The sequence below is a fragment of the Triticum aestivum genome, chromosome 6A (assembly GCF_018294505.1).
Source record: "Triticum aestivum cultivar Chinese Spring chromosome 6A, IWGSC CS RefSeq v2.1, whole genome shotgun sequence".
Lineage (NCBI taxonomy): Eukaryota > Viridiplantae > Streptophyta > Magnoliopsida > Poales > Poaceae > Triticum > Triticum aestivum.
Window position 1 is genome coordinate 10,624,392 of NC_057809.1, and position 144,179 is coordinate 10,768,570.

At 44.9% G+C, this 144,179-nt stretch overlaps 7 protein-coding genes and 3 pseudogenes across 11 annotated transcripts; 8 read left to right on the forward strand and 2 right to left on the reverse strand.

Moving 5' to 3' along the window:
* The first annotated feature begins 7,016 nt into the window (after positions 1 to 7,016).
* On the forward strand, positions 7,017 to 10,124 carry LOC123131644 (RNA-binding protein 48). Of its 2 annotated transcripts, none has more exons than XM_044551314.1 (8): positions 7,017 to 7,290; positions 7,394 to 7,477; positions 7,590 to 7,670; positions 8,292 to 8,431; positions 8,566 to 8,662; positions 9,270 to 9,339; positions 9,698 to 9,760; positions 9,838 to 10,124. In XM_044551314.1, exons 1-8 carry the CDS (start codon positions 7,229 to 7,231, stop codon positions 9,919 to 9,921), a joined length of 681 nt encoding a protein of 226 aa, XP_044407249.1. In that variant the 5' UTR covers positions 7,017 to 7,228; the 3' UTR covers positions 9,922 to 10,124. The 2 variants fall into 2 exon arrangements, with proteins under 2 accessions (XP_044407249.1, XP_044407250.1); XM_044551315.1 differs by having other exon boundaries at positions 9,841 to 10,124.
* A 1,103-nt stretch (positions 10,125 to 11,227) lies between these two features.
* LOC123131645 (protein transport protein SEC16A homolog) lies at positions 11,228 to 18,742 on the forward strand. The gene is made up of 13 exons (XM_044551316.1): positions 11,228 to 13,295; positions 13,393 to 13,716; positions 14,354 to 14,482; positions 14,556 to 14,678; positions 14,798 to 14,965; positions 15,458 to 15,583; positions 15,663 to 15,797; positions 16,016 to 16,143; positions 16,244 to 16,355; positions 16,481 to 16,807; positions 16,925 to 17,029; positions 17,119 to 17,417; positions 17,508 to 18,742. Exons 1-13 carry the CDS (start codon positions 11,430 to 11,432, stop codon positions 18,061 to 18,063), a joined length of 4,398 nt encoding a protein of 1,465 aa, XP_044407251.1. The 5' UTR covers positions 11,228 to 11,429; the 3' UTR covers positions 18,064 to 18,742.
* Positions 18,743 to 21,677: 2,935 nt separating this feature from the next.
* LOC123129287 (uncharacterized) lies at positions 21,678 to 25,096 on the reverse strand (annotated as a pseudogene).
* Positions 25,097 to 26,132: 1,036 nt separating this feature from the next.
* Positions 26,133 to 27,375, forward strand: LOC123129956 (uncharacterized). 2 transcript variants are annotated; one of them, XM_044549913.1, is made up of 2 exons: positions 26,133 to 27,203; positions 27,272 to 27,375. In XM_044549913.1, exons 1-2 carry the CDS (start codon positions 26,245 to 26,247, stop codon positions 27,372 to 27,374), a joined length of 1,062 nt encoding a protein of 353 aa, XP_044405848.1. In that variant the 5' UTR covers positions 26,133 to 26,244; the 3' UTR covers position 27,375. The 2 variants fall into 2 exon arrangements, with proteins under 2 accessions (XP_044405848.1, XP_044405849.1); XM_044549914.1 differs by having other exon boundaries at positions 26,133 to 27,126.
* A 1,661-nt stretch (positions 27,376 to 29,036) lies between these two features.
* LOC123131647 (uncharacterized) lies at positions 29,037 to 31,845 on the forward strand. Of its 3 annotated transcripts, none has more exons than XM_044551318.1 (4): positions 29,037 to 30,035; positions 31,172 to 31,229; positions 31,310 to 31,450; positions 31,772 to 31,845. In XM_044551318.1, exons 1-4 carry the CDS (start codon positions 29,052 to 29,054, stop codon positions 31,831 to 31,833), a joined length of 1,245 nt encoding a protein of 414 aa, XP_044407253.1. In that variant the 5' UTR covers positions 29,037 to 29,051; the 3' UTR covers positions 31,834 to 31,845. The 3 variants fall into 3 exon arrangements, with proteins under 3 accessions (XP_044407253.1, XP_044407254.1, XP_044407252.1); XM_044551319.1 differs by having other exon boundaries at positions 31,322 to 31,450; XM_044551317.1 differs by lacking the exons at positions 31,172 to 31,229; positions 31,310 to 31,450; positions 31,772 to 31,845 and having other exon boundaries at positions 29,037 to 30,487.
* A 3,489-nt stretch (positions 31,846 to 35,334) lies between these two features.
* Positions 35,335 to 38,544, forward strand: LOC123129957 (3-oxoacyl-[acyl-carrier-protein] reductase 4-like; annotated as a pseudogene).
* Positions 38,545 to 40,416: 1,872 nt separating this feature from the next.
* Positions 40,417 to 41,794, forward strand: LOC123129958 (uncharacterized). The gene has a single exon (XM_044549915.1). The coding sequence runs from the start codon at positions 40,417 to 40,419 to the stop codon at positions 41,548 to 41,550; it is 1,134 nt and encodes a 377-aa protein (XP_044405850.1). The 3' UTR covers positions 41,551 to 41,794.
* Positions 41,795 to 44,654: 2,860 nt separating this feature from the next.
* LOC123129288 (uncharacterized) lies at positions 44,655 to 49,859 on the forward strand. The gene is made up of 4 exons (XM_044549514.1): positions 44,655 to 46,729; positions 48,165 to 48,221; positions 49,459 to 49,577; positions 49,742 to 49,859. The coding sequence occupies exon 1, from the start codon at positions 44,655 to 44,657 to the stop codon at positions 46,512 to 46,514; it is 1,860 nt and encodes a 619-aa protein (XP_044405449.1). The 3' UTR covers positions 46,515 to 46,729; positions 48,165 to 48,221; positions 49,459 to 49,577; positions 49,742 to 49,859.
* A 4,462-nt stretch (positions 49,860 to 54,321) lies between these two features.
* LOC123131648 (uncharacterized) lies at positions 54,322 to 56,295 on the forward strand (annotated as a pseudogene).
* Positions 56,296 to 62,076: 5,781 nt separating this feature from the next.
* Positions 62,077 to 68,650, reverse strand: LOC123131649 (serine/threonine-protein kinase PBL36). The gene is made up of 9 exons (XM_044551320.1): positions 68,410 to 68,650; positions 68,052 to 68,306; positions 66,286 to 67,311; positions 65,021 to 65,286; positions 64,794 to 64,920; positions 64,201 to 64,495; positions 63,976 to 64,108; positions 62,963 to 63,049; positions 62,077 to 62,331 (listed from the first exon to the last, which is right to left on the reverse strand). Exons 3-9 carry the CDS (start codon positions 67,262 to 67,264, stop codon positions 62,230 to 62,232), a joined length of 1,989 nt encoding a protein of 662 aa, XP_044407255.1. The 5' UTR covers positions 67,265 to 67,311; positions 68,052 to 68,306; positions 68,410 to 68,650; the 3' UTR covers positions 62,077 to 62,229.
* Positions 68,651 to 144,179: the final 75,529 nt, after the last annotated feature.

Genomic DNA, 144,179 nt, shown 5'->3' on the forward strand with positions numbered 1-144,179 from the left:
ATATTTTTCAAAAGCCCAAGGGTGGTGTTACATTATATAGATTACAGCGAGAGAAAAGGTATAGGCGCACGGCCGCCTCCCTAATGACGGGTCCTTAAACCTAGGGACCCAAAGAATAAAGTCAGGAACGATGCTTCAAAGAGTATCACGGGGGGAGTTCAGCTCATTACGAAAGACATGAGCATTCGTAGGTACTGGCAACTTTCAGAGGATGGAGAGGGCGACGGTTAGGCCAAATGTTGATGTCGAGGCTGACAAGCGTGGGAGTGTCCCAGATGTGGTTGATGGAGCGAGGAGTCGGTATTCCCAAAAGGGACCAAACCTGTGTCGCCCAAGGGCAAAGGATGGCGAGGTGTGTAGCGTCCTCTCTGGTTTGCGCACACCGGCGGAAGATGAGTCTAAGGAGATGGTTTTGTGTAGCAAGTTGGCCCTCATGTCCAGCCTGTCGCGCCAAAGAAGCCAGCTGAAGATGTTGACCTTGATGGGGGGCCTTGGAGCTCTAGATGTGCTCGGCATTGAGATCCATCCCGTGGTTAGAGGAGAGCAGCAATAATATTCAATTACTAGTCATGAACCCGTGCTCTTGCACGGGCTAGTAATTTTTGACAAATTAATATTGTATAGAGAAAATTTATATAAATATTGTTTTGTTTGAATCTTGTAGAAAGAAAAGTATTTTCATTGTGTATAACGTTTTATGTTTCTCTACTTCCTATTATGACCAGCACATCGTGGATCATCTTCTATTTTTGAAATTTTGTTTTAAGCACTGTGCCACAACAAAAAGCAGTGACGTCATTATATATATTTAACGGCTCCTGACTTTTGTAATTACTAAATACATTCAAAATGTGTTTTCTATTTAACTGGTTACTACTTGCACAATTACTGGTTGCGTCTAGATCGTACCTATGATTGAGATATTCCTCGAAACATAGGTGAGCTTCCGCCATTCTCAGAGGAGTTAATTTATGTCGATCATTCTAAGAATGCTCTGAGCTGCATGCCTCGTTATGAGACATGGCTCAATTCAGGTTTACCATTTACTTTTAAAATGTTCGGGAAATCACTGAACTTTTTACTTTTGGATGCCTTCTTTGTCTTTCCAATAATTCCCTTTTTTTGGTATTTTTGGTCAAATCTTTTTTTCACTTGGACAGCAATGCTCTAGATGACATCCTTGTATATTAAAACTTCAGCATTAACATTAGAAGTTCTTTTTATTTTTATCTGGCCTGTAAATTTCTAGAAGTTCCCATTCTCTATTGTAAAATTTCCCATAAACTATTGGATGCCCACTTATATGATTTTGAAAGTTTGTTTGTACATATTGGGAATTGATCCTTGATCCGGACTCATTCGTCACGAAAAGTAATAACAATGCTTTTCTTTGCTACTAACAAATTATATATTTTTTTACTTAATTAAGCGCTCACCATTGTTGTGCGATTAAACTTAATCTACATGACCTCACTTTTTGATTTTTTTAATGTATTTTAGGATATTTTTATGCACTTGCACAGTTTAGTAATTTTTATTTTCTTAAATATATTTCAGGATTTTTATTACATGTATTTGCCATATAAATTTATAACTTTCCTGATACTGGGTATTTTAATATTTTATGAGCACACTGTGCATGTCATTACATATTCATGAGTATATATGTAGCATGACAACACAATGAGTCGACGTTGTCCTTGCCAGGGGCATCGCTCCATTCTTGTTCAATCGACCTAGCGCCGCTTCACGGGGCCTCGAGGAATTGGTCTAGCTCACCACCGTAGTTGACCTCTTGGCCTCCCCTGACACTCGGCGCACCCTGGGGCTGCTCGAGTGCATATGTCGGAGGTGGAACTCCATGACTAAGGTCCGTTGTGTTCTGGAGCTTGGCCGGGAGTGTTGGCTACTGCTGAACGAACTTCAGTTTTAACAATGTGTGCGAGTACTAGATATACAGAGGGATCGCTACGCTGGTAGTTCCACTCCGGATTCTTGCCTGAACGATGTGAAGCCAGCGTGGGGAATGTAACTGCTATAACGTAGCAGTAGTGAGCTTGAAGCCTGCCTAGCATGCCACGAAAAAACCTATCGATACAGCGATGAACTTTGATTGTACTCCTGCCAATATTTAATAAACTCTTTTTCCCCAGAAAGAAAATTCAGTTATATGGTATCACAAACTTCTGCGATCGATTGTAAAGAAATGCACCATGTGTCTTTTACTGATTCATGGATGAATTTGCATGTTTTTTTCAAACAACCGGTGTTATGCCGGGAATCGCCAAAGGTCACTTTGACATAGGAACATGTACTACTTTACCAAATAAATGACATCAAATCGCAAAAAATAGTACAGACTCATGAACCAACCTGGCACCGCGTGGATGGGCATATGCATACATACCACACCATATAAAAAGTGAGGTAGTAGCCTAGAGAGATGAAACGGGGAAGAGGTGAGGGATGTGAAGCTAAAAGCAATAGGGAATAGGAGACGTTGGGAAAGAGGGTACATGCGCTCGAGGAAGAATTAGATGATGTTGCAGGACAACTAGTACTTCATTGGAACTTGGAACAACTTATCAGTGCTTGAATTGTAGATTGATGATACAGGTTAGTTGCAAGTAGAGGGAGAGCAAACAACACATAGTAGCATGTGAACACAATGATTCCATACATACACATCTGAGTCATCCATTTAGTAGCCAAGGTTGTCCTTGCCAAAGGCATCGCTCCATTCTTGCACAATCGGTCTAGCGCCACTTCACAGGAAATTAATGAGATGGCCAAGCTCACCGCCATAGTTGAGCTCTCGTCCTCCCCTGACGCTCACCCTTGGGTTGCTCCAGCACATTCTTCAGAGGTGGAACTCCATGATTAAGTTTGACCACTTCATTAGGCTACACTACGAGCTAGCAACCGGGAGCTCACTTCCCGCATCGTGCTCCTCTCAGCCATGCCTTATAACTGGCAGTGCACTATCTTGTGTTTCTCCTCTCTAATTCATTCAGTTGAATCCCTCTAGCACAAGATCTGTCGTGTTTTATCGAGTATCATTTACTTCGATGCAATTACTTACAACACACATTTTTTAACATGAGAATCTTCTTTGGAATATTACAAGAGATCACACTGGAATGTTATTACTACATATGAATTAGGATTTTTGGGGGTGTAAATTTCGGACTCATGTACTATTTTCATGTATGTGGTTTTTCCTCATGGCCATCGCTTATATGGCAATTTTGTGCTACCTCACTCATGAGAGCCTCAAAATCTTGATTACATATTAATAGCATTGCTTTGCTGGGAAACAAAACATCACTACCTATCATATGGAATTTGGTATGCTTATCAAATGTAGCAATCTAGAGAGTTATAGTTAAGTTCTTTGTGTGCAATTTTGAGGTAGTATCAGTTGAATAGTACAATCAATAGATTTGCATATATGGAGGGATGGTTCTTTTCTTTTTGTTCTTTTTCTTATGATCGGCAAGATCTATTGTTGTTTTAAACAAGTTATATTAGATTTGCACTTTTTGTTGAATTGCCTACCCATTCAAAAGTTTCAAATGTACTAGAGTCATTTAATTTGGCAGGTCGGTACATTTGTATAAACTAAACTTGCACAGCGTTAAATCAACACTCTTTAATTGGCATTTGTATTCACTCTTGTCCTAATCCAATGGTTTATCACTGTAAGATATTGCAAAATTTGGCAAGTTGGGCTTCTTGGGAGGTCTCAAAATAGTTTGACAACCTAATTTTGATGTTGGGGTAACTTTCAACAATGTATTTTCTCTTTTACTCATGTGCATTCGTGTTTAATGTATAGCTTGATGTTCATCTCTGTATTATCTCAGCATACCAATATGCTCATATTGTTGTTGGCTTTTGGATGAAAAGTTTTAAGCCTCTAACTTAATGTGACAAGTTGTGGGGAAATTCTCTATCGTGTATTTCTCTAAGAGAATATTTTCCACCTATGCTCTCACACTTCCAACACAAATGTCAACCTGAACAACATAGAATTTTGAATTTTTCATTGGCTACATGCAAATATATCTTACAAAAATTGTTAGAATAAGACCGAGGCGCACCGTTGATCTACTAAGGACCAAGCAATCACACAAGCATGACATCGAGATTTGTTAACGAGGTTCATCATCATGGCTACATCCCCAGGGCATGACTATGGACGCTCCTTCCCATGACACCGCTACAATACCGCACCCCGGCCACCTGGGCGCCGGCCCATATGCCGCCGGCACCCCCGCGTGTCTGTGCTATTATGTTGGCATAGCTTACATCGTGTATCTACCCCCTCTATATATGAGAGGCCTAGGGTACAAGTGTCCTATTAGGACACAACTCCTATCATGTCTACACACAGTCCAAAACCAAGTCCAACTGTAACCTACCTTGTACAATAATATCCGACACAACTCTAATATAACAAACTCCACCTTGGGAAATATTCTCCACCACCTTGGATTCATCCATGCGTTGAACCTCCATGTACATTGGACTTGAGATACGCCATGAGCACCGCTGCTACTCCCAGACTCCATGTGACTCCACCTGCAACTGTAGTTCCTTCTTGTCTTCTTCACAGTCAACACTTGAGCAAGTTTAAGTTCCTCATTACTCTATTTTGTGCTTCCAACTTCCAAAGTATCCGTTCAACGTCATCACACACCAACCACTGTCTGCGTGAAAAATGAACAACCCAAAGGCGTACTACTCACACAACAAGAAACACCATGACCGCACATGTGGCCCTCCCAATGCACCACAACCGCAACCCTCGACACTTACACACCACAACGGAGCTTCACACAAGAATACTGACAACGATAACAATGAAGCACTCTCCATCATGAAATCATGGGCGCCTTCCAGATAACGCCGCCCTTCTTGCTTTTGTTTCTCTTTGCTTTCTCCCTATTGGGTTTCTTCTTGAGGAGGCATCCACTTGTGTTGCCAGATCCAGACTGATCAGCCGCCCATTTATCAAGAAAGTTGTAGAACTCATTGTACTTCTTGATGGAGCAAGCTAGTTGATCGTGGACACGGGCGAGAGGAAGAAGAAGACATGGGAAAAAATACTCCTTAAAACGACCCTTAAAACGGGCGAGGGGAAGTATAAGCAAATATTCGGTTTTACATTTTAAGTTTGAGGGGTCTATTTGCCCGCAGCTCAAAACGACCCTTAAAACGCGTTTTTGGCGATCTGAAAACCACGTTTACAGTTCCGCGGTTTAAGGGGTCTGCTAGAGATGCTCTCACATATCGTAGCCCCTAGGGCAAGAAAGTAACTTATTTTTCTTTCTTTTAATAGCCACAATAATATTCAATCAAATTATATGATGGTACACAAAACACCTATTAGAGAATTATGCACATGGTTTTACTTCTATGTCAGTTGGTTGATTGTAGCTCAAGACAAGAATCATGATAAGAAATCCAAATGATTATGGAGGAGCATTCATAGTGTTCACATAGTTACTGGAGAAGGTGATATTGGAAATTTAAATCGGCTGGAGAAACAATGAATTGTGCTTGGGGATACTTCCGGAGAATAAGTGATAATATTTCTCTAGAAGTTTCTAATCTACATAATACTACCACGGGTGTACAATGCATTTTTGAAACATTTTCAAATGAGAAAAAAGGCATTTAGTTGTCGGCGTGTTTGAGTACTTTATATGCTAGTAATGCCAATGTTGTATGTATTTGGGATCTTTCATGCTTTTTTGGAAAATGTCAAAAAGGAGAGAGAGAGAGAGAGAGAGAGAGAGAGGAGGGGTGGAGTTCTAACTACTGACTTACTAGTCTTGCTTGTTTTTTTGGTAGCTAAAAACACATGTTATTAACATCTCTAACATATTGTTTTGATGGAAAACAACACGAACACGTATAAACAAATTAATATGAATGTGTATTATGTGAGTTCACGCCCCTGCAGCTTGATAGCCCGGGTTGGCCGCCCCACTGCCTGACCCTATGGTCGAGCAAGCATGTCATTGTCATCCTCACCATCGCATGCTCAATGCATGTGCCCATCCCAAGTTAGCATGCCATGATGACTAGTTGCAATATGGTGAAACTTGGACCAAAGTGATCAAAATTACCTTGCATTAAGGGCTCCAATTTAAGCATTGATGAATTAAAAGAGTAAGTAATTGTATCTACCAAACAAAGGACCTCAGTTTATTTTACCCGGTAAAGTTTAAGACAAATTGATTATACTCTTTTTGATAGTCGGATAGATCATTTGTCATGTTGTCTGTGCAATCACATTGTTAGTTTATTTTTAGAGGCATGACGGTGTGCTTCACATTTTTATGATAAAATTTATAGTTCTGCAATATACTCTTGTTTTGTTTGTCAGCTAACTAGATAATACTCATGTCATCTATTTGCCGCAAAAGTAGCCTAATGTTCAACCCCAAAAATGTAACCATTTATGATAACAAAGGCAAACAAATGCGAAATTGAATATTGTTTGCCATTTCTTCACCTTTTTCTTTACTTTTCACATATTTTCATTTCATCTTTAGGGGATGAGTTTCGCAGAAGTTTGCTGATACTATTGCACTCTAATTTGAGCTTTTAACGTATATACTTCATCCGACCATTTCAAGGCTGCAGTTTTGGGCACCAAGCACGGTTTATAAAAATGCATATTTAGTTGTTCATTTTATGATATGATACAAAAATTAGAAGAAAAAATGTATATCATGAAAAATTAACACGTACTTCATCTATTTTAAAATGTTTTCCTAAACTTGAGCAAGTTTGACTTAGGACAGACCTAGGATTTTAAATATTTTGAAACAAAGGAAGTATATAATACCCCAATTATATACTTCAAAGTTTGGACACTTTATGGAAAACATTTAGGCCTGCTCGTGATGTATTAACTAATCAGAAAAGAAAATTCATATAGAAAAAAATTCATATAGAAAATTCATAACTAATCAGAAAAGGCCGAAGACCTTTCTACCCCTCTTTGTGAACCCCTGCTCAGCCCGTGCCCCCCGCCCGGCCCAGACCCGAGCCCAGGCGGGAACCGGCGGCGGCGACGGCGACGGCGACGGTGACGGCCGTGGTCGCGCATCGGCAGTCCGGCGTCGCATCGAGCCTCAACTCACCCCCTCTCCCAGATCCGGTCGCCGCGCGCCCGAAGAATCCACCCCCTCCTCGACGGACGCCCGGCGAGATGCCGCGCGACCGCGACGAGCCGGCGGCCGTGCGCGTCTACACGGTCTGCGACGAGTCCAAGTAACCGCCGTCTTCCCACCCCCTCAACCCTATCCAACTCCTCCTCCGCGTCACCGCCGCTAACCCCTCCCCCCGTCGTCTCCCGAACCCGATTCGGCCGCAGGTACCTCGTCGTCCGGAACGTGCCGGCCCTCGGATGCGGCGACGAGCTCGGCTCCCTGTTCTCGGCGTACGGCCCCCTGGAAGAGTGAGCCGGCAGCAGCGACCTGAATCCACTTCTTCTTCTTCTCCCTGCTAATGTTCAGTGCTCACCATTTTTCTTTCCGTGCCTGTGTGTGTGCGTGTTTGTTTGGGTTCAGGTGCAAGCCCATGGACGCCGAGGACTGCGAGGAGTACACCGACGTCTACTTCATCAAGTTCGCGCAGGTCGGCAACGCGAGGTGACCAATGCACGCATATATCTACCTCGTTCGAGTCTAGGATTTTTCGCTCCCTCTGTGGTAAAGAGAGTTGGTGATCGATTTGTGGACATGGTTTGCCGCGGTAGCCTCGCGTTTGTCGGGCATGGTTTAGATGCTCTTTTTAAGAACCATAAGGTTCGTTTGGTCCGGTCGATAAGATTCTCTTCTGTTTTCTGTCATTATGTATCTGATTCGGCGGTCACATCTCTGAATATGTAACTGAAGGATGTGTGTAGCTTGCTGATCTACTGGACAATCGGTGTTCGGTGCTTCTGTATTTGAGGGGGAAATATTTGATGCTTTTTATTCAGCACAATTAATGGAAGTGAGTGAGGAAGGATGGCTTGGGTAGGCTTTCCAGATGTGAAATTCAGTAATGTCATATACTGTAATGTCAGTATGTGCGCTTTACTTGGGACTAGCAAGTTGCGAGTGAAAGAAAGGATTGGATTATTTCCTGGACCTTCTTTGAGGGCATGGTTTAGTTCAGGTCCTGTGGTCCAGTCTTTGGCACCTGGGAAACAGATCTGGAGCCAGTAGTTGCCCCAACTACCCTTCTTTCAAGTTTTAAAGTGTGGTAATGGATCTGTTATGTTGCAGGTTTGCAAAGAGGAAGTTGGACGAGTCTGTATTTCTTGGCAACCGGCTGCAGGTTTCATATGCACCTCAGTTTGAAAGTCTTCTGGATACCAAGGAGAAACTAGAAGTCAGGAGAAATGAGGTCCTCAGACGAATAAGATGTATGGTTTCATTTTTTTTAATTGTATCTGCATTGTAGAATGTATTATTGGGATGGCAGAATGCAACCATAATTGCTAGTGCATGTTCCTAGGTACTTGACTAGTTGGATTTAGATATTTCTTGCATTTTTCAGCACCTGCTGGAAGCAGACCTGAAGGAATATCTCAGTATTCACCGGGTCAGGGATCATCTAGTGGGAACCCACACCATCATATGAACTCCAGCAAGAGGTTAATATTTACATTCTTCATTTTGTTTTGTGCTGTAAAACTGATAATCAAAAGTTGGTCATAATTTACTCATCCGATGAAATCATGTTGCCACTTCAGAATTGATATTGGTAGCATGATTGACTCCGATCACTGATCTTATGGATACTTGTGTTATGGTTCACGCAGCTAAATATGGATGACCAGAGAAAATTAAGAACTAAAAGGGGCAAACTAGTTAAGAGGTTTTATCAGATCCTACAGGCATTTAGTTCTTATGTCAAGTTTTTGTGTTTGGACTTTGTAAGTCATCTGGTTGCCGGCAATTTTGCCAGGTCGATGATCTAATGGAATAGCTCGCTGTTTGAGGCCAGGCATGCCCTGAGCTTCTGTGCATCAATGTGGATATTCCGACTTGGCAGAACATTCCAAGATTCTGTGTCTTTCTGTTAGGAAATATATTCGACCATGATACAATCATATGCGATCTTATTATTTCAAAGGTTTTTCGTATGCAGAGCTGCAGTACCTACCTAAAAGCCTAGAACAATACAACCAGACTGTTTTCCAAGAAAAAGACGAGCACCATGGTGACTTCTCCTCTAAAGTTTCATCTTATCATCTTCAGGGAATACACAAAGGCAATGCCCGCTACTCATATCGAAGATGATCGTTTCAGCCATGTGCCCTCTAATAAGGTATGCAGTATTAGTAAAACAATGTTTTTGTTAAAAACTAAGGGAAATTAAGTAGTTGTTCACTGAGAAAAATTGGGACATTTAGTAAGAACAGATCACATGCTAAAGGCAACTTTATTTGCAGAAAATCTGGGAAGAAACTTCAATCAGTTAAGCTGCACTTTTACCAAAAAGACAACATTAGTGCACTAGCTCATATGCAAAGTACCCGAGCAGGGCAAAATCTCTACTGCCTCATTCACGTTAGTGCAGGAGACATAAATCTTTAGGAGTTTCCAACGAAACCCTTTTTTCCTTATCATGGCTTATGTTTTTTCGTTCCGTTAATAAAATGCCTTGTGATGCTATTTAATTGTAGGACTATTTCCCGTCCGAGTCGATGAATGCGACCGTGAACCTAGTCAGACAGAAGCTTGATAAGGTAAGAGTATCTGCGTCATCTATCACTTTGGGTGCAACAGCCACATGGATGACCTAAAAGTTGCCCTTTCAAAATAGCAGATACAGTCCGGCGGTGAAACTTCTGATGCTGCCGCCGCCGCATCCAAGAAACCAAGGGTCGACAACCGAAGGCGTATTTGAATCAACGGGTGATGCAGAACGTGCGTTAGGCGTTTCGTATTGCTTTGTTTGCCCTATGTTTCGTGTGCTTGCCCGCTCATCATTTTCAGCAGGCTGTCGCTTGGTGATGTTATGTAGTAGCATGTTCCAGAGGAATGAATGGTGTGTGATACTGTCAGGCTCAGCAGCTGTTTATATGCTCACTCCTTTGTGTCTATGTATAATCTCTGCCTTGCTCGTGACACGGTTATGTTTCCAATTTTCGCGAATTTCTACGGGGGCGTCCCGGCGGATCCTTGCGATCTCCGGCTGTTTGGAGTAACATTTGTCTGAACTCTGGAGTAACATTTGTCTGAACTCTGGTTATGTGTGTTACACACACCACCTTTTTCATTACGGTCAACTCAACACCGTGTGTTCCGAATCCGAAGGCTTTCGGCGCCGTATGAAGAAAATATGTTTGCTCATCTCCAAAAACAGATTGCTACCTACATGTAATTTTATTTTATTTTTGCTGGTGTAGAAATGTGTCTGTAAGTAAGCCATGCTCTCTTCTAGAAGCGATGTGGTGGTAGTAGCAGCTTAATTATGCTGATGTGGATGCTGGCGGTAGCCAGACAGCTCTAGCTATAGGCATGTGTGCTGCTAACACACCGTACTCCAGCATGTGTCTTTTGGTTGGGCGGTTGGTGGTGCCTGTGGTTGCAATTTAAAACGGAGTCCTCTCTTAGGAACTTCAGAAGGGAAAAAAAATAACAATAATACCACCGGGCTGTTTTCAATCTCACTTTCTGGTAAAGATATGACCAGGCTGCTTTCAATTTCTTTTTGGCAAAAAAGAAAAAAAAAATCCTAGTTATGCCGCACAATTTTTTCGATTTTTTTTGGTCCGCAAAAAATGTTGTTGTTTTTTTTTAACACCAACCCCCTCCCCTACTATGCCATTTCATATACTGGGGGAAAATGCGTAATCTTTTCATACAATGGGGGTATGTCAATGTAGGACTCACTAATATCCAAACATGTTGTGCCTAATTGTTTTCCTTTAACTTGCAGGCTCATGGTGTGCATATTTTTGAGACTCATGTTGTACATACATTAGAACATGTGCAATATAAGTACTATTAGAAGTGTGTGCAATGATGTTCTCAATGTTTGTAAGACGTCTTCTTTCCTACAAAATTCCTATTCCTACAATAATCCTATCCTATGAACCAAAAGAAGCATAATAATAATAAAAGGAGGAGAGTATATGAGATGTATAAAAGCCAAAACAGAGGGAAAATCCCTATCCATGGGAGGGAGCAGCAAGAGTGAATGAGGTGGAAAACAAAACAAAAGCAAGCTCGGGGCAGGGAGAGAAAAAAGGAGGAGGAAATGGAAACTGGTGGCGCGGTGGGATGACGCGACGTCGGCTGTCGTCCTCCTGAGCCAGCCAGCCCATCCCGCGCCGGGGCGGACCCTAGATCCGCGCCCCCAGCCGCGAGATCTCGCGCCGATCGCCGCTGGGCGCGGAGGGGCCGGAGGAGATGGCCGACGACCTCACCGACGCCGACTTCTTCGACAGGCTCGTGGACGCCCCCGCCCCCGCCGTGGTGGGGGCCTCCGGCCTCGGCGAGCCCGGGCCGTCGGCGGGGGCGTTGGGGCAGGTCGCGGCGCCGCGCCCTGTGGCCGGGGCGGCTGCGGAGGGCGGGTCGCCGGGCTCGGGGAGGGGCGCCGCCGTCCACACCACGGTCAAGCAGCTGCAGTGGGCCGCCTTCGGGGCCGACCCCTTCGGCGATCTGGCGGCGGGTGCGGCCCAGGAGGAGGCCTTCCTCGGCACCGCGTCCCCGGACCAGGCCTCAGCGCTCTCCTCCGCTGTCGGTGGGGCGGCGGATCACGGCTTCTTCGGCGGGAGCCAGGACTTGGCCCAGGAGCAGGGCTGTGTCGGGCCAAGCTCGGACCAGAGCACGGCCGCGCAGCAGCTCGGCGGCAGCACCGGTGCTGCTGTGGACCCCACGGATCCCAGGTACCTGGAGAGCATTTACCCCGGGTGGAAGTTCGACGAGGCGACGCAGCAGTGGTACCAGGTTGATACTGCCCAGACGGCCGGCGAGAATGCGCAGCAGCTGCAGCAGCACTTTGGTGCTTCTTACTTGCTGAATTCAGCGCAGGCCGGGCTGGAGACCATCGCGGAGGAGAGCGCCGCCGCGGGGGGTGCATTGGGCTGGGGACAGGGGCCTGTTTCGGAGTACCCGGCCAACATGCTGTTCTATGCCGAGTACCCAGGGTGGTACTTTGACACCGACAAGCAGGAGTGGCTATCGCTCGAGGCGTACCAGCAGGCCATCATGCAGGTCGGCGCAGCCAGTCCTGTTCAGGTTGGTGCAAACCATGGTGTTGTTGCGCCTTCTGGTGTGATAAATTACAATGTCAACCAAGCAGAGGTTCCTGCTGTCAACAGTCAGGTGGCCCAACATAACTACGGCCAGCAGAGCCAGTGGCAGCCGGATGCATTTGCTAACAGTATTCAACCTGAAAGTGCCATGAATAGCTTGGCAGGTAGTTTCTATGGTGCTGATCAGCATGCGCATGCCGAATCCATCAGTCCCTCCACAAATCATCAGGTTCCCTTTAACACAGCTGAAACTTCCACAAGTCATTATGGTAACCTTCAGAATGACTACAACACGATTGGTAGCCAACAAGCCGGTTACAATGGGTTCGAACCTTCAACGGTTTACCAGACCAGTCCAAAGGTGCTCCAGTCATCCACCGGTAACCAGGGCAGTTATAAGGCATTTGAACCTACCGCTGCTCACCACATTGGTGAGAACAAGGGTTCTACGCCTTCTACTGGTTTCCAGCCTGGTTACAAGGGATTCACTCCTTCCACAGTCCACCAGGCTGGTTACAGGGGATCTGGTACTTCTACGGGCTACCATACGAAGACATTTGAGCCTTCCTCGGGTCACCAGGCTGGCTACATGGGATCCCAACCTTCTACAGGTCAACATGCTGGTTACATGGGATCCCAACCTTCTACAGATCACCAGTCTAGTTACATGGGATTTGGAACTTCTACAAACCAGAGTTATGGTGATGCCAATGGTTTTGTCAGTACACAAGGCTTTGTTCCAACGGGGAGTATGTACAACAGCCAGAAACAAGCTCATGCAAACACCCAAGCACACTTGTCTAACAGCTATCTCGGTACTGAGAACTCCATGAACTTCTCCCAGCAACAATTTAGTGGTACAAATGCTTCACACATGCAATTTGGTTACTCTCCACACGAAGAAATGTCATCAGCTGGACGCCCACCTCATGCTCTGGTTGCTTTTGGGTTTGGAGGAAAGCTTATAGTTATGAAAGAAACAAGCTCAATGGCCACAAACTTTAACAGTGGAAATCAGGTATGCTTATATCTTCCATGCAATATATTTTGACAACCAAGAGAAATCATAAATTTTATTGTGAAGTAACTAAAAGTATTATATTTGGCAAATTAAGGGGATTTCTAGTGGAACGGTGTCTGTTCTTAATTTATCAGAGGTTGTTGCCGATAAAGTTGATGCTTCGAGGATCACTGATGGCAGTGCACTTAGTTACTTCCATGTTCTATGCCGTCAACCTGTTCCTGGTCCTCTTGTTGGTGGAAGTGCTGCATCAAAGGATGTAAATAAATGGCTCGATGAGATGATTACATGGTATGCATCTTCCACCAATGAATACCAGAAAGGTGATCCTCGCAAGTTGCTTATTTCATTGCTGAAGATACTATGTCAGCACTATGGGAAACTACGTGCACCTTTTGGGTCTGATCCATCACAAGAGGTACTTTCTTTCTTTCTTCCTTTCATGCTTTACTCTGTTGCAGTTATAGTTCTACTGTTACTTCTGTTACCATTCTATTGTGCGCCTGTTCCCCTTTACTATATTTTTATTCATTTGGAATTTTCATCGGAAGGAGGATCCCCATAATGCATGTTCTACTTAATCAACCCTTGTGTTGTGATAATGCCACATAGTGCAAGAAAACTAATATGATTGGTAGGATTAACATTTCTGAATGTTTATGCTAGATGCAGCAGACTTGCTTTTTTTATAATTCTGTTTGGTATTATTGCCTGGCCATATCCTAGGTTGTGATTTTACATTTTCCACTCCGTTGGACTCTACCTACTGGCTACTGCTATGGCTACTGGTTCCAACCTGTTTCATGGTCCTTATTTAGGTTACAACTAAAATGGTTCCTTTCAAGATTAAGGCCATTATTGAGTTAATTTTCATCAAGTAGCATCTCAAATTATAGATTGGTATTATTGGTCTAGAATTAGGTGAATGTCTAACTCGTCTTAGCAATATATCAGCTGGAACCTAGCAAAACTTTATTGTTGAGTAACATGAAGGATAATTTGACTATTTCTGTAACCTTTACACATCTGATTCTTGTTTAAATTCCTGGTAATAGGATACAGACGGTCCAGAGATGGCAGTAACCAAGCTCTTTTCATCTTGCAAGAGAAGTAGCAATCATATGGGAGATTTTGGGTCGAATGTTCCTTTCATGCAAAACATCCCCTCTGAAAGTCAGATGCAGGTACTTGTTGTATCCTGTGTCATGCCATATTTAACCAAATATCCCCCAGTTGAGGCAACTACTCTGCTTGTAGGCTGTTGCGCAAGAGGTACAAGCTCTTCTAGTATCTGGCAGAAGAAAAGAGGCTCTTTTGTATGCTCAGGAAGGTCAACTGTGGGGGCCTGCAGTCATACTTGCTTTACAACTTGGCGATAATGTTAGTTTAACTTGGTTTAGCTTCTTTCTTTCGTTTCTAACAGTTTGCTTGATTTAGCTGTCTGGTTTCCAGCTCCCTAAATTAGTTTTTTTTTCTCCTTCATTTGATTGGTGGTGCAGTTCTACGTTGATACTGTGAAGAAAATGGCTCAGTGCCACTTTATTTCTGGGTCACCTTTGCGAACATTGTGCCTTCTCATTGCTGGTCAGCCTGCAGATGTTTTTAATGTAGAGAACAACAGCAACATCAACTATGATACACTAGGTGCATCCCAACAACCTATGCAGGTAATTACTTTGTTATGATTTCTTCACTTGCGAGATGCATTGTTATTTTCAACAGTTAATGATTATTATATAGGCACTGTCTTTCTCATGTTGTTATGTAAGATAATATATTCCCCCTGTTCAGATATTTTCTCATCATAAGATCTGTTTCAGAATTTTTATCCATTGAGGAAATCAAGAGTATAATTATTGCAATAGCTTGACTCTGATCCCACATTAATGCTGTGAAAGAGACTAAGTAGTTGTAGTAAGCCATTCTGTTGGTGTATGTATGGCTATTTGTCATATTGTTTTCTTAGAGCTGGTGCTTCTTATTTATTGGTTACTGCACTGAGATGGAAGCGTGATATTATTGATTACTAGTGTCACGGGTTCTAAATATTGCTTAGAAAAATGATTGCCCTTTTACTATCATCGCATGTATCAGTTAAAACTTCTGAATTTCTGCTTAACTTGAGACTGACTTCATAACTTCGTGTTTCCGTGGGACAGCCTAATCCTAATGGTATGTTGGATGACTGGGAAGAGAATTTGGCTATTATAACTGCAAACAGGACAAAAGGTGATGACCTAGTTATTACCCATCTTGGAGATTGCCTTTGGAAAGAGAAAAATGAGGTTTGTATGATACATATTTGGAGATATATGTGTTCCTTCCTTTTTGTGATCAAGTACCTTATGGAGCCACTTGATACAGGTTGCAGCTGCTCATTCATGCTACTTAGTCGCTGAACTAAACATTGACCCATACTCTGAAAGTGCTCGGTTATGTCTCATTGGCGCAGACCATTTGAAATGTCCTCGAACATTTGCCAGCCCTGAAGCCATTCAGGTCTGTTACAACTTCCTTATTACCTGCAAAAAAATTCAAGCTCAGTGCAAGTTTACTTCAAAACTTTCTTGTATTGTATATTGAAGAAGAGGCCTTAATCCACAGTGTGTTCTAAACAATCATTATGTGGATACACATGCATGATCTTGCGTAGCCTATTACTTGCTTTTTTTGGCCATTCACTACTCTGGACTAATATATTTGAAATGCAACTACAGAGGACAGAGGTTTATGAATATACAAAGGTGCTTGGTAATTCCCAGTATATCCTGCTACCCTTCCAGCCATATAAGCTAATATATGCGTACATGCTTGCGGAAGTGGGAAGGCTCGCTGATTCCTTGAGGTAGGTTATTGCCTTGTTTTGCATGATTAGACAATGACTTGGGTGTTTTCCCTAGAATCTGTTCTTGCACAGTATGACCGAATTAAATCACCTCTTCAAGGTACTGCCAAGCTTCTATGAAGGTGCTGAAAGCTTCCGGCCGTGCTCCAGAACTGGAAGCATGGAAACAATTATTTTCCTCCCTGGAGGACAGGATACGCACTCACCAGCAGGTACAACCTTACATAATTATAATATTTGCGTATGCTGTTCCTAGATTCCAAATCATGTTCTGCAATGTAGCTGAGGTATGCCCCTCCTTCGTTAATCACTAACCCACTTCCTTTACCTTTTTTAGGGTGGGTATGGAACGAATTTAGCCCCTGCGAAACTAGTTGGAAAGTTATTTACCTCGCTTGATAAATCTATATCCCGCATGATGGGCACACCATCCGCAACACTGCCACCAGTGCCACAGGGCTCTGTTGGTGATAAGGAAACCTATTCAGCACCTGCAGCTGCAAAATTTGTAAATAGCCAATCATTAATGACGATGTCATCATTAACCGCATCCCCTTCAGTGCATTCTATTACTGAAATGGCAGAGAATAGTGGTGGCGCTGGCAGGAAGATTGCACACAACAGAAGTGTTTCTGAACCAGACTTCGGCAAAACACCAAACCAGGTATATATATTTTTTTTATAGAGGAAGAGAGATGTAGCAGCTTTTTTATCAATGGATGTTCTGCAAGGAAGATCTTTTGATTCTCCCTTCTCACTTCGTATTGAATAAATCTATCAGGGTGCACGATCGGATAATACACAGAGCAGTGCATCAGGTTCAAGATTTGGTTGGATCAGCTCCACACTGCAAAAGACAATGGGATTTGTTTCAAAATCCCGCCAGGTGAGTTATGAAATTGCAGTATCTCCACCATTGTTCAGTTTGTCTTATCTGCATAGTAATGCTGATGCTAAAATCCTGTTGTTCCGAAGGCAAAATTAGGGCAACAGAACAAGTTTTACTATGATGAAAAGCTGAAGCGATGGGTAGAGGAAGGTGCTGAGATTCCTGCCGAGGAGCCTCCTCTCGCTCCACCTCCAACAAAATCCTCCTCATACCAGAATGGCATGCCAGACTATAACTTAAATGGCCCTAGTAGTGGAATGCATACTCCTAATGGAGTGACAGAACGAAGATCTCCAAAACATTCAGATCATGGTTTGGGGATGCCGCCAATTCCACCCAGCCAGAACCAGTTTTCTGCTCGTGGACGAATGGGTGTCCGGTCCAGGTATTTCAGTAGTGATGACATTTGCTTTCAGTTCATTTTCTCTAATTTTTCTGTCAACAAGATAAAACTTTAGTATTTTGTTCATTTTAGATATGTGGACACATTCAATAAGGCTGGTGCAACTGGAGCAGCCCAGTCTTATAACAGGCCAGCTGCTCCGTCTGTGACACCACCTACCATAGGTGCTAGGTTCTTTGTGCCCACGGCGACTGCTGTCGCTGCAGAGCAGATGCCTAGCCAATCAGTGGAGACACGTGGTGAAACCTTCCAACGGGATGAGCGCTCATCCTCACCGCCAGCGGAAACATCATTTTCATCACCCCCACCAGCAGCACAATTTTCATCACCAATGTCATCTACCATTCAGCGGTACCCGAGCATGGACAACATTGCTACACCGAACCAGGCACCCTGGATGTCCCCGGGAAGTAACAGCAGCTCATTCGCATCAAGATCACGAGCAGCATCATGGAGTGGAACATATTCTGACCAATTCAGTTCCACGGCAGGGGCTAGGTCACCTGACGGACCGACTGTGCCCTCGCCACAAATGCCTGGCAGACCCCCCTCACACAGTCGTTCCAACAGCAACTCGTCCGTGCAGTTTACCGGCTTGACGGAGGATCTTCACGAGGTTGAGCTATGACAGGTGAGGTGACGGCTCAGCATGACTGCCGTGTCAGCCATGATTCAGCCCACACAACCTTGGTTAACCACGGCTCTTCCAGCAAACCCCAACTAAGTTAAAAAGGTGAAAGGAGCTGTTCACAGTGAATCAAGTGATGATTGCCAGGACAGAGAAGGACAGACATCCCCTCCAATTTTGAATGAAACCTTGGGGGAAACCGCACCGAAACCAAGGTGCGCCAGGCGTGTACTACATAAGTACAGTCTTGGTTTTTTGAGTATTTCGTAGCCATATGTTGGTTGTTATTATGTTTACTAGAGCGCAGGAGAACAGAACCAGGCATCCTTTTTTCGTTGCGTGCGAGGAAAAGCAACATCTGGATGCCATTGTACAGTTAATCCGCCTCTGCCCCGATTCATTGTTCGAAGGCACAAACCAGTTCACCCCCTCATTCTTTTTTTGGTTTTGATGATGAGAATAGAAGATAGAGATAATCTGTCTGTTATTCTAGTGTAAGAAAGGAAAGCCCGACCACGTCGTAGAAAGTGTTGTTGTTGTTGTTGTTGTTGCTATACTTGTCTGTACTTGTTACCACATACCATGGTATATTGTACTAGTGTATTATTCTTTAGAGATGATTCGATTCTTTTGCCTCGGTTAAACGCATAAAAGAGCTCATTGCCCCCTTGTGAGTTGATAGCTGTATGTATTCAGCATGTTGTTTTTGTTGATCTTGGTTGGTGTGGTTTGATATAATTTAGTGTATGCGCTCTTTGTTGCTTGTGACCCAAATTTGAAAACTATGGTGTGGGGTTTGTGATACCCTGAATTATACCAACGGAAGACCTTATGATTCACCGACTTATGTGTCGGGGACTCCTTATGATTCACCGACTTATGTTCGATGCTCGGACTCGTTGCTAATGAATTATGCAAGTGGGATGAGACGTGTTCAAGGAGGAGGATGGGGAACCAGATCCTCTAACATTAAGAAGGAAAGTTAGAGAAGCTACAATCCTCTAACTTTCCTTCTTGCAATCCATATGATTAAGGGTAAAATAATTTAAATTAATATGTAAATTATAAATTTAATGTTTACATTCATAATCATTACATACAAACAATTTGATGGTGAAATAAAATCAATTATAGATTATTTATATCTACAGTAAATATCAATAGTAAATAATCCGCTAAACATCTCTAACATTCCTTCTTCATTTTACATTATGATTACACTGTAGCACCGTGACTTTGCTTCTCTAAGTTAGAGGATCCGCCTCCGGAGGATGGGTGGTGGATTGTTGGGAGTTATCCCACTCACTGTGTGCTCGTATTTACACACGGGTATGTCCTACGGATACCAATGCGACATCTTTCGACTTGTGAAGTTATGCTTGAAGCTTCAGGTGATCAAGGGCAACAGCGCACACACACACACAAAAGTCCAAATGATACTTTTTGGTTTGCTCCATATATGCCAATGTCTACTTCGTGTATTTGAAAAATACCACTATAACTTAGAAAAGTAATTTGATTCAAAAAATGCCACCATGGCTGTGGCATACGTCGAAGTATCCAACTGTTGACGACTGCATTTTTCTTAAATTATCTCAATAGTGGCTTTTTTTTAGTATACACGCATTTTTCACTAGCATATAATATGTTTATTTTTTGTATATAATTGTAAACTAGATGAGTGTTTTTTATCTATATAAATGAATGTTTTACTCGGATCTGTTTGTAGTTCGTCTACATCCGTGTGTCTTTAGGTTGGATCCTTGCGATCTACGCTACTCTTCAACGGCGGCAGCTGTTGTTTTGGTGCGTTGGTCCTGTGGTGTCTTAGCACGACGATTTACCGACTGTCTACCAGTCTTGCCTGGCTCCGTCGAGGGAGGGTGGTGATGGCGGTGTGCCTTAGACTCGCTTCAATGCTTGTAGTCGTCATTACGTGGTCTGCAGATATGTATGTACTTTTTATTATTTCTAGTGTTCGTTATATTGCCATGATTGAAGATAAATAGGCCAAAAGTTTTCAAAAATAATAATAATATTTTACTATATACTATATTGTGACGACCGATCGACGAAGATCGTCGCCACAAAGAAGGGGATCGGAGTGGGGATGAGGAAGAACCGAGAGGAGGTGAGGTAGGAGAAGGAGATGAGAATAATTCAGACGTTTTCCTTTTCTGCCGTGCCCAACAGAGGACAGGTCTATTAGTACAGACACACACACCATCAGACTTGGCCACAGACGGCCCAAGTCGGAACCCGTGGGCTCAGCCCAACACACTCATAGCTTCTCCTTCTCCTTGCTAGTCCACCGCTACACAGTAGCAGGTGTGACAATTTTCCTCCCTTGAGCGGGAGCGTCCTGTTCCCAGCATGGAGCTGTGAGATAGCGATGATGGAGTACGGTGTAATCTTCCCATGTCGCCGAGTCTGGGGAGAGCGAGGACCACTGCACACGAATCTGCACGACGAAGGTGTTATCTTTCTTGACCATGCGGCGATCCAAGATCAGCTCCGGTTGTAGTGGTGCAGCCGTCAGGTCAGACGGACGAGGCAATTCCGAAAAGACTAGAGAGTAGTCTGGTGTGAATGGCTTCAATTGCAATACATGGAAGACCGGATGAATGCGGCTGTCAGATGGAAGCTGCAGTTTATAAGCCATGGAACCAATCCATTGCTCGACGGTGAATGGACCAAAGAATTTGAATGCTAGCTTGGGGCAGGGACGATTTGCAACAGTAGATTGAGCATAAGGTTGTAATTTTAGCAGAACTTGTTCCCCCACCTCAAAGGAGCGATCTGTCCTGTGACGATCAGCCTTTTGCTTGTATCTGTTCTGTGCCCGAGCCAGCTGGTCATGCAGACCATCATTATGTTTTGCCCAGTCCAAATCAACATTGGTATCATCTGGCAGCTTGATGGCAAGAGTGGGCAAGCCTCCCAAATTGGGCTCCTGACCATAGAGCGCCTTGAAAGGTGAAGTGTTCAGAGAGGAGTGGTGGGTGGTGTTGTACCAGAACTCGGCAGTAGGTAACCATTGCCGCCACTTCTTGGGCTGGTCATGCACCGCGCATCGAAGATACATCTCGAGGCATTGATTGACTCATTCGCTTTGGCCATCCGTCTGAGGGTGATATGCTGTGGAATAACTGAGTTTGGTACCTGCCGCTTCGAGGAGAGAACGCCACATCGCGCTGGTGAACACCCGGTCACGATCCGATACGATCGAGTGAGGTACTCCATGCAATTTGATGATGTTGTCCCAAAAAGCTCGAGCTACTGTTGCTGCTATGAAGGGATGACAAAGGGGAACGAAGTGGGCATATTTGGTGAAGCGATCGACCACCACCATGATCACCTCGTAGCCTTCGAACACCGGTAGGCCTTCGACAAAATCCATAGTGAGGTCCCGCCACGGTTCTGTTGGAATTGGCAGTGGCTGGAGTAATCCCGGTGTCTTCAAGTGTTCATGCTTGGCTTGTTGGCAGATAGGGCACTGACGAACAAAATCTTCCACTGCTGGTTTCAGACCACGCCAAGCAAACAGCTTCTTGACGCGCTGGTATGTTGCTGTCACACCGGAGTGGCCCCCAATTGCACTTGCATGGAATGCGCTAATTAATTTGGTCTGGAGGGCTGTATTGGGGAATGATGTCTTGACGAAGTTCATAACCTTGTGCATCTGGGCTACACAGAGCGAGTCGTTGCAGCAAATCCTGGCTGTCCGTGTCAGTTTCATAAGAATTGCTGACCTCCTGAAGCCATTGGGGTTGGCAGACTGAGAGAGCATCTAGGGAGAGCATGTGTCCAACGCGGGACGGTGCATCAGCCGCGCCATTGTCCGCGCCACGACGGTACTTGAATGAGAATTGGAGACCCACCATCTTGGACATAGCCTTGCGCTGTAACTCTGTGTCGAGTTGTTGATCACCGAGGTGACAGAGACTCTTGTGGTCCGTGACAATGATGAACGGGTTGCGCTGGAGATAGGCTCGCCACTTGTCCATGGTCATGATCACTTCAAGGAACTCCTTCTCGTAGATTGACAGACGCTGGTTGCGCACGCCCAACGCCTTGCTGAGGTAGGCGATCGGGTGACCGTCCTGTACAAGGACCGCGCCCACCCCTGTGTCGCATGCGTCCGTCTCAATAGAGAAAGGGCGGGTGAAATCAGGCAATGCCAGCACGGGTGTGCTCGCCATGGCTTCCTTGAGAAGATCAAATGTTGTTTGGGCTTACACTGACCATGCGAATCCTTTCTTGGTGAGGAGCTGAGTCAGGGGCTTGGCAATAATCCCATAGCGCGGCACGAACTTGCGATAATAGCCTGTAAGGCCCAAAAAACCACGCAATTCTGTGGCATTTGTTGGTGTCGGCCACGCGCGCATGGCACTGGTCTTGCTCGCATCCGTGGCCACACCCTCCCTAGAGATCACATGGCCCAGGTACTCAACTCGGGGTTGTGCAAATGAGCATTTGGACAGCTTGGCGTATAACTGATGCTCACGGAGGATGGAGAAGACCGTGCGTAGATGAGCTTCATGCTCCTGCAAGGTAGCACTGAAGACAAGAATGTCATCAAGAAAAGTGATTACAAACTTACGATTTGGCCCGGCGAACACCGAGTTTATCACACATTAAAATGTAGGCGGGCCATTGGTGACGCCGAAGGGCATGACGCGGAACTCGAAATGGCCGTGATGTATCTTGAAGGCTGTCTTTTCCTCATCGCCCGCATGCATGCGAATCTGATGGTACCCCGCTCGCAAGTCAATTTTGGAGAAGAAAGCAGCGCCTGAGAGTTCATCCAACAGTTCATCAATGATGGGGAGAGGAAACTTGTTCTCAATCGTGATGGTATTGAGGCGTCTGTACTCAACACAAAAACGCCAGGTTCCATCCTTCTTCTTGACCAGCAAGACAGGGGCAGCAAAAGGGCTCATACTGTGGGTAATGATGCCCGTGTGAAGCATTTCTTCCACCTGACGCTCTATCTCGTCTTTCTGTAACGGAGAGTACCGATAGGGTCGACAATTGACCGGTGTTGCACCAGGTTCGAGATTGATCGCGTGATCATACTGCCGGTGTGGAGGGAGTTGTGTTGGTTCTTCAAAGATGTCACTGAACTCTGTCAGAATACGCTGAATGGTAGGTGGAATTGGCTGGTTAGAGTCTGAATTTGGCGGTGTCAACTGAATCTCCAGCAAGGCCGCCCCCCAAATCTCATTTGGCGTCATGCATTTGCCACAAAGTAGCTGCATCTAGAGCAGTCAGTGCTGGCTGCCCATCTGATCGCACTCCTTTCAGGTGCACTGTTTTGCCTTCGCGCTCAAATTGCATAGTTTTTAATTGCCAATCACACTGCATTGGACTGTGGCGTGCTAACCAATCCACACCCAGTACTGCATCATAGACCCCTAAGTCAAGCACACGCATATCTGTAGTGAACCGATGCTCTTGTATACACCACTGCAGTTGGGGCACCATGGTCGTGCAATGTAATCTCTGGCCATTGGCTACACGCACTGATATCGGGGATATTGTGCTGGTTGCTGCACCGATTCGTGCTGCAAAGGAAGAGTTGACGAAGCTGTGGGTGCTTCCAGAATCCACCAGCAGCAACATTGTTTGAGTGCCCACAGTGGCCTGCAACCGGATAGTTTCAGCGGTTTCAGTCCCTTCAACAACATGTGCAGAGAGTAGACAGCACACCGGGTCGGCTGTTGCATCTGGTTCGTCTAACAATTGCAATGCTTGGACTGCTTCATCAGATAATACTTCACCATGATCTCCCACCTCGATTGTAAGTAGCTGAGCTGATCGTTTGCACTGATGATCTCTTGAGTACTTATCCCCACATCTGAAACAGAGTCCATGATGTCGTCGGTAGTCGCGTAGCTGCCGTTCACGTCCAAAATCGTCAGCAGCAGGTTTGAGAGTTGGCACAACACGTTGTGAGGGAGCTGCTGTATTGGGCAAGACTGGAGCTGGGGGAGGGCGGCCCAACGCCGGTAGCAAGCTAGGCACAGGTGATGGTCTACCTGCAGACACCGGCTGAAGACGGGGACGCTGATGTCCAGTTCCTCCTGGATGCGAGCGAACACTGTGGTGCGCGTGATGCTGTTGGGCGCCTGAAGACGCACGACGGCTCGTAACTCATCCTTCATTCCCAACAGAAACTGAGTGACAAAAAACTTAGGACTGAGAGAAGCATCCAGTGCGAGCAAATTGTACATATGAACTTCAAACTGCTGTCTATATTCTGCCACTGTCCCTGTTTGCCGAAGCTGCAGCAGATTGTGCATTGTGGACTCAAATTCCTCTGGACCAAATTCCTCCACTACAGCATGTTGGAACCTGTCCCAAGTGATATCTGAATTTGTCTGACGAAATGCTCTCAGCCACAGTGCTGCGTGCCCTTCAACATAGAGAGCCGCCGTCGCTACCCAGTTGTGCGGTGGCACCCTGTACAGCTCAAAATAAGCTAAACAGCGATCCAGCCAAACACGGGGTGCATCGCCGTCAAAACGGGAAACTGGTGTTTAGGTGGCCGGACGGAGTATTCTTCCCGCGGTGTGGTGCTGTGCTCGTCGCGCAGAGGTGGTTGATGGAGTCGATCCACTACTCCAGGCTGATCTGGGCGGGCGAGCAGGGGAGGCCCCTCGTTGGTGAGCCGTGGGAGGAAGGCGTGGCCCGTGATGGCCCGTGGAATCGGGAGCGCGCTTGGAGGCGGTGCAGGTTGCTGGAGGCCGAGGTGGGCCGCCGATGTATGCACACCCTCCGTGGAGGGGTCTTCCACTTGTGACCCCAGTGCCGTGACGGAATAGGCCGTTGGGGAAGCAACCTTGCGAACGTCGTCTACATCGGCTTGAGTAAGCCCGATCTGCTTGGACAGACTCTTCAACTCGTGGGAGACTTGAGTGTTGAACGCTGTCTGCGCATCGGCTCTCTTCTCCGCCAATTCCTTCTCCTCGTCAAATCTGGACAGGAGCTTCTCCATAAGAGCAGTGAGGTTGGCTGTCTGTCCTTCCATGGCGGCAATCACTTGTCGCGCCTGCGCGGAGGGCTTGGAGGGCGCCGTGGTACCCGCCCCGAGCAGATCGAACCCCGCCGAGGATTTCGAGCGACCTCACCGGAGTGAAATCGCACCTACGGCGGTGGGTGTTACTGATCGGACCAAGGGAGTGAGGAAAACCGCGGTGGAAAATTTTTCGGGAGAAATTTGCTGGCTCTGAGATACCAAATGTGACGACCGATCGACGAAGATCGTCGCCACAAAGAAGGGGATTGGAGTGGGGATGAGGAAGAACCGAGAGGAGGTGAGGTAGGAGAAGGAGATGAGAATAAAGGGCCTGTTCGGCAGCTCTCCAACTTCAATAAATCCACAAATCCAGCTTCGTTTTTGGATCGCCAGCTTCCGGCGCGAGCGCTAGCGCTCAGAAATTCGTTCGGCCCCTCGCTCCAGCTTCTCGGACGTGTTAGCAGGCCAACTTGGCTAGGTGGGCTGGAGCCCAGCCGGCTCAATAGGCAAGGTGGCCTTAGGCCCAGGCGAACACACGAGAACAGGGGAGATAGAAGTAGCGAACCGGTACGTGACCCCCTCGATTCACTTTGCGGTGGCAGCTGCTCGTAAATAAAGCCAACTCCAGATTCCCGATTTCTGAGATCGCCGAAACCGTCGCTCCGATTTTTTGTACGTGCGTGCCGCTCCGCTCCAGGAAGCCAGCTTCTTGGAGCTGGGCCGTTCGGGCTAGCTCCGCTCGCATATTTGCGGAAGCTGGGAGCCAGCGAGCTACCGAACATGCCCTAATTCAGACGTTTTCCTTTTCTGCCGTGCCGTGCCCAACAGAGGACAGGTCTATTAGTACAGACACACACACCATCAGACTTGGCCACAGACGGCCCAAGTCGGAACCCGTGGGCTCAGCCCAACACACTCATAGCTTCTCCTTCTCCTTGCTAGTCCACCGCTACAAAGTAGCAGGTGTGACATATATATTTTTCTAATAAGGTAATTTTTTATATAGGCAGTCAACATGAGATTGACGCGGGGGACCCACTTGGTCAAATACCAGAGCACGCAGGTCATTTTCCTAGTCATTCTCGCTCGCGCCACCGTTCCCCATATCCCCTCGCCGCCGCCGCCGCCGCCGGCGGCGTCCGCCGCGCCACCACGGCGCCATGCTCCGGCAACGTGGCCGCGTCCTCACCCAGCTCCTCTCGTCTTCCTCCGCCTCTCCCGTGTCCCATCTCCGCCGCCTCCTCTCCGCCGCAGCGCCCGCCATCTCCCCAAGCATCGGGTTCGCCGTGGAGGACTACCTCGTCCGTACCTGCGGCCTCACCCGACCACAGGCCGCCAAGGCCTCCCCCAAGCTCTCCCACCTCAAGTCTCCCGCCAAGCCCGACGCCGTGCTCGCCTTCCTCGCCGGCCTCGGCCTCTCCGCCGCCGACGTCGCCGCCGTCGTCGCCAAGGACCCGCTGCTACTCTGCGCCAAAGTGGAGAAGACCCTGGCCCCCGTCGTCGACGGGCTCACCGGCCTCGGCCTCTCGCGTCCTCAGATCGCGCACCTCGTCTCGGTCGCCGGCGAGAAGTTCCGCTGCAGAGCCATCATCGACAGGCTGCACTACTACCTGGCCCTCTTCGGCTCCTCCGGGAAGCTCCTCCGGGTTCTCGACCGCAGCCCCTACATCCTCTCCTCCAACCTCGAGAGGGTGGTCAAGCCCAACGCCGTGTTCCTGAGGGAGTGCAGGATAGGTGCTTGTGATATTGCCAAGCTGTGTGTCGCTCAGCCGAGGATGCTCACCTCCAATGTGGAGCGCGTCCGGGCGATGGCGGCAAGCGCCGAAGGCCTAGGTGTGCCCCGTGGCTCCAGGATGTTCTGGCGCATGCTGAATGCCCTTGCGTTTCTCCGCGAGAAGGATATCGCCGCCAAAGTGGAGTACTTGAAGGACACTTTCAGATGGTCCGATGCTGAGGTGGGCATTGCTCTTTGTAAGGCCCCGATGGTGCTGGCGTTGTCCAAGGACCTGCTGCAGAGGAAGTCGGAGTTCCTGATCTCTGAGGTGGGGTTGGAACCGGCATACATTGCTCATCGGCCGACATTGCCCACTTACAGCCTGGAGGGCCGACTAAGGCCCCGGTACTACACTTTGAAGTTTCTTAAGGAAAATGGATTGCTAGATCATGACCGAGACTACTATTGTGCAGTCATGCTGCGAGAGGAGGTATTCATGGAGAAGTTCATATGCCCCTACAAGGAAGCTGCACCACAACTCGCTGGGAAGTGCCGGCTAGATTCAGATTTACATGAACCAAGGCCTGTACGAAAATTTCATAACCGGGTATGACACAACAGAAGTTTCACTCTCCGCATCAAGCCGCTCATTCCTGATTCAATGTTGTTGGCCTAAACTTAATGGTGGTTGGCTGCTATCTACAATCTATAGCATGTATGTTACGTTCTCATTTGGTGGTGCTAATCCAGGATGAAACTGATATTTTGATTTGTGAGCCTTGGTATGCTCGTTATGTCATTCAGTAGGAAGAAAGCATTGCGCTGCTATTAACTTGCCCCTCCTCCTACCAATGCTTTGAAGTGAGTAGTATTTCTGTGCACACTGTGTCTTTATGTTCTGAAATAGCCATGGCAGTTTTCAATGCAATCCTTAATCTATCTTTGCATGAAAGAGTGTTCTCATTCTGGCCATGATGATGATACGATGCCTCAAACTTTCCTTTGGATGAAAATTTTGAACTTCTATTTCCACAAGAAACATTTTTGGATTTGTTGATGGCCTATTTGCCACAATGTGCGGATCACTGTTGAGGATGCAGTTTTGATCTTAGTTTGGGCTTGCTCTAGTTCTTCTAAGATGAGAATCTTCATTCTTCCTTAGATATTAACTTTAGTGAAAGCAGGCCATTGCTCATTAGTTTGTATCAGTTGATTTGTTTATTTGTCTCATGTATTTTTGGATGGCCTACAAGCTGATACTTTTCCAGGGGCATTTGATCTCAGAACTGAATAGTTGAGTAGTAGGCTAGTGGTTTTTTTATTGACAACAGATATTTCAAATGCCCTGGTATTCTTACCGTAGAAGCAAATCGATAGTTGTATGGTATGGTGTTGAAAAGCAGATGTCATCTCATACAATAAGGGAATTTATGTTATGGTAACCTTAAAAAGCACAAATACAAGGCAAGAGGATGTGTCTCAGCCAAGTGGATCTCCATAGTTTGGAGCTCCCGTCTTCAGACCTGACTGCTGGATGAATATGCCTATCTGCCTCACATTTTGGTTCCGTTTTTCAGTTTGAGTGAAGCGCCTTGGCTGAGCCGGCTACTGTTCTTGCGCGGAGCAACGGCGAGCGCCATGCCGTCGTGCCACTGCCCGGTGCCATGGGATTGAAACTTGGTGCTATCAGCTGGCACAATTGGGGATAAACGTACTGGGCATTGCTTCAGCTAAGTTCACGGCTGTGTCCACTTTGCCCGGGAAAACATATTTCAAAATCTTGATTCGGCCTATAAAGGTGCCATTTCGATATCTTATCGACCGATAAAACACATTTCACTGCCACTGAGGAGTCCTCCATGGATTTAGCTTCCTTGCCTTGAATAACAAGGCTTCTCGAATGTTCCTCCTACGGAGCGCATGGGCCGGCATGGTGGTCCAGGGTGGAAATCCGGCCTAGGGGTCCCCGGCCGGGCCATAACACCCTAAGAAGCGGAAGGAGGAGACGTCGCGAATGGGGAGGATTGTTACTGAGAACTTGTTGTGGCCCCTTAGAAGTAAAAGAGTTGGGATTTTTGAAAGTTATTTTTTACTCCCCCCGTTTCTTTCTAGTCTGTATATAAAATTTGGCCAAAGTCAAACTTTGTCAACTTTGACTAAGTTTGTAGAAAAAATATCAACATCTTTTTTTGAGGGTATCTTTTTTGTAGACAAAATTCTGAACATCTTTTAGGGCATTTTGAGCTGATCTAAATGGGTCTCTATAGTCTAACTCAGCCCGGCCCATCAAGGTTGGACCGGACGCCACGCGACGCAAACCCTCACCACTATCCCCTCCGTCTCGCCGCCGGCGCCGCCATGCTCCGGCTCCGGCGCAGCGTGCTCTCGAAGCTCCTCTCGTATCCCTCCGTCTCTCCTCTCCACCGCCTCATCTCCACCACGGCGCCGGCCCCCGCCGTCGCCCCCAGCACCGGGTTCGCCGTGGAGGAGTACCTCGTCTCCACCTGCGGCCTCACCCGACCGCAGGCCCTCAAGGCCTCCGCCAAGCTCTCCCACCTCAAGTTCCCCTCCAACCCCGACGCCGTCCTGGCCTTCCTCGCCGGCCTCGGCCTCTCCGGCGCCGACGCCGCCGCCCTCGTCGCCAAGGACCCCAAGTTCCTCTGCGCCGACGTGGGGAGAACCCTGTCCCCCGTCGCCGCGGGGCTCGCCGGCCTCGGCCTGTCGCCTTCCGAGATCACCCGCCTCGCCTCGCTCGCCCCCGACAAATTCCGCTCTAGATCCATCGTCTCCAAGCTGCACTACTACCTGCCTCTCGTCGGGTCCTACGAGAACCTCCTCGGGGTGCTGAGGTATGGCTCCTGCCTCGTCTCGTCCGACCTGGAGACGGTGGTCAAGCCCAACGTCGCCTTCCTGCGGGAGTCCGGGCTAGCTGACTGCGACATTGCCAAGCTGTGCGTCACTCTCCCATGCCTGCTCACCTCCGGCTGGGAGCGCATCCAGGCGTTGGTGCTGTGCGCCGAAGGCCTCGGCATACCCCGTCGGTCCGGGATGTTCAGGCACGCGCTGCATGCTGTCGCGTTTGTCGGCGAACAGAAGGTCGCCGCCAAATTGGATTGCTTGAAGAGGACGTTTGGGTGGTCAGATGCTGAGGTCGGCATTGCTGTGTCCAAGTATCCGATGCTGCTGACTAAGTCTCACCACATGCTGCAGAGCAAGTCAGAGTTCCTGATCTCCGAGGTGGGGTTGGAACCGGCATTCATTGCTAATCGGCCCGTAATTGTCTGTCTTAGCCTGGAGGGCCGGCTCAGGCCCCGGTACTACGTTTTAAAGTTTCTCAAGGAAAATGGATTGCTCAAGGGTGATCCGAGCTATTATACAGTTGTCATGGTGAATGAGAATGTTTTCGCGCAGAGGTACATGTGCCCTTACAAGGAAGCTGCACCATACCTCGCTGAAGACTATGCAACTGCTTGCGGAGGGGAAGTGCCGGCTAGATTCGTATTTGCATGAGCTGAAAACACAAATATTGAAATTTTGATGCTTACTGTACCACATATTCCACTTTATGCAGTAGGCTTGTAAGCTTTGTTTCAGTGTTATTGCCTAACTAAATGTTGGCTGTCTGATATAGTATGTCTGTCACTGCTTGTTTGTTAGTTGTTAATGCTTGATGAAGTTAATTATTGTTAGTTGTTAATGTTTGTATCAGTTTTTTCATTTATTTTTCTCCTATATTTCTGATTAGCCTAATGGCTGATGCTTTCAGTTTGAGGCACAACTTGACTCAAAACTGAATAATGCAGTAGTATATTATCTTTGTACGTCCTATTATCTCCTCCAAATACTATGGCTGGTAAACTAAAGCCTCTTCTGATTTGCACCAATCAGGGGTTACGTGTGTTCTTTAACAGGTATGAATGAAGCTATGCTGTTAATTTGTTATGTCATCATTTAAGCCCAGCAGATTGTTAGAATGTTTAACCTAAGTCGAGCGTGTTATCCAATCTGCCTAGAATGTTTACAGGCTATGCTTTATGCAAACAGAGTTATGCATTAACAGATGCAAGCTGGATCCGCTAGATGGCATCTGATATATTTGTTAGTGCTATAAAAATATATCTTCACAACTATATTGAGCTTTTACTGCTGCCCTTTGTATTAAAACATGTTAATGCTGGATGTGATACTGACAACATGAATTATCAGCTACCTAGAATGTTACTGTCTGGAAAACATAATGCTAACTCTATCTGCGTATTTGACAATTTTCCTACTTACATATGATGCCAAGTGTGCATTAAAGTTTATGCCCTTTTTGTGTGATTGTAAGGCTGTGGCTGTATACCTTTTGATGTCGTTAGCTCTTGTTGCAGTACCAGATGAACTCAATAATCCACGCTTTCTGTGGATTCTGTCTCCTCGTTATGTCAGGTGCCTATCCGATTTTTTCCTTCAATCTTTGGAGTACTGCTATAGAAAATTGACCTCCATCGGGTTTGAACGGATTGCAGATAAATTTTCAGGGCTTCAAGGAGACTGGGATAGGGTGGAGAGTGGAGAGGTGCGACGGAGATCAGAATCTGACTGCTGGCGGCCGCCTTCAGTGGCCGTCGTTTGGTGGTCAGATAGCTTGACCAGGACAAGAAAGCCAGGCAAGACTAAGAGGCAAACTCTTCATTTTTTCCTGTGATGAACTACCCTTATATTTTTTTTTCTGTGATGAACTACCCTTATCATTTGCCACTAGAGCAGTTTGCTCTATTCATGCCCTGTTTAGTTTGCTCTACGAAAATATGCAAAGATGGCTACTAACAGCTGCAAACATGTCATTTCATCAATTATACCGTGTTACCAGTTTAGAGAAAGTGGCAAAGCACATGCTTTCATATTATTTTCTTTCCAAACTTCCTTTTTGTGGTGTTTTCTAATTTGTCTCTCTGTTTCCTGATGCTAACTCAAGTGCTGTTATTTAGCTTACAAGGCTGGTGATCCTCACCATGGAGAAACGGGGAACCAGACGTTGGAGATTTATTAATTTCTTCATATGTAAAAATGGATCTTGTAAGCATGAAGATGTGCCATGTAGCTAATACCATCAAACTCTTGTTACCTCAGCCAAGTTATTTTAGATATATTTAATAATTGCAATATTCTTTAACTACTTGATCAGAACAGCTCCTCATACTGACATGTTACTGAGATATTTCCTTTGTGTTTCCTCTAATAATTTATGGAACCATTTATTAAAAATTGTATCTATGTGGTGTAACCCTACGTGCATGGACTGTTACAAGGTCATGGTAAATTAAGCAGCCCAATGTGTTAATGCAATTGCTATTCCTTGTAGGCATCACGAAATGTTCAGACTAAATTTGATATATCTTATAATTCTACTTGAAAAGATGAATAAGACGAGCCATTCAAGGAATTGCCAGTCTGAAACCATGTAGTGAGTTGAGAAACACAATTGCGTTAGTTGCAGCCAATTCAGAGGCATGCCCGATGAATGTGGTTCAGAACAGTGGACATTTGTGTATTTGTTCGAAAAGGCTAAATAGTGTTAGTTTCTTTCTGCCACAAGTACTTATACAGTTATACTAAATCTGATACATGCATGATAACTTACTTTCACACTGAGCATTTTATTTTATTTTATTTTGCATTGTCTGGGATAGGAACCTGTGCGCTGACATTTTTTTGTGTGCATTGGCAACCTTCTGTTGTTGTAAAGCTGTCTTCATTTTTACTCGGGGCCTCTAATAGCATTGTTGCAGAATGGTTTACTGAAAGTTTTGGACAACACAGCTGATACTGTTCTATCGACAGTTGAATCTGGCAGCTGCTTGTGCATTCAGTTCTTAATTCTACAAATGAAGATGACAAGACCATAGTTCACGGGCTGTAGATTGGCTTTATAACTCAAGCGATTTGAATTCCATGCCCCTGTTTGTTTGGGCTAAAGCTTCAGGTTTTGCTACTTCTAGCTTCCTAGAAGCACAAGCTGGAACAAACATCAAATTTTGTAAAGGGCGGGGCGCTTGGGTTTGGGTCACCCTGCCGCCACCATTTCCGGCCACCCCACCGGCTGGACCAGCATACCTCGCATTCTGTGATCAGTTCTTCGTAACTGAATAACATCTCTGTCGGTTTGTTCATCATGTTATCCTTCGTATTCTGTCTCGCCATTCTTAAGTCGATATGTTTGTCCGTTCACATGTTTTTCATCTACAGCTACTTGGTGATTCTCCTCACGTCAGTTCTGCTAGATATATCTCAGTAGTTTGTACTCCCTCTGTTTCTATATACATCCGTATGTAGTTCATATTGAAATCTCTAAAATGTCTTATATTTAGGAACGGATGGAGTAGTAGTTTTCCCTCCAAGTCAGTTTCATCCTTAGTTTTATCTCTACTTGGAATTGCCTTAGTTTTTTTATTCCTCTGTGTTGTGTTGAGAGATATTGTTTTTCTTCAACGCCCGCACTGTTCAGGTCTGTTCAATCGACGCCATATGAGATGTGGAATAGGACAAAAATCCAACTTGTCTTTTCTTAAAATGTCTTATAATAAATGTATTATTATATTTTCATTTTGCATGATTAAGTTCATATTTTTGTGCTATAATTGCATTGATTCTTGAATGTGATATTCGGAGGAAAACTCAATTGGCAGCTCCATAATTGTTGTGGCAAAGTGAATATATTTCTTGGTTTTTTTTCCATGGCCTATGCCATGGTCCCTATATAAAATGCCATGTTGAGTTTTCCTTGTGTTTTAATTTCAATAAACATGTATATATCATGGCAAAGTTAACATGTGTCCCCATAACAAAAAAACAATTATAGACAAACCATGCCATTTTTGTGTAGAACCCATTGCATTTTTTTATTAAGTGCATGGCATTTTTATTATAAATAGCATGGGATTTTATTTTTCAAAGCGCATGCCATTTTTTAGCAGAGCATGTCATTTTTATTGTAAAATCATGACACTTTTATTTTTCTGAGCATGACACTTTTATGTTACCAAGCATGGCATTTTTATAGTGTGTCATTTTGATTTTGTAGATCATGGCAATTTTGTAGTAAGAGCATGGCATTTTTTTATTGTTATTGTTTTGTAGAACATGTTAAGTTTTATGAGAAAGAGAATGGTATTTTTTTTATTGCGAAGAACATGCATTTTCATTCTTTCTTTTTTTAGATAGGATGGCATTTTTTAGCATATCATGGTAATTTCATCTTTGCATGGCATTTCAGGTACAAACATCACGGGCACCTTTTTGTGTGCATACATTTTTTTTGTTTCTATATATTTATGGCTAATTTATGTTCTTTTTATATTATTTTTTGTGACTAATCTATGTTTTTTTTTTGCAAAATGATTTTTTGTGCACACGAATGAAACCGTGTGCACATCAATTTTATTTCAAATTAATATGCATTTTTTGGCTTATGGGATGACACTGGGAGGAGGAGGCCCAGTTAACAGCTTGACAGGCTATCTAATCGCCTTGGGGGTTCTCCTCACAGCGATAGCTGCTTCCCTGACAGCTGAACTGTTAGGATTTAATTAATTATAATAATCCCTAACCAAGACGGTTGCATCACGTCCCTACGGGCGCACCCCTTCGGGGGCTATATATATATATGTATTCCCGTATCAGTAGGGCTTGCTTTGCTACTTCTCGCAAAAAAGAAGTAAAGGCTTTGCTACACCTACGTATATTCTAGGTAAAGCTACGTAAAAACTGATTTGGGATGATTTGATTGGAAGGAAAAAATAGCCCGGGCATCACCCTGTGAAAATCATATATTATTTTTGTGTGATAGACAATTGTATGCGTGAGGTTCGCTCCAAATTTCAACTTATTTGGACATCTGAGCAGCTCTTAACAAAAAAGAAAAACAAATCAGATCAGAACAATGTGTGAACAGCAAACTCTTTTACAAATCTGAATTTGTCTTTTTTGCTGAGAGTTGCTCATATGTCCAAATAAGTTGAAACTTGAAGCGCACCTCACGCATAAACTTATCTACCATGAAAAAATAGATTTATTTTACTTTTTTAGTATTTGTTTTGATTTTTTTCATCCGGGGTGCAGATGAGCTCGGGAGCAGAAACGCCGCACTCGTTTAAGTTTACCTAGATCGGTACGTAGGTGTAGGATTATTGTATCAGTAAAGACAACTGTTCGCTTATACTCCCTCCGTTCCGAAATATAAGTCTTTCTAGATATTCCAACAAGTGACTACATATGGAACAAAATAAGTGAATCTATATTCTAAAATATGTCTACATACATTCGTATGTTGTAGTTCATTTGAAATGTCTAAAAAAAACTTATATGTATTTAGGAACGGAGGGAGTACATTGTGTGGACTCTCTCTCGATTGTCTCTCGTTTTTCTGTTAACAGACAGAAGGTCAGTTTTGTTACGAGACGCCCTAGCTTTTGCTTGAGATTCCAAAGCCCCAAACCCTCCTCCTCGCACGCCACCTTGGCCCCGCTGGCTTCCCGCCTCCCTCCGGCCCCTCATGCTCATGGCCGCCGCCACCTCGGCCGCATTCTTCTCGTCCCGGGCGGCCACCGCCCAATTGCCTCACGCCGCCTCGGCCGCGGCCCGCAGGGGGTTTGTCTCCTTGGGCAGGGCCGCCGCCGGCGGTTTCTCCTCCGGTAATGCATGGCCCTTCTCTTTGGCTTTCGTCGCGCTGCTGGTTTGCTTTGCCACTCGATCGATCGGGACAATTTAAGCAGATGGTTGAACAATTTAAGCACCGTTATAACTTTGTTAGATTGGAGGTGAAAACTTCTGTACAAGCGCTTAACAAAGATGAAAGATCTCTCTCTCTCTCTCTAATTAAGCACTCATGTAGGTATAAATTCAGGGCTAAATTATCTGTTGGAAGGTCTTTTCTCTGTACCTTTTGCAGTAGTAAACTGATGGTGGTGTGCCCACCCATGTTGCTGCTGTTGAACAAGCAGTTGTGCAGGATGCTACAAAGCCGGAAGCTCCAGTTGCTGTCGTTACAGGTGCTTCCAGAGGGATTGGAAAAGCTGGATGCAAGGTGAGCTACTTTTGCTGCCTTAATTAGGTTGTCATTCTGTATGTGCAGAAAGAGTCGATTTCTTCCCCCCTCTTAAAATCGGTGCCATTTATTTCCGAAAGATGCAACTTCACATTCCTCTAACTCAAAGCAATAGATATTCTTAGATGGCCAGATATGTGGTTTTATAGTTATAACTCTCTCTGCTTGCATATGCAAATGGCTATTTCCTCCCCATTTGCACAATGCTAAATTTAACCCCAGGGACCTCACGCCGACTTTGCCTGCAGGTCCTAGTGAATTATGCACGATCCTCCAAAGAGGCTGAAGCAGTCTCCAAAGAGGTGAGCTGGTTGATTAAAACATAATATTTGCACATATATTTTGTTTAATATCTGCTTACCCGTCTGTTAATTTGCATCATACAGTTATAAGATATACGAAGACAGACTGTAACTGGTGATTGCAATAAGTATTATTAAATTAGTTAGTCTACGTTGTTCTTTCATTTGCCTCGTACAGGAATGCGTACGATTGTTATCATTTCTGACCTCTTATCTGAGTAAGAAAAAACACAGTTGTGCTGAATTTTCATTCTCATTCATGAGCAAGTGAACATGACCCTTGTGTTATGTTTCAGAGATCATACAATGCAATGTGAAATATAGTCATATGGTATTAGTTTCGGAAAATCTCATTGGCCCATTGTAATTTCTTGTTCAGACTAGTATAGATGGTAGCAATAATAGTTCACAAAGGCTAAAAGAAATCAATTGTATTTTTCTAATGTTGACTCAATAGTTATTCTGGCTAAAATATGCTGATACCGCCATTGAAACATTATTGGTTTTGGGACAGGCATCTTTTTTTTATTTGTTAAATTGATCTTTTTCTCTTCATTTTTTCTCTACTAAGCCTAAATGCACTGATCTATTTGCAATGTAATCCTCTTTTGCAGATTGAAGCAGCTGGTGGTCAGGCTATTACCTTTGGAGGAGATGTTTCTAAAGAAGCTGATGTGGAATCTATGATGAAAGCAGTAAGTTCTTTTTATGGATGGAAAATGTTTTTCCTTTTGCATATATATTGATCAGATTATACAAACTTGGTTATCATTAGTCTATGGATTTCACCAGGCTCTTGATAAATAGGGAACAATTGACATCCTGGTAAATAATGCAGGTAGGTACCAACAGTTAATTAGTTTGCACCAGTTTAGCTTTCTACTGTTAATTTTTTTCTGTATGTGAAATAACATTCCGTAACCAGGGATTACGCGAGATGCCTTGTTGATGAGGATGACGGAATCCCAGTGGCAAGAAGTAATTGGTCTAAATCTTACTGGTGTTTTCCTCTGTACAAAGGTACGTGTTCGTCCCTTTATTTCTTGAAAATTTTGTACTTGAATAATGTTTATGCTTCTCAATTACACCTGCACATTCTTTACAGGCTGCCACAAAAATAATGGCGAAGAAAAAGAAGGTTCTTGTTTTGTTTCATTCTTCGAATTGGTTTGAACATTTTTGCTACCATGCGCTACTTGTTGGAGTTTAATATTTTTGGTATGTGTTAGCCACTGGTCCTATTAATCATACACTCCCTCTGTCCCAAAATAAGTGACTCAACTTTGTACTAACTTGATGACGGAGGGAGTACTTCAATTACACCTTTGCAAGCTTCATAGCTGTATCCTTACTTCATAGCTACTAGGTGATTCAATTACACTTAACTTCATAGCTGAAGGACAAAAAGGTGGCCTCCTTACTTTGCTTTATTGTGTTTCTGAAATACTTAGAGCTGAAAGAAAATTTGTATAAGGCCATACCATGTTGCTAGTGCACCAAAGCAAGAGAAGTAGTTTATCCCTTTTAGACTTAGTAGGATACTGTGTTTGTTCTTCATAAAAGAAGCCCTGCTCAGAATCAGAAGTCAGCTAATCAATTTTTTTGTCATCCGTTATAAGATACTTATTTATATTTAATGCAGGGAAGAGTCATCAACATAGCATCAGTTGTTGGTCTTACTGGCAATGCTGGGCAAGCAAATTACAGTGCTGCCAAGGCTGGGGTCATTGGTTTCACAAAAGCAGTTGCTATGGAATTGGCAAGCAGGAATATCAATGTGATCTCTCCGTCTTTTCATTGTTAGCTCGTAACTCATAAAACCGTAGTCCAACTTCTGAACAGTTTTCAATACTCAGGTGAATGCAACCGCACCTGGATTCATCGCATCTGACATGACCGCTGAACTTGGAGAGGAGCTTGAGAAGAGAATCTTGTCAACTATTCCCTTGGGTATGCATCTTAAGCTGCAACCTCTGCTTAAAACTAGCATTGTTCATATTCTGACTGTTGTACATAAATCCTAAGTGGAGCAAAAGAAAAAAATTCTTGAGAAAAACTTACTGTATAGTATTATGTTATGTACATGTGCGCCCTTGTGCACTATATCTACTAAGTGATTTTTTCCAGTCGGCACTAATGCTTCATTCAACAACTTCACAGGGAGGTATGTCCAGCCACTGGAAGTTGCTGGGTTGGTTGAGTTCTTGGCCTTGAATCCTGGGGCGAGCTACATCACCGGACAGGTTGGTGTAATATTGACAATGTTCGTGACAATTGGTTATGTGAAACTTAACAGGTTTTTTATTGAACTATCTCTTGGCAGGTGTTTGTCATCGATGGTGGGATGGTAATGTGAAACCTTTACAAGCTTCATATATAGGTTGACATGTGCTCCACCTAGCGGGATGTTTTATGTGTGGTGCGTCCACTACCGGAACAGGGTGCTACCCCGACGGCCAAAACAATGCCGACGGCCACCGTTGGGTTCCTCGGAGATATGCCGACAGCCTGGTCCTGGCCGTCGGCGTATCCAGGCCGTCGGGTTAGACGGAGCTAAGCCGACGGCACCCGTCGGCATAGAACGGCCGTCGGCCTATCTGCAAGTACGCCGACAGCTGCCGTCGGCTTACAAGGGCCGTCGGCATAGTCGTGGGCCTGGCGACCCCGCTGTTGACGGGCGGCTAACGTCGTTAGAGCTATGCCGACGGCCGAGGCAGGGGGCCGTCGGCATAGGTCCACACGCCACGTCACCGATCCAGGCCGCACCGTCCAAAACATATGCCGACGGCTGCCGTCGGCATACCTAGCCGTCGGCATAGGTAGACTTTTTTTTCATATATATTTTTTAAGCTTTTTATGTATTATTATATCAACTAACATGTAGCATGTTAAATATAAACATACATATGAATATATATGTAGTTTTTTTTCATATATTATGAATATATATATATAGTTTGTATTTTTTCGAGCACGTTAATAATGTGCGGTCATGTTCTTTTGAATATAGATCATTATATTTTATTAAAATCAAAAACAGCTATGCCGACAAAAGTTTTGTGGCAGTTGCAAACGCCCGACACCCGTCTTCAGAGTGTGACCCCCCTCACGTCCGCGGTGTGCCCCCCTCATGGACGGCGCCGGCACCTGGAGGGGGGAAACGGACGCGTCGGGTCTACACGGTGGATGTAGCTGTGGGTTTGGCCCGGATGTTGCTCCCGGGTGTCCCTACGGGCCGACCTGACACAACCGGGGCCTCTAATAGCATTGTTGCAGAATGGTTTACTGAAAGTTTTGGACAACACAGCTGATACTGTTCTATCGACAGTTGAATCTGGCAGCTGCTTGCGCATTCAGTTCTTAATTCTACAAATGAAGATGACAAGACCATAGTTCACGGGCTGTAGATTGGCTTTATAACTCAAGCGATTTGAATACCATGCCCCTGTTTGTTTGGGCTAAAGCTTCAGGTTTTGCTACTTCTAGCTTCCTAGAAGCACAAGCTGGAACAAACATCATTCCGGACCCGGTTCTTCCTTGTGTGACCACACATCCATCTCAGCATGATCATCTTTGCTACACCTAAAAAGAGCCTCCTCAAAGCTTAACTCCCTAATTTTTTTAAACACAAATTCATTTACTTGTAAGCCATTGAGTTAAGGTTGACTACTCAAGTACTTCACTAAATGATATTTTGGGCACATAGTTCACCAGTTCCTCACTAAGAGAAAGAGAACTGGTCCAAACAGGACGACAAGAAAAAACACACACTTCAATAGATATACAATTTTGACTGCTTCTACAAGTCCAATCAATAATTTCTCCATCTTCTTATGTTCATTGCCATCACTTTTTCCCTTCTCTATTGACTTCTCTTGTCTAGACGCTTTTTTCTTCTCTGCTTCCTCATGAAGAAATTTAGACGTTGCATCCACTGTAATCTCATTTCTAGCAATCAGTGTGCCAACAACCAATAGACCTCTCTTGATCATCGATAGACAAATGTATTCTTCTTCGCAAAACCAAAACTTGCATATATTTTTTGAGCAAATCAAAACGAAAACTTGCAACCTTTCTGCATATAGTACAATATTATATGAGCAAAACAAGCGTGTGGGCCACGTGCCAGGTACGGCCCGATTAGATATGTGCCGGGCCAGGCCCACCACGGGCCGGGCACACATGCTAACGGGCCGCCGCTGCCGCCCGGCGCGCCAGCATCGCCGCCATGCTCCGCCTCCGGGGCTGCATCCTCCCCCGCCTCCTCTCACCTCCCGCCACCCCCCTCCACCGCCTCCTCTCCGCGGCCGTTTCTCCGAGCCCTCCTAGCTTTGCCGTGGAGGAGTACCTCGTCGCCACCTGTGGCCTCACCCCAGCGCAGGCCCGCAAGGCCTCCCCCAAGCTCTCCCACCTCAAGTCCCCAGCCAACCCCGACGCCGTCCTCGCCTTCCTCGCCGGCCTTGGCCTCTCCGGCGCCGACCTCGCCACCGCCATCCGCAAGGATCCCAGGTTGCTCTGCGCGGGCGTGGAGACAACCCTGGCCCCCAATGTCGCGGAGCTCACCGGCCTGGGTCTCTCGCGTTCTGAGATCGCGCGCCTCGTCTCGATCACCGGCACCAGTTTCCGCTGCAAATCCATCGTCTCTGGACTGCACTACTGCTTGCCCCTCTTCGGCTCCTCAGAGAACCTCCTTCGGGCCCTAAAGAGTGGCTCCATTCTCTCGTCCGACCTCGAGCGAGTGGTCAAGCCCAATGTCGCCTTCCTGCGGGAGTGTGGCCTGGCTACTTGTGATATTGCCAGGCTCTGCATACCTATGCCATCGCTGCTCAGCATCAGCACGGAACGCATCCAGACAGCAGTGGCGTGCGTCGAAGGTCTTGGTGTACCCCGTGGATCTCCAATGTTCAGACATGCACTACAAGCTGTTGCATTCCTCAGCCAGGAGAAAATCACCGCCAAAGTGGAGCACTTGAAGAAAGCGTTCAGGTGGTCGGATGCCGAGGTGGGTATTGCCGTTTCTAAGGCTCCAACGTTGCTGACGAGGACCAAGGAGTCGCTGCAGCGCAGGTCTGAGTTCCTCATCTATGAGGTGTGGTTGGAACCGGCATATATTGCTTATCGTCCGGCAATGCTCACTTACAGCTTGGAGGGCCGGCTCAGGCCCCGGTACTACGTCGTCAGATTTCTCAAGGAAAATGGATTGCTAGATCACGACCGGGACTACTATGCTGCAGTCATGATCAGCGAGAAGGTATTCGTCCAGAAGTTTATATGCCCTCATAAGGATGCTGCACCGCATCTCGCTCAAGATTATGCAACAGCTTGCAGAGGGGAGGTTCCAGCTAGATTCAGTTTTACATGAACCAAGACTAATAAGAAAATTGGTATGTTCATTATGTCATTCAGTAGAGAAGAAACCATCACACTGCTGTGAAATGGCCATTTCAGTTTTGAATGCAATCCTCAATCAATATTTCCATGAAAGAATGGTCTCATTTTGGCCATAAAGATGATATGAAGTCTCTACTTTTCTTTGGATGGAAATTTTGAACCTCTTTTTCCTTGGGAAACAATTTTGGATTTGTTGATGTGCTGATCACTGTTGAGGATCCAGTGGGAATACGAAGTACATAAGAAGTACATACGGATGTATATACGAAGTACATACGGATGTATATAGACATATCAATAATTCCTAAATATAAGTCTTTTTTAAAGATTTTAATACGAAGTACATACGGATGTATATAGACATATTTTAGAGTGTAGATTCACTCATTTTGTTCCGTATGTAGTCCATAATTGAAATCTCTAAAAAGACTTATATTTAGGAACGGAGGGAGTATCTTATAATTCCCATGTGGGTATTTACTTCCGTAACTAAAATACTAGGATACACAAGTTAGACATTTTGCAATTGGCCAAGCAATTGGTCTACCTCTTTTTCAGATGTTGTCAATTTCTTATGAACTCTTTCATTTTGTTTTCTATCTGGATGGCCATAACAGTTGACAAAAATTAATGGGTTTCTCGAAAAGGTAAAGCACCATCTCAGTATTTTTGTCCATGAGATAAGTTGCTGATAATCGATTCACAGTACTGTTAGCATTTGTGTATCCAGTGAGCCAGTGTTGTGATCTATTTCAGAGTGTAGTATTAGATGGGTGATGTCTACACCAGAATTACTTAGCTTTCTTTATCAGGATTGTGTGGCCCTGTTGCTTCTTGGCATCATTAATAGCAAGTGGCGTGCTCTTTACAAACGGAACTACCCTCAGATATACCACGAGGCAATAGAATGGATCTTAAGCAAGCAATCTCAATCTCTACTCCATAGAGATAACTGTTATAATTTCTGGGGTTAATTCAGAGTGGTGCTCTATCTACTGTTGGCACCTTGCCTTCATTGTAGTAAGTACATACTAGATAAATAGATGTATCGTGATTTCCGTGAACTGTTCTTCCTTTGCACATTATGAAAAAAATTGTAACTAGAGAACATTCTGTTGGTCTTGGTCGCATATGCACGGGTTATTTTTGCAGCCAAGTGGACCTCCATGGTTCAATTGCTTCTAGAAGATATGACAGCTGTGATTTTACAATCTTTCATCTGAAGATGGCCTAGCTAGCTTCAAGAGGGTAGAACAGATCAACGGAGCGCTGTTAGAGCAAGCCAGTTTTGGGCTATCTCTTGTGAGAATTTATGAGATTAACATTGGCTGCACACACACTCATGAGCCCTAAAGTTGTGGACCGTAGGAATATGGAAAACCTGAATCTGAATGTGGCTTGTACGTAGCATCATGAAAGCAGCTAGCTAGCTGATTCCTAATGTCCAATTGACCAGGTTCATGTCGAAGATTCTTTGAAGCTGCTGCTCGAGATAAGATCTGATTGACCGCCAGGAAGGTGATGTGTTTGTTTGTCAAAGTTGTGGCGATCCGTGTGTGCAGCAACCTTGGGCCTCTGCACCTGCAAGGAACCGTAGGGTCTACCCCCTCCACTCTCAATTGGGAGGCGTTAGGGCTACCGCGTTTGGACTTGCAGGAGGTCGAGCTTCCCTTCTCCACGAACGAGATCAAGGACGCCATCAAGGATCTCCCCACGGATCGGGCACCCGGACCGGATGGTTTCTCCGGTGCTTTTTACAAAGCCACCTCGGAGATCATCTTGCCTGACCTCTTTATGGCCTTCCAGCAACTGCACGAGCTCAACGGGACAGGCCTGCACCTGATCAATGGTGCACACATCGTGCTCCTCCCGAAAACAGATGCACCTACCGCCATGTCCGACTTCCGGCCCATCAGTCTGTTCCACAGTATCATGAAGCTATTCACTAAGGTGCTTGCCACTAGGGTTGCCAAGCATATCGACAACCTGATTTCTCCAGTACAGAGCGTCTTCATCAAGGGCAGGTGCATACAAGACAACTTTCTTTTTGTGCAAGGGATGGCACGCCACTTCCACCGCACAAAGAAGCCGATGCTACTGATCAAGCTTGACATTGCCAAAGCATTTGATACGGTATCCTGGTCATACCTCCTCGACATGCTAAGGGCCAGGGGTTTCGGACAGCGATGGTGTGATTGGATTGCCTTGTGTCTGGCCTCGGCCTCCTCCCGGGTGCTCGTCAATGGTGTAGCGGGGCGGCCGATACGGCACCGGCGTGGCCTCCGTCAAGGTGACCCGCTATCACCTTCCCTGTTCATCCTAGCGATGGAGCCGCTGCAGCAACTGTTGGTGCAGGCGGTCCAAGTTGGGTCGCTGAGCCGGTTGCATGGGCAGGTTCCTTCCTTCCACACCTCTATGTATGTGGATGACGTGGCAATCTTCGTCAACCCCATCCGAATGGAAGTGGAAACGCTGCACCAGATCATGCATGCATTCGGGGAGGCCACCGGCCTCAAGGTGAACTTCCAGAAGAGCACAATTCTACCTATCCAGGGTGCACTTTTTGATGTGCAGAATGTCACCGAACCATTGGGGGCCCCCTGTGCGGCCTTCCCATGCAAATTCCTCGGACTACCGCTGTCACTCCGAAAATGGCGCAAGGTCGACCTCCAACCCCTGCTCGACAAGCTGCTGGCACGACTGGCTTGCTGGAAGCTTAAACTTTTCGCGGCGGCGGGCAGGCTGGTGCTCCTCAACTCGGTCCTCACTGCCTTCACCACCTACTAGTTGTCTGTCCAAGACATGCCAGCGTGGGTGCGCCGCCAAATTGACAAGGCCAGAAGAGCTTGGCTGTGGCGTGGGCAAGAGGCATGCCATGGGGGTCACTACAAGGTTGCTTGGGGGAGGATCTGTAGACCAAAGGAGCTGGGCGGCCTCGGGATCCTGGACCTAGTGCGGTTCGGATATGCCTTGAGGCTACGTTGGCTATGGCTCGAACGGACGGCACCGGAAAGGCCATGGATAGGTTTGCCTGTCCCATGCACCCTACAAGAGAGAGTTCTGTTCGCGGCCGCAATGGCAGCGCAAGTCAGAGACGGGAAGACGGCGTCCTTTTGGTACGACAGCTGGATGCAAGGGGAAGCACCCTTCCTTGTAGCACCTGACATCTTCCAGTTGGCACGTCGAAAAAACAAGATGGTACATGCAGCGCTCCGAGACAATAGCTGGGAGCGGGATGTGCAGGGGCGGGTGACCACGGGGCTGCTGCCCCAATTTGTCAACCTCTGGACGAGGGTGGCGGCAACGGGCCAACTATCGGCAGGACAGGATGTCTTCTCCTGGAAACTAACGGAGTCAGGCATTTTCTCCACAAGCTCGGCGTACCACATGCAGTTCTTGGGATCCACGAGATCACCCCTCATGGCGGCAGTGTGGAAGGCGTGGGCGCCGGCAAAGATCAAGCTTTTCGCCTGGCTTCTTGCCATTAACCGGCTCCTTACAGCGGACAGGCTAATGGCGAGGAAATGGCCAAATTGCTACTTTTGCCCTCTCTGCATGCGCAACCTGGAGACCAACATGCATCTGTTCCAAGAGTGCACATGGGCTCGACGCCTTTGGGCGATGGGAGCTGATCGTTTTCAATTACCCTCATGCCATCCAGATAACTGGAGCACGACGACTGACACAACAGAGTGGCTCCTGGGATTGACGACCAACGCAGCGCACGCCAAGAAGGCCAGGTCCATCTCTCTGCTCATAGCTTGGACGATCTGGGGCGAAAGAAACAACCGGATCTTCAGAGGCCAAGAACGATCCGTCGAGAGAGCAATGGACTCCATTGGTGACGAGATCACAACCTGGACGTGGGCAGGTGGGAAGCACTTGATGCCGCGAGATCACAACCTGGCCGTGGAGGAGTACCTCGTCTCCACCTGCGGCCTCACCCGACCCCAGGCCGTCAAAGCCTCTGCCAAGCTCTCCCACCTCAGGTCCCCCGCCAACGCCGACGCCGTCCTCGCCTTCCTCGCCGGCCTCGGCCTCTCCGGCGCCGACGCCGCCGCCCTCGTCGCCAGGGACCCCAAGTTCCTCTGCGCCAAAGTGGACAAGACCCTGGCGCCCGTCGTCGCCGGGCTCTCTGGCCTCGGCTTATCGCGGTCTGACATCGCGCGCCTCTTCCCGCTCGCCGTCCACAAATTCCGCGAAAAAACTGTGGTCTCCAAGATGCACTACTACCTGCGCCTCTTTGGCTCATCCGGCAACCTCCTCCGGGTGATGAAGTTCTGCAATGTCCTCTCATGCAACCTCGAGAGGGTGGTCAAGCCCAATTTGGCGTTACTGCAAGGGTGCGGACTAGGTGATTGTGATATTGCCAAGTTGTGCATCTCTACACCGAGGTTGCTCGCCAACAACCCCAAGCGTCTCCAGGCCATTGTGACATGCGCTCAAAATATAGGTGTGCCCCGTGGTTCTAGGATGTTCAGGCACGCCCTGCATGCTGTTGCACCTTTCAGAGAGGAGGAGATAGCAGCCAGAGTGGAGTACTTGAGGAACACGTTCAGGTGGACGGATGCCGAGGTGGGCATGGCTGTTTCTAAGTTTCCACGGGTGCTGACTAAGTCCAAGGAATCGCTGCAGCGCAGGTCTGAGTTCCTCATCTCCGAGGCGGGCTTGGAACCGGTGCACATTGCTCAACGGTCGGTAATACTCGGGCACAGCCTAGAGGGCCGGCTCAGGCCCCGGTACTATGCTGTCAAGTTTCTCAAGGAAAATGGATTGCTCAAGCGCGACTCAAGCTACTATACTGTTTTCAAGGAGTCCGAGAAGGCATTCAAGAAGATGTTCATACACCCTCATAAGGAAGCTGCACCGCACCTTGAAAAAGACTACGATGCTGCTTGCAAAGGGGAGGTGCCCACTAATTTCAGATTCACATAAGCCAAGAACGGGCTCTGATGTAACTGTGTGCTGGTTGTCCGCTGCTGTATGTCTGTTAGATGCTGGGTTGGTGGTTGTTAACGAGTGATGAAGCTGATAATTTGATCCCTGGATACTGATATGTAATGTCATCACTCAGCAGAGAAGAAACCATGGATTTGATATCAACTTTTTTTCGTCCTCATTCATGTTTTAGACACATGTACTGGAACTAAGTAAGTGTGAGATCAGGCCATTCTGCAATGCACTAAAATTTCAGTTTTCAACTTAGTTGCCTGTGCATTGAGATAATGAGCCAACGTAAAGGTCTCCTTCATTTGTGGGCAATGCATTCCTAATGTTCTACTACTGATTTTGCTACTCATAGTGGATAATTTGAGTATAAATCTGATGCCCTTCCCAAATCTAGGTAAATAGTGGCTTTAGCTTAATCTATTTTTCAGTTATGGTTTGACATAAAAATCGTTTTGGTTTGCCCATATGCAGACTCATAGAGATCTGTTTTTGCTTTAACTAACAAACTAAAGATAGACTTAGTCATTCAACTATAGAAGGTGTCTGCAAGTGAGTTCTCCTTTAGTTGGATCAGAGGTAACGATTTGGAGCCATCAGTCATATTGGAAATACCTGCAGGACGAAATGTACAGGGCTCACATCTGGTTATCTGCTAAAGAGGGATGCACACTTAACTAAACATCAAACTCTCATATGGAGGAGGTTTGACATCATTTAAGTTTAAGTAAATAAACTTAAGTTTGTCTGTCCATTCTTATGCTAGTAATGTTATTGAGACAATGGAGAAGCACTTGCCGCTCTTCTACCTTGCCGCTAGTAAACTTAGGTGTATTATCCTGCTCTGCACGATGGCCATAAATTATGTGTTTATTGTGGATGGCCGCTTAAGATTTTTAGTTCATTATTGTGCTTTGGTCCTGTGGGTAATTCTTTGTGCCAAGCACCACCAGAAGGTTCACTAGCAGCTACGTCGTGTTTCTTCCTTCTGTGTCTGAGCTAGCTCTTCTTTAGTTTGGCTAAAACTGAGTGATTAATTTATTGCTTTGGTTGGTGTGATCGTGAATATAGGCACCAAACAGTTGGTATCATGTACATCCATACTCTGAATACATGTTCTGAATTTCTGCAGAGACTGCAGTTCTTGATTACTCGCCCCTAGTATTCTTGTTTGTATGAAAAGCTGCACATAATCTGCTAGCTTTTGGGAGCACATTACTTCCAACTGGCGACGTAAGGTGTACCTGAATTAGTTTCTGCTATCTTGGGTGTTCATCTGGATAAAGATATCATTGAAGTTCAGTGACGGATAGTAAAATTTGATACCTGTGTCTCTATGATTTTCGCAAGGCAAAATTAAGCTTTTGAACTATTTGATCTGAAAAGACAAATAATTTCAGTAATTTCGTTAACTTCAAAAGTAACTGCCAAAGCATGCTAGAATTAGTTTAACTTCAAGTTGTCAAGCAGATAAGTTGTAGTTATCATGATCTGTTTTTTTTTTCTGTAACACAGTTAAGCATTACATGCTGTCTGTACTTAAACCTTTCATATGTCCACTTATCTCCAGATTAGGTGTTTGCTACATGTCATTTTGCCCTGTTGTTATTGCTCTGCTTATTTTACTTGTCGATGCAGGGTTATGGAAAGGCTCCTGGGTGTAAGAATTGCTTTTGTTGGAGATGGACGTTAAAGGTGCATTATTGTTCAACTGTTGAACTATTTGTTATTTTCAGCAAGACACAAACCTGTTGAGGTTTGATCAAGATTTTGTTGCCTTGTTGGGAATGATAAACGGATATTTTGTGGTGGTCCATGCAGTAATGCATCATACACTTGAGTGTTTATATGTTTCATGATTCATCAAGTTTCTCTGACCTATGATGATATCGGCGGCCAACTATACATTGATTTGTTCTGCCCAGCAAAATGATAAACCCGTTCCCCTTATAAGTTGTAATTGTTGTGGTTGCTAGCAGATGCTTCTTTTGCTATTTTTATATATCTCATAATTCCCGTGTTGGTATTATGTTCTGTAACTAAAATGCTACAGTGCACAAGTTGACATTTGGTAATTGGCCAAGCAAACTGTTAAGTTTATTAGTCTACCTCTTTTTCTGATGTTGTCGACTTCTCATGAACTCTTACGTTTTGTTTTGTATCACGATGGCCAGAACAGTTGACTGAAGATTATGGGTTTCTCGAAAAGGTAAAGCACTATCTCAGTATTTCTGTTCACGAGACAAGTTACTGATAATGGATTAACAGTAGCGTTAGCATTTTTATCCAACGAATGAGTCTGTTTCGCTCTATTTCAGAGTGTAGCATTATATGGATGATGTCCATACTTGAATTACTTTGCTTTCTTTATAAGGATTGTATTAGAGTGTGGCCCTGTTGCTTCTTGGTATCATTACTAACAAGCAGGGACGGAGCCAGAAATAATATATAAAGGGGGCCAATGCAAGAGATAAAAGGTTGGAGGGGGCCAAACATATAAATTTAGACCACTTTGTGCTAATTATCTAGTGGTGTTTTCAGAAAAGAAAAATATTAGCATACAGGGGGCCATGGCCCCAGCCTGCCCACCCCTGGCTCCGTCACTACTAGCAAGTGGCATATGTCACTTTTACCCGTGCTCTTTACACACGAAAGTACCCTCAGATTTTAGTTTATAGATACATGTCTGTAGAATCAGTTGTTGTTGTCAAAGCTGCTAGTAAACTGACTTGAATATGCATTTTCCTTGTTGATCGCCTGATTCGTTTTAAGTGGTTGTAGTTTATAGAAATGGTACTCCATTAGTTCCACTGGATGGTGGGAAATTATGTGTTACCCGTTCCTTTGCTCCGTGCTGGTTGCTAGTGCTTCCAGATAAGCTTTCCTCTAAGCGTTGCAGACCATTCATAAAACTCTCTCTGTGATGCAACAGGCTTAGCGTGGTGGTGCGGAAGTGTCGCAGCTCGGCTGAGGGAGCTACGGACCTTATCAAGAGCAACGTCATCTCACATACGCTGGCGACGAAGATGCATATCTTTCCTGTTAGGACTTGTGAGTCTGGGAGAAGATGCTATTTTATTTATTTATTTTTTTGAGATGTGGAGAATGTGGTATTCACATTTCCTGGTCCTGTGTGATCCCAAGAGCTCTCGGTGCACTATCATGCGAATCTGTGGGTCTGCCCATGTAATAACAGGATGTTTTATTGCTTGCAGTCCAAAGGTGGGTGTTGGTTGCAGAGCCCGGCTTTGACAGGGATTAAACGGATGGATGAAGTCTTGAAGATGGCAGAGATTGAACCGGGCGAGGCCTGAAGGTATTTCCCCTGGATGGTACATGTGTCCTGGATGGAGCTGCTGCATACGCCTTTTGTTTGTACATTAAAAAAAAGTATCAATCCAGCTTTTAGATAGCTGCTCGAAGATCAAACTTGACTCAGGCCAAGAACCTGTTGTTTGTAGATACTGATACCCATCACTTCAGATTTAATTGTCGAAATCATTTGGTATGAGGAAACATTGCATTACTACAAATTGATCCCCTTCGATGCACCAATGTAGAGCAAGAAACCATTAAGCTCTAATTTCTCAGCGAGTCAGTTTATTGGATATTTCGTTCTTCAAAATGTTATTGTTTTAATTATTAGAGCAAGGTCTAAGAACCAAAATGCATGAGTTCAATCCGGAATCAGTAACCATGCTTAACGGTTTTCCATGCTCTTGCGTGTTTTGCATTTGAACCTTGCAGAAAACAGACACGGCGAGGATGCGCTGAAACTGGATGTTGGTGCATTCTGCTTGCTTCCTTCCTGGTGATCGGTTGCTTGCTATAGGTACTGCCTCTGTAAACTAATATAAGACTTTTTAGATCACTGTAGCACGCACGTGTTGATGTGGCCTGCCAGATTCTTTGTTGGCCCCTCTTGCTTTGATTAGTTTGCACATTAAGCTTCATGCTTCCCTTTGCTGAAGACATGTTTGATCTATGTTCACGTCGAAAGTTTTGTATTCTGAATCTTCCTTCCTGACCTACAACCCAATTGAACAAGCTATCTATAGTTTTTTTTTTTAGAATCACCGTGGGGGGGGGGGGGAGTTTCCCCACCTGAATATATTACTTAAAGTGGCCAAAAAGCCAGAGTGGTGATCCAGTTTATAAGGAAAACCGGATCGAAAACCTTAACAAATTGACCTCGTTTATAAGGGAAACCAGGCCGAAAACCCTAAAGGCACGGCCTAGCTGGCAGACATAAGACCATCACCATAAGAGACACAAGTAGATGTGAGGTGTCGTCGAGAGATCACAATACCATGACTTTGCAAACAACCGAACGCATCGGCGGGCATACCGGCCCCATGGCACAACTCAGGAGCATCCACAATCAACGAGTGTCATCCCAGACACGAACCTTGACTGGAGCTCCGCCATAGAAAACACGAACCTTGACTGGAGCTCCGCCATAGAAAGAACGGAACGAATAGCAGTTTGAGAGGCATCTTGCGCCATCCTTGTGCAAAGATGAGTCGAGACAACACCAAGAGCACCAAGCTCGCCGCAACACAAGGTAACCATGAGAGGGTCTTGAGCAACCATTACCAACCTGAGCCACACGAGAACACCACCATCGTAGACGAAGAGCTCCAATCAACCGAGATCATCCATGATGCCTCAAGGCTATTGGTGCAGCCGAAAGGCAACGAGCAACCGAGTCCACACTCGGACGAAGAGTCACACACTGCCGAGTCTACATCACAACAGCGGCACCGCCGGCGAAGCCGAAGGGCATCAAGGAGCCGAGTCTACACCCGGATCGCTTCTCCAAGCACACCAGCAGAAGCCGGCCGCGCCACCACCACCGTCCAACCCGCAGTGAGCAGCCACCACACAATCCACCAAGTTGATGCCTTCAGGAAGGAATGCGACGTGAATAGCGCCGCCATCGGCCGTTCCGGACGGACCAAGAACATGGGTTTCCCCAGGAGCCTCGAAGGGGAAGTCACCATGACAGCGATGCCTCCAAGGAGATAAGCGGCACCCGCGGGCGTCACCATCGCTGGCTCCGGTAGGAGCAGTGGCTTTCGCCCAAGTGAGCAGACCACCTCCGAGGAGCACCGGTAGACTACGAATCGCTGGTCCCTGCACCACCATAGAGCAAGGATCACTGCAGCCCGCCGCCGCACGTGACCAAATCCGGACCACCGCAGGCCAGATCCTGCTCAGCCGCCATTGAGCAGCACCACCGCCTCAGGAGCACCGCACCTTGCCGCCGACGAAGTCGAGGAGCACCACCGCACCGCAGCCGTAGGCCTGCGAGCAGAGGACGGGGGGGGGGGGGCTGCCACCCCGCCCCATCGAGGTCGGCCAGATCTGAGAGCCGAGGGAGGGGCCCCGTGCGCCGCCACACGAGCCGGTCCTTGACCGCCGGATCCGCTCCATGCCAGGCCTGAAGACGCTGCCGGAGGAGCCACCCACCGGACCTGCGCCCCAGGCCACCGGGACACCGCCGCCGGCCGCCGAGCAAACCAAAGAAGAGCCAACCCCATCCTCCACCGTGAACACTCGGCGCGGCAGCAGCACCGCGCCCAGGCCCGACCACCACGCCGCCCGAGCGGCCGCAGCGGCCGCCGTCGTCACGCAGACCGAGGCCGCCACCTCGGGGCTCAAGGTCCACCTTGCTCAACGCTACGGCCGGAGATCCCCCTCCCCTTAGAGGAACGGGGCCTGCCGCCACCGCGGCAGGGGTCGGCGGCAGGGGAGCAGCGGAGGGCCGGCCTGGCGGCGCTGGGATCTGGGGGCCCTCGGGTCGCCTCACGAGGGAGACGACGCGAGGGAGAGGTCTATTCTCCGCCCAAGCTATCTATAGTAGGTGAAAGTTGTTTCTGGATCACTTGGACTTAGCACATCATTACTGATGAAAATTGTTTCGGCTGCCATTAGAGAGAAAAAGCAGACTTCGCCAATTTCACTTGGGTTAGAGCAACTCTAGCAGACCCCGCAAAACGTCCAGCCAGCAAAAATTTCGGCGAGTATGCGGGCTCGGGCCAATTTTGCGGCCAGAACAGAGCCTGCATACTCGCCCGGCCCGCAATTTTTTTTGCCACAGCCCGCAAACCGCACGCCTCGAGCACTATAAGTGCGGTACCGCGGCCCTTTTGCGGGTCCAAACCCTATCCCCCCGCCGCCGCGAGCCACCCGATTCCCCTTTCTCCTCTCCCAATTTCTCGCCGCCGGCGACCCTCCGCCCCGCCTCCAGCCGTCATGTGGGGGCGAATGTGGAGCTCCGGACGCGGTTCCGGCAGCAGATCCGACCGTGAGAGGGACCAGGAGCGCGAGCGGCGCGTCCGGTCCGACGGCGCGAGGAAGCGCGGCGCGCGGAAGTGGACCAACCGCGGGCTTTTGCCGCCGGCGAGCTTCGACCGCTGCGAGACGGTGGAGTACGACCGCCGGCGCGCGGAAGTGGACCAACCGCGGGCTTTCGCCGCCGGCGAGCTTCGACCGCTGCGAGACGGTGGAGTACGACCGCCGGCGCGCGTCGTTCTCCTCCGCGCGTTCTTCGTACGCCGGATCCTCCTCCTCCTCCGCCGCGGGCTTCCTCCCCGTGAAGAGGGAGTGGTCGGATGAGGAGGAGGAGCCGGAGCCGCCGGCGCCGTTCGCTCGGCCGATTAAGGAGGAGCCTGAAGAGCCCGCTGCCGCGGAGTCGTCAGGCCCGAGGACTACGTCGCGGAGTTCGACGCCGTCGCCGCCGCCATCGCCGAGCGGAGCGTGCGCGAGGAGGAGGACCGCCGGCGCCACGCCGAGGAGCTCGAAGCCCTCGAGTGGCGGCAGGCGGTCGCCGACAACGTCGCCGCCAACGAGAAGGCTGACGAGTGGCGCCGCATACGTGCGGAGCAGGCGGAGAAGTATGTCGATCTTTGCAGCTCTAGCGAGGAGCATTGAGCGTCTGGCTCCTCCACGGCGTCGTCCAGTTGCCGCGACCTCGCCGCTGTCAGATCCGACCCCCTAGTACTAGTTTAACGTAGTATGTAGTATAACTATGCTTGTAGTTTGTGATGAACAATGTAGTATGCGATGAACAATGTAGTATGTGATGAACTATGTTTGTGCAATTTCTCTCGCAAAAGTATTTTTTTCAAATTATGCAAGTTTAGATACGAATTCTGCTCGGCCGCGTATGTTTTTGACCCGCAAAAGCGATTTTCGTGAACCCGCAAACGCGTTTTGCGGGTCGTATTTTTGCAGGGTCTGCTAGAGTTGCTCTTAAAAAGTTACAATTTCATAGGTAGCAAGTAGTGTTCTTTGCCTAGAGGTTACGGAGATTCAAATAGCAAGTTCCCGAAGCAACAAGATCGCACCTATGAAATTCACAATCGCGCCCAGAATCTGAATCGGGCCGATGGAAGAGCGACCCTTCGAAAATCGTTGCGCACCATTCTACGGGTACGCCTCGCTCATCTCATTGCTCCACTCGACATGAATTTTTGACTCGCTTGCAATTCGTGGCCGGATCGATGCTCATTCTCCCTTGAATACAACACATGTGATCAGTGGTGCTTTTTTTATTAAAAAGTCGTGATAAGAAAAGAGAGGAAAAAATGAATTATTTTTTAGTTTTTTTACTCCAAGAATTATTTTTAGTAGGAAAAAAGCTGGGTTTATATATAGGAATACAACACATCTAATATATTTTTATTTATTAGATGTGGAAACACTGCCTGGCCTGACGGGTGGGGTCATTTGGTCATCATCAAGGTCCAACCAGACCACACCACGCAAACCATCACCACTCTCTCTCTCTCTCTCTCTCTCTCTCCGCTCGCATCAACGCGGCCGTTCCCTCGCCGCCGGCGCCACCGCGCCGCCGCCAGCAGAAGTACGCCATGCTCCGCCTCCACAAGTATGTCCTCACCCAACTGCTCCCTTCTTCCTCCGCCTCCGCCATCTCCCCTCTCAGCCGCCTCATCTCCGCCGCCGCGCCCGCCGTTTCCCCCAACCCTAGCTTCGCCGTGGAGGAGTACCTCGTCTCCACCTGCGGCCTCACCCGACCACAGGCCGCCAAGGCCTCCGCCAAGCTCTCCCACCTCAAGTCCCCCGCCAATCCCGACGCCGTGCTCGCCTTCTCGCCGGCCTCGGCCTCTCCGACGCCGATGTCGCAGCTCTCGTTGCCAAGGACCCCAAGTTCCTCTGCGCCGGCGTCGAGAGAACCCTGGCCCCCGTCGTCGTCGGGCTCACCGGCCTCGGCCTCTCGCGTCCTGAGATCGCACGCCTCGTCTCGCTCGCCGGCGAAAAATTCCGCGGCAGATCTGTCGCCTCGAAGCTATCCTACTTCCTGTCCCTCTTCGGATCCTACGACAACCTCCTCCGGGTACTCAAGCACAGCCCTAATCTCCTCGGATGCGACCTCGACAAGATTGTCAAGCCCAACGTCGCCTTCCTCCTGGAGTGCGGGCTAGGTGCTTGCGATATTGCCAAGCTGTGCATCTCTTCGCGATGGCTGCTCTCCACCAACCTCGAACGCCTCCGGGCAATGGTGGCATGCGCCGAAGGTATCGGTGTGCCACGTGGCTCTGGGATGTTCAGACCGATGTTGCGTGCTGTCGCATTCCTCAGCCAGGAGAAGATCACCGCCAAAGTGAACTACATGAAGAACACGTTCAGATGGTCGGATGCTGAGGTGGGCATTGCTATTTCTAAGGCTCCAACGTTGCTGACGAGGGATAAGGAATCGCTGCAGCACAGGTCCGAGTTCCTCATCTCCGTGGTGGGGTTGGCACCAGCATACATTGCTTATCGTCCAGCAATGCTCATGTACAGCTTGGAGGGCAGGATCAGACCCCGATACTACGTTGTAAAGTTTCTCAAGCAAAATGGATTGCTAGATCACGACCGGGATTTCTATAATACAGTCATGGTCAGTGAGAAGGTATTTATGGAAAGGTTCATATGCCCTCACAAGAAAGCTGCAGCACATCTCGCTGAAGACTATGCCACCGCTTGTAGAGGGGAAGTGCCCGCCAGATTCACTTTTACATGAACCAAGACCAGTATGAAAACTGGTATGTCATTCTGTAGAGAAGAAAACATCGCACTGCTATGAACTTGTTCTTCCTTGTGTCATATTGACACACAGATTGGAACTAAGAGAGTGAGATCAGGGCATCCTGCCAATTTATTTGAAGTATCAATGAGTGAGATCAGGGAGCCTTGGCGCAGTGGTAAAGCTGCTGCCTTGTGACCATGAGGTCACGGGTTCAAGTCCTGGAAACAGCCTCTTGCAGAAATGTAGGGAAAGGCTGCGTACAATAGACCCAAAGTGGTCGGACCCTTCCCCAGACCCTGCGCAAGCGGGAGCTACATGCACTGGGGCTGCCCTTTTTTATCAATGAGTAGTATTTCTGCACACTCTGTATCTTTGTGTTCTGAAATGGCCATTGCAGTGTTCTCAATGCAATCCTCCATCTGCCTTTCATGAAAGAATGTTCTCATTTTGGCCATGAAGATGATATGAAGTCTCAAACTTCCCTGGGAGTAGTATTTCTGTTTCTCACTAGTAATTTGTTTCAGTTTTCGTTTATTTGTCTCTTGTAGTTTTGGATGGCCTTCTGGGTGATACTTTTCTAGGGAATCTGATCTCGAAACCGAATAGTTGAGTAGTAGGCTAGTATCATTTTTGTTGAAAGCCTATTTGTATATCACTATGTAAACAGAAAATTCTAATGCCCTGGTCATTGTACTGGAGAAGCAAATGGTAACCTTAAAAAGGGTTATGGCATTACCATGTAAATTTCTGCTATATCTTTTAGCTAATTTTGTCATTCCATAATCGCACTATCTATATTGATCGCGAGGGCATATTTATCCCTTAGCATATTTGTTTAGGGTAGTATAGTGGGTCTTATGTACGTCATTTTTGCAAATTTCTATCTGGAAAGTCAGAATAGGAAAAGGAAAAAAGCCGGATGGGATTCCATGTAGTCTGGAATCTTGCAGAATTTCAAATATAGGAATTACTATGTGCCTCAGTCTACGAACCAACCTGTGAGGATGGTGCACATTTGTTTGTTCCTGATGTGAGTCTGTGGAAGTTGGAAGAAATGTGATCTCTGGTGTGTGCGTGCGGTAAGGCAAAGGAGTGGTCCATGCTATACTGGCCAAGAGATGTGGTTTGAAGATCAGCTAGCTGTGTGTCCCTTCTGTGGTGCTTGTTGAAATTATAGAAACAAGATGAATGAAATGCAGGCGAGGGGAACAGGTTGATCAATGAAACAACTTACCACCAGGTGAGGAGACGTGGAGGTTTCCTCAAGCAAAGAGTGGCTGCGCAACAGGAGGATACTGATTTAATGAATGTGGATGGTGCTTTCTTTCTTCCAGGTGAAATGTGCTGAAAGTGGATATTGATGGTGCTTTTTTCTTCTTCCAGGAAAAGCGACAAAACATGATGGCTATGGCTTTGCTGTACTATACATGATTCCGAAGGCCCTGTTAGTTGATGATGCCCTGAAGATTCAGTGACAAGTATGACCTGACAATGGCGTAAGTTTTATTCAGGGAAGCTCCTACATTTCTCTTTTTTGAATTTTGCAAGTTAAGTAATCCGTCTAGTATTGTACTAGTATTGATGTGAATAAACTAGCATCTGGTACTTTAATCATTTTTTGCAATTTGCTGGATCTTCACTTGGATGTAAACAGTTTGTGCGAGTTAGACATGCATGTAAACAGTATGCATTATGCAAAATTTGTACTCTGAACTCTGAATTTGAGTCAGAGCTGAACATTAACTTGAATCTTTCAGACTCCATGTGTGAACTCTAAAACTTATTACCCAATTCAAGTGTCAAGCTATGGTAAGCATTCAGAAATCTTTGAGGAGCCAGAGGTAACATCAATCTTGTTCTATACTTGAGCGTGTATGTGGACTTTTACTGTAGGGGAAGTATAGTGTTTACCAGCTCAATATATATTGTTGTGCACTTGGCTTCTGTTGCCAACTTTGACCTCATCTGATTGTTGTCGTTGCAGTGAGTGGCTGGCTTAAATCTCTTCCTGGTTCCTACCGGGGAAAGGAAGATTGCGACTGTCAGAGTTGCTGGGACACTTTGCAGGATCTGGAAGGCCAAAAGAATATGGCCTGTTTCGAGTTGCGACCCCAGTTGAGTGATTTTTCACATTTGCTACTGGATTAACAAGCGTTGGATGTTGGTACAGGCGACGGAGGGGAAAAAGGGAGGCACCGCAACAGCGCGCAGAGCTCATGGGATCTGAAGTGTTTTCCAATCCATGGAGGCAGGAGCTTTTCTGGGTGGCTGTATTTGGTATTGCTCCTCTTTTGTATCTCTTTCTCTTGGGCGCTGAGTCTGTCTCTACTATGAACCGGCTGGTTCATCGCCGGTTTAATTTTCTGTTACTGATGTACAGTATTCTGTTACAATGAATATCTGAAAAAGAACATAACAACCAACTTTGCTTCCAGAATTGCAGAATAGGCTTAATAATTGCAAAATTCTGGAACCATGGCAATTCAGGTTACTCTGGAACTCTGAATCTTCCTCCCTGACAATGACATACACCCAAGCACTGGCGGAGCTATGTGTATGGCTGGGGGGCTGTGGCCCCCCCAAGCCTGGTAGCTTTTGTGAAGAATTTTTTTTGGGATGGCATAGATTGAGAAAAATAGGGACTTTTACCCCTTCATAAAGCCATATTTTGCCATTGGCCCCCCCAATGGTCCTGTGCTAGCTCCGCCATAGTCTGATTTGTATATTGCCCTCTAACGGCCAAATTTCATCAGTAATGATGATGTACTCCTACTAGGACTCTTCTTTCTCTATAGCAGTACGGGCCATGTTATTTACCAAATGAACTTCACAAAAAGGAAATTTGACAAGCAAATTTCACCAGCAATGATGTACTAGTATTGTTCTTTATAGAAATACGGGCAATGTTATTTACCAACTGTTAGCTTGCAAAAACAACTTATATTGTGGGACGTAGGAAGTAGGTGCCACCATGTTTCCTACTCATTCTGCGTAACTAGGATGCACGATGCGGTTGTGGCCAGAACAATTTCAGCGTGATTACATTGCTTGTAGTCGGGTCATTTAGGGGCCTTAGCTGGTGATCCGGGCTGTTTCTCTCTCAACGATGAAGCTTATCCCCCATCGTCTCACTGGCCGACCCCGACCCCTGTTATTTTTGGGTCATACCTAGTATTCAGAGTTTGCCTCGATTTGGTACCGGATCAATGCTCATTCTCTGTAAACAAATGTAAGACATTTTATAAGTCACTGGCAAGTGACCACAACATATTACCAAGGTACCTTCCTACTGTATTTAGATCAAAAGAGAAAAGGAAAAAACCTCAATTATTTTTGTACAACAACAACAACAACTCGTCTTTACCGAGTGTAGGATTGGGACGCGGATTTGGTGAACATGGGTGCACGCGCACCCTTTATAATATTAAATTCAAAAAAATACTAGAAAAAATCAAGAAAATCTGAATTTATTTTTGTAATATACATACACAGCCGGTACACTCGCATATGAAGTTTCACGAAGAAATTACATCCGTGATGATCTGGGAAAAAATGACAAAATCGAAGGTAATCGAAGTTATATTAAAAAACACTGTTTAATGAATAGTATGGTCGCATTGGTATTTTCTTCACTAAGAATACCATGGGTGTCAATATATCATGAAACTTCACACATGAGTAGAATGAACGACTAAGTTTCATACTGCGAAATTTCAAAAAAATAATATTTTTTTCTAGTATTTTTTTATGAATTTACTATTCACATGGGTGCGCGCGCACCCATGTTCACCTTTGTATTTTCGGTAGGATTGTCTCTTTTCTTTTTACAATACAATACGAGGGAAATTCGTGTATGTGCTGCTCCAGCCCAGCCCATTATCAGATCAGATGTGAGAGACACTGTTTGACGAGTGGGGCCACTTGCTCAGCTTCAGCAAGGTCCGACCAGATCACACCACGCAAATCCTCACCCCTCTCTCTCTCTCTCGCACCACCGCCGTTCCCTCGCCGCCGGCGCCCCCGCGCCGCCTGGATTTTCACTGTCGTGCATGAATCGTGCGAGTTTTCTCGTCTGTATAGCACTGTTCTTTGAATAAACATCTAGCAGCATCTGATGCTTGGATGTAAACATTTGAAAGAGTCACGCATGCATGTAAACAGTAAGCGTTATGTAAATTTTGTACTCTGAACTTGAATCAGAGCTGAATGTTAGCCCTGAATCTTTCAGACTTCATGTGTGAACTCTGAAACTTATTATACCCAAGACAAGTGTGAAGCTATATAGTACTTTAAAAATCTTTCAGGGGCCAAGTTAACTCGAATCAGAGCTGAAAAATAGAGATCTTACAACAAAGTTTTTTAACTATGCATTTTCCCCCAACAGCGACGTTTTATATTTGGCTGCCGGAAGCTCTAATATGGCCAGCTTTTATGTGTGGTTCACTTCAGACGCTTCAGGGCCACACCTTGTTTATCAGTATTTTCCATTATCACAGCGGCATCTGTATGACAAGAGTTGTTATGTTTTTAGAACATTGGGACTGGGCTCTTGTATCTTTTTTCATAAATGTCCAATTTAGTTATTAAAATGCGCATATTTTTGTACAGGTTCACTGAAAACCTGAAAAATAACATAATGAACAACTTTGCTTCCAGGACTGCAGAATAGGCTTAGTAATTGCAAAGTCCTGGAACCATGGCAATTCAGGTTACTCTGAAACTCTGAATCTTCCTCCCTGACTTGCGCCCAAGTGAACAAGCTATCGATAGTAAGTGAAAGTTATTTCTGAATCTATCTATAGTAAGTCTGTAGAAATTTGAACCCTGAAGAAAACATGGATGTACTGAACATTTAAGAGAAGAGTAGAGAGGGAACTATGTATTTGATAGAGAGTAAACAACCCAACCGTTATAATTTAACTTTTGAGCTATCAGCTTATGAGATGGCAGTAGGATTATCTTATATTTTATTGATTGTTCTCTGCAAAATCCAGTGTCCTCAAATATGGACTCAGTATAATGTTTGAGAGTTTTATGCAGTGCTACTTTGATTCAACAGGCAGCCATTAAGTTGAGGTAAGAGCTCATATGGGAGCCATACTTCAGGAATGCATAGTTGAATTATCATTCAAATTTCCTGTCATAGATCACTGTGATTGTCTTGAAAGATCACTCTCATGTTACAGGTCGGTCATGCTATATCGTTGACATATTTCTTGAAGACTGCCTCCAGAGAGGCAGTGGAGGATCTAGTGCAGAATTTGATCATCCAGAAAGGTCGTGCTTCCATTGTGCAGAGAACCTCATGCATGACAAGACGTTTTTTGTTTGCCTTTTGCCGTCACGTTGCCAGCATAACTGTGCTTGCAATGCATTTGGCTGACTATCTTCCTCCACTGGACAACTTGTAATTTGCACAAACTTGCCTCCGGATAGTTTATCCTTGGCCTAAAAGAACCAATCGTGATCTTATATTTCAAATCAGCCAGAGGAAAGTCAGAACAGTCCCCTTGCAGTTATCCGTTTTCCATCATGTGAGTTTTCCCTACATTTGGTTTCTGATCCTTTTTGAGAACCCCTAAACCATGCATTGCAGAGGAAAGCTATATGATGGCATCTTGCCTATCACGAAGGCTGATTACTGCATTTTCTTGTTTCCACCGGTTGACGACTTCATGTTATTCAAGGTGAGCATGGCGTACGAGGATGCATTGTCAGAAATTCGGGAGTCGGTAAATTCAGTTTTGAATTGATTTGGATGTGGACCTTTATTTCTATCAAGAATAAGGGATTCACAAAAGTAAAGAAATGCTCCTAACTAGTGCACAGGAAGCAGCAAGAAAATCTAACTGATGAAATGGTTGACTCCAGCTTCGTGATGAACCAACCCAGCTGCAGGATTGTCGGCCTAATTGGCCCCCAGGCCATACAGAGAAGCGAAAAAGAAGGGGCGACTAGAAAAAAACATAGGAATTTATTTTTTTAAATCAGATTTTTTAAAAAATATTTCTGATTTTTTCATGAATTTGGAAAAGGTTCCCCGATTAACAAAATGCCCACAAATTCGAAAAAAAAGTTTTTCCATTTAAAAAATTGTTCAATAACTTTAAAAATGGTTTCCAAACTAAAAATGTTCATGAATTTCAAAATGTTTCTGTATTTTCAACAAATATTCATGAATTTGAAAAATATAGATTTCAAAAAAACTTCCCATATTTTTAAAATATCCCTTATTTTAAAAAGGTCTACAAATTAGAACAATTGTTCATGAATTCAAAAATTGAAAAAACAAAAACAAAATGGTAAAAGATAGAAAAGTAGGAAAAAGGAGAATGAAAAAACCTAAAGAAACCGGGAGAAAGAAACACATAATAAAAGGAAAACCTGATGCATCCACAGCACATGCATGACTTGAAGCGATGTCCGGTAGAAAGCGTTAGGAAAGGTGGCAGCTGGGAAATTTCATGATCTCGTGCGGTATGATATACACAAAAAAAATTCTTTGCTGGGAAATATACACAATATATGCATATGCCGCTGACATTTAAAATCATACATCTCTGAATTCATGATTTCGAATTCTACAAGGAAATCACACCACATGCTATTTCACTGCTAGAGAAGACGATGCCTCACACTCGAGATGCTTCAGCAGGGCGGGGAAGATTACTTGCTGACCAGCAACGGCCTCAGAGCCTTGACCATGATACTTATTTTTGGCCGGTGTTCCTTCTCATGCTGTGTACAGAGCGCTGCCACTGCAGCCATCTGCTTGCCAGAGTGTGTACATAATCAGAAATGAAATTGTTAACTTTTACACTATAGTACCTTGAGGTTAGAAACATAGCATGTTTGAGAATTGCAACAAAAAGTTCAGACATGGAGCATACGTCTCCCTCCCTCCCTCCCTCTCCCTCCCTCTCTCTCTCTCTCCCTCCCTCCCTCTCTCCCTCTCCCTCCCTCCCTCCCTCCCTCCCTCTCTCTCTCTCTCTCGTCGGCACAGTCTGATAGGAGTGGGTCCCATTGTTGGCCATTTCATGTGGTATGCTTGCAAGATGTTTTGGCTTTGTTGCTTTTGCATCTTATTAAAAGAAAGAAGATGAATGTGAGGTATTGTCTTCTTGAAAAAGGAAACGAATGGTAAACAAATACTCCCTCCATTTCTTTTTGATAATTGTATTTTTTTCATGTTGGCCACTGATTTGAAGATAATTTGGGACTGAAATGCCCCTGGTTAATTACAATGTTGATTAGAAGAGTAATTATTACCAGCTAATTAATGATCCTTCCAGCAGGGCGGAGAATGGGGGGGGGGGGGTACATCTAATTAAATAGTGATTGCATATATTACTGCTAGCTTCTCGGTAGAGCATGGTAGAATATGAGCTCAAGAATATACCTTGGCGGCAGCCTTGGGAGGGAAATCTCCACCAAGTCTCGGATCCACGCATTGGTGCACCTTGGATTCATCAAGTCTTGGTCGAGCCTGCATGTCGATGTCATTAGAGTTTTTCTACTGCATCTTCTGAAGAAACACTTCTGCTTCAGTACACCCCCGCTAAACGCATCAACGGTCGAGATCAGTCCGTACACATTCATAATTAAGGGCATTAAAAATAATTAAGTCAAGTCTAAACCTATCGAAACCCGTATGACCCATCTGAATCCGTACGTGTCGTGCATTTAATATGGCCGTATTTGTACAAATATGTACGGGCGTCATCGCCTACTCCACTTGCTCACCCGTCCTTGTCGGCGGCTAACGGCACCAGCATACCGGCCTCCACCCCATCCCAGGCCACGCCGCCTCTCCATCCTGTACCGGTTGTGCCTCTGCTGACGGACATGGGCTGCATCATCTTTACCTTGAAACATGTCCTTGCGGCGCAGCAGATTCATTCAACCTCCAGCTCGAAGTCCAGGCCCCGTGTGGGTGCGTCAGTGCACAACGACGACAGTTTGATCTGAGACTCAGAGCAGCCTAATCCATGCAAGATTTCGTTTTTAAATAGAGTCGTTGCATGTTTGGGAAGCTAAGGACAGAAGAATACTATCTCGTGTTTAAACGTTTTCCTTTGGAATCCAATCAGATTTCTCTCTGTCTAGTCTCCAATCTATGTGACGGATGCTTCCCAGCCAGCGGCGAGAGCAGTTAGGACTTAGGAGGTTCTGCCATGGATAGACCGCACTAGTACTAATGAGTTCCGCTTCAAGAAACGAGTCCCGGGATGCCGATGGAATTGGTTTTGAATATGGATTGGGTCAAATAGATCTAACCACCTAATCAGCCAGCTAATTAATACCAGAAATCTTAATTAAATGATGATGGATGAAAATACCCTTTTTCTAGTTTTTTAGAGGGTACCGGAGCACTACTTCTGAGAAATTATATCCATGAATGTGCATACGTACCCATGTCACGAGGCATTGTTGGCCACGGGATAGTGAGGGATCAAATGCCTTCCGACCGGTCAAGAGTTCCAGCACAACAACCCCGAAACTGTAGACATCACTCATTGTAGAAAACTCTCCGTACATTGCATACCTGACAGAACCAAAGATTAGATAAGTAGGAGAGTAATGATTTTGCTAACCTGGTAGAAGAATCTGACAGCAGTGGAACATTTTGTTGCATACTCAGGCGCATCATAAGCGGAACTGGGAGGATAATATTTTCCTCCAGGACAATCTGGACGGTCCAAAAGAATATTGTCTATGTAGTGAGGGTGTCTGGAAAAACCAGGGTAACCAATCTTCGCAACGTCACTGTCAAAGAGAAATATGTTGCTGGCCTTGATGCAACTGTGGATAATGCAAGGTTCTGTTTTCTCGTGGAGGCACTCGAGCCCACTTGCAGCACCCAGGGCAATCTTCACGCGTTGCGTCCATGATAGAACGAGTCCTGGTTCAGCCCCCGTAACATTCTTTTTACCTGTGGTCATAAACCATGAGAATATCAGGCTTTTTGCGGGAGGAACTATTCTCCAATATTCAGAGCAGTTTGTCAATTTGATGATACTTGTTACATTTTGACCAAAAAAAAAAATTGGCTCACAGAGTTCCCAGATTGATATGGCACAAGCGTGAACATTAACACAACAAACTGCCCCTCTCCCCTAGGGCCTTCCTTGGATTGAGTGTGATATTTATATTTATTTGCTCCCCAGTATTTTTGTTCAAGTTGAGCTAAATATCAGTCAACACACAAAAATCTGGAAGTAACAACTCACCATGAAGAATATCATGCAAGGATCCCCTGGATGCATACTCATAAGCAAGAAGAAAGTTGTCTCCTTCAACACAGTATCCGAGAAGCTGGAGAATATTCTCATGTCTGAATCTTGAGACCACTGGAATCTGCAGCAGAAGGGTGGTAGTTACAAGGTAAGCCTTGTTGTACTGATAAATGAAGAGCATTAACTGGATTGGGAAAAAGGCGAGGCAATGCGGTGAGGACCTCCAAAGTAACTTCTTCAGTACTGAGTATCTTGATCGCGGATTTATTTCCATTGTTCAGCACCCCGAAGAAACAACCACTGGATAAGCCCCCTATTACAGCATCATTGCTAAAGTTCCTGGTTATTTTCTTCAGTTCATCCATGGAAATGGTCGGTACCACATATGATGGAATTTTGTCAGTGTTCTTGGCAGTAGCAGCGGTAACAGGGGTAGGGGAAAGCATATCCTGTGCCTTTCCACTTTTAATAAGTCCAGAGTTGCTACCTACATTAGGGAGAAATTGAAAAATAAATGAGAAGCTGTTCAAGAAACATTCAATTATTTAGTTATATTATTTAGCACAATGAATATTTAATGAGAAGCTGTTCAAGAAACATTCAATTATTTAGTTCTATTATTTAGCACAATGAATATTTATCGACAAGCTACTTATGTGACAAATCTTGATTTTATTTTTCAACCGGGCTATCCCCCTTTCCATTACATTGACATAATGGAAAAAACAAGGTCTGAATTACAGCAACCAGGATATGGGAAGTGACAAATCTGAATGTGGACTGAACCACCAATAAGACTTTAGGTGGTTTACCTTGTGGATTGAACCACCAATAAGACACCTTTTAGCACAAGAGGAACGAGAATCACAGAACATATTTATGGGATACAAGAAATTTTTATATATCAATATTATTAAATAATTTCTACAATACACAGTTACTTTATTGAGTTAATATTTATAAATGAATTCAAATGTGTATATATACGATAATCATCTTCTGAGCCCAGGCTCATTTGCACCTGCCCTGACGAAAAAAATCAAAACAAATACTAGAAAAATTCAAAAAATTCCAAATTTTTTTGCATGGTAGATAATTTGATGCGAGAGGTCCTCCCCAGTTTACAAATCATTTTGATACCTGAGCAGCTCTCAGCAAAAAAAAACAAATTCGGGGTCTGTAAAAAAGTTTATTGTTTCTGACCCGATTTGTCTTTTTTGCCGAGAGCTTCTTAGATGTCCAAATGATTTGAAAATTGGAGCAAACCTCACGCATCAAATTTTCTACCATGCAAAAAAAGTTCGGAATTTTTGATTTTTTTTTATGATTTTGTTTCTGACCGGGTGCAGATGAGCGTGGGCACTGAATCACTGCACTCGTATATATACAACTAGTGAGATGAACTTAACATTAATTGAAGGAGAGAGGAACTGGTATTGTAAAATTATCATGCTAATCATACAAGACTTTACAAACTCCTTATGACCTGTAGAATTTCTGCCCTTCCGCTGGCGGTAAGCTTTTCTAATCGTCCTAAGCCTGTCCGCCACCTCAACCATTTCTGGACGCATTTTGGCCTCCATTTTCAAGCATTCAGCTACTAGCTTTGCGACATCTTCAAGAAATTTGATGTTCTTTTTATCGTTGGCAATTTCTTCATCAAACATTAGTCTCACCTTTTTCCCTTTTCTCAGGGATTCAACAAAACTCTGAGCAAGAATGACATTCCCGTCAACGGCTTTCTTTCGGGTGATGATTTCCAGCAAAACGACTCCAAAACTATATACATCACTCTTCGAAGTTAGAATCCCACTCTGACAGAACAAAGGGTCCATATAACCTATGCATCCAATGACATGTCTGGTATGCTGAGTCTCATCAGCAGAAAGGAACCTTGATATCCCAAAATCTGATATCTTTGGCCGAAAATTTTCATCTAGCAGTATATTAGCGGGTTTGATGTCACCATGAAGAACGGGACTATACATTGAATGCATGCATGATAATACTTCAGCTGACTCAATGGCGATGTCCAAACGTTTGTCCAAAGGGAAGGGGACAAAACCATTAGCATCGCTTCTGCTGCAGTGAAGGATATTGTAGAGATTGCCATTGCATGCAAACTCCATAACAATAGTAAGAGCATTTTCCTCCGTGCAGCAACCAAACAGTCTGACAACATTCTTGTGATTTATCTGGGAATGCACTATCACCTCTTTGGCGAACTCTTCTTTCTTGGTTCCATTTTTGTATCTCTTTACTGCAACTGGACGAAGACCATCTAATTTTCCTTTGTAAACCTTACCAAATCCCCCTTCTCCCAGCACAGTGCTATACCCACCAGTAATGTCTTCTATCTCTTTTTGAGTGAAAGATCTTAGATTATAGTTGGTATTCACTCTTTCTAGCACCACTTGTCCATTAACATGAAGGAAATCCCTAACATTGCTCCCTTGGTAATCCATTTGCAAACCAAGATCAAATTGGTAATGCGAGGAGAGGTGCGGCTTGCCTGTGTATGTCAGAATGTGAACTAATATCAGTGGGCTTACTTGAAATTAATTGTTGAATACTACTACCTCCGTCCCAAAATATAAGAACGTTTTCAATACTATCATAGTATCAAAAACGTTCTTATATTCTGGGACAGAGGGAGTATGTTATACGAGGGGGAATTTTACCTCTGCAACAAAAGACATCGTAATGTTGGCTTAACTTAGATTGATTGCAAGTAGTTTCATTTTACCAAAAAAAAAAAGAGATTGTAGAACGCAAAATGTTACCACTATCAGTTTGGAATAGCATTCTTATGGCAGGGAAGAAATCCCCTTCTTGCTGAGATGGGGCAAGGGGAAACTGAAAAGACCAAGGCGGCGCGAATTGGGAGGCAGGGAATTGGGGTTTCTGATTGTTATACCTCAAACATGTGCAATTGTGCATTCATATCTAGATTTGAACCGGCAAGATCTGAGTGGCTAGCTGCCCCTGCCCTGGCGTGCCTCCTCGGAGAAGCCGGCCATTTGGGTGTTTAGACTGTTGATGAGAAATTGCCACCACCAAACAAACAGAACCTGGAAAGGATCCTGAGCCAAACCCCTCGAAGCATACTAAATGTGGATTTTACTAATCTATGAGGCAAGATGTATTTTTTCCTACATATCCCCGAAATATTTTGTGCAGAAGCATGGTGGATCATAATAATCCCATGGAGCCAAAAATCAATATGTATTACACTTAGTCAAGCAATGGTACCTGTTAATTCCTCCTCGGTAGGCGCCGCATGTGGATCTGAGATGTGCTCCCTCTATTTGCTTGCAGTGCGGGGTGACCGAGGGCTTGAGGGGACGACGCCAGGAAGTCAACTGGGAAGGAGCAGCGCAATAGATAGGCTGTGACAAAGTCGCAGTGGGGGGCAAACAGAATTTTCCAATTCACCATCCACATCCACATCCACATGCCCCGGCCCCTTCCCCTCGCTCGCCGGTCATACAACGGCACGCCGGCGAGCTTGGACAGAATATACAAGAGCAGCTTTCAAATTGGCAATCCCTTGGAAACAAGCATCAAGGAAAAATCTCTGAACCGATCCAAAAATCAATATCCGACTCACCGGAAGGCGGCAAAGAGGGGAACCGGTGCCCGGCGGCGCCGCGCAGCCTGGAAGAGCATATGGCTTGCAGGCCGCGGCATCGGGTTTGATTCGCCGGCGACGAGTGCACGCCGACCAGGCAGGCAGGTGGCGGCGCGCTTCGGGCGTGGGCGCGATGTGGGTCATGCGGCCGGATAAGCGCACGCGGTTGGGCGTTGACTCGCCCGAGACGACGACTATCGACGGCGTGTTTGGCTACAACGGGGAAAAGGAATGGTAATTTAGAACATCTATGGCCGGCCGCCACCTGACTATGCTACAAGGGACTAGAATACTCCCTTCTTCTTTTTAAGGACGCACCACACAGACATTTAGGGGGTGTGCCGCACGCCTCGTGTGGCATCGACACAACCCCGTCCGCACGACGACGTCCGGGCGCACCCAACCACAGCCCTCACGTTCGGTGTGTGGCGCAATTGCCCACACGTCCGGGCAAGCGACCTCGTGACCCGCACAACCTTTCTCGCCCGTCGTCCCTCTCCGCCTGCGAACCACAGTGCCACCGTCCGTCGTCTCCAACCTCTGAATCGATCAATCTTCCCCTACCTCCAACGTCTTCCTTCTTTAGTTGACATGGCAATCAGATCAGATCTCTAGCGCCCCCTATCCCCATCGACGGAAAACACGACAACGAGCTCATAGGTCGTTCTCCTATCTCCTCCTCCTTCCCCTGGCCCCCAATAATTTTACTTCTAGATTGCCCACGTAGATGGCGACTGGATCCACAGTGTTATGGCCACACCACTGTTTTGTGTCGCAAGGATCTACAACTAACATCAATTCCGGTCGTTTATGTTTATTCCCCTTTGCCCTCCAACGAACACAAAATTTGCCATGTTCTATCCTAGATCTGATATAAGCTTTTAGGTTGGGGTTGCTACTAGTAGGTGCTCGAGAAGGATGTTTAGGATTCACTAAGATCAGGGCAGAACAGAGCAATTTGGGCGGCACATATGGAGGGAAAAAATTAGTTGCCACCTATCTTTGTTGTTAGTTGCCATCATATTATGTTGGTTGTTGCCAGCAGTTCAACATGATAGTTGCCATCTAGATTGTAGAAAAGAGAATGAATATGCATGCCCTATCAACAGAAATGCACGACTACGATGTTTTCCTACTTGTCATGCTGTATTGGTTGTTTATGCAAGAAATGTGATAAGATTGCCGTGTTTCCTTTTGTGTGGAAACAACAAAATGCGATTCGAATAGTAATGCGTTCTTATTCATGCAATGACTGAAAACACAGTAGGAGAAGCAGGAAAAATGAATCATGAAGATGGGACTGATCCTTGGTTTTCTGGAAGGCCGCAAGCGCCCCCTTGGGATGCAATAGAGTACAATCAACTCATTTCCGCCGGACCATTGCTGCCACTACTAGAGCAGTACGCAAACATAGGTACGATGCATGATCAAAAAAAGGACAGTTGACATGTTTGTGGGCTTGAAAATGGCATTCTACTTATGTACTACAATGCCATTGTTCGCAGGTTATGACACAATCACATAGGCAGGGATGTTGTGGCAAGTTGCAACACAGGAGGCTATCGGTGATAGATATACGGGAGACCAACTTCAAGTAGCAAATGTGGAAAATAAAGGTAACGCAAAAAAATAGCATACTGATGTGGTGAAAAAAACTTGCAAGGATGGCAAGACTTACGAGTTTTTTTAAGAACACGCAGGACCATCATGCATGTTGGGGAACGTAGTAATTTCAAAAAAATTCCTACGAACACGCAAGATCATGGTGATGCATAGCAACGAGAGGGGGGAGTGTTGTCCACGTACCCTCGTAGACCGAAAGCGGAAGCGTTATATCAACACGGTTGATGTAGTCGTACGTCTTCATGATCTGACCGATCCAAGCACCGAAACTACGGCACCTCCGAGTTCTTGGCACACGTTCAGCTCGATGACGACCCCCGGCTCCGATCCAGCAAAGCGTCGGGGAAGAGTTCCGTCAGCATGACGGCGTGGTGACGATCTTGATGTTCTACCGTCGCAGGGCTTCGCCTAAGCACCGCTACAATATTATCGATGATTATGGTGGAGGGGAGCACCGCACACGGCTAAGAGAACGATCACAAAGATCAACTTGTGTGTATAGAGGTGCCCCCCCTGCCCCCGTATATAAAGGAGCAAGGGGGAGGGGCGGCCGGCCAGGAGGGGCGCGCCAGGGAGGAGTCCTACTCCTGCCGGGAGTAGGACTCCCTCCTTTTCCTTGTCCATGTAGGAGAGGGGGAAGGAAGGGAGAGAGGAGAGGAAGGAAAGGGGGGCGCCGCCCCCCCCCCCTCCTTGTCCAATTCAGACTAGAGGGGGAGGGGGCGCGCGGCCTACCCTGGCTGCCCCTCCTCTTCTCCACTTTAGGCCCATAAGGCCCATTAACCCCCCCGGGGGGGGGGGGGTCCGGTAACCCCTGGTACTCCGGTTTTATCCGAAACTTCTCCGGAACACTTCCGGTGTCCGAATATAGTCGTCCAATATATCAATCTTTATGTCTCGACCATTTTGAGACTCCTCGTCATGTCTGTGGTCACATCCGGGACTCCGAAAAAACTTCGGTACATCAAAATATATAAACTCATAATGAAACTGTCATCATAACATTAAGCGTGCGGACCCTACGGTTCGAGAACAATGTAGACATGACCGAGACATGTCTCCGGTCAATAACCAATAGCGGAACCTGGATGCTCATATTGGCTCCTACATATTCTATGAAGATCTTTATCGGTCAGACCGCATAACAACATACGTTGTTCCCTTTGTCATCGGTATGTTACTTGCCCGAGATTCGATCGTCGGTATCTCAATACCTAGTTCAATCTCGTTACCGGCAAGTCTCTTTACTCGTTCCGTAATACATCATCTCGCAACTAACTCATTAGTTACAATGCTTGCAAGGCTTATGTGATGTGCATTACCGAGAGGGTCCAGAGATACCTCTCCGACAATCGGAGTGACAAATCCTAATCTCGAAATACGCCAACCCAACATGTACCTTTGGAGACACCTGTAGAGCACCTTTATAATCACCCAGTTACGTTGTGACGTTTGGTAGCACACAAAGTGTTCCTCCGGTAAATGGGAGTTGCATAATCTCATAGTCATAGGAACATGTATAAGTCATGAAGAAAGCAATAGCAACATACTAAACGATCAGGTGCTAAGCTAATGAAATGGGTCATGTCAATCACATCATTCTCCTAATGATGTGATCCCGTTAATCAAATGACAACACATGTCTATGGTTAGGAAACATAACCATCTTCGATTAACGAGCTAGTCAAGTAGAGGCATACTAGTGACATTTAGTTTGTCTATGTATTCACACAAGTATTATGTTTCCGGTTAATACAATTCTAGCATGAATAATAAACATTTATCATGATATAAGGAAATAAAATAATAACTTTATTATTGCCTCTAGGCCATATTTCCTTCAGTCTCCCACTTGCACTAGAGTCAATAATCTAGATTACACAGTAATGATTCTGACACCCATGGAGCTTTGGTGCTGATCATGTTTTGCTCGTGGAAGAGGCTTAGTCAATGGGTCTGCAACATTCAGATCTGTATGTATCTTGCAAATCTCTATGTCTCCCACCTGGACTAGATCCCGGATGGAATTGAAGCGTCTCTTGATGTGCTTGGTTCTCTTGTGAGATATGGATTCCTTTGCCAAGGCAATTGCACCAGTATTGTCACAAAAGATTTTCATTGGACCCGATGCACTAGGTATGACACCTAGATCGGATATGAACTCCTTCATCCAGACTCCTTCATTTGCTGCTTCTGAAGCAGCTATGTACTCCGCTTCACATGTAGATCCCGCCACAACGCTTTGTTTAGAACTGCACCAACTGACAGCTCCACCGCTTAATGTAAACACGTATCCGGTTTGCGATTTAGAATCGTCCAGATCAGTGTCAAAGCTTGCATCAACGTAACCATTTACGATGAGCTCTTTGTCACCTCCATATACGAGAAACATATCCTTAGTCCTTTTCAGGTATTTCAGGATGTTCTTGACCGTTGTCCAGTGATCCACTCCTGGATTACTTTGGTACCTCCCTGCTAGACTTATAGCAAGACACACATCAGGTCTGGTACACAACATTGCATACATGATAGAGCCTATGGCTGAAGCATAGGGAACATCTTTCATTTTCTCTCTATCTTCTGCAGTGGTCGGGCATTGAGTCTTACTCAACTTCACACCTTGTAACACATGCAAGAATCCTTTCTTAGCCTGATCCATTTTGAATTTCTTTAAAACTTTGTCAAGGTATGTGCTTTGTGAAAGTCCAATTAAGCGTTTTGATCTATCTCTATAGATCTTAATGCCCAATATGTAAGCAGCTTCACCGAGGTCTTTCATTGAAAAACTCTTATTCAAGTAACCCTTTATGCTATCCAGAAATTCTATATCATTTCCGATTAGTAATATGTCATCCACACATAATATCAGAAATGCTACAGAGCTCCCACTCACTTTCTTGTAAATACAGGCTTCTCCAAAAGTCTGTACAAACCCAAATGCTTTGATCACACTATCAAAGTGTTTATTCCAACTCCGAGAGGCTTGCACCAGTCCATAAATGGATCGCTGGAGCTTGCACACTTTGTTAGCTCCCTTTGGATCGACAAAACCTTCTGGCTGCATCATATACAACTCTTCTTCCAGAAATCCATTCAGGAATGCAGTTTTGACATCCATCTGCCAAATTTCATAATCGTAAAATGCGGCAATCACTAACATGATTCGGACAGACTTAAGCATCGCTACGGGTGAGAAAGTCTCATCGTAGTCAATCCCTTGAACTTGTCGAAAACCTTTTGCAACAAGTCGAGCTTTGTAGACAATAACATTACGGTCAGCGTCAGTCTTCTTCTTAAAGATCCATTTATTCTCAATTGCTTGCCGATCATTGGGCAAGTCAACCAAAGTCCATACTTTGTTCTCATACATGGATCCCATCTCAGATTTCATGGCTTCAAGCCATTTTGCGGAATCTGGGCTCACCATCGCTTCTTCATAGTTCGTAGGTTCATCATGATCTAGTAGCATGACTTCCAGAATAGGATTACCGTACCACTCTGGTGCGGATCTTACTCTGGTTGATCTACGAGGTTCAGTAGTAACTTGTTTTGAAGCTTCATGATCATTATCATTAGCTTCCTCACTAATTGGTGTAGGTGTCACAAAAACCGGTTTCTGTGATGTACTACTTTCCAATAAGGGAGCAGGTACAGTTACCTCATCAAGTTCTACTTTCCTCCCACTCACTTCTTTCGAGAGAAACTCCTTCTCTAGAAAGGATCCATTCTTGGCGACAAATGTCTTGCCTTCGGATCTGTGATAGAAGGTGTACCCAACAGTCTCCTTTGGGTATCCTATGAAGACACATTTCTCCGATTTGGGTTCGAGCTTATCGGGTTAAAGTTTTTTCACATAAGCATCGCAGCCCCAAACTTTCAGAAACGACAACTTTGGTTTCTTGCCAAACCACAGTTCATAAGGCGTCGTCTCAATGGATTTTGATGGTGCCCTATTTAACGTGAATGCGGCCGTCTCTAAAGCATAACCCCAAAACGATAGCGGTAAATCTATAAGAGACATCATAGATCGCACCATATCAAGTAAAGTACGATTACGACGTTCGGACACACCATTACACTATGGTGTTCCGGGTGGCATGAGTTGCGAAACTATTCCCCATTGTTTCAAATGTAGGCCAAACTCATAACTCAAATATTCTCCTCCACGATCAGATCGTAGAAACTTTATTTTCTTGTTACGATGATTTTCAACTTCACTCTGAAATTCTTTGAACTTTTCAAATGTTTCAGATTTATGTTTCATTAAGTAGATATACCCATATCTGCTTAAATCATCTGTGAAGGTGAGAAAATAACGATATTCGCCACGAGCCTCAACATTCATCGGACCACATACATCTGTATGTATGATTTCCAACAAATCTGTTGCTCTCTCCATAGTACCGGAGAACGGCGTTTTAGTCATCTTGCCCATGAGGCACGGTTCGCAAGTACCAAGTGATTCATAATCAAGTGGTTCCAAAAGTCCATCAGTATGGAGTTTCTTCATGCGTTTTACACCGATATGACCTAAACGGCAGTGCCACAAATAAGTTGCACTATCATTATCAACTCTGCATCTTTTGGTTTCAACATTATGAATATGTGTATCACTACTATCGAGATTCATAAAAATAGACCACTCTTCAAGGGTGCATGACCATAAAAGATATTACTCATATAAATAGAACAACCATTATTCTCTGATTTAAATGAATAACCGTCTCGCATCAAACAAGATCCAGATATAATGTTCATGCTCAACGCTGGCACCAAATAACAATTATTTAGGTCTAATACTAATCCCGATGGTAGATGTAGAGGTAGCGTGCCGACCGCGATCACATCGACTTTGGAACCGTTTCCCATGCGCATCGTCACCTCGTCCTTCGCCAGTGTTCGCTTAATCCGTAGTCCCTGTTTCGAGTTGCAAATATTAGCAACATAACCAGTATCAAATACCCAGGTGCTACTGCGAGCTCTAGTAAGGTACACATCAATAACATGTATATCACATATACCTTTGTTCACCTTGCCATCCTTCTTATCCGCCAAATACTTCGAGCAGTTCCGCTTCCAGTGACCAGTCTGCTTGCAGTAGAAGCACTCAGTTTCAGGCTTAGGTCCAGATTTGGGTTTCTTCTCCTGAGCAGCAACTTGCTTGCTGTTCTTCTTGAAGTTCCCTTTCTTCTTCCCTTTGCCCCTTTTCTTGAAACCAGTGGTCTTGTTGACCATCAACACTAGATGCTCCTTCTTGATTTCTACCTCCGTAGCTTTTAGCATTGCGAAGAGCTCGGGAATTGTCTTATCCATCCCTTGCATATTATAGTTCATCACGAAGCTCTTGTAGCTAGGTGGAAGTGATTGGAGAATTCTGTCAATGACGCAATCATCCGGAAGATTAACTCCCAGTTGAATCAAGTGATTATTATACCCAGACATTTTGAGTATATGCTCACTGACAGAACTGTTCTCCTCCATCTTGCAGCTATAGAATTTATTGGAGACTTCATATCTCTCAATCCGGGCATTTGCTTGAAATATTAACTTCAACTCCTGGAACATCTCATATGCTCCATGACGTTCAAAACGTCGTTGAAGTCCCGATTCTAAGCCGTAAAGCATGGCACATTGAACTATTGAGTAGTCATCGGCTTTGCTATGCCAGACGTTCTTAACGTCGTCAGTTGCATCAGCAGCAGGCCTGGCACCTAGCGGTGCTTCCAGGACGTAACTCTTCTGTGCAGCAATAAGGATAATCCTCAAGTTACGGACCCAGTTCGTGTAATTGCTACCATCATCTTTCAACTTTGCTTTCTCAAGGAACGCATTAAAATTCAACGGAACAACAGCACGGGCCATCTATCTACAATCAAACATAAACAAGCAAGATACTATCAGGTACTAAGTTCATGATAAATTTAAGTTCAATTAATCATATTACTTAAGAACTCCCACTTAGAAAGACATCCCTCTAAACCAAATCAACTAAACCATAATCGATCATCACGTGAAATGGAGTAGTTTTGAATGGTGAACATCGCTATGTTGATCATATCTACTATATGATTCACGCTCGACCTTTCGGTCTCAGTGTTCCGAGGCCATATCCGCATATGCTAGGCTCGTCAAGTTTAACCTGAGTATTCTGCGTGTGCAAAACTGGCTTGCACCCGTTGTAGATGGACGTAGAGCTTATCACACCCGATCATCACGTGGTGTCTGGGCACGACGAACTTTGGCAACGGTGCATACTAAGGGAGAACACCTTTATCTTGAAATTTAGTGAGAGATCATCTTATAGTGCTACCATCAATCAAAGCAAGATAAGATGCATAAAAGATAAACATCACATGCAATCAATATAAGTGATATGATATGGCCATCATCATCTTGTGCTTGTGATCTCCATCTCCGAAGCATCGTCATGATCACCATCGTCACCTGCGCGACACCTTGATCTCCATCGTAGCATCATTGTCGTCTCGCCAATCTTATGCTTCTACGACTATCGCTACCGCTTAGTGATAAAGTAAAGCATTACAGGGCGATTGCATTGCATACAATAAAGCGACAACCATATGGCTCCTGCCAGTTGCCGATAACTCAGTTACAAAACATGATCATCTCATACAATAAAATTTAGCATCATGTCTTGACCATATCACATCACAACATGCCCTGCAAAAACAAGTTAGACGTCCTCTACTTTGTTTGTTGCAAGTTTTACGTGGCTGCTACGGGCTTAAGCAAGAACCAATCTTACCTACGCATCAAAACCACAATGATAGTTTGTCAAGTTGGTGCTGTTTTAACCTTCGCAAGGACCGGGCGTAGCCACACTCGGTTCAACTAAAGTTGGAGAAACTGACACCCGCCAGCCACCCGTGTGCAAAGCACGTCGGTAGAACCAGTCTCGCGTAAGCGTACGCGTAATGTCGGTCCGGCCCGCTTCATCCAACAATACCGCCGAACCAAAGTATGACATGCTGGTAAGCATTATGACTTATATCGCCCACAACTCACTTGTGTTCTACTCGTGCATATAACATCAACACATAAAACCTAGGCTCGGATGCCACTGTTGGGGAACGTAGTAATTTCAAAAAAATTCCTACGCACACGCAAGATCATGGTGATGCATAGCAACGAGAGGGGAGAGTGTTGTCCACGTACCCTCGTAGACCGAAAGCGGAAGCGTTATATCAACGCGGTTGATGTAGTCGTACGTCTTCACGATCCGATCGATCCAAGCACCGAAACTACGGCACCTCCGAGTTCTTGGCACACGTTCAGCTCGATGACGATCCCCGGGCTCCGATCCAGCAAAGCGTCGGGGAAGAGTTCCGTCAGCACGACGGCGTGGTGACGATCTTGATGTTCTACCATCGCAGGGCTTCGCCTAAGCACCGCTACAATATTATCGAGGATTATGGTGGAGGGGAGCACCGCACACGGCTAAGAGAACGATCACGAAGATCAACTTGTGTTTATAGAGGTGCCCCCTACCCACGTATATAAAGGAGAAAGGGGGAGGGGCGGCCGGCCGGGAGGGGCGCGCCAGGGAGGAGTCCTACTCCTACCGGGAGTAGGACTCCCTCCTTTTCCTTGTCCATGTAGGAGAGGGGGAAGGAAGGGAGAGAGGAGAGGAAGGAAAGGGGGGGGGCGCCGCCCCCCTCCTTGTCCAATTCAGACTAGAGGGGAAGGGGGCGCGCGGCCTACCCTGGCCGCCCCTCCTCTTCTCCACTTTAGGCCCATAAGGCCCATTGACCCCCGGGGGGTTCCGGTAACCCCCCGGTACTCCGGTTTTATCCGAAACTTCTCCGAAACACTTCCGGTGTCCGAATATAGTCGTCCAATATATCAATCCTTATGTCTCGACCATTTCGAGACTCCTCGTCATGTCCGTGATCACATCCGGGACTCCGAACAAACTTCGGTACATCAAAATATATAAACTCATAATGAAACTATCATCGTAACGTTAAGCGTGCGGACCCTACGGTTCGAGAACAATGTAGACATGACCGAGACATGTCTCCGGTCAATAACCAATAGCGGAACCTGGATGCTCATATTGGCTCCTACATATTCTACGAAGATCTTTATCGGTCAGACCGCATAACAACATATGTTGTTCCCTTTGTCATCGATATTTTACTTGCCCGAGATTCGATCGTCGGTATCTCAATACCTAGTTCAATCTCGTTACCGGCAAGCCTCTTTACTTGTTCCGTAATACATCGTCTCGCAACTAACTCATTAGTTACAATGCTTGCAAGGCTTATGTGATGTGCATTACTGAGAGGGCCCAGAGATACCTCTCCGATAATCGGAGTGACAAATCCTAATCTCGAAATACGCCAACCCAACATGTACCTTTGCAGACACCTGTAGAGCACCTTTATAATCACCCAGTTACGTTGTGACATTTGGTAGCACACAAAGTGTTCCTCCGGTAAACGGGAGTTGCATAATCTCATAGCCATAGGAACATGTATAAGTCATGAAGAAAGCAATAGCAACATACTAAACGATCAGGTGCTAAGCTAATGAAATGGGTCATGTCAATCACATCATTCTCCTAATGATGTGATCCCGTTAATCAAATGACAACACATGTCTATGGTTAGGAAACATAACCATCTTCGATTAACGAGCTAGTCAAGTAGAGGTATACTAGTGACATTTAGTTTGTCTATGTATTCACACAAGTATTATGTTTCCGATTAATACAATTCTAGCATGAATAATAAACATTTATCATGATATAAGGAAATAAAATAATAACTTTATTATTGCCTCTAGGGCATATTTCCTTCAATGCAGCACGTGGCAATAGGCGGCAACCGGATACCTACCATCAACGTCGTACGCGGGTGAGACGTATGATGTGATCTTGCGGATAGTGTATCAGAAAAAGGAAACCAGGTGACATTGGTGTTTACGTGGTGTGACAAAATTTATAAAAAAGATGACATTGGCGTTTGTTGCTGATAGAAATAGAAAAAATGATGGAAAGTGCATTTGCCAAGCCTGATAACCTGTATTTGCCACATGTGGACAACTGCGGGTGTCAAATTGAATCTATGACTAACAGTTGCCACATGTGATTGCACGCAGTTGCCATGTCTTAACAACTGCAGTTGCCATGTCTTAACAGCTGCAGTTGCGATGACTAAACAACTGTGATTGCCATGTGTGAACAACTGTGGTTGCCATGTGTGAACAACTGTGGTTGCCAAGTGTGAACAACTACAATTACCATGTTATAAAAACTATGGTTGCCATGCATTGACCAACTATAGTTGGTCAATGCTTCTCAACTGTAGTTGCCTTGCATGGTGGACTATATTTGCCATGATTTCAAAGCTAAACTTCCACATGATCGCAGGTTGTTATGGCGGAACCACACTAGCAAAGGTCTCATGGCAAGCTTCACCATTGCAGGCCATGGTATTATAGATACAGCACACCAAATTGAAGTGACACACCAACTTCGATTAGCACATGCAGCACAACAAGGTAAATTTGTGAACCAATAAAAATCATGCATTTGCTTTTGTGGAAAAGCATTAGGGAAAGTGGATTTGTCACGATGGTGGTGGCAAACTGCGATTGCCACCAAGTGGATACGTCCATTTGTCATCAATGATCATCTGGATTATCTGCATTTGCCTTGTGGGCTCATATGTAGAATGCAAGTTTTGATGTTAAGATGCTAGTTGCCATGACTTGGCAACTGCAGCTGTCATATTAGGTCAACTGTAGCTGCCATGGCTGAAAAACTGCAATTGCCATGCATGGCCAAACGCAGATGCTCAAGGCTTGCATGTATGAATGATATCATGCCAATCAGATGCAGCTGTTGTATTTCATTATGATGAATATGCCATTCAAGCAATACTGCCTACACATGTACCTGCTTTTTGCAGGAGCTTCAACTACAATCAACAGCGGTGCAGGAACATCTACTGCGGGTACCTCAAAGCACGTGGACGGGGCGTTCCACAATGAAGTCAACGATGCTGCCACAAATAATGTAGAATCAGTGTTAGAACTAGCAATCATTAAAGCAATGACGACAAGCATGCCTGTGCACACCAGCACAAGCAACACTCAAGCAGATGAAACAGCCGCCAATACTGAAGTGATTATGTTATTTTTATGACCAACATTGTTAACAACATGATCATGTTTTATCATTGAAATTAAAGGTGCATTTATTTCTCATATTTTTCCCAATGGTAATATAGATTTAATTGCATAGACAATTGTATGTTTAATTTGACCAACGTTAGATTAATGCATATGATTGTTATACTGATCTCACTTAAATTGTGATTTTAGGAGGCTTTCACTTGATGAGTTGCCTAAAAGATGTCCCGACACTCAGAGGTGACAATTACACTGAGTGGAGGAAGAAAGCAGAACTGGCATTTGTCTGTGCTGAGCTGGACTGGGTTGTGGACATTCCACAGCCGGTCAGACCTACAAAGCCAATAAGAGAGGCCACTGATGATGATGCTGCGCGGGATAAAAAGAGGGCGGATTATGCTCCTTTGGAGATGTCATACTCCATAGAAAACCAAAATTGGGTCAATGCAAACAAAAAGTGCATGACATTTATAAAGAATACAATTGAGAGCACCGTTATAGGCTCCACTGCAGAGTGCACTTCCGCAGGGGAGTTGCTTACAAAGATAAAGATCCAGTTCACTGGCTCTTCAAAGATATATGCCACCCAGGTGTTGAAGCAACTGGTGACAGAACACTACATATGTGGTAGTCATGGAATAAGAGAGCACATCCTCAGGATGAGCAATATGGAAGCAAAGCTAAAGCCCATGGATGAGGACCTGGAGATCAAACCAAAGCTCCTGGTCCACCTGGTCATGGCTTCACTGCCAAAGGAGTTTGAAACTTTTGTTGTAAACTAATATATGTCACTGGGACATGGGACATTGAAAAGATAATAGCAATATGTGTCCAAGAAGAGGACAGACTCAAAGCTTCACGGTGGTTCACTCAACTATGTGAAGGATCACAAGAAAAAGAATTACAATCAAAACAACAAAAGCTCCCCTTCAAAGCCACAAGGAAAAGCTCCCTATCAGCATCAGCGTCAGCAACAGCCTTTCCTAGTGGACAAAGACACTTATCTCCACTGTAAGAAGAACGGGCATTACAAGAAAGACTGCCCTGATTGGCTAAAGTCAATCATGGAAAAAAGAGGTAACAATATAGTTTCATTTGTAAATGAATTCCTATATACACAGTTTTGAAAATCCACTTGGTGGATTGACTCAGGAGCAACTGTTCATGTTGCAAATTCTTTATAGGGATTCCACTCGACGCGGACTACGCAAAGAAGCGAAAGATGCATTGAAGTGGCAAACGGAGTTGAAACAGAAGTTGAAGGTGCCAGTGACATCTCCTTGGAGTTAGCTGATGGATTCAATCTTCTACTTAGAGATGTTTTATTTGTTCCATCATGTCATAGAAACTTAATTAGTGTTTCTTTTTTGGACAAAGATAATTATGAATGTCATTATGGACATGGCAAGTGTGCCATATGGTTAAATAATGCTTATGTGGGTGATGCTTTACTACACGATGAGCTTTATTTATTATCACTACATGAAAAAGTGCATTCTATGTGTAATGTGAAAGAACATGTTTCCGCGTCGAATAAATAACAAAAGAAAAGAAAGAGAATATTCGACTCATCGAAATTATGGCACTATCGCTTGGGCCATATTTCCAAGGGGAGAATAGAAAGATTAGTTTTAAAAGTGAAATTCTTCCTCCACTAGAATTCTCAGACTTAGAACAATGCATAGATTGCATTAAAGGAAAGTATGTAAAACAAATCAAAAAAGGTGCAATCCATAGCATAGGCACACTAGAAATCATCCACACTAACATTTGTGGACCATTTCCGGTGAAAAGTGTGGATGGATATGACTCGTTCATAACATTCACGGACGATTACTCTCGCTATGGTTATATTTATCCAATCAAAGAAAGATCGGAAGCGTTGGATAAATTTAAAATATTCAAAGCTGATGTTGAAAATCAGCATGATAAAAGAATAAAGATAGTAAGGTCCGACCGTGGGGGAGAGTACTACGGTCGGCACACTCCATATGGCCAAGTCCCTGGACCTTTTGCGAAGTTCTTGCAGGAGATTGGCATAGTAGCCCAGTATTCAATGTCGGGCGAGCCTCGGCAAAATGAAGTAGCTGAAAAGTGCAACCGTACACTTATGGATATGGTGCGCAGCATGATGAGTTATTCCAACTTGCCATTGTGATTATGGATGGAGGCGCTTAAAACCGCCACTCACATTCTCAATAGAGTACCAAGCAAGTCGGTGCCCATAACACTGTATGAGCTATTTACAGGAACGGTGCCCTCCCTACAACACTTCAGGGCGTGTGGGTGCCCTGCTGAGGCCAAAATGTTTAATCCAAACATTGCAAAGTTAGATCCCAAAATAGTGAGTTGCCACTTCATTGGCTATCCAGACAGATCAAAGGGTTTTCATTTCTAATGCCCAGACAGATATACAAATTTTGTAGAAACAATACATGCAATCTTCTTAGAGGAAGAAATGATGAGGGGGAGCTTGGTAGCTCAGAAAATTGATCTTGAGGAGAAGAGGGTGCATGCACCTAATCCGATGATTCAGAAGCCATTTTTCTGAAGGAAATATGCCCTAGAGGCAATAATAAAGTTATTATTTATTTAGAATTGTATTAACCAGAAACATAATACATGTGTGAATATATAGACAAACAGAGTGTCACTAGTATGCCTCTACTTGACTAGCTCGTTAATCAAAGATGGTTAAGTTTCCTAACCATAGACATGAGTTGTCATTTGATTAACGGGATTTGACCCATTCCGTTAGCTTAGCACTTGATCGTTTAGTATGTTGCTATTGCTTTCTTCATGACTTATACATGTTCCTATGACTATGAGATTATGCAACTCCCGTTTACCAGAGGAACACTTTGTGTGCTACCAAACGTCACAACGTAACTGGGTGATTATAAAGGTGCTCTACAGGTGTCCCCGAAGGTACTTGTTGGGTTGGCGTATTTCGAGATTAGGATTTGTCACTCCGATTGTCGGAGAGGTATCTCTGGGCCCACTCGGTAATGCACATCACTATAAGCCTTGCAAGCATTGCAACTAATGAGTTAGTTGCGAGATGATGTATTACAGAACAAGTAAAGAGACTTGCCGGTAACGAGATTGAACTAGGTATTGAGATACCGACGATCGAATCTTGGGCAAGTAACATACCTATGACAAAGGGAACAACGAATGTTGTTATACGGTTTGACCGATAAAGATCTTCGTAGAATATGTGGGAGCCAATATGAGCATCCAGGTTCCGCTATTGGTTATTGACCGGAGACGTGTCTCGGTCATGTCTACATAGTTCTCGAACCCATAGGGTCCGCACGCTTAAAGTTCGATGACGGTTATATTATGTGTTTATGTGTTTTGATGTACCGAAGGTAGTTCGAAGTCCCGGATGAGATCGGGGACATGACGAGGAGTCTCGAAATGGTCTAGACGTAAAGATCGATATATTGGACGACTATATTCGTGTTGGGGAACGTTGCAGAAAACAAAAAATTTCCTACGGTTTCACCAAGATCCATCTATGATTTCATCTAGCAACGAGTATTCAGATTGCATCTACATACCTTTGTAGATCGCGAGCGGAAGCGTTCACTAGAACGTGGATGATGGAGTCGTACTCGCCGTGATCCAAATCACCGATGACCAAGCGCCGAACGGACGGCACTTCCGCGTTCAACACACGTACGGAGCGGATGACGTCTCCTCCTTCTTGATCCAGCAAGGGGAAAGGAGAGGTTGAGGAAGATGGCTCCAGCAGCAGCACGACGGCGTGGTGTTGGTGGAGAGGCAGTACTCCGGCAGGGCTTCGCCAAGCGCATGACGGAGGAGGAGAGGTGTTGCAGGGGAGAGGGAGGCGCCAAGATGCAAGGGTGCGGCTGCCCCTCCCTCCCCCCTTTATATAGGCCCCTGGAGGGGCGCCGTCCCTTGGAGATTAGATCTCCCAAGGGGGGCGGCGGCCAGCGGGGTGGAGTACCCCCCAAGGCAAGTGGGGCGCCCCCCACCCTAGGGTTTCCAACCCTAGGCGCAGGGGTGGGCCAAGGGGGGCGCACCAGCTCACTAGGGGCTGGTTCCCCCTCCCACTTCAGCCCATGGGGCCCTCCGGGATGGGTGGCCCCACCCGGTGGACCCCCGGGACCCATCCTGTGGTCCCGGTACAATACCGGTGACCCCCGAATCTTTCCCGATGGCTGAAACTGCACTTCCTATATATATTCTTTACCTCCGGACCATTCCGGAACTCCTCGTGACGTACGGGATCTCATCCGGGACTCCGAACAACTTTCGGATTACTGCATATACATATATTTACAACCCTAGCGTCACCGAACCTTAAGTGTGTAGACCCTACGGGTTCGGGAGACATGTAGACATGACAGAGACACCTCTCCGGCCAATAACCAATAGCGGGATCTGGATACCCATGTTGGCTCCCACATACTCCTCGATGATCTCATCGGATGAACCACGATGTCGAGGATTCACTCAATCCCATATACAATTCCCTTTGTCAATCGGTATTTTACTTGCCCGAGATTCGATCGTCGGTATCCCAATACCTCGTTCAATCTCGTTACCGGCAAGTCACTTTACTCGTACCATAATGCATGATCCCGTGATCAAACACTTTGATCACATTGAGCTCATTATGATGATGCATTACCGAGTGGGCCCGGTGATACCTCTCCGTAATACAGAGTGACAAATCCCAGTCTCGATCCATGTCAACCCAACAGACACTTTCGGAGATACCCGTAGTATACCTTTATAGTCACCCAGTTACGTTGTGACGTTTGGCACACCCAAAGCACTCCTACGGTATCCGGGAGTTACACGATCTCATGGTCTAAGGAAAAGATACTTGACATTGGAAAAGCTCTAGCAAACGAATTATACGATCTTGTGCTTATGCTTAGGATTGGGTCTTGTCCATCACATCATTCTCCTAATGATGTGATCTCGTTATCAATGACATCCAATGTCCATAGTCAGGAAACCATGACTATCAGTTGATCAACGAGCTAGTCTACTAGAGGTTTACTAGGGACATGTTGGTATCTATGTATTCACACATGTATTACGATTTCCGGATAACACAATTATAGCATGAATAAAAGACAATTATCATGAACAAGGAAATATAATAATAATGCTTTTATTATTGCCTCTAGGGCATATTTCCAACAGTCTCCCACTTGCACTAGAGTCAATAATCTAGTTACATTGTGATGAATCAAACACCCATAGAGTTCTGGTGTTGATCATGTTTTGCTCTAGGGAGAGGTTCAGTCAACGGATCTGCGACATTCAGATCCGTATGCACTTTGCAAATTTCTATGTCTCCATCTTGAACATTTTCACGGATGGAGTTGAAGCGACACTTGATGTGCCTGGTCTTCTTGTGAAACCTGGGCTCCTTGGCAAGTGCAATAGCTCCAGTGTTGTCGCAGAAGAGTTTGATTGGCCCCGACGCATTGGGTATGACTCCTAGGTCGGTGATGAACTCCTTCACCCAAATTGCTTCATGCGCTACCTCCGAGGCTGCCATGTACTCCGCTTCACATGTAGATCCCGCCACGACGCTCTGCTTGCAGCTGCACCAGCTTACTGCTCCACCATTCAACATATACACGTATCCGGTTTGTGACTTAGAGTCATCCAGATCTATGTCGAAGTTAGCGTCGACGTAACCCTTTACGACGAGCTCTTCGTCACCTCCATAAACGAGAAACATGTCCTTAGTCCTTTTCAGGTACTTCAGGATATTCTTGACCGCTGTCCAGTGTTCCTTGCCGGGATTACTTTGGTACCTTCCTACCAAACTTACGGCAAGGTTTACATCAGGTCTGGTACACAGCATGGCATACATAATAGACCCTATGGCCGAGGCATAGGGGATGACACTCATCTCTTCTATATCTTCTGCCGTGGTCGGGCATTGAGCTGAGCTCAATTTCACACCTTGCAACACAGGCAAGAACCCCTTCTTGGACTGATCCATATTGAACTTCTTCAATATCTTTTCAAGGTATGTGCTTTGTGAAAGACCTATGAGGCATCTTGATCTATCTCTATAGATCTTGATGCCTAATATATAAGCAGCTTCTCCAAGGTCCTTCATTGAAAAACTCTTATTCAAGTAGGCCTTAATGCTGTCCAAAAGTTCTATATCATTTCCCATCAAAAGTATGTCATCTACATATAATATGAGAAATGCTACAGAGCTCCCACTCACTTTCTAGTAAACGCAGGCTTCTCCATAAGTCTGCACAAACCCAAACGCTTTGATCATCTCATCAAAGCGAATGTTCCAACTCCGAGATGCTTGCACCAGCCCATAAATGGATCGCTGGAACTTGCATACCTTGTTAGCATTCTTAGGGTCGACAAAACCTTCCGGCTGCATCATATACAGTTCTTCCTTAAGATAGCCGTTAAGGAATGCCGTTTTGACGTCCATTTGCCATATCTCATAATCATAGTATGCGGCAATTGCTAACATGATTCGGACGGACTTCATCTTCGCTACGGGAGACAAAGTCTCATCATAGTCAACCCCTTGAACTTGTCGATAACCCTTAGCGACAAGTCGAGCTTTATAGATGGTAACATTACCATCCGCGTCCGTCTTCTTCTTAAAGATCCATTTGTTTTCTATCGCTCGCCGATCATCGGGCAAGTCTGTCAAAGTCCATACATGGATCCTATCTCGGATTGCATGGCCTCTAGCCATTTGTTGGAATCTGGGCCCGCCATCGCTTCTTCATAGTTCGAAGGTTCACCGTTGTCTAACAACATGATTTCCAGGACAGGGTTGCCGTACCACTCTGGTGCGGAACGTGTCCTTGTGGACCTACGAAGTTCAGTAGTAACTTGATCCGAAGTTTCATGATCATCATCATTAACCTCCTCTCTAACCGGTGGAGGCACCACAGAAACATTTTCTTGAGCTGCGCTACTCTCCGGTTCAAGAGGTAATACTTCATCAAGTTCCACTTTCCTCCCACTTACTTCTTTCGAGAGAAACTCTTTCTCCAGAAAGGATCCGTTCTTGGCAACAAAGATCTTGCCTTCGGATCTTAGGTAGAAGGTATACCCAATGGTTTCCTTAGGGTATCCTATGAAGACGCATTTTTCCGACTTGGGTTCGAGCTTTTCAGGTTGAAGTTTCTTGACATAAGCATCGCATCCCCAAACTTTTAGAAACGACAGCTTCGGTTTCTTCCCAAACCATAATTCATACGGTGTCGTCTCAACGGATTTAGACGGTGCCCTATTTAAAGTGAATGCAGCTGTCTCTAGAGCGTATCCCCAAAATGATAGCGGTAAATCAGTAGGAGACATCATAGATCGCACCATATCCAATAGAGTGCGATTACGACATTCGGACACACCGTTACATTGAGGTGTTCCAGGCGGCATGACTTGTGAAATGATTCCACATTTCCTTAAGTGTGTGCCAAATTCGTGACTTAAATATTCTCCTCCACGATCTGATCGTAAGAACTTTATTTTTTGGTCACGTTGATTCTCTACCTCATTCTGAAATTCCTTGAACTTTTCAAAGGTCTCAGACTTGTGTTTCATCAAGTAGACATATCCATATCTACTCAAGTCATCCGTGAGAGTGAGAACATAACGATATCCTCCGCGAGCCTCAACACTCATTGGACCGCACACATCAGTATGTATGATTTCCAATAAGTTGGTTGCTCGCTCCATTGTCCCGGAGAACGGAGTCTTGGTCATTTTGCCCATGAGGCATGGTTCGCATGTGTCAAATGATTCATAATCGAGAGACTCTAAAAGTCCATCAGCATGGAGCTTCTTCATGCACTTGACACCAATGTGACCAAGGCGGCAGTGCCATAAGTATGTGGGACTATCGTTATCAACTTTACACCTTTTGGTATTCACACTATGAATATGTGTATCATCATGCACGAGATTCATTAAGAATAAACCATTGACCATCGGAGCATGACCATAAAACATATCACTCATATAAATAGAACAACCATTATTCTCGGATTTAAATGAGTAGCCATCTCGTATTAAACGAGATCCAGATACAATGTTCATGCTCAAACTTGGCACTAAATAACAATTATTGAGGTTTAAAACTAATCCCGTAGGTAAATGTAGAGGCAGCGTGCCGACGGCGATCACATCGACCTTGGAACCATTCCCGACGCGCATTGTCACCTCGTCCTTCGCCAGTCTCTGCTTATTCTGCAGCTCCTGCTTTGAGTTACAAATATGAGCAAGGCACCGGTATCAAATACCCAGGAGCTACTACGAGCACTGGTAAGGTACACATCAATTACATGTATATCACATATACCTTTAGTGTTGCCGGCCTTCTTGTCCGCTAAGTATTTGGGGCAGTTCCGCTTCCAGTGACCCTTCCCTTTGCAATAAAAGCACTCAGTCTCAGGCTTGGGTCCATGCTTTGACTTCTTCCCGGCAACTTGCTTACCGGGCGCGGCAACATCCTTGCCGTCCTTCTTGAAGTTCTTCTTACCCTTGCCTTTCTTGAACTTGGTGGTTTTATCGACCATCAACACTTGATGTTCCTTTTTGATTTCTACCTCTGCTGATTTCAGCATAGCAAATACCTCAGGAATGGTCTTTACCATCCCCTGCATATTGTAGTTCATCACAAAGCTCTTGTAGCTAGGTGGGAGCGACTGAAGGATTCTGTCAATGACCGCCTCATCTGGGAGGTTAATCTCCAGCTGAGTCAAGCAGTTGTGCAACCCAGACATCTTGAGTATGTGTTCACTGACAGAACTATTTTCCTCCATCTTACAGCTGTAGAACTTGTCGGAGACTTCATATCTCTCGACCCGGGCATGAGCTTGGAAAACCATTTTCAGCTCTTCGAACATCTCATATGCTCCGTGTTGCTCAAAATGTTTTTGGAGCCCCGGTTCTAAGCTGTAAAGCATGCCGCACTGAACGAGGGAGTAATCATCAGCACGCTGCTGCCAAGCGTTCATAACGTCTTGGTTCTCTGGGACGGGTGCATCACCTAGCGGTGCTTCTTGGACATATTGTTTCCTGGCAGCTATGAGGATGATCCTCAGGTTCCGGCCCAGTCCGTATAGTTGCTGCCATCGTCTTTCAGCTTGATTTTCTCTAGGAACGCGTTGAAGTTGAGGTTGACATTAGCGTTGGCCATTTGATCTACAAGACATTTATGCAAAAGATTTGAGACTAAGTTCATGATAATTAAGTTCATCTAATCAAATTATTTAATGAACTCCCACTCAGATTAGACATCCCTCTAGTCATCTAAGTGAAACATGATCCGACTCGACTAGGCCGTGTCCGATCATCACGTGAGACGGACTAGTCATCATCGGTGAACATCTCCATGTTGATCGTATCTTCCATACGACTCATGTTCGACGTTTCGGTTTCTTGTGTTCCGAGGCCATGTCTGTACATGCTAGGCTCGTCAAGTCAACCTAAGTGTTTGCATGTGTAAATCTGTCTTACACCCGTTGTATGTGAACGTTGGAATCTATCACACCCGATCATCACGTGGTGCTTCGAAACAACGAACTGTCGCAACGGCGCACAGTTAGGGGGAACACTTTCTTGAAATTTATTATGAGGGATCATCTTATTTACTACCGTCGTTCTAAGTAAACAAGATGCAAAACATGATAAACATCACATGCAATCAAATAATAATAGTGACATGATATGGCCAATATCATATAGCTCCTTTGATCTCCATCTTGGGGCTCCATGATCATCTTGTCACCGGCATGACACCATGATCTCCATCATCATGATCTCCATCATCGTGTCTCCATGAAGTTGCTCGCCAACTATTACTTCTACTACTATGGCTAACACGTTTAGCAATAAAGTAAAGTAATTTACATGGCGTTTCCATTGACACGCAGGTCATAAAAAATTATGACAACTCCTATGGCTCCTGCCGGTTGTCATACTCATCGACATGCAAGTCGTGATTCCTATTACATGAACATGATCTCATACATCACATATATATCATTCATCATTCATCACAACTTTGGCCATATCATATCACAAAGCACTTGCTGCAAAAACAAGTTAGACGTCCTCTAATTGTTGTTGCAAGTTTTACGTGGCTGCAATAGGGTTCTAGCAAGAACATTTTCTTACCTATGTGAAAGCCACAGCGTGATTTGTCAACTTCTATTTACCCTTCATAAGGACCCCTTTCGTCGAATCCGCTCCAACTAAAGTGGGAGAGACAGACACCCGCCAGCCACCTTATGCAACTAGTGCATGTCAGTTGGTGGAACCGGTCTCACGTAAGTGTACGTGTAAGGTTGGTCCGGGCCGCTTCATCCCACAATACCGCTGAAGCAAAATAAGGCTAGTAGCGGCAAGAAAGTTGACAACAGCTATGCCCACAACAATTGTGTTCTACTCGTGCAAAGAGAACTACGCATAGACCTAGCTCATGATGCCACAGTTGGGGAACGTTGCAGAAAAAAAAAAATTCCTACGGTTTCACCAAGATCCATCTATGAGTTCATCTAGCAACGAGTATTCAGATTGCATCTACATACCTTTGTAGATCGCGAGCGGAAGCGTTCACTAGAACGTGGATGATGGAGTCGTACTCGCCGTGATCCAAATCACCGATGACCAAGCGCCGAAGGGACGGCACCTCCGCGTTCAACACACGTACGGAGCGGATGACGTCTCCTCCTTCTTGATCCAGCAAGGGGAAAGGAGAGGTTGAGGAAGATGGCTCCAGCAGCAGCACGACGGCATGGTGTTGGTGGAGAGGCAGTACTCCGGCAGGGCTTCGCCAAGCGCGTGACGGAGGAGGAGAGGTGTTGCAGGGGAGAGGGAGGCGCCAAGATGCAAGGGTGCGGCTGCCCCCTCCCTCCCCCCTTTATATAGGCCCCTGGGGGGGCGCCGTCCCTTGGAGATTAGATCTCCCAAGGGGGGCGGCGGCCAGGGGGGTGGAGTACCCCCCCAAGGCAAGTGGGGCGCCCCCACCCTAGGGTTTCCAACCCTAGGCACAGGGGTGGGCCAAGGGGGGCGCACCAGCTCACTAGGGGCTGGTTCCCCCTCCCACTTCAGCCCATGGGGCCCTCCGGGATGGGTGGCCCCACCCGGTGGACCCCCGGGACCCATCCTGTGGTCCCGGTACAATACCGGTGACCCCCGAATCTTTCCCGATGGCCGAAACTGCACTTCCTATATATAATTCTTTACCTCCGGACCATTCCGGAACTCCTCGTGACGTCCAGGATCTCATCCGGGACTCCAAACAACTTTCGGATTACTGCATATACATATCTTTACAACCCTAGCGTCACCGAACCTTAAGTGTGAAGACCCTACGGGTTCGGGAGACATGTAGACATGACCGAGACACCTCTCCGGCCAATAACCAACAGCGGGATCTGGATATACATGTTGGCTCCCACATACTCCTCGATGATCTCATCGGATGAACCATGATGTCGAGGATTCACTCAATCCCGTATAAAATTCCCTTTGTCAATCGGTATTTTACTTGCCCGAGATTCGATCGTCGGTATCCCAATACCTCGTTCAATCTCGTTACCGGCAAGTCACTTTACTCGTACCATAATGCATGATCCCGTGATCAAACACTTTGATCACATTGAGCTCATTATGATGATGCATTACCGAGTGGGACCGGTGATACCTCTCCGTAATATAGAGTGACAAATCCCAGTCTCGATCCGTGTCAACCCAACAGACACTTTCGGAGATACCCGTAGTATACCTTTATAGTCACCCAGTTACGTTGTGACGTTTGGCACACCCAAAGCACTCCTACGGTATCCGGGAGTTACACGATCTCATGGTCTAAGGAAAAGATACTTGACATTGGAAAAGCTCTAGCAAACGAATTATACGATCTTGTGCTTATGCTTAGGATTGGGTCTTGTCCATCACATCATTCTCCTAATGATGTGATCTCGTTATCAATGACATCCAATGTCCATATTCAGGAAACCATGACTATCAGTTGATCAACGAGCTAGTCAACTAGAGGCTTACTAGGGACATGTTGGTGTCTATGTATTCACACATGCATTACGATTTCCGGATAACACAATTATAGCATGAATAAAAGACAATTATCATGAACAAGGAAATATAATAATAATGCTTTTATTATTGCCTCTAGGGCATATTTCCAACAATTCGGACATCAGAAAGGTTCCGAGTGATTCGGGTATTTTTTGGAGTACCGGAGAGTTACGGGAATTCGCCGGGGAGTATATGGGCCTTATTGGGCTTTAGGGGAAAGAGAGAGGAGAGGCTGCGCACCTCCCCAAGGCCTAGTCCAAATTGGACTAGGGGGAGGGGCTGCGCCCCCTCCTTCCTTCTCTTCTCTGTTCCCTTTCCTTGACTCCTACTCCTACTACTTGGAAGGGGGGAATCCTACTCCCGGTAGGAGTAGGACTCTTCCAGGGCGCGCCATAGGGGCCGGCCCTCTCCCCCTCCTCCACTCCTTTATATACGTGGCCAGGGGGCACCCCATAGACACAATAATTCATCCCTTGGATCTCTTAGCCGTGTGCGGTGCGCCCCTCCACCATAATCCACCTCGATAATATCGTAGCGGTGCTTAGGCGAAGCCCTGCGACGGTAGAACATCATCATCGTCACCACGCCGTCGTGCTGACGGAACTCTCCCTCAAAGCTCGGCTGGATCGGAGTTCGAGGGACGTCATCGAGTTGAACGTGTGCTGAACTCGGAGGTGTCGTGCGTTCGGTACTTGATCGGTCGGATCGTGAAGACGTACGACTACATCAGCCGCGTTGTGCTAACGCTTCCACTTTCGGTCTACGAGGGTACGTGGACACACTCTCCCTCTCGTTGCTATGCATCACCATGATCATGCGTGTGCATAGGAATTTTTTTGAAATTACTACGTTCCCCACAGTGGTATCCGAGCCAGGTTTATGCATAGATGTTATATGCACGAGTAGAACACAAGTGAGTTGTAGGCGATACAAGTCATATTGCTTACCAGCATGTCATACTTTGGTTCGGCGATATTGTTGGATGAAGCGGCCCGGACCGACATTACGCGTACGCTTACGCGAGACTGGTTCTACCGACGTGCTTTGCACACAAGTGGCTCGCGGGTGTCAGTTTCTCCAACTTTAGTTGAATCGAGTGTGGCTACGCCCGGTCCTTGAGAAGGTTAAAACATCACTAACTTGACAAACTATCATTGTGGTTTATGCGTAGGTAAGAACGGTTCTTGCTCAGCCCGTAGCAGCCACGTAAAGCTTGCAACAACAAAGTAGAGGACGTCTAACTTGTTTTTGCAGGGCATGTTGTGATGTGATATGGTCAAGATGTGATGAGATATAAGTTGTTGTATAAGATGATCATGTTTTGTTGAATTTATCGACAACTGGCAGAAGCCTTATGGTTGTCTCTTTATTGCATAAGATGCAAGCGCCAAATAATTGCTTTACTTTATCGCTATGCTATAGCAATAGTTGCAAGAGCAATAGTTGGCGAGACGACCATGTGACGACACATTGATGTAGATCAAGATGATGGAGATCATGGTGTCATGCCGGTGACGATGGAAATCATGACGATGCTTTGGAGATGGAGATCAAAGGCACAAGATGATGATGGCCATATCATGTCACATATTTTGATTGCATGTGATGTTTACCTTTTATACATCTTATTTTGCTTAGTTCAGCGGTTGCTTTATAAGATGATCCCTTACTAAAATTTCAAGGTACAAGTGTTCTCCCTGAGTATGCACCGTTGCCAAAGTTCGTCGTGCCGAGACACCACGTGATGATCGGGTGTGATAAGCTCTACGTTCATCTACAATAGGTGGAAGCCAGTTTTGCACACACAGAATACTCGGGTTAAACTTGACGAGCCTAGCATATGCAGATATGGCCTTGGAACACTGGAGACCGAAAGGTCGAACATGAATCATATAGCATATATGATCAACATAGTGATGTTCACCATTGAAAACTACTCCATCTCACGTGACGATCGGACATGGTTTAGTTGATTTGGATCGCGTGATCATTTAGATGACTCGAGGGATGTCTATCTAAGTGGGAGTTCTTAAGTAATATGATTAATTGAACTTTAATTTATCATGAACTTAGTCCTGGTAGTATTAGCATATCTCTGTTTTAGATCAATAGCTCGCGATGTTGCTCCCCGTTTAAATTTTTATATGTTACTAGAGAAAACTAAGTTGAAAAATGTTAGTAGCAATGATGCGGATTGGATCCGTGATCTGAGGTTTATCCTCATTGCTGCACAGAAGAATTATGTCCTTGATGCACCGCTAGGTGATGGACCTATTGCAGGAGCATATGCAAACATTATGAACGTTTGACAAAGCTCGGTATGATAACTACTTGATAGTTTAGTGCACCATGCTTTATGGCTTAGAACCGGGACTTCAAAAATGTTTTGAACGCCACAGAGTATATAAGATGTTCCAAGAGTTGAAATTGGTATATCATACTCATGCCCGTGTCGAGAGGTATGAGACCTCTGACAGTACTTTCCCTACAAGATGGAGGAGAATAGCTCAACCAGTGAGCATGTGCTCAGATTGTCTGGGTACTACAATTGCTTGAATCAAGTGGGAGTTAATCTTCCAGATAAGATAGTGATTGACAGACTTCTCTAGTCACTATCACCAAGTTACTAGAACTTCATGATGAACTATAATATGCAAGGGATAACGGAAACGATTCCCAAGGTCTTCGTGATGCTGAAATCGATGAAGGTAGAAATTAAGAAAAAGCATCAAGTGTTGATGGTTGACAAGAACACTAGTTTCAAGAAAAAGGGCAAAGGGAAGAAGGGGAACTTGATGAAGAACGGCAAGCAAGTTGCTGCTCAAGAGAAGAAACCCAAGTCTGGACCTAAGACTGAGACTGAGTGCTTCTAATGCAAAGGGACTGGTCACGGGAAACGGAACTGCCCCAAGTATTTGGCGGATAAGAAGGATGGCAAAGTGAACATATGTATATTTGATATACATGTTATTGATGTGAACTTTACTAGTGTTTATAGCAACCCCTCAGTATTTGGTACTAGTTCAGTTGCTAAGATTAGTAACTCAAAACGGGAGTTGCAGAATGAACAAAGACTAGTTAAGAGTGAAGTGACGATGTGTGTTGGAAGTGGTTCCAAGATTGATATGATCATCATCGCACACTCCCTATACTTTCGGGATTAGTGTTGAAATAAGTGTTATTTGGTGTTTGCATTGAGCATGAATATGATTTGATCATGTTTATTGCAATACGGTTATTCATTTAAGTTAAAGAACAATTGTTGTTCTGTTTACATGAATAAAACCTTCTATGGTCATACACACCAACGAAAATGGTTTGTTGGATCTCGATCGTAGTGATACACATATTCATAATATTGAAGCCAAAAGATGCAAAGTTAATAATGATAGTGCACCTTATTTGTGGCACTGCTGTTTAGGTCATATTGGTGTAAAGCGCATGAAGAAACTCCATGCTGATGGAATTTTGGAATCACTTGATTGTGAATCACTTGATGCTTGTGAACCATGCCCTATGGGCAAGATGACTAACTCTGTTCTCCGGAACAATGGAGCGAGCAACAGATTTGTTGGAAATCATACATACTGATGTATATGGTCTGATGAATATTGAGGCTCGCAGCGAGTATCATTATCTTCTGACCTTCACAGATGATTTGAGCAGATATGGGTATATCTACTTGATGAAACATAAGTCTGAAACATTTGAAAAGTTCAAAGAATTTCAGAGTGAAGTGGAAAATCATCGTGACAAGAAAATGAAGTTTCTACGATTTGATCGCGGAGACGAATATTTGAGTTATGAGTTTGGCCTTCAGTTAAAACAATGTGAAATAGTTTCACTACTCACGCCACCTGGAACACAATAGTGTAATGGTGTGCCCGAACATCGTAACCATCCTTTATTAGATATGGTGCGATCTATGATGTCTCTTACCGATCTACCACTATCGTTTTGGGGTTATGCATTAGAGACAACTACATTCACGTTAAATATGGCACCATCTAAATCCATGGAGATGACACCGTATGAACTGTGGTTTGGCGAGAAACCTAAGCCGTCGTTTCTTAAAGTTTGGTGCTACGATGATTATGTGAAAAAGTTTCAACCTGATAAGCTTGAACCCAAATCGGAGAAGTGCTACTTCATAGGATACCCAAAATGTTGGGTACACCTTTTCTCACAGATCCGAAGGCAAGATCTTTGTTGCTGAGAATGGATCCATTCTGGAGAAGGAGTTTCTCTCGAAAGAAGTGAATGGGAGGAAAGTAGAACTTGATGAGGTAACTGTACCTACTCCCTTATTGGAAAGTAGTTTATCACTAAAAAATGTTCCTGTGACTCCTACACTAATTAGTGAGGAAGCTAATGATGATGATCATGTAACTTCAGATCAAGTTACTACCGAACCTTGTAGGTCAACCAGAATAATATGCGCACCAGAGTGGTACGGTAATCCTGTTCTGGAGGTCATGTTACTTCACCATCATGAACCTACGAACTATGAGGAAGCGATGATGAGCCCAGATTCCGCGAAATGGTTTGAGGCCATGAAATCTTAGATGGGATCCATGTTTGAGAACAAAGTATGGACTTTGGTTGACTTGCCCGATGATCGGCAAGCCATAGAAAATAAATGGATCTTCAAGAGGAAGACAGACGCTGATAGTAGTGTTGCTATCTACAAAGCTAGACTTATCGAAAAGGGTTTTTGACAAAGTTCAAGGTGTTGACTATGATGAGATTTTCTCACTCGTATCGATGCTTAAAGTCTGTCAGAATCATGTTAGCAATTGCCGCATTTTATGAAATCTGGCAAATCGATAAACAAAACTGCATTCCTTAATGGATTTATTAAATAAGAGTTGTATATGATGCAACCAGAAGGTTTTGTCAATCCTAAAGGTGCTAACAAAATATGCAAGCTCCAGCAATCCATCTATGGACTGGTGCAAGCATCTCGGAGTTGGAATATATGCTTTGATAAGTTGACCAAAGCATATAGTTTTTATACAGACTTGCGGTGAAGCCTGTATTTACAAGAAAGTGAGTGGGAGCACTACATCATTTCTGATAAGTATATGTGAATGATATATTTTTGATCGGAAATAATGTAGAATTATTCTACAAAGCATAAAGGAGTGTTTGAAAGGAGTTTTTCAAAGAAAGACCTCGGTGAAGCTGCTTACATATTGAGCATCAAGATCTATAGAGATAGATCAAATACGCTTGAGAAGTTTTCTCAATGAGCATATACCTTGACAAGATTTTGAAGTAGTTCAAAATGGAATAGTGAAAGAAAGAGTTCTTGCCTGTGTTACAAGGTGTGAAATTGAGTAAGACTCAAAGCCCGACCACGGCAGAAGATAGAAAGAGAATGAAAGTCATTCCCTATGCCTCAGCCATAGGTTATATAAAGTATGCCATGCTGTGTACGAGATCTATTGTATACCCTACACTAAGTTTGGCAAGGGAGTACAATAGTGATCTTGGAGTAGATCGCTGAACAGCGGTCAAAATTACCCTTAGTGGAATAAGGATATGTTTCTCAATTATGGAGGTGACAAAAGGTTCGTCGTAAATGGTTACGTCGATGCAAGTTTTGACACTCATCCAGATGACTCTAAGTCTCAATCTGGATACATATTGAAAGTGGGAACAATTAGCTAAAGTAGCTCCGTGCAGAGCATTGTAGACATAGAAATTTGCATAATACATGCATACGGATCTGAAATTGGCAGACCCGTTGACTAAATTTCTCCCACAAGCAAAACATGATCACTCTTTGGGTGTTAATCACATAGCGATGTGAACTAGATTTTTTACTCTAGTAAACTCTTTGGGTGTTAGTCACGTGGAGATGTGAACTGATCACATAAAGATGTGAACTATTGATGTTAAATCACATGGCGATGTGAACTAGATTATTGACTCTAGTGCAAGTGGGAGACTGAAGGAAATATGCCCTAGAGGCAATAATAAAGTTATTATTTATTTCCTTATTTCATGATAAATGTTTATTATTCATGCTAGAATTGTATTAACCGGAAACATAATACATGTGTGAATATATAGACAAACAGAGTGTCACTAGTATGCCTCTACTTGACTAGCTTGTTAATCAAAGATGGTTAAGTTTCCTAACCATAGACATGAGTTGTCATTTGATTAACGGGATCACATCATTAGGAGAATGATGTGATTGACTTGACCCATTCCTTTAGGTTAGCACTTGATCGTTTAGTATGTTGCTATTGCTTTCTTCATGACTTATACATGTTCCTATGACTATGAGATTATGCAACTCCCGTTTACCAGAGGAACACTTTGTGTTCTACCAAACGTCACAACGTAACTGGGTGATTATAAAGGTGCTCTACAGGTGTCTCCGAAGGTACTTGTTGGGTTGGCGTATTTCGAGATTACGATTATTCACTCCGATTGTCGGAGAGGTATCTCTGGGCCCACTCGATAATGCACATCACTATATGCCTTGCAAGCATTACAACTACTGAGTTAGTTTCGATATGATGTATTACGGAACGTGTAAAGAGACTTGCCGGTAACGAGATTGAACTAGGTATTGAGATACCGACGATCGAATCTCGGGAAAGTAACATACCGATGACAAAGGGAACAACGTATGTTATTATGCGGTTTGACAGATAAAGATCTTCGTAGAATATTTGGGAGCCAATATGAGCATCCAGGTTCCGCTATTGGTTATTGACCCGAGACGTGTCTCGGTCATGTCTATATAGTTCTCGAACCCGTAGGGTCCACACGCTTAAAGTTCGATGACGGTTATATGACGGTTATATTATGAGTTTATGTGTTTTGATGTACCGAAGGTAGTTCGGAGTCCTAGATGAGATCGGGGACATGACGAGGAGTCTTGAAATGGTCGAGACGTAAAGATCGATATATTGGACGACTATATTCGGACATCAGAAAGTTCCGAGTGATTCGGGTATTTATCGGAGTACCGGAGAGTTACGGGAATTCGCCGGGGAGTATATGGGCCTTATTGGGCTTTAGGAGAAAGAGAGAGGAGAGGCTGCGCACCTCCCCAAGGCCTAGTCCAAAGTGGACTAGGGGGAGGGGCTGCGCCCCCTCTTTCCTTCTCTTCTCTCTTCCCTTTCCTTGACTCCTACTCCTACTACTTGGAAGGGGGGAATCCTACTCCCGGTAGGAGTAGGACTCTTCCAGGGCGCGCCATAGGGGCCGGCCCTCTCCCCTCCTCCACTCCTTTATATACGTGGCCAGGGGGCACCCCATAGACACAACAATTGATCCCTTGGATCTCTTAGCCGTGTGCGGTGCCCCCCTCCACCATAATCCACCTCGATAATATCGTAGCGGTGCTTAGGCAAAGCCCTGCGACGGTAGAACATCATCATCGTCACCACGCCGTCGTGCTGACGGAACTCTCCCTCAAAGCTCGGCTGGATCGGAGTTCGAGGGACGTCATCGAGTTGAACGTGTGCTGAACTCGGAGGTGTCGTGCGTTCGGTACTTGATCGGTCGGATCGTGAAGACGTACGACTACATCAGCCGCGTTGTGCTAACGCTTCCACTTTCGGTCTAGGAGGGTACGTGGACACACTCTCCCTCTCGTTGCTATGCATCACCATGATCATGCGTGTGCATAGGAATTTTTTTGAAATTACTACGTTCCCCACAGTGGTATCCGAGCCAGGTTTATGCATAGATGTTATATGCACGAGTAGAACACAAGTGAGTTGTAGGCGATACAAGTCATATTGCTTACCAGCATGTCATACTTTGGTTCGGTGATATTGTTGGATGAAGCGGCCCGGACCGACATTACGCGTACGCTTACGCGAGACTGGTTCTACCGACGTGCTTTGCACACAAGTGGCTCGCGGGTGTCAGTTTCTCCAACTTTAGTTGAATCGAGTGTGGCTACGCCCGGTCCTTGAGAAGGTTAAAACATCACTAACTTGACAAACTATCATTGTGGTTTTGATGCGTAGGTAAGAACGGTTCTTGCTCGGCCCGTAGCAGCCACGTAAAGCTTGCAACAACAAAGTAGAGGACGTCTAACTTGTTTTTGCAGGGCATGTTGTGATGTGATATGGTCAAGATGTGATGAGATATAAGTTGTTGTATAAGATGATCATGTTTTGTTGAATTTATCGACAACTGGCAGAAGCCTTATGGTTGTCTCTTTATTGCATAAGATGCAAGCGCCAAATAATTGCTTTACTTTATCGCTATGCTATAGCAATAGTTGCAAGAGCAATAGTTGGCGAGACGACCATGTGACGACACATTGATGTAGATCAAGATGATGGAGATCATGGTGTCATGCCGATGACGATGGAAATCATGACGATGCTCTGGAGATGGAGATCAAAGGCACAAGATGATGATGGCCATATCATGTCACATATTTTGATTGCATGTGATGTTTATCTTTTATACATCTTATTTTGCTTAGTTCAACGGTAGCTTTATAAGATGATACCTTACTAAAATTTCAAGGTACAAGTGTTCTCCCTGAGTATGCACCGTTGCCAAAGTTCGTCGTGCCGAGACACCACGTGATGATCTGGTGTGATAAGCTCTACGTTCATCTCCAATGGGTGCAAGCCAGTTTTGCACACGCAGAATACTCGGGTTAAACTTGACGAGCCTAGCATATGCAGATATGGCCTTGGAACACTGGAGACCGAAAGGTCGAACGTGAATCATATAGTAGATATGATAAACATAGTGATGTTCACCATTGAAAACTACTCCATCTCACGTGATGATCGGACATGGTTTAGTTGATTTGGATCGCATGATCATTTAGATGACTCGAGGGATTTCTATCTAAGTGGGAGTTCTGAAGTAATATGATTAATTGAACTTTAATTTATCATGAACTTAGTCCTGGTAGTATTAGCATATCTATGGTGTAGATCAATAGCTCACGATGTTGCTCCCCGTTTAAATTTTTATATGTTACTAGAAAAAACTAAGTTCAAAAATGTTAGTAGCAATGATGCGGATTGGATCCGTGATCTGAGGTTTATCCTCATTGCTGCACAGAAGAATTATGTCCTTGATGCACCGCTAGGTGACGGACCTATTGCAGGAGCATATGCAGACATTATGAACGTTTGACAAAGCTCGGTATGATAAATACTTGATAGTTTAGTGCACCATGCTTTACGGCTTAGAACCGGGACTTCAAAAATGTTTTGAACGCCACGGAGCATATAAGATGTTCCAAGAGTTGAAATTGGTATATCATACTCATGCCCGTGTCAAGAGGTATGAGACCTCTGACAGTACTTTGCCTACATGATGGAGGAGAATGGCTCAACCAGTGAGCATGTGCTCAGATTATCTGGGTACTACAATTGCTTGAATCAAGTGGGAGTTAATCTTCCAGATAAGATAGTGATTGACAGACTTCTCTAGTCACTATCACCAAGTTACTAGAACTTCGTGATGAACTATAATATGCAAGGGATAACGGAAACGATTCCCAAGCTCTTCATGATGCTGAAATCGACAAAGGTAGAAATCAAGAAAAAGCATCAAGTGTTGATGGTTGACAAGACCACTAGTTTAAAGAAAAGGGGCAAAGGGAAGAAGGGGAACTTCACGAAGAACGGCAAGCAAGTTGCTGCTTAAGAGAAGAAACCCAAGTCTTGACCTAAGCCTGAGACTGAGTGCTTCTACTGCAAAGGGACTGGTCACGGGAAACGGAACTGCCCCAAGTATTTGGCGGATAAGAAGGATGGCAAAGTGAACATATGTATATTTGATATACATGTTATTGATGTGAACTTTACTAGTGTTTATAGCAACCCCTCAGTATTTGGTACTAGTTGAATTGCTAAGATTAGTAACTCGAAACGGGAGTTGCAGAATGAACAAAGACTAGTTAAGGGTGAAGTGACGATGTGTGTTGGAGGTGGTTCCAAGATTGATATGCTCATCATCGCACACTCCCTGTACTTTCGGGATTAGTGTTGAAATAAGTGTTATTTGGTGTTTGCGTTGAGCATGAATATGATTTGATCATGTTTATTGCAATACGGTTATTCATTTAAGTTAAAGAACAATCGTTGTTCTGTTTACATGAATAAAACCTTCTATGGCCATACACACCAACGAAAATGGTTTGTTGGATCTCGATCGTAGTGATACACATATTCATAATATTGAAGCCAAAAGATGCAAAGTTAATAATGATAGTGCACCTTATTTGTGGCACTGCTGTTTAGGTCATATTGGTGTAAAGCACATGAAGAAACTCCATGCTGATGGAATTTTGGAATCACTTGATTGTGAACCACTTGATGCTTGTGAACCATGCCCTATGGGCAAGATGACTAAAACTCTGTTCTCCGGAACAATGGAGCGAGCAACAGATTTGTTGGAAATCATACATACTGATGTATATGGTCTGATGAATATTGAGGCTCGCGGCGGGTATCATTATTTTCTGACCTTCTCAGATGATTTGAGCAGATATGGGTATATCTACTTGATGAAACATAAGTCTGAAACATTTGAAAAGTTCAAAGAATTTCAGAGTGAAGTGGAAAATCATCGTGACAAGAAAATGAAGTTTCTACGATTTGATCGCGGAGACGAATATTTGAGTTACGAGTTTGGCCTTAAAACAATGTGAAATAGTTTCACTACTCAGGCCACCTGGAACACCACAGTGTAATGGTGTGTCCGAACGTCGTAACCATACTTTATTAGATATGGTGCGATCTATGATGTCTCTTACTGATCTACCACTACCATTTTGGGGTTATGCATTAGAGACAGCTACATTCACGTTAAATAGGGCACCATCTAAATCCGTGGAGATGACACCGTATGAACTGTGGTTTGTCGAGAAACCTAAGTTGTTATTTCTTAAAGTTTGGGGCTACGATGCTTATGTGAAAAAGTTTCAACCTGATAAGCTTGAACCCAAATCGGAGAAGTGCTACTTCATAGGATACCCAAAATGTTGGGTACACCTTCTATCACAGATCCGAAGGCAAGATCTTTGTTGCTGAGAATGGAACCTTTCTGGAGAAGGAGTTTCTCTCGAAAGAAGCGAATGGGAGGAAAGTAGTTTATCACTGAAAAATGTTCCTATGACTCCTATACCAATTAGTGAAGAAGCTAATGATGATGATCATGTTCTGGAGGTCATGTTACTTGACCATGACGAACCTACGAACTATGAGGAAGCGATGATGAGCCCAGATTCCGCGAAATGGTTTGAGGCCATGAAATTTGAGATGGGATCCATGTTTGAGAACAAAGTATGGACTTTGGTTGACTTTCCCGATGATCGGCAAGCCATAGAAAATAAATGGATCTTCAAGAGGAAGACAAACGCTGATAGTAGTGTTGCTATCTACAAAGCCAGATTTGTCGAAAAGGGTTTTTGACAAAGTTCAAGGATTTGACTACGATGAGATTTTCTCACTCGTATCGATGCTTAAAGTCTGTCCGAATCATGTTAGCAATTGCCGCATTTTATGGAATCTAGCAAATGGATAAACAAAACTGCATTCCTTAATGGATTTATTAAAGAAGAGTTGTATATGATGCAACCAGAAGGTTTTGTCAATCCTAAAGGTGCTAACAAAATATGCAAGCTCCAGCGATCCATCTATGGACTGGTGCAAGCATCTCGGAGTTGGAATATACGCTTTGATAAGTTGATCAAAGCATATAGTTTTATACAGACTAGCGGTGTAGCCTGTATTTACAAGAAAGTGAGTGGAAGCACTACATCATTTCTGATAAGTATATGTGAATGACATATTGTTGATCGGAGATAATGTAGATTTATTCTGCAAAGCATAAAGGAGTGTTTGAAAGGAGTCTTTCAAAGAAAGACCTCGGTGAAGCTGCGTACATATTGAGCATCAAGATCTACAGAGATAGATCAAATACACTTAATAAGTTTTTTCAATAAGCATATACCTTGACAAGATTTTGAAGTAGTTCAAAATGGAATAGTCAAAGAAAGAGTTCTTGCCTGTGTTACAAGGTGTGAAATTGAGTAAGACTCAAAGCCCGACCAGGCAGAAGATAGAAAGAGAATGAAAGTCATTCCCTATGCCTCAGCCATAGGTTCTATAAAGTATGCCATCCTGTGTACGAGACCTATTGTATACCCTGCACTAAGTTTGGCAAGGGAGTAAAATAGTGATCTAGGAGTAGAACGTTGAACATCGGTCAAAATTATCCTTAGTGGAATAAGGATATGTTTCTCGATTATGGAGGTGACAAAAGGTTCGTCGTAAACGGTTACGTCGATGCAAGTTTTGACACTCATCCAGATGACTCTAAGTCTCAATCTGGATACATATTGAAAGTGGGAGCAATTAGCTAAAGTAGCTCCGTGCAGAGCATTGTAGACATAGAAATTTGCATAATACATACGGATCTGAATTTGGCAGACCCGTTGACTAAATTTCTCTCACAAGCAAAACATGATCACTCTTTGGGTGTTAATCACATAGCAATGTGAACTAGATTTTTTACTCTAGTAAACCCTTTGGGTGTTAGTCACATGGAGATGTGAACTAATCACATAAAGATGTGAACTATTGACGTTAAATCACATGGCGATGTGAACTAGATTATTGATTCTAGTGCAAGTGGGAGACTGAAGGAAATATGCCCTAGAGGCAATAATAAAGTTATTATTTATTTCCTTTTTACATGATAAATGTTTATTATTCATGCTAGAATAGTATTAACCGGAAACATAATACATGTGTGAATATATAGACAAACAGAGTGTCACTAGTATGCCTCTACTTGACTAGCTCGTTAATCAAAGATGGCTAAGTTTCCTAACCATAGACATGAGTTGTCATTTGATTAAAGGGATCACATCATTAGGAGAATGATGTGATTGACTTGACCCATTCCGTTAGCTTAGCACTTGATCGTTTAGTATGTTGCTATTGCTTTCTTCATGACTTATACATGTTCCTATGACTATGAGATTATGCAACTCCCGTTTACCAGAGGAACACTTTGTGTGCTACCAAACGTCACAACGTAACTTGGTGATTATAAAGGTGCTCTACAGGTGTCTCCGAAGGTACTTGTTGGGTTGGCGTATTTCGAGATTAGCATTTGTCACTCCGATTATCGGAGAGGTATCTCTGGGCCCACTCGGTAATGCACATCACTATAAGCCTTGCAAGCATTGCAACTACTGAGTTAGTTGCGAGATGATGTATTATGGAACGAGTAAAGAGACTTACCGGTAACGAGATTGAACTAGGTATTGAGATACCAACGATCGAATCTCGGGCAAGTAACATACCGATGACAAAGGGAACAACGTATGTTGTTATGCGGTTTGACCGATAAAGATCTTCGTAGAATATGTGGGAGCCAATATGAGCATCCAGGTTCCGCTATTGGTTATTGACCGGAGACGTGTCTCTGTCATGTCTACATAGTTCTCGAACCCGTACGGTCCGCACGCTTAAAGTTCGATGACGGTTATATTATGAGTTTATGTGTTTTGATGTACCGAAGGTAGTTCAGAGTCCCAGATGAGATCGGGGACATGACGAGGAGTCTCGAAATGGTCGATACGTAAAGATCGATATATTGGACGACTATATTCGGACATCGGAAAGGTTCCGAGTGATTCGGGTATTTTTCGGAGTACCGGAGAGTTACGGGAATTCGCCAGGGAGTATATGGGCCTTATTGGGCTTTAGGGGAAGGAGAGAGGAGAGGCTGCACGCCGCCCAAGGCCTAGTCCGAATTGGACTAGGGGGAGGGGCTGCGCCCCCTCCTTCCTTCTCTTCTCTCTTCCCTAAAGCACGAAGACCACCACAGCTAACCCAAACTCCACGTTTAAAGCAGAAGAGCAACTGTTCTCAGGTCAGATTCCATAGCTATGGTCCATACTCCTTTGCTGTTTCATCACTGTATTTACTCATACCAACTACTTTCGAATTTGAAGGATCCAATTGAAACTCCAATGGCGCAACAGGTATGTTTTAAACCTATTTCTTTAACTGGATTGTTGTTCTAACTTCTTGCTCTATGTTGATTTCAGTTTAAGTTGCATAAACAGTTATGTGTCATGTGATGCACATTACAAGTGTTGCCAATGTTGTGTAGTTTCTCACACTTATATTCTGTCTATGCTGCTGTGTCTTAAAAATATATGAGTTGAACTATGTCTCTATCTTGATTAGGGAACATAAACTAGAATGATATGGACAATACAGTGACCATAGTACATAGATATATGTTTGTTTCATGCTGTTATCCTGTCCACCTTACTACTGAACCGGTTTACCAAAATGAGTTTCGTATACTACAAGCTAAACCTGTGATGTGTCTGCTTGTTTCTCTTGTAGTATGCAAACAGAATATTGGAGAAGAGCATCCCACTATGCAATGGTAGAGAAAGTAATGCAGATAAGGTTCAAGATAGTGAGACTGTTGGAAATATGCCCTAAAGGCAATAATAAATTAATTATTATTATATTTCCTTGTTCATGATAATCGTTTATTATCCTTGCTAGAATTGTATTGATAGGAAACTCAGATACATGTGTGGATACATAGACAACACCATGTCCCTAGTAAGCCTCTAGTTGACTAGCTCGTTAATCAATAGATGGTTACGGTTTCCTGACCATGGACATTGGATGTCGTTGATAACGGGATCACATCATTAGGAGAATGATGTGATGGACAAGACCCAATCCTAAGCCTAGCACAAGATCATGTAGTTCGTATGCTAAAGCTTTTCTAATGTCAAGTATCATTTCCTTAGACCATGAGATTGTGCAACTCCCGGATACCGTAGGAGTGCTTTGGGTGTGCCAAACGTCACAACGTAACTGGGTGGCTATAAAGGTACACTACGGGTATCTCTGAAAGTGTCTGTTGGGTTGGCACGAATCGAGATTGGGATTTTGTCACTCCGTGTAAACGGAGAGGTATCTCTGGGCCCACTCGGTAGGACATCATCATAATGTGCACAATGTGACCAAGGGGTTGATCACGGGATGATGTGTTACGGAACGAGTAAAGAGACTTGCCGGTAACGAGATTGAACAAGGTATCGGTATACCGACGATCGAATCTCGGGCAAGTACCATACCGCTAGACAAAGGGAATTGTATACGGGATTGATTGAGTCCTTGACATCGTGGTTCATCCGATGAGATCATCGTGGAACATGTGGGAGCCAACATGGGTATCCAGATCCCGCTGTTGGTTATTGACCGGAGAACATCTCGGTCATGACTACATGTCTCCCGAACCCGTAGGGTCTACACACTTAAGGTTCGATGACGCTAGGGTTATAAAGGAAGTTTGTATGTGGTTACCGAATGTTGTTCGGAGTCCCGGATGAGATCCCGGACGTCACGAGGAGTTCCGGAATGGTCCGGAGGTAAAGATTTATATATAGGAAGTCCTGTTTCGGCCATCGGGACAAGTTTCGGGGTCATCGGTATTGTACCGGGACCACCGGAAGGGTCCCGGGGGCCCACCGGGTGGGGCCACCTGCCCCGGGGGGCCACATGGGCTGTAGGGGGTGCGCCTTGGCCTACATGGGCCAAGGGCACCAGCCCCTAGAGGCCCATGCGCCAAGATATAGGAAAAGGGGAGAGTCCTAAAGGGGGAAGGCACCTCCGAGGTGCCTTGGGGAGGATGGACTCCTCCCCCCCTCTTAGCCGCACCCCTTCCTTGGAGGAAGGGGCAAGGCTGCGCCTCCCCCCTCTCCCCTGCCCCTATATATAGTGGAGGGGAGGGAGGGCATCCATACCTGAGCCCTTGGCGCCTCCCTCCCTCCCGTGACACCTCCTCCTCTCCCGTAGGTGCTTGGCGAAGCCCTGCAGGATTGCCACGCTCCTCCATCACCACCACGCCGTTGTGCTGCTGCTGGATGGAGTCTTCCTCAACCTCTCCCTCTCTCCTTGCTGGATCAAGGCGTGGGAGACATCGTCGAGCTGTACGTGTGTTGAACGCGGAGGTGCCGTCCGTTCGGCACTAGGATCATCGGTGATCTGAATCACGACGAGTACGACTCCATCAACCCCGTTCACTTGAACGCTTCCGCTTAGCGATCTACAAGGGTATGTAGATGCACTCTCCTTCCCCTCGTTGCTGGTCTCTCCATAGATAGATCTTGGTGACACGTAGGAAAATTTTGAATTTCTGCTACGTTCCCCAACAGTGGCATCATGAGCTAGGTCTATTGCGTAGATTCTTTGCACGAGTAGAACACAAAGTAGTTGTGGGCGTCGATATTGTTCAATATGCTTGCCGTTACTAGTCTTATCTTGATTCGGCGGCATCGTGGGATGAAGCGGCCCGGACCAACCTTACACGTACGCTTACGTGAGACCGGTTCCACCGACAAACATGCACTAGTTGCATAAGGTGGCTGGCGGGTGTCTGTCTCTCCCACTTTAGTCGGATCGGATTCGATGAAAAGGGTCCTTATGAAGGGTAAATAGCAATTGGCATATCACGTTGTGGTTCATGCGTAGGTAAGAAACGTTCTTGCTAGAAACCCATAGCAGCCACGTAAAACATGCAAACAACAATTAGAGGACGTCTAACTTGTTTTTGCAGGGTATGCTATGTGATGTGATATGGCCAAAAGGATGTGATGAATGATATATGTGATGTATGAGATTGATCATGTTCTTGTAATAGGAATCACGACTTGCATGTCGATGAGTATGACAACCGGCAGGAGCCATAGGAGTTGTCTTTATTTATTTGTGACCTGCGTGTCAACTTAAACGTCATGTAATTACTTTACTTTATTGCTAACCGTTAGCCATAGTAGTAGAAGTAATAGTTGGCGAGGCAACTTCATGAAGACACGATGATGGAGATCATGGTGTCATGCCGGTGACGATGATGATCATGGAGCCCCGAAGATGGAGATCAAAAGGAGCAAAGTGATGATGGCCATATCATGTCACTATTTGATTGCATGTGATGTTTATCATGTTTATACATCTTATTTGCTTAGAACGACGGTAGTAAATAAGATGATCCCTTACAACAATTTCAAGAAGTGTTCTCCCCTAACTGTGCACCGTTGCGACAGTTCGTGTTTCGAAGCACCACGTGATGATCGGGTGTTAGATTCTAACGTTCACATACAACGGGTGTAAGACAGATTTACACACGCGAAACACTTAGGGTTAACTTGACGAGCCTAGCATGTACAGACATGGCCTCGGAACACGGAGACCGAAAGGTCGAACATGAGTCGTATAGAAGATACGATCAACATGAAGATGTTCACCGATGATGACTAGTCCGTCTCACGTGATGATCGGACACGGCCTAGTTTGACTCGGATCATGTAATCACTTAGATGACTAGAGGGATGTCTATCTGAGTGGGAGTTCATAAGATGAACTTAATTATCCTGAACATAGTCAAAAGGTTTTTGCAAATTATGTCGTAGCTCACGCTATAGTTCTACTGTTTAGATATGTTCCTAGAGAAAAATTAGTTGAAAGTTGATAGTAGCAATTATGCGGACTAGGTCCGTAAACTGAGGATTGTCCTCATTGCTTCATAGAAGGCTTATGTCCTTAATGCACCGCTCAGTGTGCTGAACCTCGAACGTTGTCTGTGGTTGTTGCGAACATCTGACATACACGTTTTGATAACTACGTGATAGTTCAGTTAAACGGTTTAGAGTTGAGGCACCAAAGACGTTTTTGAAACATCGCGAAACATATGAGATGTTTTGAGGGCTGAAATTGGGATTTCAGGCTCGTGCCCATGTCAAGAGGTATAAGACCTCCGATGACTTTCTTAACCTGCAAACTAAGGAGAAAAGCTCAATTGTTGAGCTTGTGCTCAGATTGTCTGAGTACAACAATCATTTGAATCGAGTGGGAGTTGATCTTCCAGATAAGACAGTGATGGTTCTCCAAAGTCATTGCCACCAAGCTGTTAGAGCTTCGTGATGAACTATAACATATCAGGGATAGATATGATGATCCTTGAGGTATTCGCGATGTTTGACACCGCGAAAGTAGAAATCAAGAAGGAGCATCAATTGTTGATGGTTGGTGAAACCACTAGTTTCAAGAAGGGCAAGGGCAAGAAGGGATACTTCATGAAACGGCAAATCAGCTGCTGCTCTAGTGAAGAAACCCAAGGTAAAACCCAAACCCGAGACTAAGTGCTTCTGTAATAAGGGGAACAACCACTAGAGCAGAATTACCCTAGATACTTGGTAGATAAGAAGGCTGGCAAGGTCGATAGAAGTATATTGGATATACATTGTGTTAATGTGTACTTTGCTAGTACTCCTAGTAGCACCAGGGTATTAGATACCGGTTCGGTTGCTAAGTGTTAGTAACTCGAAACAAAAGGCTACGGAATAAACGGAGACTAGCTAAAGGTGAGCTGACGATATGTGTTGGAAGTTTTTCCAAGCTTGATATGATCAAGCATCGCACGCTCCCTCTACCAAAGAGATTGGTGTTAAACCTAAATAATTGTTATTTGGTGTTTGCGTTGAGCATAGACATGATTGGATTACGTCTATCGCAATACGGTTATTCATTTAAGGAGAATAATGGTTACTCTGTTTATTTGAATAATACCTTCAATGGTCTTACACCTAAAATGAATGGTTTATTAAATCTCGATCGTAGTGATACACATGTTCATGCCAAAAGATAGTAATGATAGTACCACCTACTTGTGGCACTGCCACGTAAGTCATATCGGTATAAAACGCATGAAGAAGCTCCATATTGATGGATCTTTGGGCTCACTCGTTTTTGAAAAGTTTGAGACATGCGAACCATGTCTATTGGTGTATATGCATGAAGAAACTCCATGCAAATGGACCGTTTTGACTCACTTGATTTTGAATCACTTGGGACATGCAAATCATACCACATGGGCAAGATGACTGAAAAGCCTCGTTTTCAGTAAGATGGAACAAGATAGCAACTTGTTGGAAGTAACACATTTTGATGTGTGCAGTCCAATGAGTGCTGAGGCATGCAGTGAATATCGTTATGTTCTTACTTCACAGATGATTCGAGTAGATGTTGAGTATATTTACTTGATGAATCACGAGTCTGAATTATTGAAAGGTTCAAGTAATTTCAGTGTGAAGTTGAAAGATCGTCGTGACAAGAGGATAAAAGATCTATGATATGATCATAGAGATGAATATCTGAATCACGAGTTTGGCACAGAATTAAGACATTGTGGAAATTGTTTCACAACTGATACAGCCTGGAACACCATAGTGTGATGGTGTGTCCAAACGTCATAGTTGCACCCTATTGGATATGGTGCATACCATGATGTCTCTTATCGAAGTTACCACTATCGTTCATGGGTTAGGCATTAGAGACAACCACATTCACTTTAAATAGGGCACCACATAATTTCGTTGAGACGACACCGTATGAACTATGGTTTGGAGAAACCTAAGTTGCCGTTTCTTGAAAGTTTGGGGCTGCGACGCTTATGTGAAAAGGTTTCAGGTTGATAAGCTCGAACCCAAAGCAGATAAAATGCATCTTCATAGGACACCCAAAAACAGTTGGGTATACCTCCTAATTCAGATCCGAAAGCAATAGGGATTGTTTCTTGAATCGGGTCCTTTTTCGAGGAAAGGTTTCTCTCGAAAAGTTGAGTGGGAGGATGGTGGAGACTTGATGAGGTTATTGAACCGTCACTTCAACAAGTGTGTAGCAGGGCACAGGAAGTTGTTCCTGTGGCACGTACACCAACTGAAGTGGAAGCTTATGATAGTGATCATGAAACTTCGGATCGAGTCACTACCAAACCTCGTGGGATGACAAGGATGCGTACTACTTCAGAGTGGTACGTAATCCTGTCTTGGAAGTCATGTTGCTAGACAACAATGAACCTACGAGCTATGGAGAAGCGATGGTGGGCCCGGATTCCGATAAATGGCTCAAGGCCATAAAACCCGAGAGAGGATCCATGTATGAAAACAAAGTGTAGACTTTGGAAGAACTACTTGATGGTCGTAAGGCTGTTAGGTACATATGGATTTTGAAAGGAAGACAGACAATGATGGTAAGTGTCACCATTGAGAAAGCTCGACTTGTCGTTAAGATGTTTTTCGACAAGTTCAAGGAGTTGACTACGATGAGACTTTCTCACTCGTAGCGATGCTAAGAGTCTGTTGGAATTATATTAGCAATTACTGCATTATTTATGAAATCTTGCAGATAGGATGTCAAAACATTGTTTCCTCGACGATTCTTGAGGAAAGGTTGTATGTGATACAACCGGAAGGTTTTGTCTATCCTGAAATATGCTAATAAGTATGCAAAGCTCCAGCAATCCTTCTGAGGACTGGAGTGAGCATCTCGGAGTTGGAATGTATGCTTTGATGATGATCAAAGATTTTGGGTGTATACAAAGTTTATGAGAAACTTGTATTTCCAAAGAAGTGAGTGGGAGCACTATAGAATTTCTGATGAGTATATGTTGTTGACATATTAATGATCAGAAATGACGTAGAATTTCTGGAAAGCATATAGGGTTATTTGGAAAGTGTTTTCAATGGAAAACCTGGATTAAGCTACTTGAACATTGAGCATCAAGATCTATAAGGATAGATCAAAACGCTTAATAGTACTTTCAAATGAGCACATGCCTTGACATGATCTTGAAGGTGTTCAAGATGGATCAGTCAAAGAAGGAGTTCTTGCCTGAGTTGTAAGGTATGAAGTTAAGACTTAAAGCTCGACCATGGCAGAATAGAGAGAAAGGAACGAAGGTCGTCCCCTATGCTTAAGACATAGGCTCTACAGTATGCTATGCTGTGTACCGCACCTGAAGTGTGCTTTACCATGAGTCAGTCAAGGGGTACAAGAGTGATCCAAGAATGGATCACAGGACAGCGGTCAAAGTTATCCTTAGTAACTAGTGGACTAAGGAATTTTCTCAATTATGGAGGTGGTAAAAGAGTTCGTCGTAAAGGGTTACGTCGATGCAAGCTTAACACCTATCCGGATAGCTCTGAGTAGAGATACCGGATACGTATAATGGAGCAACAATTTAGAATAGCTCCAAGTAGAACAGTTATTTGGAATAGCTCCAAATAGAACGTGGTAGCTGCATCTAGGAGATGACATAGAGATTTGTAAAGCACACACGGATCTGAAAGGTTCAGACCCGTTGACTATAACCTCTCTCACAAGCATAACATGATCAAACCCAGAACTCATCGAGTGTTAATCACATGGTAAATGTGAACTAGATTATTGACTCTAGTAAACTCTTTGGGTGTTAGTCACATGGGGATGTGACCTTGAGTGTTAATCACATATCGATGTGAACTAGATTATTGACTCTAGTGCAAGTGGGAGACTGTTGGAAATATGCCCTAGAGGCAATAATAAATTGATTATTATTATATTTCCTTGTTCATGATAATCGTTTATTATCCATGCTAGAATTGTATTGATAGGAAACTCAGATACATGTGTGGATACATAGACAACACCATGTCCCTAGTAAGCCTCTAGTTGACTAGCTCGTTAATCAATAGATGGTTACGGTTTCCTGACCATGGACATTGGATGTCGTTGATAACGGGATCACATCATTAGGAGAATGATGTGATGGACAAGACCCAATCCTAAGCCTAGCACAAGATCATGTAGTTCGTATGCTAAAGCTTTTCTAATGTCAAGTATCATTTCCTTAGACCATGAGATTGTGCAACTCCCGGATACCGTAGGAGTGCTTTGGGTGTGCCAAACGTCACAACGTAACTGGGTGGCTATAAAGGTACACTACGGGTATCTCTGAAAGTGTCTGTTGGGTTGGCACGAATCGAGATTGGGATTTTGTCACTCCGTGTAAACGGAGAGGTATCTCTGGGCCCACTCGGTAGGACATCATCATAATGTGCACAATGTGACCAAGGGGTTGATCACGGGATGATGTGTTACGGAACGAGTAAAGAGACTTGCCGGTAACGAGATTGAACAAGGTATCGGTATACCGACGATCGAATCTCGGGCAAGTACCATACCGCTAGACAAAGGGAATTGTATACGGGATTGATTGAGTCCTTGACATCGTGGTTCATCCGATGAGATCATCGTGGAACATGTGGGAGCCAACATGGGTATCTAGATCCCGCTGTTGGTTATTGACCGGAGAACATCTCGGTCATGACTACATGTCTCCCGAACCCGTAGGGTCTACACACTTAAGGTTCGATGACGCTAGGGTTATAAAGGAAGTTTGTATGTGGTTACCGAATGTTGTTCGGAGTCCCGGATGAGATCCCGGACGTCACGAGGAGTTCCGGAATGGTCCGGAGGTAAAGATTTATATATAGGAAGTCCTGTTTCGGCCATCGGGACAAGTTTCGGGCTCATCGGTATTGTACCGGGACCACCGGAAGGGTCCCGGGGGCCCACCGGGTGGGGCCACCTGCCCCGGGGGGCCAAATGGGCTGTAGGGGGTGCGCCTTGGCCTACATGGGCCAAGGGCACCAGCCCCAAGAGGCCCATGCGCCAAGGAAACTTGGGGAGGGAAGAGTCCTCAAGGGGGAAGGCACCTCCGAGGTGCCTTGGGGAGGATGGACTCCTCCCCCCCTCTTAGCCGCACCCCTTCCTTGAGGAAGGGGCAAGGCTGCACCTCCCCCCTCTCCCCTGCCCCTATATATAGTGGAGGGGAGGGAGGGCATCCATACCTGAGCCCTTGGCGCCTCCCTCCCTCCCGTGACACCTCCTCCTCTCCCGTAGGTGCTTGGCGAAGCCCTGCAGGATTGCCACGCTCCTCCATCACCACCACGCCGTTGTGCTGCTGCTGGATGGAGTCTTCCTCAACCTCTCCCCCTCTCCTTGCTGGATCAAGGCGTGGGAGACATCGTCGAGCTGTACGTGTGTTGAACGCGGAGGTGCTGTCCGTTCGGCACTAGGATCTCCGGTGATTTGGATCACGACGAGTACGACTCCTTCAACCCCGTTCTCTTGAACGCTTCCGCTTAGCAATCTACAAGGGTATGTAGATGCACTCTCCTTCCCCTCGTTGCTGGTTTCTCCATAGATAGATCTTGGTGACACGTAGGAAAATTTTGAATTTCTGCTACGTTCCCCAACAGAGACAACCCTGTTAGTCTCCAAGAAAGGTGATAAAAACGATCTTGTAGACAGTGAGAAAACCCCACAGTCCCGCGTTGATGTAGTGTTCGAGTTACTGGCCAGTACCGCTGGCACAAGCTCTTCGAACTCGCTGCCTGAATCACTTCGGCTTCTCTAGTATCAGCTACAAGCTAAAAGGCATCAGTCAGCTGTGCTGCGGCAAGAAGCCGAAGGACTGAGGAAGTCCCTGCAGAATTCAGATGCGTACTTTCTTGTGCAATAGCAAGCGCTGGAGGATGCCAAACAAGAGAAAGTTAATAAGCTTGCTAAGCATCTTGCCAGCATTATGGGTACGCAGGATATTGTTTCTTGAGCTCTTCTGAAGTGGTTTCAGTTCTGGACTTGTTTTGCTGCGGCATTTATATGCTGTTGTGTTCCCTATATTTGCACTGGTGGCGAACTTTGATGCTCAGTGGATGTAATATGTGTAATAGCCGTGATAGCCTAGCATAAGTTGCTTGCTTATTTATTTTCTTGTTGTCTTGTTTATTTGTTTGCTTGTAGTCAGTGCAGTTCTTATTCCGCGGTTTGCTAGTGGCTACAATAACCTATTTTTCAAAACTAGGCCACAATAACCATGGGCTAATATTTACGGTAGTGACACCGGGCCTCCTATGGGCCGCAGAAACAGTGGGCCTTCTACGGGCTGTAGAAACAGTATGCCTTCTACGGGCCGTAGAAACAATGTGCCTTCTACGGGCCGTAGAAACAATGGGCCTTCTACGGGTCGTATCATCAATGGGCCTTATGCGGGCCGTATGATTGATTGGCCAAACATGGGCCAATAACAGGCCTCATTATGGCCGTAAATGGGCTAGAGTTGGAATCGTCCGTTCATGGGCCGACCATAACGGGCCATCGTTAATAGGCCGTATTTGATGATGCTATGAAAACGGCCCAACGAATTAACGGACCACAAACGGGCCGACTGTAACCACGGGCCGAATTTGGTCCACAAGCAGAAAATGACAGTAACGGGCCGTAAGTAAACGAATGCTGGAAATGAGCCCAAGAATAAATGGGCTCTGAGAAGGCCGAAAGATAACATGGGCTGGAAACGGCCCAACGGAATAACGGGCCGTTAATGGGTATAAAGTGATACACTGTTCATTACGGGCCAGTTTCACCACGGGCCGTTAATGGGTGTAAAGTGATACACTATTCATTACGGGCCAGTTTCACCATGGGCCGTTAGTAGGCCAAGAGTTACATAGGGCCTCATATGGGCTGAAAGACGTCATGGGCCATACATGGGCCAGAAGTGAAAACGGGCTGGAATCATATTGAATGGCCCAGATGACGCTACTGGGCCTAATTCGGATAGGGCGTAACGGGCCTTGGGTTAGCGGGCTGTAAATGGTCTATATGCGAACATGTCGTTAACAGGCTTTCCATGGGCCGGCCCGCCACCTTTTGACCAAGTCAAACAGGCCGGCCTTTTCACAGGAATGGGCCTCTGTTGGGTTGTGCCACGTGTCGACGTATCATAGGCGCCTATCTGACCCATTGACGAGTTGACACGTGTTTCGTCCGGCCAATAAGAATTTTACACATGGAAATTTCCCATTGGTCGGGGCTGTTAACGGGTTATCGGATCTAAAACCCGACCCAATAGCTTAACGATGTTCCGTTACGGTGGATGCCACGTGTCGGTCACCCTTGACGAAAGCACTTCTGTGACGCGCGATTTATCGTCATGGAAGTGGACACTTCCGTGATGATAATTTTGGTAATGTCATGGAACACTTCTACGACAACACAGGTATGACTATCTTGATTCTGTCATAAATTTGTCATGGATGTACATGCATGACAAAAAAAGCGACCTACTGTGACAAACACGTATCATCACAGAAGTGTATTTTTTTTTGTAGTGAGAGGAGGTTGCGCAAATTCCCTCGATATGCCTTAGGTTCTCGGTGTTGATCGAGACAGTGCTCCGGAGAATGCACCCGAGCTGAACCGAGTACCCCTTGACTATATGTTTGGGCTCTGTTGGATGCCCATCGGAGTCCACTTGAGTAAATTCCTCCTTGACAGTGCGGAGCGCGTTCGGGCGCCGGTCCTTCCGTTGCCTCTTCGGTTGGCGGCCATCTGTGCGTGCGCTGCCATCATTAGTGGTGGCATCCTCGGCGGCACCATCAGTGGTGGCATCCTCGGCGGCACCATCAGTGGTGTCATCCCCGACGCCACTATGGGTTGTGTAGTCAGGATCGGTGTCTTCCGCGGCGTCCTCATAGTGGTGAGGTTGTTCCTCCATCTCCTGGGACAGCTCCCAGAATTGCTTGCCGCCCGAACCGCCGGCCTCATCGTTGTGGGCCATGTTTCGCTCTAAATAGGAAAAAAGTTTGGTCAAAAAGTTGGTTATTGTCAAGGAATAAGATCATGGTCTCATCATTTAGGGTTTGTCCCGAGGCATCCTAAAAGCTAAGCTTTTATCATTTATGATTTGTCGACGCCGAGGCACCCTAAAAGCCTAAGCTTTCATCATTTAGGTTCTTATCGACACCGAGGCACCCTAAAAGCCAAGGTTTTATCATTTAGGGTTTGTCGACGCCGAGGCCCATGCATAACACAAGAGGCAGTTGATCCTACTTAATTAAGTACTAAGATACCCCGGCCCATGCATTAGTAGCAAGTACCCCATATGTTCGATTTTTAGCAAAGTCATGCTAAAATTCACGGAAAATTTCAGCATGACCTTTGCTGAAAAAAGGACATATGGAGTACCCGAATTTCCCGGAACGGAAGTTAATCGACATTCCGGCAAACTCAAGGGCCTCTCGGGGTACCTGCAAAATCATCACGACACGATGGTCGGAGACAAAACCCAGCAAACTAGCACCACAATGTGCCTCTACTTTCATATGGATGAAAAGGCCACAGACCATATGGTCCTCTGCTTTCATATGGACAAAAATCAGCTCAACTTATGTGAGCTTCCATTCCAGATCTAATAGGTCACCCAACAAAAAATCATCAATAGTTTTAGCTGAAAAAAATCATGGATTGCTGTTAACAGAAAATTAGTGAAAGAAAATGTTGCTGATCATGGAGCAGTTGTACACTACACATGCTTAAACTCTGAGCAAGTGTACTGTTATGGTCAAAACTGAATGTTGATTGCTTGCATCATCTACTTTGAATGATATTAATTAGTCAAAGAAGAAAGCAAATAGATTTTTTCTCTCACAACTCAGATTGCTCACTGTCTTGTTCTGCTACATATTAATATTCAAAATTAGTTGTTGCAAACAGAAATAATTCATGAGATCCTTTTTGTCCTTCTCTAATCCTTCAATTTCAGGTATATTCCCTATATCATACATTAATTCAAGATTACTTAAAAAGTCGCCTTGTAGTCAGAGAATCTGGGTAGAGAGAGAAAAAAGGGTATAAAGTATGGACTGTGACTATTGTCAAGTGTGGTACTACCGAACACATACATATCAAGATTCAAGAGCACATGCATACTGTTATAATAAACTTGTCTAATAACTAGAAAATCACAGTAACTAGAAAATAACAGGGCATCTTCAGAGCTGCATGTTTTTGTATCAAAACAAAATCACAGTAACTAGAAAATAACAGGGCATCTTCCAACCTAGATTATTATTAACGAAAGGTGATTTTTTTAGAAGTTCTACATATCGACACAGCCAATCACCGGTTGCCCAGTGACAACTCCCAGGAAACTTGTCACTAAATGGCGAGTAAAATGATCTAGTTTTGAAAACTCTGCTGCTTTGACACTCCATCAGAAACAGAACATCTCAAACTCGATTCAGTTGACTAACTAAAACATATGTATCATTACCAGCATCGGTCTGAGGGTGAGACCAACCTAATGCATAGCAAGTTAATTCAAGAAACTGCAGTTGGACAAAACAGGAAATTTAGAAGCATTCTACAGAGAGCACAAGGAAGCATTTGGACAAAATAGCAAGTTAATTCATTTGATATGCTATACTATGCTTGATTTTCTATAGAATTCATTTGATGAGATGAAGGTTGGGAGATGTACAGACTACTGTAGGTATTGCACAGATGGGAAACTATTATTTGGCCATATTTGGTAAATTTATACTGCATTTTGTTGAGGCAAGATTCTTTTGCTAGCTTTAATACAATTTATACTCATTCTAAAATTCAGAAAGCCAGCCGTATCCTAGTGATTTTGTATACCAAACCACTGCTGAAATGTCTACTTCCAAAGGAACATGGATGATATTTTGGAGCTTAGTATGCTACTACACATTGCGTAGCTGCACATTCAGAACAAAAAAGGGCACACAAATTGCAACGACATCTCACCTGTTAAGTGAAGTATAGGAGGTAGTGAAGTCCACTGAAAGGATGTTGAGGAGGATCTACGGCCTGCTGCTTCGGGGGTGTGTGGAGGAGGTAAACCCGCGGCTTGGTGCTCGGTGAAGCTTGCGGGGAGGCCTGCTTGGTGGAGAAGGTACAGCTGCAGGAGCTCAATAAGGAGGCGGCGCCACTTGAGGACTTCCTTGGAGCTCGATTGAGCTTTTGCGGAGGGCCTGCTCGAGGGAGGAGGTCTGTAGAGGAGGATGTTGGCGAGGGACGACGACGGAGGAGGATGGTCGGTGGCGGAGTGCTTGGGGGCGACGGCGCTGCAGTGGGGTGTGGTTGGGCCGGCGGAGGAGTTGCGATGGTGGGGGCCGACGGCGTCGGTGCTCTGGGAGGAGGCCGCAGCAGTGGGATGGAGGCTACGGCGGTAGCGGCGGCGGTTGGGGGCTACAGCGTTTGCGGTGGTTGGGGGCTACGGTGGCGACGAGGTAGAGGCGGCGCAGGGCAGGGGCCGACGCGGGAAGGCTGTCGGCGACAGCGAGGTCGCGGAGGCGTCAGCGATGGCGGAGCTGCAGTGGTGGGGGTGCGGGGACGGCAGCGCACATAGGGGCGGCGGCATCGTGGGTCGGGCAGCGCACGGGGGGAAGTGGATCTGGCGAGAGGGAGGGACGAAGGGGTCGGGCGAGTTAGAGCTGGGGGGAAGATTTCTAATGGCGCACCCCTGAGCGGTGCGCCATTAGAATGTTTTTTTACATAGCAATGGCGCACCCCCCAGCGGTGCGCCATTAGAATGTTTTTTAGATAGCAATGGCACACCCCCGAGAAGTGCGCCATTAGAATGTTTTTTTAGATAGCAATGGTGCACTACCGGAGCGGTGCGCCATTAGAATGTTCTTTATTATTATTATTTTTTGTTGCTATTTTTTAATATTTTTTTATAAAAGTAGTAATATTTTTTTATAAAAACAGTAATAATTTTTTTATGAGTATGAAAAAATATCATCAAATTTGTTATTTGAAAATATCATCAAATGGGGGTGCTCGGGGGCGGTGGAGCGGGGGAGGGTGCGGGGGGGGGGGGGGGGCGGGTGCTCGGCGGCAGTGGGTCGTCGGCGGCGGTGGAGCGAGGGAGGGTGCGGGGGGTGCTCGGCGGCAGTGGGTCGTCGGCGGCGGCGGAGCGGGGGAGGGTGCGGGGGGTGCTCGGCGGCGGTGGAGCGGGCCGGGGAGGGTGCGGTGGGTCGTCGGCGGTGGTGGAGCTAGCGGGGGAGGGTGCGGGGGGATCGAGATCGAGATGGAGGGGGATAGCGATCGAGATGGAGGGGGTAGAGTTCAAATTTGAAAAAATATTCATGAATTCAAAAAGTGCCCATGAAATTTAAAAATATTCATGAGTTCAAAAAGTGCCCATGTAATACAACCAAGAAATGAAGACTACGATTTAAATACAATCGATCTTAGCTAGCTATCTGTTCACAATCTTCTTTCCCTTCTTTTTCGAAAACAGAGTTCTTCTGTGGAACGGACGTCCTTTAGGTAGGGTGGTTCTGCTTCTTCTTGTGGTGTATGCTGCTACTTTATCGTCGTCGTCATGTTCCATCTTCGGGTCGCCATACTTGTCGAAGTCTTGCTCATTGGCGACTCCATCCATTCCGATGATCTTCCTTTTGCCTCTCCTCACGACAACACGACTGGGCTTTGACGGGTCGGTAATGAAGAAGCATTGGTCCACTTGGGAAGCCAGTACCCATGGCTCATTTTTCGCGGTGACGTTTGCGCCCGCGGTCTTGGATTTGGCTTCGGGTATAACCATGGTGGTGAAATACCGGTCTTCTTTTAGGACGCTCTTGGCCCATCTGACACGAAACATCGGGACCTTCTCTCCAGCGTAGCTCAGCTCCCAGATCTCCTCGATCCTTCCGTAGTATCTATCCTTGTTGTTACCGGTGTAGGATTCCATCATTACCCCGGAGTTCTGATAACCATCGCTCTTCATTTCCTTGTCCTCGGTGTAGAATGTGTAGCCATTGATATCGTACGCCTCATAGGTCATCAGGTTGTGTTCGGCGCCCTGTGACAAGGCGAATATGAGTTGTTCTTTCGCGGAAGAATCATCATGTAAAGGATACGACAGAAGCTTCTGCTTGAACCAACGCGTGAAACATGAGTTGTGCTCTTTAATTATATCTCCGTCTGTCCTCTGTTGGCCTCGGTCATTGTACGTCTTCTCAATAAAGGTTTTGTGCTCTACCACCCAAGGATTGACCACGTCTATGTGTTGTAGCGCGACTAGGTTTGCTCTTTCAAAGTTGGTGCATCGACCCTCGAAGTCGACATGCATTTTGCAGCGCCCCTCACGGTGACCCCATCCAGCGAGCCTGTCGAGGTGCCTGTTGACAGGTAGACCAACGGGGTTCTCGATGCCTAGATAATTCGTGCAATAGGAGATGCATTCTTCGTCAGAAAGCCCCTGGCTATGCTTCCCTCTGGACGTGACATGTTGCGAACGTATCCTTTGATGACACCATTCATCCTTTCGAACGGCATCATGTTGTGCAGGAATGTCGGCCCGAGTTGGATGATATACTCCACGATATGGACTAGCAGATGCATCATTGTAGGATTGAAAGTATGTCTAGAGGGGGGTGATTAGACTACTTGACCAAATAAAAACTTAACCTTTTCCCAATTTTAGTTCTTGGCAGATTTTAGCTAATTTAGGACAAGTCAAGCAATCATCACATAATTCAAGCAAGCATGCAAAGAGTATATAGGCAGCGGAAAGTAAAGCATGCAACTTGCAAGAATGTAAAGGGAAGGGTTTGGAGAATTCAAACGCAATTGGAGACACGGATGTTTTTCCCGTGGTTCGGATAGGTGGTGCTATCCTACATCCACGTTGATGAAGACTTCAACCCACGAAGGGTAACGGTTGCGCAAGTCCACACAGGGCTCCACTCAAGGGTAACGGTTGCACGAGTCCACACAGGGCTCCACCCATGAAGGGTCCACGAAGAAGCAACCACCCACAAAGGGTCCACGAAGAAGCAACCTTGTCTATCCCACCATGGCCATCGCCCACACAGGACTTGCCTCATTAGCGGTAGATCTTCACGAAGTAGGCGATCTCCTTGCCCTTACAAACTCCTTGGTTCAACTCCACAATCTTGTCGGAGGCTCCCAAGTGATACCTTGCCAATCTAGGAGACACCACTCTCCAAGAAGTAACAGATGGTGTGTAGGTAATGAACTCCTTGCTCTTGTGCTTCAAATGATAGTCTCCCCAACACTCAACTCTCTCTCATAGGATTTGGATTTAGTGGAAAGAAGATTTGAGTGGAAAGCAACTTGGGAAGGCTAGAGATCAAGATTCATATGGTAGGAATGGAATGTCTTGGTCTCAACACATGTGTAGGTGGTTCTCTCTCAGAACATATGAGTTGGAATGGTGTGTGTGTTCTGATGGCTCTCTCCTCGAATGAGAAGGAGGTGGAGGGGTATATATAGCCTCCACACAAAATCCAACCGTTACACAGTTTTCCAATCTCGGTGGGACCGAATCAATAAACTCGGTCGGACCGAAAATGTAAACCTAGTGACCGTTAGAGATTTTCGGTGGGACTGACATGCAACTCGGTAGGACCGATATGGTTAGGGTTTGGGCATAACTAATCTCGGTGAGACCGATTACACAAACTCGGTGAGACCGAATTTGGTAATTAGCTAACCAGAGAGTTGGTCAGGCAAACTCGGTGGGACCGATTTGCTCTTTCGGTGAGACCGAGTGGAACTCGGTGAGACCGAAAAGTTACAAAGGGGAAACACTGAGTTTACATTGCAATCTCGGTGGGACCGATTCGCTCTTTCGGTGAGACCGAAAAGTTACGAAAGGGAAACAGAGAGTTTGCAACCCCATCTCGGTGAGGCCGAGATCCCTATCGGTAGGACCGAATTGCTAGGGTTTGGCAGTGGCTAATGACAAGTGAAACTCGGTGGCGCCGGATAGGAAGAATCGGTAGGACCGAGTTTGGCTTAGGGTTTAGGTCATATGTGGATATGGGAACGTAGTTGAGGGTTTTGGAGCATATCACTAAGCACATGAAGCAAGAGGCTCATTAAGCAACACCTCATCCCTCCTTGATAGTATTGGCTTTTCCTAAAGACTCAATGTGATCTTGGATCACTAAAATATAAAATGAAGAGTCTTGAGCTTTTGAGCTTGAGCCAATCCTTTGTCCTTAGCATTTTGAGGGTTCTACTTTCACATCCATGCCATGCCAATCATTGAGCTTTCCTGAAATAATCATCTTGGAATAGCATTAGCTCAATGATCTATATGTTGTTATGAATTACCAAAACCACCTAGGGATAGTTGCACTTTCAATCTCCCCCCTTTTTGGTAATTGATGACAACATATAGATCAAAGCTTCGACAAATGATAATAAGCATGAAATATATCGTCGCTTTGAGAAGTATGTGATAAGTAAGAGCTCCCCCTAAATTTGTGCATATTTAAAATTTGCTTTGGACTGCAAATGCACAAGGAGTTAGAGTCATGGGTTACTCTTCCATGTCACATACATCTTGGTGGAGCGCTTAAAATGATAAGAATGAAATACATGCACTCATCACCAAGAAAAGTGAAAGATCACATAAGATGGATAAGATAATAGCATTCATCAAGCATTAAGTGTAGCTTATGATCAAACACATGATCATCAATGTCTCACAAATAATGACGTAGTATCTCAAGCACTCAAAAGCAAACAAGTTTGAAAAACCACCAAATAAAGCAAGAGAGAAAAGCAACACTCTCTCTCTCTCGAAGCCTATGATCTATACATCTTCTCCCCCTTTGGCAACAAGTTACCAAAAAGTTCCTAGAAAATGCATAGTGCTAGATCGACGCTCAGGCTTGATCTTCTGGTGGTGGTGGAGTCCGGATCACTCCAAGGACGAAGGCTTCGGTAGATGCTGAAGTAGACGCTGGAGTTGGAGCTGAAGTAGACGCTGGAGCTAAGGCTGTAGCTAGTGCTGAAGTGGTGGCTCTGGTCTCAGCAACTGGCACGCAGATGACCTCGGGCCTCGTGGCACTCTGGCAAAGGCATGAGTGGTAGTCCTGCCTCTCCTCTCCTGCATGTCCTCCTGGAGCTGCTCCACTACAGACTGAACTTCCGTTACTTTGACATCCAAGTCATAGAACTTCTGTTCCATGATTCTCTCTAGGCTCTGCTGATTCTGAGTGAGGGTGGCCAGACTTTGCTCAATCCTCAGCATGGATGCAATCAAGTAACCAAGCTGCTCTTGTTTGGTCTTCAAGAAGTATTCAGATGCCTCCGCTTGAGTTGGCATCTTGGCAGCTTTCTCCTTCCTTGCCTTCTCCTTCTTCGCGTATGCTTGGGCGGATGATGGCTCGTTCTCAGTCATGACAACTTGATTGTCCTCGAAATCTGGACGGATGGGCAGGTGTTCCTTGTCCAATAGATATATGCCCGTGCCCATCTTGGAGTTGATGAGCTCCTGAATTTGAGGGGCATATCTGCAGCTCCTCTTCTGATCTGCTGCAGTCCTCTTGATTGTTTCCACTATGAGGCTCATCACCTTGAACTTCTGAGGCACATCAAACACATGTAGCAAGTTGATAGCATGGCCTCTGATCATCTTGTGATCACCTGACTTGGGCAATAAGGTGTGCCTCAAGATCCAATTGATAGTCGGGAGCCCTGACAGAAGGTAATGTACTGAGCCAAACTTGAAGGTATCAAGTGCTTCATTTGGGATCTCCTTGTACATATCTGACATTGAGTTGTGGTCCATCTTCTTCTTGGCATAGATATCCAAGTCATCATCTTGCTCCTCTGGGGCATTAATGATCTGTGCCCACTCAGCAACTGTGGATTGGTACCTTGTACCCTCAGACATCCATGTGATCCTCCCATCTGGATAAAAGTGTGCCGTGGAGTAGAATTGCATGATCAGTTCCTCGTTCCACTTTGTGAGCTTCTGCCCAACAAAGTCAGCTACTCCACAAGCTATGAAGCTGTCTTGCACTCCAGGATAGTGCTCCTCATTGTCCTTAATGTATTGCCAATCAACCCATCGCATATCACAGACAATGGGCTTCTTATCTAGCAACACTGTCTCATAAAACTCCTGCTGCTCCTTGGTGTGAAACCTATAGTCAACTGTTGTCCTTCTCCTTGAAGCATACGGGTCAGCTTCTCTCCACTTCCTCAGCCCTGAATCTCTCCTGAGCTTCATATCCTCAGCCACAGGATGAGCATCGTTGTGGTCTGGGATCTTGGGCTTTAGCTTTCTCAGAACATTCTCTTCCTCTTCTTCAGCAACAGTCTCGGGCACTGGGGCCTTGTTCTTTTCAGCAGCTGGGATGCTCCTTGTATTTCTCTTAGGTGCTGTCTTGACCTTTGATGCAACCCTGGGCTTAGATGCACTAGCCCCTGATTTTATGGCATCTCCCATTAGCTTGGGTGCCTTGGGTGCTGGTGCAGCTACCTCTTCTTCTTCTTCCTCTTCCATGATGGAAGCTTTGCCAAGTACTCTAGCCATAGTCTTCTTCACCCTTTCCTTTCTTTTCTTGCCCTCAGCTACAACTGGCTCTATGGGCTTCTCAGTTGATATTCTGGCCTTTGACATTGGCTGCCTGCCTGCTGGCCTTTTGATTTTCAGACCTGGCTTAGTGCCTTGAGCTGGCTCAACTCTCTTGGAAGTGGCCTCTTCCTCTGCCACATAGTCCTCATCTTCCGAATCTGAAGTCCTCTTCTTCCTTTGTCTCGTGGCAGCCTTTGGCAAGTTGCTAGGAGTGCTCCTGCTGCCTTCATCAGAAGAACTTGAGGGACTAGTGCCCTCACTCATGTGCACCTGCTGCTCTGACATGTTTTGGCTATCACTTTGATCAGACATGCTGCAAACTGACTGCTGACCCTGTGAATAGTTTATAGAAGAGATAGAGTGGATGAGCATCACAAAATGCAGAGATTTTTGCAAAAGAATGATCCAAAAACTTAGTTTTAGTTTCCCACTGAAATCATCTCGGATCTACCGATTTTTAAACTCGGTGATACCGAAGCAGTTTTGGCACCTGAACTGGTGAACTCGGTTGGACCGAGTCACAGTTCGGTGGCACCGAGACTGCTAGGGTTTCACAGAGTTCCAAAATCGGTCACACCGATAAGTAATTCTCGGTCAGACCGAGTCTCACTTGTGCAATGGCATAAGCCAAATTGGTGGGACCGAGTTTTTCAACTCGGTGGGTCCGAGATGGTTTCGGCGGAAACCTAACCCTAAAATTTTCGAATCAAAGCTAATCTACGGGCGCATTGACTGGATAGGAGTGTTTCAATCGTGGCAAGAATCATGAAGAACACAATGTGCTAGGAATTGGACGGGGAATAGCACTGTGATCAAGTCCATACCCTAGTTCGGCGGAGACTTGCTACGGCGGCAACGGCGGGGCAAAATTCCCGTTGACGGCGACGGAGACCAGCGACTGGAGGCGGTTGGCGGCGAGAAGACGATCCGGAGACCACGAGGGCAGAGCAGGCTATCGTGCGGGCGAGGGGTTCGGAGAAATTTCCAAAATTTTGCCCGTGACTATATATAGCCCGACCTTGTCGGTGTGACCGAGTGGAACAACTCGGTGGCACCGAGATTCATAACTGCAAGCAGTTACTGAAACTCAGTGTGACCGAAATGTTCAAATCGGTTGCACCGAGATCAAAAACCTAGATCAACTTAATGATCTCGGTAGGACCGAAAGTGGAGTATCGGTCAGACCAAGAATCATAAAGAGGTTTTGGAAGTTTAAGTCTATGACGAATCGGGGACTCCGAGCGCTCCTCACACAGAGTGGTTCGAATCTGACTTGATCAAATTTTGTGATGCAGCATGAATAGAGTTTGAGACGAGAAAAGCATAGATAGCTAGAGGAGGTTCTTAGGCATTCCTGTCCATCCACTTGGCAAAAGAAGATAAAACCAAACAATCAAAACAACAAGTGGATGTCCTCGAATGAGTAAAATATGCAACCAGCATGCTCACACAATAAGATGGCAAATGAAATATGTGGCAAGGCATGCACAACCAATTCTAGCATCTATCAAGCAATTTGCGATGACAAGGTCATCTATATATGAGTATATTGACTTAGGAGTCAAGTGACAGCACTTGATCATAGGTCATACTCATCGTTTAAGCTCAAGTGGGGTTACCACTTTTACATAAAGCATTGTTTTGTTCACATCTTTAGAGTTGCTTTAGCTCAAGTCTTAGAGTAAAGCTCCCCCTAGATGTGATATCCCCCCTAAGAGGGATGAACTAACCTTGGGTTTTGTCGATGATGACTTCATGTAGATATTGAAGATGTGGATGCTCAATGTTGATGTAGATCTCTTGGAGCTATCCATTTGAGTGAATTGCACTTTCAATACCTACATGGGTTAGTCCCACAAGGAACAAACAAGGATATCCATAGACATAGAGTGATGCACACAAAGATGATGTCCATGAAAACTTTTATTACCTTGTCCCTTGTCTTACCAACAAGAGGGTTTGTGACTCCTTGAACTAGTGCAAGATGTGGAAGTTGATTGCACTTGTTCTTGCCAAAATGATAAGAGTGAAGTATGTTGGCGGAGTCACCCTCAAGAACTCTCTAGTTCTTCTTCTTTTGGATCCACACCATCTTGATGGGAATCCTTGGAGTTGTAGTCGTACTTGATGAAGTGGAACTTGAATTAGTCTTGGGAATCCACTTGACTAAGGTCTTTGGAGCTTCTTCAAATGCATCAATTTCCTCTTGAAGCTTGTCCTTGCCTTTTTGCTTGTAGTCTTGTGGTGGAAGATCATCTTGAGCTTGTGTCCCCTTGAAAGAAGTATACTTCTCTTGTTGAGGGACAAACTTTGTCTTGGGGTATTGATCTTCTTCCCACTCAACTCCATTGGCATTGAACTTTCGTTCAAAACCAACACCTTGATTCTTCCGGTGCATTCCTTGCTTGCGCACAATTTCCTCGAATTGCTTACTCCCGGCAAGGCTTTTGTGCACTCCTTTCTCTATAATTCCCTTCAATAAGCTATTTTCTTGCTCAAGTGTAACTTGGCTAAGAGAATCATTAGTGGAATCAAGAGAGCTACTAGAAGCAACAATATTGGATTTAGCATGATCATTGTTACTACTAGAGGAAGAATCTTTCTTGTTCTTGTTACTAGACTTGACTTGAGGCATGTAAGTGGATAAGAGTAAACGCTTGGCAACGTAAGAAGAACTTTTCTTGTGGAGATCATCATTGATTGCTTTTAAGAACTCATGCTCCTGCTCAAGATTGAGCTTTTCAAAGCGTAATTTCTCATGAGCTCTTAAAAGTTCTCGATGATCTTCGAAGATGGTTTCATGAGCTAACTTAAGAGTGTTTAGTTCTTTAGTTAGGGCCTCAATCTTCTCCTTATCATTGTCATTCGTTTTATCTTGATTAGCATGATTAATTGGTCTTTCATCATAATATTCATCACTAGAGTTGTCAACAAGCAAATCATCACCTAACAAGTCATCTTCATCACTATTGAAATCAACATACTCGGGGTGTGTTACCTTAGGACCTTTGGCCATGAAGCATCTTCCAATTCCTTCATTTGGTGAGTCAAATATGTCGGAGGAGTTGGTTGACACAAGTTCTAGACCGGCAACACCTTCATCTTGAGTATCTTCGGAGTCGGAGTGATAACTTCTCTCGGAGTGGTTGTCGGAGTCGGAGCCGGATACCCATTCACCAACATGAGCTTCATGTCTTCGTCTTGTGTAGCTCCTTGATGATTTTTCCTTCCTTTCTGAATCCTTGCTTCTCCGTGAGTATCTTCATTCATAACGATCATCTCTACTCCTTCTCTCTCTTGGTGGTCATCCTTTGCTTCTTCTTTTTGGAGAATCTTCTCTTCTCTTGTAGGGAGCCGTACACTCATTGGAATAGTGTCCGGGTCTTCCACAATTGTAGCAGTTTCGCTCTCGACTAGAAGATCTTTTGTCATTGTAGGACCTTGACTTGGAGCTTCTATCTTTGCTTCTACTCTTGTAGAACTTGTTGAAGTTCTTCACCATTAAGCTCAATTCTTCATTGAAGTCTTATTTCTCACTTGATGATGTAGGGGCTTCACATGAGGCTTTATAGGAACCACTTGATTTGTTGTGAAGTTCCTCTTTATCCTTAAGTGACATCTCATGAGCAACAATTCTTCCAATCACCTCCGTTGGCTTGAGATCTTTGTAATTGGGCATCATTTGGATCAATGTGCACACGATATCATATTTTCCATCCAAGGCTCTTAGAATATTCTTGATGATGAATTTATCGGTCATCTCTTCACTTCCTAAGCCGGCAATCTCATTTGTGATGAGAGCAAGCCTAGAGTACATTTCAGCGACACCTTCACCATCCTTCATCTTGAACTTGTCAAGTTGGCTTTGAAGCACATCCAACTTGGATTCCTTGACGGAGTCAGTACCTTCGTGCATATCAATCAAAGTGTCCCAAATTTCCTTTGCATTCTCAAGACGGCTGATTTTGTTGAATTCTTCAGGGCACAATCCGTTGAAGAGAATATCACAAGCTTGAGCATTGTATTGCAACATCTTCAACTCATCCGCGGTAGCTTCACGGTTCAGTTCTCTCCCATCAAAGAAGTCACCTTGCAAACCAACACACACAATAGCCCAAACGGCGGGGTTATGTCCAAGAATATGCATTTTCATTTTATGCTTCCAACTAGCAAAATTAGTACCATCAAAGTAAGGACCTCTACTGTGATAATTTCCCTCGCTAGACGCCATACTCTCCTAGGTTGTGAAACCAAGGCTGTGACCACCAAAAGATATGGAGATCAAAGCAAATGGAGACCAAAGCTCTGATACCACTTGTAGGATCGAAAGTATGTCTAGAGGGAGGTGATTAGACTACTTGACCAAATAAAAACTTAACCTTTTCCCAATTTTAGTTTTGGCAGATTTTAGCTAATTTAGGACAAGTCAAGCAATCATCACATAATTCAAGCAAGCATGCAAAGAGTATATAGGCAGCGGAAAGTAAAGCATGCAACTTGGAAGAATGTAAAGGGAAGGGTTTGGAGAATTCAAACGCAATTGGAGACACGGATGTTTTTCCCGTGGTTCGGATAGGTGGTGCTATCCTACATCCACGTTGATGGAGACTTCAACCCACGAAGGGTAACGATTGCGCGAGTCCACACAGGGCTCCACCCAAGGGTAACGGTTGCGCGAGTCCACACAGGGCTCCACCCACGAAGGGTCCACGAAGAAGCAACCACCCACAAAGGGTCCACGAAGAAGCAACCTTGTCTATCCCACCATGGCCATCGCCCACACAGGACTTGCCTCACTAGCGGTAGATCTTCACAAAGTAGGTGATCTCCTTGCTCTTACAAACTCCTTGGTTCAACTCCACAATCTTGTCGGAGGCTCCCAAGTGACACCTAGCCAATCTAGGAGACACCACTCTCCAAGAAGTAACAAATGGTGTGTAGGTAATGAACTCCTTGCTCTTGTGCTTCAAATGATAGTCTCCCCAACACTCAACTCTCTCTCATAGGATTTGGATTTAGTGGAAAGAAGATTTGAGTGGAAAGCAACTTGGGAAGGCTAGAGATCAAGATTCATATGGTAGGAATGGAATGTCTTGGTCTCAACACATGAGTAGGTGGTTCTCTCTCAGAACATATGAGTTGGAATGGTGTGTGTGTTCTGATGGCTCTCTCCTCAAATGAGAAGGAGGTGGAGGGGTATATATAGCCTCCACACAAAATCCAACCGTTACACAGTTTTCCATTCTCGGTGGGACCGAATCAATAAACTCGGTCGGACCAAAAATGTAAACCTAGTGACCGTTAGAGATTTTCGATGGGACTGACATGCAACTCGGTAGGACCGGTATGGTTAGGGTTTGGGCATAAAGTAATATCGGTGAGACCAATTACACAAACTCGGTGAGACCGAATTTGGTAATTAGCTAACCAGAGAGTTGGTCAGGCAAACTCGGTGGGACCGATTTGCTCTTTCGGTGAGACCGAGTGGAACTCGGTGAGACCGAAAAGTTACAAAGGGGAAACACTGAGTTTACATTGCAATCTCGGTGGGACCGATTCGCTCTTTCGGTGAGACCGAAAAGTTACGAAAGGGAAACAGAGAGTTTGCAACCCCATCTCGGTGAGACCGAGATCCCTATAGGTAGGACCGAATTGCTAGGGTTTGGTAGTGGCTAATGACAAGTGAAACTCGGTGGCGCCGGATAGGAAGAATCGGTAGGACCGAGTTTGGCTTAGGGTTTAGGTCATACGTGGATATGGGAAAGTAGTTGAGGGTTTTGGAGCATATCACTAAGCACATGAAGCAAGAGGCTCATTAAGCAACACCTCATCCCTCCTTGATAGTATTGGCTTTTCCTAAAGACTCAATGTGATCATGGATCACTAAAATATAAAATGAAGAGTCTTGAGCTTTTGAGCTTGAGCCAATCCTTTGTCCTTAGAATTTTGAGGGTTCTACTTTCACATCCATGCCATGCCAATCATTGAGCTTTCCTGAAATAACCATCTTGGAATAGCATTAGCTCAATGAGCTATATGTTGTTATGAATTACCAAAACCACCTAGGGATAGTTGCACTTTCAATCATAACATTGAAGAATGCGGGCGGGAAGTACATCTCAAGCTCGTATAGTATCACCACGATCTCTTCCTGTAGCCTTCTGAGTTGCCTCACGCCAACCGACTTCCGAGAGATGACGTCAAAAAAGTTGCATAGGCCAAATAGCGTTTCACGGACGTGCGCGTCCATGATCCCACGGATTGCAACTGGAAGTATCTGCGTCATCAGCACGTGACAATCGTGAGACTTCATCCCACTGAACTTCTGCTTCGCTGGGTCTAGGTATCTGCTTATCTTCCCCGTGTAACCGTAATGAAGTTTTACTCCTACGAGGCAGGTGAAAAACTGCTCAATCTCCTCCTGACTTAGAGTGAAGCACGCGGGAGGGTAGTCATTTCCGGTCTTCTTGGCCTTTTTTCCTTTGCGACGACTTTTTGTGTCCTGCTTCGCCTCATCATCATCATCATTAGCGTGAAGCTCCTCCCTGATGCCCATTGATTTCAAGTCTGCCCTTGCTTTCGGCCCATCTTTGGTCCTCTCTGGCATGTTGAGTAGGGTACCAAGCAGACTCTCGCACACATTCTTCGTGATATGCATGACATCAAGGCTATGAGGCACACGGTGGATCTTCCAATATGGCAAGTCCCAGAAAACAGACCTCGTTTTCCATACCTTCAGCAGCGGCTCTGGCGCCTTTCGCTTCTTTCCTGGCTCTGGCGCCTTTTGCTTCTTTCCCGGCAGTGGGCAATCTTTCCAATTTTTCAACAGCTCGTCTATTTCCTCGCCGCTCCTCGTACGCGGGCGTCTTTGGGGTTCGGTTTCACCATCAAACAGATCCTTGCATTTTCTCCATGGGTCATCGTCGCGAAGCCACCTTCGATGTCCCATGAACACGGTTTTTGAAGACCCGGGATCTCTATCTAGCTGGCGATACGTTGTGTCATCCATGCACCTGACACATCCAGAAAATCCGTGGACCACCTGCCCCGCGAGATATCCGTAACCGAGATAGTCATGCACCGTCGTGAGCAGTGCGGCTCTCATAGGGAAATATTCTTTCTCTGCAGCGTCCCACGTATTGGTTGGTGTTTTCCACAGCGTGTCTAGCTCCTCTTTCAGCAGCCCCAGATATAAATTGATGTCGTTCCCTGGTTGTTTCGGCCCTTCAATTAGAATACTCATGTGAATGTACTTCCTCTTCATGCACAACCAGGGGGCAAGGTTGTACATCCACACAAACACAGGCCAGGTGCTATGTGTGCTTCTCTGGCTGCCAAACGGATTGACTCCATCGGTGCTCGCGCCCAGCACGATGTTCCTTGGATCGTTCCCAAATTCTGGGTCTTCGAAGTTCAACGCTTGTCACTGGCTCGCATCCTTAGGGTGACTCAGCATCTTGTCTTTTTTATTTATCTCCGGATCATTTCCGTCATCTTCCTGCTTCTTCTCCTCCCTATCCGCGTGCCAACACAGGAGCTTTGCTACCTTAGGGTCCGCGAAATACCACTGCAGATGAGGAGTGATCGGAAAGTACCACACCACTTTTCGAGGAGCTTTCTTCCTCTTCTTGTATCGAGTGACACCGCACACTGGACATATGGTAGACTCCGCGTGCTCGTCCCGATAAATGATGCAATTGTTCATGCACACATGGTATTTCACGTGCGGTAAGTCCAGAGGACACACGATTTTCTTCGCCTCCTCGAAACTGGTCGGGCACTTGTTCCCCTTGGGAAGACGTTCGTGCCAGAATGACATGTTATCGTCGAAGCATGCGTCGGTCATTTTGTGTTTTACCTTCATCTCCAGAGCCATGAGCGTTACTTTCAGGTGGGTATCCTCGGGCCTGTATCCTTCATATAATGGAGTAACCGCGTCTATCTCCAGTTGATCCAGCTTGGCTTTCTCTCGGGCGGCAGCTCTTGCATTATCCGTCTGCTTGAGAAGCAGCTCTTGAATATGAGGGTCCTGCACCCAGCCTCCATCACCGTCTGCTCCGGCATCTTCATCTTCATGATCATGCCCTTCGTCTTGATCCTCCTCATCATCATGTTGGGCATCTTCTACATGATGACTGCGTACATCATCACCGTCGTGATCATGTCCTGGAGATTCTTCGTCTTCTCGCCCGCCCTCGCCACGGTGGTTGTCTTGCTGGCCTTCCTCATTTCTTGCCCAGCCCCCATGGACGACTTCATAGTCATCTTCATCACCTTGCCACCGATAGTCATCCATGAAACCACGCAAGAGCAGGTGGTCCCGCACCTACCCGGAATCCGGGTCCACAATAAGGCTCTTCAGCTTGTATCTTCGACACGGACATCTTATCTCCGTCTCGTTCTTTTGAAGCATCTCGGCCTTCGTGGAGCTCAAAAATCTATTCACGATGCCTTCGGTCATCGTGCGGACCATGGTCGCCTGCGGGGTAGAGCAAAACGATATTTTAGAACCAAGAAAAAATTTGGCATGACTTCCCCTAAAAATAGGACCAAAAAGAATGCATAGTGCCAAAATTCTCGCCGAAACGGAAATGAATCAACATTCCGGCAAAATATTGGCAACTATCGCATTTCAAATACCGGTACCTGCAAACACAAACATATATGCAACACCACAAACATATGCAACACCACAAACATACATAGATCTAGCAAGGCCATAAAAAGTGCATGTGCACGTTGTTGGAGCGAGCTAGGGAGAAAAAAAAGTAGATCTACAACATAAAGATAGCTTTCCCCTTACTTACCTATCAAAAAAAGGTAATTTAACTACTTAATTTTGATGAATCTATGGTGCAAATGAGGTGAGGAGGAGGAGGCATCCGACACAAGCTTGGAGGAGGAGGTGGAGAGAATGAAGTGGGGAAAGTGAGTTTGTAGGTGTGGTTGTCCAAAATATCTAGCTGGTCCCAGGTTACTAATGGCGCACCACAGATAGATGCGCCATTAGTAACCCTTGTTACTAATGGCGCACCAGCTTGTGGTGCGCCATTAGTAGTTTTGCAAAAAAACAAAACAAAAAAAATTGTAGTGGCGCACTGGGCTGGTGGTGCGCCATTACTAGTTTAAACTAGTAATGGCGCACTCTTTCGTGGTGCGCCATTATTTTTGGAAAAATAAAAAAAGTTTGTTACTAATGGCGCACCGTGTGTCTGGTGTGCCATTAGTGTCTACCGCACTAATGGCGCACTGACTCATGGTGCGCCATTACTATATAGTAGTGGCGCACCACATGTCTGGTGCGCCATTAGTGGCCATATCATCTATAGCCCTTTTCCTAGTAGTGACTCTTGCATAAGGTAGAAGATAATAATAATAGATAGGCCCTTCGCAGAGGGAAGCAGAGGTTGCCATGCGCTTTTATTGTTGGATGCACAAAATCTCAATGCGAAAGAACGTCACTTTATATTGCCCCTTGTGATATGAACCTTTATTATGCAGTCCATCGCTTTTATTACTTCCACATCACAAGATCGTATAAACCTTATTTCTCCCACACCAGTCAATCATACATATTTAGAGCAATTTTTATTGCTTTGCACCGATGATAACTTACTTGAAGGATCTTACTCAATCCATAGGTAGGTATGGTAGACTCTCATGGCAAAACTGGTTTAAGGGTATTTGGAAGCACAAGTAGTATCTCTACTTGGTGCTGAGAATTTGGCTAGCATGAGGGGGAAAGTTAAGCTCAACATGTTAGAGGATCCATGACAACATACTTTATCTCAGATATAAGAAAACATAACTCATTACGTTGTCTTCCTTGTCCAACATCAACTCTTTACCATGTCATATTTTAATGAGTGCTCCCAATCATAAAAGATGTCAATGATAATATATCTATATGTGAAACCTCTCTTTCCTTATTACTTCCTATTAATTGCAACAATGACCAAAGCTACGTCTGCCAACTCCCAACAACTTTTAATCATCATACTCTTTCTATGTGAAGTCATTACTCTCAATAAGATCAATATGAGCTCTTTGTTTCTTTTTATTCTTTTCCTCTTTTCTTTTATTCACCCAAGATCATGGCAAAATAATCAAGCCCTCAACTCAACACTAATCTTTATTATATATAGCTCACGAACTCGATTACATAGAGAGATCATAAAGCAAAAGTCAAAACTAGATCATGCCATAAACTTTATTCTACTAGATCAAGATACTACTAATAGGATCGAACTAAGAAAAACGGTAAAGATAGGAGTGTGATGATGATACGATATCGGGGAACCTCCCCCAAGCTTGGCAGTTGCCAAGGGGAGTGCCCATACCCATGTGATTATGTCTCCTTCTTTGTTGGTGAAGAAGGTGTTGATGGATAGTCGCACATAGAGTGTAAGAGGTCCTCCAACTTGCGGATAATGCCCTTGAGTGCAACGATATGCTCCTTCAACAAAAAAAATTCACTTGTGAGATACTTGTTTTGAATACGAGCTAACTCAATCATCTTGAAAGCTTCGATCTCAGTTGGGGTAAGAAAATTGTGATCAAGTTGAAGGATGTTTTCCGCTGTCGGAGCTTGGTTCTCCGTGGCCTTCTTGATCCCTTCATCCTTGTTGATTTCCATGGGTTCTTCCCTCTTCAGCTCTATCTTCATTAGCCAAGCATCTTTGTCACTGTTGTTGGAGGAAGGGGACGACATGATGCCTGGCCTTGACAACCCTGACAGAGAACAGCTCGAAACAAGAACAGAGGATATTTGCATGATACGGGAGTCAAAACCTTCGGGAGAATATATAATGAATTTTTACCGACCAAAATACGTATCGTGCAAGAAAACGTAGTCCGGAAGGCACACGAGGTGCTCACGAGGTAGGGGCACGCCCACCACCCTCGTGGGGCCCTCGTGTCCTTCCCGGACTGCCACTTATTTTTCTATTTTTCTAAATATTCCAAAACGGAGAAATATTGCCTTAAAAATTGTTTTGGAGTCGGTTTACTTACTGTACCACATACCTATTCCTTTTCGGAGTCTGAAACGGTCTGGAAAGAGTACCTTATGTATTCCTATAAGGTTACAGTTTCAATAATATTGGTTTCAACATTTATGGGATTACCTGAGATATAATGTTTAATTCTTTGACCATTTACCACCTTCGGATTTGTGCCTTCGAAGTTGTTGATTTTTATGGCACCGGAATGATAGACCTCATCGATAACGTAGGGGCCTTCCCATTTAGAGAGAAGTTTTCCTGCAAAAATTCTTAAACGAGAGTTGTACAGCAATACATAATCACCTACGTTAAACTCACGCTTTTGTATTCTTTTATCATGCCATCTTTTAACTTTTTCTTTAAATAACTTGGCATTTTCATAAGCTTGGGTTCTCCATTCATCAAGTGAGATAATATCAAATAACCTCTTTTCACCGGCAAGTTTGAAATCATAGTTGAGCTCTTTGATAGCCCAATATGCCTTATGTTCTAGTTCGAGAGGTAAGTGACATGCTTTCCCATATACCATTTTATACGGAGACATACCCATAGGATTTTTATATGCAGTTCTATATGCCCATAATGCATCATCAAGTTTCTTAGACCAATTCTTTCTAGACCTATTGATAGTCTTTTGCAAAATTAATTTGAGCTCTCTGTTGCTCAATTCTACTTGACCACTAGACTGTGGGTGATAAGGAGATGCAATTCTATGATTAACGTTGATGACCCACAAGTATAGGGGTTCTATCGTAGTCCTTTCGATAAGTAAGAGTGTCGAACCCAACCAGGAGCAGAATGAAATGATAAGCGGTTTTCAGCAAGGTATTCTCTGCAAGTACTGAAATAAGTGGTAACAGATAGTTTTGTGACAAGATAATTTGTAACGAGCAACAAGTGACAAAAGTAAATAAAGTGCAGCAAGGTGGCCCAATCCTTTTTGTAGCAAAGGACAAGCCGGAACAAACTCTTATAATAGGAAAAGCGCTCCCGAGGACACATGGGAATAACATCAAGCTAGTTTTCATCACGTTCATATGATTCGCGTTCGGGTGGACCGGTGCTTGGGTGTTGTTCTTACTTGAACAAGCCTCCCACTTATGATTAACCACTATTGCAAGCATCCGCAACTACAACAAAAGTATTAAGGTAAACCTAACCATAGCATGAAACATATGGATCCAAATCAGCCCCTTACGAAGCAACGCATAAAGTAGAGTTTAAGCTTCTGTCACTCTAGCAACCCATCATCTACTTACTACTTCCCAATGCCTTCCTCTAGGCCCAAATAATGGTGAAGTGTTATGTAGTCGACGTTCACATAACACCACTAGAGGATAGACAACATACATCTCATCAAAATATCGAACGAATACCAAATTCACATGACTACTAATAGCAAGACTTCTCCCTTGTCCTTAGGAACAAACGTAACTACTCACAAAGCATATTCATGTTCATAATCAGAGGGGTAATAATACGCATATAGGATCTGAACATATGATCTTCCACCAAATAAACCAACTAGCATCAACTACAAGGAGTAATCAACACTACTAGCAACCTACTAGCACCAATCCCGGACTTTGAGACAAGAATTGGATACAAGAGATGAACTAGGGTTTGGAGATGAGATGGTGCTGGTGAAGATGTTGATGGAGATTGCCCTCTCCCAATGAGAGGAGCGTTGGTGATGACGATGGCGATGATTTCCCCCTCCCGGAGGGAAGTATCCCCGGCAGAACAGCTCTGTCAGAGCTCTAGATTGGTTCCGCCAAGGTTCCGCCTCATGGCGGCGGAGGTTCATCCCGAAAGGTTGCTTCTGGTTTTTTCTTGACGAGAAACTTCATATAGGAGAAGATGGGCGTCAGAGAGCCACCAGGGGGCCCACGAGGTAGGGGGGCGCGCCCTAGGGAGGGGGGCGCACCCCCCACCCTCGTGAGCAGGGTGTGGGCCCACTGGCCTTCATCTTTGGCGAGGATTTTTCTTTATTTATTTTAAGATATTCCGTGGAGTTTCAGGACTTTTGGAGTTGCGCAGAATAGGTCTCTAATATTTGCTCCTTTTCCAGCCCAGAATTCCAGCTGCCGACATTCTCCCTCCTTATGTAAACCTTGTAAAATAAGAGAGAATAGCCATAGGTATTGTGACATAATGTGAAATAACAGCCCATAATGCAATAAATATCGATATAAAAGCATGACGCAAAATGAGCGTATCAACTCCCCCAAGCTTAGACCTCGCTTGTCCTCAAGCGAAAAGCCGATAACAATAAATATGTCCCCATGTTTAGAGGTAGAGGCGTCGATAAAAATAAAATACAGACATGAAGGCATCATGATTATTCTCATAACAGCAACATATATAGATATTGTCATATGATTACTTATGTTCAAGTGATGATCTTTTCACAATGCAAAAGTATGAATCAGAAACCTTATTGAGCACCAACAAACTATAACCTCAGTCATTGAAGCAATTGCAATTTATCATAACATCGGAAAGAGTCTATGTCAGAGCTAAAAAGCAAGTCCACATACTCAACTATCATCTAGTCCTTCATAATTGCTAACACTCACGCAATACTTGTGGTTACGGAGTTTTAATCGGACACAGAGAAAGATAGGGGCTTATAGTTTTGCCCCACAACCTTTTACCTCAAGGGTAATGTCAACAATAATAATTCATGATCCCCTACATCCAATTAGATATATATATATCATGTTCTTTCCAACATGCTGGGCTTGCCAAAGGATAAAATGAAAAAGGAAAGGTGAAGATCACCGTGACTCTTGCATAAGGTAGAGGATAATAATAAGAGATAGGCCCTTCGCAGAGGGAAGCAGAGGTTGCCATGCGCTTTTATCGTTGGATGCACAAAATATCAATGCGAAAGAACGTCACTTTATATTTCCCCTTGTGATATGAACCTTTATTATGCAGTCCGTCACTTCTATAACTTTCACATCACAAGATCGTATAAAGCTTATTTCTCCCACACCAATCAATCATACATATTTAGAGCAATTTTTATTGCTTTGCACCGATGACAACTTACTTGAAGGATCTTACTCAATCCATAGGTAGATATGGTGGACTCTCATGGCAAACTGGTTTAAGGGTATTTGGAAGCACAAGTAGTATCTCTACTTGGTGCTGAGAATTTGGCTAGCATGAGGGGGAAAGGCAAGCTCAACATGTTAGAGGATCCATGACAACATACTTTATCTCAGATATAAGAAAACATAACTCATTACATTGTCTTCCTTGTCCAACATCAACTCTTTAGCATGTCATATTTTAATGAGTGCCTCCAATCATAAAAGATGTCAATGATAATATATCTATATGTGAAACCTCTCTTTCCTTATTACTTCCTATTAATTGCAACGATGACCAAAGCTATGTCTGCCAACTCCCAACAACTTTTAATCATCATACTCTTTCTATGTGAAGTCATTACTCTCAATAAGATCAATATGAAATTTTGTTTCTTTCTATTCTTTTTCTTCTTTTCTTTTATTCACTCAAGATCATAGCAAGAAAATCAAGCCCTTGACTCAACACTAATCTTTATTATATAGCTCACGGACTTGATTACATAGAGAGATCACAAAGCAAAACTCAAAACTAGATCATGCCATCAACTTTATTCTACTAGATCAAAATACTACTAATAGGATCGAACTAAAGAAAAAAGGTAAAGATAGGAGTTGTGATGGTGATACGATACCGGGGCACCTCCCCCAAGCTTGGCAGTTGCCAAGGGGAGTGCCCATACCCATGTGATTATATCTCCTTCTTTGTCGTTGGTGTAATATTCTTGGCGATGATTCCCCTTAGGATGCGGTTCTCCTCCTCGAGCTTATTGACTTGCTTCTTGAGGTCCATTATTTCCTTATGAAGCTTTCCTGTGACGGCTAAAGCTCCTTGCACCCAAGGGTGTTGCATAGCTGCGGCCTGCGGGAGAACAAGTGACACTCCTCTTCATATTTTCATAAGAAAGAAATCTAACATTGGAAGGGATAACCGAGTTTGGAATAGCCGAGCTCTGTAGTTCCCCCATCGTGAATCCAGCTCGGAAGCGAGAGGTGACTTCTTGATCCTCCATGGCATCTACCCTCATCAAGTCAGCCTCCATCTCTTCCTCCGTTGCTGGCCCAAAGTGGTCAGCGTCGCTATTTACCCTTGGTTCCGGTGCCGGATTAGATACCTGGCTCTCCCCGACTGACTCTTGAGAAGACATCTTGCTCTAATCTGCAGCAGCAACAGCTCGAAACGAAAACAGAGGATAATTGCGTGATACGAGAGTCAAAACCTTCGGGAGAATATATAGTGAATTTTTACCGACCAAAATACGTATCGTGCAAGAAAACGGAGTCCGGAAGGCACACGAGGTGCTCACGAGGTAGGGGGCGCGCCCACCACCCTCGTGGGCCCCTCGTGTCCTTCCCGGACTGCCACTTAATTTTCTATTTTTCTAAATATTCCAAAACAGAGAAATATTGCCTTAAAAATTGTTTTGGAGTCGGTTTACTTACTGTACCACATACCTATTCCTTTTCAGAGTCTGAAACAGTCTGGAAAGTGTCTCTTATGTATTCCTCCGGGGTTACGGTTTCAATAATATTGGTTTCAACATTTATGGGATTACCTGAGATATAATGTTTAATTCTTTGACCGTTTACCACCTTCGGATTTGTGCCTTCGAAGTTGTTGATTTTTATGGCACCGGAACGATAGACCTCCTCGATAACGTAGGGGCCTTCCCATTTAGAGAGAAGTTTTCCTGCAAAAAATCTTAAACGAGAGTTGTATAGCAATACATACTTACCTACGTTAAACTCGTGCTTTTGTATCCTTTTGTCATGCCATCTTTTAACTTTTTCTTTAAACAACTTGGCATTTTCATAAGCTTGGGTTCTCCATTCATCAAGTGAGCTAATATCAAATAACCTCTTTTCACCGGCAAGTTTGAAATCATAGTTGAGCTCTTTGATAGCCCAATATGCCTTATTTTCTAGTTCGAGAGGTAAGTGACATGCTTTTTCATATACCATTTTATACGGAGACATACCCATAGGATTTTTATATGCAGTTCTATATGCCCATAATGCATCATCGAGTTTCTTAGACCAATTCTTTCTAGACCTATTGACAGTCTTTTGCAAAATTAATTTGAGCTCTCTGTTGCTCAATTCTACTTGACCACTAGACTGTGGGTGATAAGGAGATGCAATTCTATGATTGACGTCATATTTAGCAAGCATTTTACGGAAAGCACCATGAATAAAGTGTGAACCACCATCAGTCATTAAATATCTAGGGACTCCAAACCTCGGAAAAATAACTTCCTTAAGCATTTTAATAGAAGTGTTATGATCAGCACTACTGGTTGGAATAGCTTCTACCAACTTAGTAACGTAATCAACAGCAACTAAAATATGTTTATATCCATTAGAGGCAGGAAAAGGTCCCATATAATCAAAGCCCCAAACATCAAATGGTTCAATAACAAGTGAATAATTCATAGGCATTTCTTGACGTCTACTAATATTACCAATTCTTTGACATTCATCACAAGACAAGACAAACTTACGGGCATCTTTGAAGAGAGTAGGCCAATAAAAACCGGATTGCAATACCTTATGTGCAGTTCTGTCTCCAGCGTGGTGTCCTCCATAAGCTTCAGAGTGACACTTGCGTAGGATCTGTTCATGTTCATGCTTAGGTACACAACATCTAATAACACCATCTACTCCTTCTTTATAAAGATGTGGGTCATCCCAAAAGTAATGTCTCAAATCATAGAAGAACTTTTTCTTTTGTTGGCATGTGAAACTAGGCGGTATAAATTTAGCAACAATATAATTAGCATAATCAGCATACCAAGGAGTACTACGAGAAGTACTTATAACATTTAATTGTTCATCAGGAAAGCTATCATCAATGGGTAGTGGGTCATCAAGAACATTCTCTAACCTAGACAAGTTGTCTGCAACGGGGTCCTCAGCTCCTTTTCTATCAACAATATGCAAATCAAATTCTTGTAGCAAGAGAACCCATCTAATAAGTCTAGGTTTAGCATCTTTCTTTTCCATAAGATATTTAATAGCAGCATGATTAGTGTGAATAGTTACTTTAGAATCAACAATATAAGGTCTGAACTTATCACAAGCAAATACAACTGCTAAAAGCTCTTTTTCAGTAGTAGCATAATTTCTTTGAGCATTGTCTAGAGTCTTACTAGCATAATGGATAACATTTAATTTCTTATCAACTCTTTGCCCTAGAACAGCACCTACAGCATAATCACTATCATCACACATAATTTCAAAGGGCAAATTCCAATCAGGTGGCTGAACAACAGGTGCAGAGACTAATGCTTTCTTAAGTATTCCAAATGCTTCTACACAATCATCATCAAATACAAATGGTATATCTTTTTGCAATAAATTAGTTAGAGGCCAAGAAATTTTTGAGTAGTCCTTAATGAATCTCCTATAGAATCCGGCGTGACCAAGGAAACTTCTTATACCTTTGATGTCCTTGGGACATGGCATCTTTTCAATAGCATCAACCTTGTCTTTATCAACTTCAATACCTCTTTCAGAAACTTTATGCCCCAAGACAATACCTTCATTAACCATAAAGTGGCACTTTTCCCAATTCAAGACAAGATTAGTTTCTTCACATCTCTGCAAAATGGATCAAGATTGCTCAAGCAATCATCAAAAGAGGAACCATAGACGGAAAAGTCGTCCATGAAAACCTCACAAATCTTTT

Coding starts and splice junctions, on each gene's coding strand:
- LOC123131644 (XM_044551314.1), top strand. CDS start 7,229: ATGCCGCGCGACCGCGACGAGCCGGCGGCCGTGCGCGTCTACACGGTC. Junction 8,663..9,269: donor CATATGAACTCCAGCAAGAG/GTTAATATTTAC, acceptor TATCATCTTCAG/GGAATACACAAAGGCAATGC. Junction 9,340..9,697: donor GCCATGTGCCCTCTAATAAG/GTATGCAGTATT, acceptor ATTTAATTGTAG/GACTATTTCCCGTCCGAGTC.
- LOC123131645 (XM_044551316.1), top strand. CDS start 11,430: ATGGCCGACGACCTCACCGACGCCGACTTCTTCGACAGGCTCGTGGAC. Junction 14,679..14,797: donor CTTTACAACTTGGCGATAAT/GTTAGTTTAACT, acceptor TTGGTGGTGCAG/TTCTACGTTGATACTGTGAA. Junction 17,418..17,507: donor CGAATGGGTGTCCGGTCCAG/GTATTTCAGTAG, acceptor TGTTCATTTTAG/ATATGTGGACACATTCAATA.
- LOC123129956 (XM_044549913.1), top strand. CDS start 26,245: ATGCTCCGGCAACGTGGCCGCGTCCTCACCCAGCTCCTCTCGTCTTCC. Junction 27,204..27,271: donor GAGGGCCGACTAAGGCCCCG/GTACTACACTTT, acceptor ACTATTGTGCAG/TCATGCTGCGAGAGGAGGTA.
- LOC123131647 (XM_044551317.1), top strand. CDS start 29,052: ATGGGTCTCTATAGTCTAACTCAGCCCGGCCCATCAAGGTTGGACCGG.
- LOC123129958 (XM_044549915.1), top strand. CDS start 40,417: ATGCTCCGCCTCCGGGGCTGCATCCTCCCCCGCCTCCTCTCACCTCCC.
- LOC123129288 (XM_044549514.1), top strand. CDS start 44,655: ATGGCAGCGCAAGTCAGAGACGGGAAGACGGCGTCCTTTTGGTACGAC.
- LOC123131649 (XM_044551320.1), bottom strand. CDS start 67,264: ATGGATTACCAAGGGAGCAATGTTAGGGATTTCCTTCATGTTAATGGA. Junction 65,287..66,285: donor GAAGGGCAGAAATTCTACAG/GTCATAAGGAGT, acceptor TCCCTAATGTAG/GTAGCAACTCTGGACTTATT. Junction 63,050..63,975: donor AACAATGCCTCGTGACATGG/GTACGTATGCAC, acceptor ATCGACATGCAG/GCTCGACCAAGACTTGATGA.